The sequence below is a fragment of the Tympanuchus pallidicinctus genome, unplaced genomic scaffold (assembly GCF_026119805.1).
Source record: "Tympanuchus pallidicinctus isolate F22 unplaced genomic scaffold, pur_lepc_1.0 scaffold1, whole genome shotgun sequence".
Lineage (NCBI taxonomy): Eukaryota > Metazoa > Chordata > Aves > Galliformes > Phasianidae > Tympanuchus > Tympanuchus pallidicinctus.
This window is the reverse complement of record NW_026294618.1, coordinates 91,844,900-91,982,678: the sequence shown is the minus strand read 5'-3', so window position 1 is coordinate 91,982,678 and position 137,779 is coordinate 91,844,900. Positions and strand designations below refer to the sequence as shown.

Below are 137,779 nucleotides of genomic sequence, written 5' to 3'. Positions count from 1 at the left end.
TGGTCTCTTGGAGCTGGCACCCGAGCCTGATTTCCAGCACAGAATGGATTTCCACATGCAGACAGGTGTGCCTGCAAAGCCACTGCTTTCCCTCACCCCTCATTAGAAATGTGCTTTAGAAATGAGCAAGGAGTTCACAACCTTTTGAGCAAATAAGGTGGCACTGGCACAAGACATTGCCTGCACTCATAGGCTGGCCGCCTGCTGTCTCAGGTACATATTTGCACTTGATGAGCCTCCTCCCCTCAGGCTCCACCCTGGTTACCTGCTCCATACACCTCCTCCGGCCCCACAGACGGAGGCAGTATGGCTGGGCTGGCAGCTAGGCTGTGCCAAGAGCGAGCGGCTGCTGAGGGGCTGGGTTCCTGCAGGAATGCCCTCAGCTACTTGGGCCAAGACTACGAGGCACTGAAGCAGAAGTGCCTTCAGACTGGGATTCTATTCAAGGATGAGGAGTTCCCTGCCTGCCCGTCTGCGCTGGGATACCAGGACCTGGGACCTTACTCCTTCAAAACCCAGGGAATAGTCTGGAAGCGGCCCACGGTAAGAGCGCTGTGTCATGGAATGCTTGGTTGGGTCTGGGTGGTTAGCATTCACCTGAGCACATCCATGCCAAAAGAGTGATGCTGCATGCCTGCTATTCCTTCATGTTTCGTTCACTTTTGATTCTACCCTGCCTTACCTAAGCTCTTCTTAAAGCACAGAATCCTATAACTGACTATTGGGAATTGGATTCCTCCCTTTCTATCCCAGCTCACCAGAGATTCCTGTTCAGGGCACAGTCCAAGAAGGACAAAAATTCTCCATGTGCAGCATAGGGTACCCAATGGCACCAACCATTGCCTGTGAAGGTGTCCATCCATGGTCCTTCCACTGGGTACCTCAGGGAACTAAGTTAACACTTCCATAAACCCTCTGCTTTGCTTTCCTCTACCTGCAACAGCTGAGAAGCACCTGACTGGAACAGTCATCTCTCAAATATACACATCCTGCAAATGGCCTTTCATTAAAAATAGTCATTTTCATCAGAAAAAAAAAACAAAAAAAACCCCAAAAAAACAAAAAAAAAAGGCACTGAAAGTCTTAAAATCAAAATATATAAATCAATCACAGCTTCAAAGATTTTCCTATCGTTTCATTTTTCAGTCGCTGATTTCTGTATGTGTTTTGCTCTTCCTCCGTTATTTTACCTCTCCCTGGAACATCAAGGTGGCGATGGATCAATGGTTGGACTTGATAGAGGTCTTTCCCGACCTTAATGATTCTGAAATAGAAGAGGAAGGAAAAAATGGAGGAAAAGAAAAAGAAAAAACACAAATAACCTTTGTCTGATGCGGGGAAGGCAACAAGAGGGAAAAATTTAAAGCCTATTTTTTTTTTTCTCCCTACCTACCCAAAAAAGATAGAAAAAGAATTTTACTGATTCAGTAACTCCAAGTTTCAACTCTTGTAAGCCCAATGGTCAAACAGCACCTTAATGGGCACTTCTGCAGCAAGAACTGTGAAATCCCCTGAGTTTTATATGTCTCTGGAAAACAGCACCATCAACTTAAGACATGCTCCAAGAGGAAGAGCTAGAAATGCAGTTGTGAGAAATGTGTATGCGGTGCTTGGCAGTGGCTCAGAAGAAGCAGCTGTCTAAATGTGTAGCATGTCATGTAATATGTCACATACAGCTGACAGCCAGCAGGTGCTGTGACAAATCACCAGTTCGGAGGGGAAAAAAACTCACCAAAACAACAACAAAAAGATCCCACGACACAAACTTTTCTATGTGGTAGCTAACCTGCTGTCCACCGAGACAGCTGTGAGGCAGCCAACAGCTGGATAATCACAGAAGCAAGAAGTATCTTGCTGAAATTACACCTACTGCAAAAAGAGATCAACAGTCTGACTCTTGTTCATGCACACATAAAGAAGTCCTGGGCTGCCCCTGCCTCCATGGCCCAGTGACACAGGCACGCTCACAGGCAGCTACCGGGAGAGCAGGCAAGAATTTGGTCTCCCTAAAGGATGTCCATTGCTGCCCCTGGGGGAATGCTTGGGAGAAAGGGGAAGCTTCTCCTTAATACAACTATATGCATTTAATATTTTTTGAACTTTCCCGTTGGAACAATTAACAAAAAAAGAGAACATTTCAGACCAGGGAGGGTGACTTTGAAAACATGTCTTTTCAGGACTTATGTGACAATCCTCAGTTCATAGTCGGAGGAGCTACTCGGACAGATGTTTGCCAAGGAGAGCTGGGTAAATACAACACTTCTGCATTTTGTTTTTCTTCATCTTTTTTCCCTTCTTCTTTTTTTCTTTTGTTCAAAAACAAGAAGCTTAAATTAAAATTCCTCATCCCAGTAAGAGTCTCTTCTGAGAGTCAAGGGACACTGAGAAAGTTTTATCCTCTAGCCTGATCATAGAGGATTTTTACTTAGGAGGCTGAGCAAGACCTAATCCCAGTTTAAAGAAAAATAAAAATATGAAGGAAAAAAAATAATGAAAACACCTGGTCCCCCAGTGCAGTGGAATTGACAGGTCACAGCCTGAGCCAATGGTTGAGCTCCAGGTGAGAAGGCATGCCTAACCCATGGAGCTCAGGTGCAAGCAATGCACTGTGTGAACAGCAGAGGTAGAGCCTGGATCCACCCTTCCTCAGCCTCATTTAAAGGTTAGCAGCCAAGGAAGCAGTATCTTTCTGGGTAGAGATTGCACTCCTCTTGAGCTGTTGTTGGTTTTTGGAAGAGGTGAGTCAATTTTCTTTCTTTATTACCTACTTTATTTATTACCTTTCTTTATTATTGCTCAGTAGTACCTGTATCCCATCTGAAGGAACTATCATCATCATCATCATCTTTTGCTATACACCGAGGTATGAAGTAGGAACTGGCTAGGCACAGGGACTGGGATTGTGACTTGCCATTTCATGCCAAGAGAGGTGGTCCCTGAGTTAGGAACAAGGAATACATGAAAATATACTACGAAGCTGATGTGTTTCATTCAGGTCATCATAGAATAGCTTGTGTGGGAAGGGACTTCAAAGATCACCTAATTCCAAGTCCCTGCTGCAGGCAGGGTTGTCAGTTCCTATATCAGTCACTAGACCAGGCTGCCCAGGGCCCCATTCAATGTGGCCTTGAACACCTCTTGGGATAGAGCATCCACAAGTGCTTTGGGCAGCCTGTGCCAGCACCTCACAACGCTCTCAGTGAAAAATCCACCACAGGCAACTTTCTCCAAGTCCTTTTTGCTGAATGTTCTTTCTGTTTGTTTGGCATTCAGTGTAGAGCTGCAAGAAGTGACTGGACACAGTATGGAAAAACACCACTGGAAAAGGCAGTGGTGCCTGGCTCTGTTGAACTGGGGCCTGAAGCTGATGGGATGTCTCAGACAGCAGTCATTCTCTCCTGGACCCATCACAGTAAAGCCATCCTTTCTACCCATTTTTTCTCTAGTGCTTGCCATCATTTAAGCAAAGTTGCTATGCAAATAGAGTTTATCTCCTCTCTGGTAGCTAATGCATTGGCCTCTTCCTGCCCACCCAGCTGATAAGATCCAGCTGCAGAAGGCAGCAGCAGCAGCCTCTCCTGACTGCATATAGAGGCAAAAAGGCTGAAACTCTTATAATGAGAATTTGATAGATGAGACATGGAAAAATCAGCTTGTCTCCCTTCTGTGCTGCTTACTGCAGCACTCCTGACCTCACTGCTCTTCTATGCCATCCACTTTGCAGATGAGATTCAAACAATTTCTGCAACTTGCTGGTGATAAATAATACCAGTGCTGGTCCTGTAAACATAGCACTATTAAAGTGATCACTAAGAAATTCCTTGGTGCATGGGTATATATTCCAGCTGCTGGAAATAAGATGCCCAATCATATATCTGCACCAGGATATTTATTTGGTGGATGTCAGAGCAGAGCACAGGGAATCATTTACTGTATTTTAGAAGAATTGTTCAGATAAGTAATAAAAGTGACATTTCTTGTCACTTCCAATTCAGAAAGTTTCTATAATAGCATAAAAAATTTCCATGACAACCGTTCACCTGAAGTAAAACCTTGACAGCTTATAAGATAGAAGAATCTGCTCTTAGGCTGCCCAGGGAGGTGGTGGAGTCACAATTTCTGGAGTTCAGTAAATGCGTAGACATGGTGTTTAGGGACATGGTTTGATGGGCATGGTTGTGGTTGATTGGTCAGCAGTTGGGCTATATAATCTTGGAGGTCTTTTCCAACCTTAATGATTCTATGCTTATTTGTCTTAAGCCCATAAACCAGATGCAAATACCCTCAGATTCTTTTTCCATCACCTCCTGAATGACTCTGTGGATTTCCAGCCCTTCGTGCTAAATGGATTTTCATTTCACAAGGCAGTACCAATCCCACCAAATAGTGGTGGCAATGGGTCTGGACCAAAGTGGGGGAGGGGGCTGGCTGCTGGAGCCCAAGCATGTGTCCTGAAATATACCCCCCCAAACTTGGACAAAAAGCCCCATAATCTGATTCTGCTTTTGTTATGAGCTTCTTTTTGTCTCTAAAAAGGAGTAAAACCATTTTAAGAGATCATATTCTCACAAAGGCAGAAAAAGCAATGAGGGGACAAATAGAGCCCCCCTTTGTTTCTGAAAGGCAATCACTTCTGCCTGCTGACCCTTAACAAAAACAAACTTTAGAACAGAGGTGTGGGGCTTACCTCAGTCTGAACTTAATGCTCAGGTGTTTGCTTTACATCTCAGAGGCACGCTATGCTTTTTTTTTTTTCTTGGTATTTGATCCAATACCTTGAATATCAAAGTAGTTGTTATTAAAGCTGTCATGTGAAACCCTTCTATTGAAACAGACCCTGATTACATATTTACATAAGCCTCGTATGTGACCTGTTAACAAGTCCTTTAGGGAAATAGAGCCTACTTTTAATAATTTTCTGAGACATGTTCCTTTTCTTTTAAAAATAACACTGCAGGTCTGGGTTTACGTGAACAAAAGGAACAAGAAAACCCAGAGTCAGTCTCACTCCATTAAACTTATTTCTTTGACAACAGCCTAGGCTAGATGAATATCAGCTTGGGAAGTTTGATGGAAACTTGAAAGACCTGAAATATTTTAAGCGTACTTTGAACCATAGGTTTTTGATTGCCTAGTAGCAACTTGAAATGCGCTCACAGACTTCATTATTAGAGGTGACTTATGAAGTTTCCTTGCAGCTATGTGAATAAGTTAACCACAGATCTGTTTGCTGAAGGCCTTGAGAAAGAAGTGGCATAAATTTAACTTAACAAAAGCCTCTTCATTTAATAGTTTTCCGGATCCGGACCAGTTATATTCACAGGGCAGCTCTTGTTCTGAAGTCTTAGAACATGTCTGGGCTGCCAGCATAGGTCCTGTGTAGTCAACATGGCTGCCGCCAAGGCTTTCCCTCTGAGGATCCCTCACAGGTGCCTTGTATGTGTCATATCTCTCAAGCAGATTGAGAAGGTAACAGGCAGACTGGAGACCAATCTGAAACCTGGCATTGATGAATCAGCAGCAAGCCAGAAAACATTCACCCCAGAAATGCTCCTATGCTGTCTGTTAGATCTTGGAAACAGGCACCTTGACTGTTGGCTTAACTTACTCTATCAGTAACTCAATGATGAGTGCAAATGCTCTGAGTGTGGATGCTTTGATAGTAGCTAAACAGAAACCAAGTGCTGCTCTGCAGCAACCAAAACTAATCAAATTCCACATTAATGTTAATGGCTCCTATGCTTGCAGTGTACTTGGGTAAACTTCAACGCAGAGGAGTTGCACAACTCCCAGACCAGCAAGGATTCAGTGTCCAGTGCAGTGGCTTGGTTGTCTGTAAACCACAAAGCACCTTTACGGTGCTGAGAACAGAGGCAATGCAGTGCACATGTGAGCAAGAAGAGGTTCTAGTTCAAGTACCCTAACACTCAAAGTGATGTTTCTAAGCAGGATATGCATGTGTTTGTGTGTGTGTAATTGTATACATATAACACGTGTACTGCTAATTTTCAAGTTCAACTTCTTCACCACAAACTCAAGGTCATAATTACTTCAAATTAAATAAGATTGGACTTCATAAGCATTACAGATGGCTTTGGATCCAGGGATCAGGTTGGTTTCTTTTTAGCACATTCAGCAGTAGCAGCAGTAAGCAGTGTAATTGGCACTTATCCGAAACTTATGTTCATGAAATATGAGACTGAGCAGAAAGCAGTGTATGTGCCCTCATAGGGCTAAATGATGAGGTAGCTAAAGGGGTACAACTTCAAGTATATGCTGTGAGCAAAAAATGCTTTTTGATACTATCATTTTTCTGACTATAATTTCATTGGAAATAAATTCTAATTACATATTTAATTCACTGGCCAGTTGGGCCCAGTGGAAGGGAGAAAGTTATCCTTTCTCCCTTCCAAAATTCACTTTTTAGGGAAGGAATGAAATGCTTTCCTCACAATCTGAAAACTGATAACCTGTAGCTGTATCAGGACAGGTTTTTGTGGTCCTATATCAGCTGCCTTTCTGGGGATGTTGTACAGCTGCAAACAGAACTATTAAAGCTGTCAGCAAAACTAAGTTGAACTTTGGAGAGGAAAAAAACCAAACAAACAGCACTTAATGGAACCTTGTACTTAACAACAAAAACACCAGACAACAAAAAATCTAGGAATCCATTGAGAAGGGCTGAGAAAACTTACTAATAAGCTGGAATTCCACTGAGGTGTATGAGAAGAAGCAATTTGTGCAATTTAGGTTTCATCTTGGTTACTCTTTATGGACAACTTCTTCTATTCTCTTTAATTTGTGTTAAAGCCAGCATCACAGGAACCTGAATGTAATGTGTTGCTTGTGTATAATTCAGTTCCAAACCATCTATCTGAACATTCCATGCAAACCTTCCCGTTTCACCAAGTTACTGCACAGCAGCTAATTCCCAGCTGATTGCCTTCAGGGGTCACAGTTAACAGCTGTTCTGCCACAGTCTTAGCAGAAGGTATTAGGCCCCTGAGTAAAGCTTAGAGATAGGACTTTGCATTGCTCAGGGCAGGCAAAGCAGGTTTTAAGGCTATGTTCCCCACTACAACTCTTCCAATAGAATTCTTCCCAAGTCAGCTTGCCCCTAATGCTCCCCTGGAAGTCAGATTGCATGGTGTGTTTGTGGCAGGAAGAAGTGCCAATGCCTTTCAACCTCTCAGATGCTAGGAAGTTAATTCTTACTGTAAGAAAGCTGTAAAGGATTTCATGCTGCATTTGCCATCTCAGGGATGAGATTCTGAAATTGTTCAGTTCTGAGTCAGAGAAGCAAATAACACATTTAAAGAAACCCCTCTCATTTCACTGACTCTTCAGTTTAATTTTGCATCAAACTTATACCCTCTACAGCAAATCCCACAGCAGTTTCCCTTCCACCGGCTGTAAAGATTGTAACCAGGATGAAGAAACCCTTCCGGATGTTACATTTTGGAAAAGCAGTAACTTTCTGCTACAGTGCTCCTCTGGTCTCACTGGGGCAGAGGGACACAACGGGGCACCAGGAATCCTGCTCTGCCACCTACTTGGGAGCAACCTTCTGTGCAGAAAAATAAGCTTGGGGAAGTGGGGAAAAATGAGGTCTGTTGGCCTAACCCCATTCCTCAGACTTACTATGGTATTTCTACAACTGCAGGGAAAAGTAGAAATTAAAACTGCATAAAGCACACAGCTGTATACCAATAAAAGCCTCAGACAGGTGGGTACAAAGCAGGTTGGAATATTCTTAGTTTCATGTTTTTTCTCCCTATATCTGTTTCCTTGGGAGAGGAAGTTCTTCAATCCTTTCAACCCTCTCCCCAACCCTGCACTCTCCCAGTTTTATTTATTTTATATGTGGGTACCTAAGGCTAGCAGAAGCCTTCCAAGCCAGTGAACTGAGTCCTCTCCTACTGAAAGCAAAATAATTTTTGAGGTGATTGGGGTGAAAATGAATGTCAAAAGTGTTTTGGTCATAGTCATTTTAAATGCTGATGCTATTGGACTTTTCTATATGCACAGCAGTCACATTTTACAAATTCCACTTCATGATACTTTTATTCTGATTTAGCCTTCCTCTTTTTTTCTTTTTTTTTTTCCCCCAAAGCAGCATTTATCCTTTCTCACGGTTCCTCTTCAAACTTTGCTTGTGCAGGAGGAGTAGCACAAGTTTTTTAACCTCTTCTGATAGGAATGCAGGTGACTGGGACAAGCAAGTAACCCCTCATGGTTTTCCTCTTTTATTCTCGATACCCTGATCAGACAGTTACTATCCCTTTCCAACTTAAACGTTATTTCCTGAGTGTGGCAGCCAGGATGGCACAGGGCAGTGTTGCGGAAGGCTGTGGAGCCTTTACGTACTAATGCTACATTTCCCATTGGAAATACCTGCACCACATGTTGGTTGGATCAGGGTTTTGCACCTCTATCAAATTGGCCAGCTCAGGTGGCTATAGGTCATTATAGGAGGGAACTTCACAGGTTTTTCTCAAGCCTCTGTCTGACTGGGAGCAGCTGCTTCTGGTTCAGCTCATGGGAGGCACCTGGGTACTTTCCAGTACTGGGCAAGTTCTAGAATATCATCTTTAGAGTTATAGTAATTGTGGTACTGAAACAAAGAGCCCAAGTCAATACGAAGAGCTAATCCTCACTTTAAGATATTAATTCATGATAGAGATTAAACTTGCTTGGTTTCTCCACTAGTTTACTTTCAGTAAAGTAAGAGTTATTATGCCAGTTTATTCTGCAGTATGTGCATTTACCCAAAAAACCCTGTGTCCTGGCACACAACCTGCGAGGAACCAGGGCAGTTTTAGCGCCCTTGGAGAAATTTTGTTTTCCAAGCTTAGAGCAGACCTCAGAAATTAACACTGAACCCACAGAAGTGCTTCCTGCTCTTTGTGATAAGAATACACACTAAGAAATCCATGGGTCTTTGAGTTTCCCATCAGCAAGTGAAGGCTTTCACCTACCCAACACAACAAGCAAGCTACTCAGCAAACAACTGTAAGATACCCAGCTTCCAGTAAGGCTCCCTCATTTCCAGGACAAGCAGTGAGCCAAAGAAAAGGCTCACGTGCTCCCACATATCCCACTGCACTTCTATTTCCATCTGACTCATAAGTAGAGCTGAAGTAATAATCCTAAGAGCTGGTTCAAGTCCAGACCTTCAAAGAAAGGGCTAAAGTATATATACCTACCTACATGCATGCATTATGTGTGTGTGTGTGTGTGTATATATATATATATATATATATATATATATATATATATATATATATATATATACACACACACACACATAATCCTTTGCTTCTCCCAGGTGCATTGGCTTGGGGCTAGTTGAGGTAGCACAAGTCATTAACTCTGTGCTGCTCAGCCAGGCTTTGCAACCCACAAACCCAAATTTCCTTTTTCTTGGCTCTGCTCTTGGTCTCCTGTAGGTATTAAAAATCTCTGCTAAAACAGCCTGCTTTCAGAGCTTCATTAAAAAATCAAAAGAGCAAAGCTCAAGTTAGACCATTAAAATTACCACTGCGATCAGCTTGACAGGGGCCCTGCAATACCTATGTGGTCTGGGTGAGTGGAAAATGAGCAAAGGAGAAACATCACAACAAGAATGAATTGCTGAACCAACATTGAATCCAGCAGGACTTTGCAGAGCACTTTATGCCGGTGCTCTGATCTATGTGGGAGCGTGATATATTGGTGTAGGAATCAGCTCAACAAGACACTATTTAGTAATAAACTTCTCCACTGTGGATCATGTGTGTTTGCAGGTGACTGCTGGCTCCTGGCTGCCATTGCATCTCTGACTTTGAATCCAGATGTTCTGCACCGTGTTGTTCCTGAGGCTCAGAGTTTCCAGGAGGACTATGCTGGGATCTTTCATTTTCAGGTAACTGTCTGATCAGGGTATTGAGAATAAAAGAGGAAAACCACAGTATTTATCTGAAAGCAGCTTATTTTTCCCCCCGCAACCTGAGTACTAATAATTACAACATGTAAGTGACATTGATGGAGGGGAAAAAAGCAGAACAGAGTTTACAGCAGTTTCTCACAAACCAGTTTCTTCTACATGCAACAGGTAGAGGCAGTTTACTTGTGTTCCCAAGCTAACAAAAGCTCTTTCTCACAGAGTAGTTGCTTGTTCAGGCCATGATCTGTATTTTTCCCCGCATGCTCCTGCTCAGCTCAGAAGAGAGGATGTCATCTGAATTATTCTCTTTTCTTTCTCTCCATGGCTACAATAAACTCTAGAGTAAACGCTTTAAGTGCCCAGGCAAAAATGACTATTAACATTATAACATATTAACAACTCATAAATTTCCCAGTATTTTCAGAAAAGACTGGCATTACCAAGTTCTTCCTCTTTTGAGTGATTTCTCCTTGCAGTATTTTTACAGTGGCATGATTTTTTTTCAAAAGATAGTAGACAAGAGAAGTGGACTTTCAGGTTTTCTGTATACTCACTAGCTTTCTGATCCCTCCATCATGTAAGCTATGCATGGAGAACAGAACACGTGTTATGTGCAAGAACATTACCTGCTGCTAATGTTACCTATCAGCAACTCCTTGACAGTGTTAAGGAGCCTACTCAGCATTTCACAGGACTGGGAAGAATTTGCCTCAGTGACACAGCAGAGGAAGATAGTAGTGTAGAGCCACAGTGTGCACACCAGCCCTGACCATCTCTTCCTCTCTTCTTCTCATTAGTTCTGGCAGTACGGGGAGTGGGTGGATGTGGTGGTAGACGACCGGCTGCCCACCAAGAATGGTGAACTACTCTTCGTGCATTCAGAGGAAGGCAATGAATTCTGGAGCGCCCTGCTGGAGAAAGCCTACGCCAAGTATGTGGTTAGATGGGAGGCAGTGCCTCCTGGGTGTGCAGAAGTGGTGGGTATTGGATACATCATTTGAAGGCATCATCTGTTCCACCATTTCTTTTTACATGTCCAGACAGGATATTGCCAAGCTTCTGTTTCAAGGGGCCCCAGGTCGCGACGATGATCAGATGTACCAATAGATATTACATTATAAGCCCTTACTTCTGCAGCACACATGCTTTCCTTTCAATATTTAAAGGACTGCTACGGGAAAGAAGGGGACAGATTCAAGAGTTTGTGGTGATAAGACAAGGAGAAATGGTTTTGAACTTAAAGAGGGTAAATTTAGTTTGGCTATAAGGAAAAAGTCTTTCAGAATGAGGGTAGTAAGGCACTAGTACAGGTTGCCCTGAGTGGTGGCTGGTGCCCTGTTCCTGGAGATACTCAGGGTCAGGCTGAATGGGGCTCTGAGCAACCTGATCTGCTGTAGATGTTCCTGTTTGTTGCAGGGAAATTGGACAAGGTGACATTTAAGAGTCTTTTTCGACTCTAAGGCTTCTATGATTCTATCCTTGCAAGTGGAGGTGGCCTCACACAGCTCTGTCATCTCTCCTGCAGGCTGAATGGTTCTTATGAAGCTCTAGCTGGAGGGTCCACTATAGAGGGGTTCGAGGATTTTACTGGAGGCATCTCTGAATCCTATGACCTGCGGAGGGCTCCGGCAAACCTGTACCAAATCATCCAGAAGGCTCTGAGGGCTGGCTCACTGCTCGGCTGTTCCATTGATGTAAGAAGCTGCCATTGCTTTACTTTCTTTGCTCCTCCAGGCTTTTGTCAATATCATACTTGGATTCATGTAGGGATAGGTGTGAAGGTCTGGATTAAAAGCAAATTACAGTCAATGTGAGACTTTTATTGATTTCAGTTGTTCAAATGTTGGACAAGACTCTAAATAACCAGCTCTCTTTTTACAACACAGCCTGTTGAAGTGCTTAGAGCCATGAGCTTGGGACAGGTCTTCCCGAACCCTGTTCTCATTGTCTCAGTATCTTTCCTCATTCAAATGATGTGTAATGTCAGCTCCAGACACTGAGCTGTTAGACACAAACCATTTGAGGTACTTTGTTGTAGACTGTACTCTGATTTTGCCTTTGTTTTCAATTAAAAATCATTGACACCTATCATACAAGATCTCCTATGTTACTGACGAGTCTGTATATGTTTTGGAAACTCCATACCTTTTACATCCTGTCCTATAATCTCATTTCAAATCCTAGTTCAACCAAGGCAGCTTGGAGCTGAGTTGATGTGAGCACATCTCTGCAGGTGACTGGGTCTGTTACCTGAGCTAGAAATTGGCTCTAGATTTAAATTTCATGGTACATTCTTGAGTCTCTGCTGTGCAAGGACTGTATATTTGAGGCAGGAAGTTCTGGAGGTGAACTCTTGCCACAGTTTTCACCTCTATTTAATTTACTTTGCATTGGGAGTATTAATATTCATTATGCATTATCACCTTGGATGTCTTCTCCCGTATTAATCTGCTTGTGAGAGATGTATCCATACACAATATGTAGCCCTAATTTGATATATTTTTCTTGCCTCAGATAACTCATGCAGCAGAAATAGAAGCAATCACAAGTCTGAAGCTGGTGAAGGGACATGCTTATTCTGTCACTGGGGCAGAAGAGGTAAGCCAGCCTCTCCTCAGCTTGTCCAGCTTAGCTGAAGTTTTTATAGCTGCCATTACACAAAACGATTTGCAACACTGCAGCACCTTCAGATTTTTTATGTCTTTCTGTGATTGACCAAATAAAAATGTTGCACATTCTTGTGCCACATGTTACGTAAGTGTGTGCTTTGCCAATCAGCTCAAATGGAAAAGGACTCAAAGCCTCTTTAGTGAACAGCTCCACCAGACTCACCTGCCGAACTTGCCCTAGATATTCACACTTCTCTGAACTGGAATTATTACAGAGATTTCTGTGCTAAATAATCTCTTTCCAATCTTGCTCTGTTGTGCAATGTCTTTTGAGGATGAAGACATTCTGCTGTTCTATAGCTGATGTTTTTCCTTGCAGGTTGCTTTCATTGTATGAAATGGTGAGAGTTGCAGCTAATGGCTCACTTAGTGGCACAGGATAATGTAAAAATGAGAGTGGAAGGCATCTAGGTGTCTCTTAGCTATTGGAAGTTGTAATGGACTGCATCACTCAAGTACAAATCATGTTTTATCCTTGCTGAAAAGCAATTGCTCCATGATGGCTGGAGTAATGGGAATGCTGAAGTTCTGTTTGTTGTCGATCTTTTAGGTCTATTACCGAGGACAGATAGAGAAACTTGTGAGGCTTAGAAATCCCTGGGGTGAAGTAGAATGGACTGGAGCGTGGAGTGATAAGTAAGTGTTTATATGCCCCTGCCTTTCCCTCTTCTATGTATTTTGGTATCCTTTGAAAATTAAATTGAGATTATGCAGTTTAATCAAATCACAAAGCACATTTAGGAAAGATGGTAAATCCATTGGAATAAAACACTATTAATTTGTTAGCAAGGCTACATATTGATCTGTTCTGCCCAGTGGACATTCTTCTCTGCCTCAGGCGGAGCTTTCTAATGAGAAAGAACAGGCTATGTTTTAACTGTGGGTTGTAAGCTTTGCAACCCATGCAAGCTTTACTCATGTCATTTCTCAAGATAACTTTTCTTAGAAGATCCCATTGTTGTTACCAAGACCTTAGCAGCACAGGCAAACCAATTGCATTGCTACCCTGCTGCGCCTCTAAGTCAGTTTTGAGGTTTTGGAGTTCTAAACCTGGCCAGTACTTGATTTATACTGGAGAACTCTGAAAAAAAAAGGAGATGATGACTCAACTAAGGATCAGAAGCTTGAATAGCTATCAGAAGCTGTCAGGGCTTGGAATCTCACACGAATGGCAGAAACAATAAATCATTTATTTTTATTTTCATAACAGTATGTATTTTACTTTCATTTGGGCCTTGGTATATCTTTAGCGAGGACTTTTTTGAGATCTCACGTTCCTTTCTTGACCATAGTACTGGTGCTGATATAGAAAATATGGTTAGATGTTGTAATTATTCCCATCTTTATCAGAGCTGCTTTGCTCATGCCTAAGATAACATGTCTCTGTCCCCACATACCATATCCTGGTCTTGCTGCACTTGTTTTACCATGGGACAACCTTACTGAAACAGATACCAAACTGCACAGCCACATGGAAGCAGATGAAGTCAGAATCTGGCGTGCTGCACAGTGACATTGGAGTGGGACTGAAGCAATGCTGCTTTTTGCAGGATTTTGTTCTAATTCTGCCTTTTTGCTTTCATATTTTTGATGACCCCAGCAGCAGAGTTTATGTCATTTCCCTAGGGAGAATAACAGGCTTCTCTATAGTTCTGATAATTGTGAAGTTCTTCCTGTTTTTGGGCTGCATGCTACGCAGTCCAGACAGCCTGCAGTATTTGTATTTTCTGCCACCTCTGTTCAAGGTTTATTTGTTGCAGTTTTGGTTGCAGTCTTATTCCAGCCCTGTGTGGCTGAAGGAAGGGGCAGAAGGTCTAGTGGTTGTAGAAATATATAGAAGTTTGTCATCTGTGACTGAAGACAGAAGCTCACTGTCTGACCTCATTGCAGAATGAAATACAACTGAGCAGGTTGCTTTTGTGCTTTGTCTGCAGTGCTCCTGAATGGAATTATATTGATCCCAAACAAAAACAGGCTCTGGATAAGCAAGTAGATGATGGAGAATTTTGGTGAGCATCATTAATTAGCGCAATCTTTTGGGTATTGTATGTGCAAATATCGTTTTTAAGCAGTCATTTCAGTTGGATGGAGAGAAACTGATAGCACTGAGTTAATTCATGTAGGTGGTTAGCCTCTTGTTTATTTTCCTTCCCATTTAAATATTACCTTTTATTAGAGCTTGAATAACTCAGTGCCTGCTCAAAATATAGAGACCAGATGGCAATAAAATTAATGATGTGGCAAGAATGAACCTCACATGCTTTATATTTTGAGGCTTGTTTTTTGCCTGAATGCTACACACTAATGAAAAACTTTAGATTGTCAACAGGGGAAGAATCTGTTTACCCAAACCTGATGGAAAGACAGTGTAAGCTGGGTGATTGTGCGGATCAGTGCTGAACATGTGTCACTCTGTCCTAGAACAGAAAGAAAAATGCCTGCCATCTTTCAGAACAATCAGCTGTGTGGGGCATAAAGCGGTGAGGGCTGGGAACAGACCTCTGCTTGCAGCATGAAGTGATCAAGGTCTGTTATTCAGACGTGGCTACTAGAAGTGGTAAAAATAAACATCAACAAAAGTTTTAAATCAATATACCAAACTGAGATTATTTTTCTGCAGTGACTCTTTCCCAAGGATCAATTCCTGCTCCCACTTAATAGCATTTTGCTGCATGTTTTGGTACACCAATTTTATTGAGTTTACTTAGAAAGCACAATCCATGAGGGATTGATCATGACTGAGGATGACAGAAAATGGTACCACTGAGCCTGTAACATGTAACAGCATTTGAGAACAGTTGACTTCGTGAGATAGGGCTCATTCAGGGAGTGGGAAATTTTGCTTCCCCACAGCTGGTCCTAAGACTCAGAGTTCAATTAAATGAAGCTTTGGGCAGCTCTGTAGTACCAACATTTTCTTCCTCATTGGGAAAGGCACCCACATGCAGTTGCTCTGACTGTTATGGGCTGATGAATTAACCATGATCTTTTGTTTTCTAGGATGGCATTTTCTGATTTTCAAAGGCAATTCACACGCCTGGAGATCTGCAATCTGACTCCTGACACCCTGACAAGCAACCAGGTCAACAAATGGGACCTGACCATGTTCAATGGACAGTGGATACGGGGTTCAACAGCTGGAGGTTGCCAGAACTACCCAGGTGGAGATCCAGCCAAGTGGCCATTTGGTGAAATAAACAGCAGAACCACAAGAATAACTGCTTTTTTTGAACTATGGGTGGCCGTAATTGGGAAGGGTTTGGAGGTACAGATCTCTCTGTGTGGTTCAGAGAGCAAGCCAAAGTTTGGCAGTCTAAGCCAAGACCTAATTTACACTCATTTCCTTGTCAGCGATAATCAGCCCACTGAGCAGTTAATTCATGGCCACATTCTTTTTATTTTTTCCCTTTGTGCGCTTTCCCTACTTACATGGCTTTTGCTACTGACTGGAGTAATTCTCCAAAGGGCTGGGTAAGCCAGGAAAGTATCATAGATCAGTAGTAGAGTTGTCTCACATTCATTTTCAGGTTAAACCTCTGGAGAGGCTGCCTGATTTTTGGTCCTCTGAATCAAAACTAACCTTAGCCAAGGACATTTCCTGAAGATAAATGACTGGCTGGAATTAACAGTATCAGCTCCTCCCTCTTTATTTTTACACCCTAGGAAATACCACAGTGTTTTGATTTGCTATGGCTCCAACTGATATACAGCATAGCTGTGAAACACAAAAAACCATGTAACATACTAGAAAGGTTTGGATAAACTCCAGGCAAATGTCCATCCAAACAGATTTTCTCTATAATTGTAGTGATGACCATTCTGGCTTCAATGACAACAAAATCTCCTCCTTCTTGTTTTGCCTTGGGGATTTTTAGCAACGTACTGGATCAATCCCCAGTTTAAGATCCGGCTGGATGAACCAGATGATGATCATGAAGGGGGTTTGAATGAGCCATGCTGTACTATATTGGTGGGCTTGATGCAGAAGAATCGCAGGAGACAGAAGAGAATGGGAGAAGGTCTGCTTAGTATTGGTTATTCACTCTACCAGGTACAGTTTGTTCCTCATTGCAGGTTTTATTCACTGTTACCCTGGCAAAAATCTGTCGTGTGTTCGTCTTGACATTTGATCTGCACTTCAGTAAGAGCTAGGTTTTGCAAGATGGCTGAAAAGCTTCTCTCATCTCTTCCTGACCAACATAATATGGGAAGATTCAGAAAAAATTAGCTCAGTATTTGTCTTGTTTTAACAGGAAAATGGTGTAAAACTGGAGGCAATTAATTTAGCAGTAGGCTCAATGGGAGCCTTCTCTTTCAAAATCTGAATGGGGACAGGATCAGGGTGCCTGGCAATTCCAGATAAGTGGTTCTGATTACAGCCTATCATCTGTGCTCAGTAGTCATTTTCTTTATTTTTTCCCCTTTTATTTGATAATTGTTTTGATTCATTGTCTACACTGTTATTGTTGTTATTGTTCTGATTCAGCTTTGGGTTTGTTTTTTTTTTTTTCGGCCTTTTTTAAAGATTATTTTTCTTATTTTCCCAGTATTGCTTCTGTCTCCATAGATATAACACATGGAAAAAGTATGTAGTGCTGTCTCTGACTTTTGTGGTGTAAGGGCAGATAAGCACATACAAGAATTTCCAACCAGTATTATGCTTCTCAATGTCATATTTGGAGAAAAGCAATTCAGTGCTGTCTAGATTTCTCTGGATGAAGATTATTAGCTATCATAGGTGTGAGCAGATGGGAATCACTGGCTTTCGTTAATGTATTTTGTGAGGGATGGTTCAAAACTAGGAAGGATTTTCCCTAGGGCTGAAGTGTTTGCATATACTTTTGGTTCTTACCTTGTACTTTTCTGAGTTGCTGTTGACTGTCAAGAACCCCAGTCTACTTTCTTCCCAGGATTTGTGCATGAAGGATGTTTGTCCACTCATATCTCTGAAAACAACCCTGTAGAAGATAGCAGTGCATTTTTGCTTTATATCTATTTCATCCCACCTGCCTCCTCTGTGATCTTTTTCAGAGTAGAGTAGGCTTGGTGACTTTTAACAAGATGAGGCTTTTCTTTTTAAAGAAATGGCTGCTAAATCATCTCTTGTAGGCACACAGCTATGATCCAAGTTCTCAGGTCATGAACTGCTGTAGATTTATATCACTGCAGTTGATGCTGTGGCCAAGGACATAGCAGTTCTCTGTATTATACAAGGTAAAAATGAGCGTGCCCAGCCCTGCCTGTCTTGCAAAGCTTTTTTAAGTTGTGTAGCTCATCACTGAGCTTCTACTGTGTTGGATAAAATAAACAAGACCCAAAGGACCATCTCATGCAGTCTGGAAGCATTGTATGGGTGATATTTTAAACAGCTTTTCTGGGCCTTTTGAGCACAGTCTGTTTGGCTTTCACTGGAATCTGTATTCCTGAGAACACTATTTGATCTTGAAAAAGCTACCGTATATTCAGAGGTACAAATGCACGTATTTAGTTAATACAGAAAGGGCCAAACATTGAATTTTGCTACTTATTTTAGGTGCCTTACAACATCCCAGTCATCCTTAAGCTTCTTGCTGGTGACAGAAGCCTTGTATTTTAATCAGCATTCCAATAACAGCAGGTTGGTAGATCTTAGGTCTGCTCATTTTCATTTAGCAAAATAGCAGAACCAACCTGCTGACTTTCCTGGCTGAACATTTTAAAGCTTACTAAAATATTTCCAACTGATAGTATCATTCACACCACCGAATCTGGAGAAAAGCAATTCTATTGTGTAGATTCCTCTGGAGGAAGGTCCCATTTTTCTTTTGGTACTACTCTAGATCAACCTAGATCTTCATGGTAACCAATACTACAAGGTGTGTAGTAAGTGGAAATGAAAACTGAGTGTTCGAAGGAGAGTTTATCTGACTCTTTCTGTCTAATAATAGAAAAGCCTATGTAGCAACCCTTTGACATCAGCTCTTTCTTTTGCTTTCAGATTCCACAGGAGGTATGCAATCGTTGCTGAACACTTCTTCCTTCCAGATGGGCAATTCTTGTGCCAGTCTAGCTACCAGGAGGATTTGCTCCTTGCTAACGACAGCTTTTCTTTATCACTGGATGACAATCTCATGTTCTAAATAACTATTTCCAAGGGACTGGGGCACAGAGCTTTATTACAGACATTTGAATCCTAATCCTGATCTCATTTATACCTCTTGAAAGTTGACTCCCACTTATTTTGTGCAACAGAAGTAAAAATTTGTTTGTTTAGTACAGGTGTAGGCAGAGTCTCTGCACTCTAAAACTTAGAAAATGTAGCTAATATTTTTTAGAAGAAATGCCAGACTGTGGATCCATTCCTTTTATAGTTCTGAGCTGGGGCTTCTGGCAATGAAAAAAAAAAAAACAACAAACAGCTCAACCTTCCCAAATCCTCCTAGATGTCAATAACAAGTTAAAGAGAATTTCATTCTTAAAGAAAAAGACCCCAGGGGTGTCTGGTAGTAAGAATAGCCTATAGTCATTACTGAGGTCCGATACTCTGCACTGCCAATTTTTCCTATGCTTTTCAGCCCTTTTCTTCTCCCTCAGTTAATGAATGTGTGGTCCTGTAGCAATTAACTGTGTTCTTTTAACAGCCTTGCAGATGCAAAGGGAAAATGAGCTTTATATGTTGAAAAAGATATGGGATCTGACGTCTTAATCTTTACAGTCTAATCCTAGCTTAAGATAGATGGGGAGAAAGGACAGGGTGGTTGGATAAATAACAAATCCAATCTTATCTTTTAAATGAAGCAGGGGAAAAAAGCATTTTATTCTACAGTTTACGACAAAAATACTGAATTATTTTAAGGCTTTTGATAGCATCATTGTATGTTCTGATCTAAGAGAAAAATCTTATCTGCATCCAATGTTCTACATCCTGTGTCAACTATTTAGCAATTACTGTGGGTCACTGAATCATAATTTTTGAAAGATAGCTCTATGAAGCAGAAGTCACAAAAAGGAGATTTAAAGAAGAGATGTTATTCATACACTGCTGTTTCTGTTATATCAGTATTTTGTTTTGTGAGCTATACCACATTTCACATTTAATAACATATTGGTATTACAGAAAAATTAAGTACAATTTTTGCCATATTCCAAAGGAACACCTTTAGTATAACTAACAGAAATTGGTTTAATCATCTAATTTGGCTCTGCAAGTCTTACCCTTCTGATACTATTTTGTTCTGTTTGCTGTTCTCTTCTGTGTGTCTAAAGAAATCAGAAACTGTAACTCCTGTGCAATTAGGAAGTCTACCTCATACCATCAATTGCTGAAAGGCATTTTAAAATTTAAATTTGTTCATGAGCAGCCTATGAGAGCAAAAAATATTCATTACATGGGCAACTTGAGTAGGTAATAGTTTGACCAGATTTGAGTACACATTATACTCTTTTTAGTTATTCTATACCACCCATTGTAAAGAGGCATGTGAAAAGATAATATTTATAGAGAAGGGTATTTTCTCCTTCTAATCACCTGCCTGACTGTTTCACATGACATAACCCTGGTGGTTACCTCTTACGCCATCACTCCCAGATTTATCATTTGGTACTAAGAAAAACTTGAGATGGATTTTAAGCACTGAAATTTAAATAGGATGGCTGACTTGCCAATGAACTGTCAAAAGGTTTCTAACAAAAACATGTTTCCGACAGCTGGAAAATAACAAAGACATTCATCTGAACCGTGCTTTCTTCACAAGGAACCAACCAGTAGCCCGGTCTGAGACTTACATCAACCTGCGTGAAGTCTCCAGCCGCATTAGACTGCCTAAGGGAGAGTACCTCATTGTGCCATCCACATTTGAGCCTTACAAAAATGGAGAGTTCTGCCTTCGAGTTTTTTCTGAGAAAAAGGTTAAAACTCAGTGAGTATCTTCTATCTAAAGCTTTCTCTTCTGCTGATGAGACCCATAAAGGTAAAAGTCTGTGCTCTATCTACTGGCAATTTAACAGCAAAATAGGCTGATTTCTAGGACCTGTTTTCTTCCACAGTCTACCATATGTGGCACACACATCCATGTTACAAAGACCTGGCTCTTTAAGTGGCCTCTGGCAAGTACTGAAGTGGTAACTAGATCCCTCAGGTCTATGAGATGTAGCGGAAGTTCCCACAATTAAAGGATGCAAAGAAAGGTTCTGATGCACTGGAACAGGTTGCCCAAGGAGGCTGTGGATGCCCCTCCCTGGATGCATTTAAGGCCAGGCTGCATGTGGCTCTGGGCAGCCTGGACTAGTGGCTGGCAACCCTGCCCGTGGCAGGGGGTTGAAACTAGATGAGCTTTGATGTCCTTTCCATCCCAGGCAATTCTATGATTCTAAGAAAGTAAAATGATAGTTTTATAAAAGATTGTATCAGCAGCAGCCACTAAATGAAACCAGGAGTCTGGATAGCAGACAACAACAGCAAGGCTGGATTTCCCAAAGAAAATATTGGCAAAGTAGGACAGACAGAGGAGGGATGGGAAACATCAGAAACAGGGAACATGGATACTTGTTCTGTGCATTTAGTAACACTTTATATCAGAAAAGTCTGTTTTCCTGATGAATTGAAGTGCAAGAAGTAGAGTCACAATTTCTGGTTATTTCATTTATTTGTTTGTTTGTTTTTCTGAGGATGATTGGTGATATGGTGGCGGCAAAACCATATGAGGTAAGCACCTTAACTGGACAGACTTTTTTTGTAATAGACATCTCTTAAGCATAATGGGGAAAAACAGATGTGAGATTTTTGGGCTGAGATCATGGTAGGTCAACACCTATTATGTACTTTGTGCTCAGGAAAATGGAGTTTGATTACAGAGATTCTTCACTTGCCTCTATGGTTTAGCTTCACATGCATTTTCATGTACCTGGGCTCATGGGGCACAAAAACTGAACACACCCAGACTTGTCATAAAACATGGCCTTCCATCCAGTATAGGTAGAAGATGGGGAGGGCACTGAGTGATCTAAGGATTTAAGTAATGCTTCTGTCTTGATATTTATGTGGAGCAAGCTCTCTTTTTCCCTTTCTCTAACAATGGATGTATTGTTAAGCTCCTTTATGATATCCATGTCCTCCTTTTAAGAACCATATTGTAAACCACAATCTTGGTCATCTCTTTCCTCTAGCCTCATGTTGATAACAAAGATATAGATGATGAGTTCAAGATTCTATTTCAAAAGCTCTCTGGAGAGGTAAGTGGATTAAAATGAAAGGAAAAAAATGGGACCTCTAGCTGTTATGATTATGCAAATATTTGGCCTGCCAATTCCTTCTTCTGTCTGGTCTTCAAAAAACAGGCAGTTCTCCCCTTTTATTAAATCACTGCTTCAATTCAATAGAATAAATCTGCTACATTTTTCCTCTTATTGGTGCAAAATGTGATTTGTTCACTCAGCAGTACTGGGTATGGAATGACTTTGAAAATATGGGTGATGGGAGTAAGAACTACAAAAATATTATTCCATGGTGAAATAAATTGCCTGTGAAGTTAGCATATAATTCCAACAATTGGCTATTTGTTCAATTGCTTCCTTTTTGTTTAGAAGCCTCAGGAATCAGAAAGCTATGGCTGAACTTTCTCTCTGTTACTGTATTTTTGTATCTACAAAAGCTGCTGTGCCAGCCTGTGGCTGCCTCTTCAGATGTGCTCTTAATGAACAGGTGGCCAGTGGCAGTCGAGGGGAAAACATCTTGTTAGTTAGAAAAGCATTTGTGAGTTCTGAGATGGGAATTTTAGGATTGTTTGACTGCAGTATCCATAAGCCTAAAAAATCTCAAATGCTTTCCTGAATCTTTTCAGCTGAAAAAGGAACAAGAGCAATGAGCCCGCTCAGTCAAATCTGATAAAAAGTTAACTTTTACTGGGCCACATCCCCATGGCACCTAACAAACCACTTGTTTCCCACTTGAAATGCTAGGAAATATTCATGGTTTCTGAGGATCTCCTTCATGTGATGTTAGCAGGTAAATGTAGTGTTAGAAAAAAATCAAAGATTTTGCCCTAGAGTAGGGTGACAGTGAATGAATATAGTCCACTTCAAATGCTTTTTATCTTAACATTTTAAATGTGTTTTCTGTCCAGGACTGTGAAGTGACTGCGACTGAACTTCAAACTATTCTAAATAGGGTTTTGGCAAAGAGTAAGTACCAAATTTGATTCACACTGAATGCAGCTCAGAGGTGAGGGCTGAAATGATGAGGCATAACGTTGCCCTTTGGTCCAGACTGACACCTGCACATCAATCTCTAAGCACACAAGTAGGATCTGTGCTGACAAAACCCAGCTTTGTCAGCTAAGGCTGATGGAAAAAATCAGTTCTGTCCCAGATGAATTTCTCCTGGCTTGTTGAACCTCTGCTATGAAGTAGTCCACTTCCAAGAGCTGCTTGCCACTGTCCTGCAGAGGCACCATGTTCTTTCTGCCCTCTCGGAAGGACCATTGTTGGTCAGCCTGGTCGCAGGAACTCTCCATCTGCTTTCACTGTAGGAAAATATTTTTATTTTGCTGTATACCTTCTGTAGACAGATAGAGGCTCACCGCTCCCAAAATCCAGAGCGTTCCCTTTTAACACTCCTGCCTTAAAAAAGCCATGTTAATCAGCTGGAAGGAAATGGTGGAAGAACTGGCAGAGCGTTTGCTCTGCTGGCAAGATTTTAAGGCAAGTAGCAACTCCAGCATGGTCTTCAGAAAAGAATTTTGCCTAAGAAGTATTTCTGACTTTGACTTTTTCTTCTCTTTTGTCCAGGAAAGGATATAAGAAGTGATGGATTCAACATTAACACTTGCAGGGAGATGATCAGCCTTTTAGATGTATCCTTTGGATGTCATCACCTTTAAAATTTCTGGAACTCCTTTGCAAAACTTCTTGATGAGATAAGGCTAAGGTTACGTTTCTGTTGTCCTGGCACATAAAGTTCAGCCAAGCTGCTCTATCAGCTTAGAGTGGCAGAAACCTGAATCATTTCATTGTCAGCTGATCTCTCACCTGCTCTATATCGCTCCTTGCTTAAACCTTCCCCTAAAAATAGCAGGGAAGAGAAGCAGGAGTGTTCTGCCTGGGCACACCACCAGTGCAGTCTCAAATGCATGCACAGCATGCTTGGCAGGAGGCAGATTTTAAGCACAGTTCAGCTTCCATCTCTAAATTGGGTACTCCTCATAGAACACAGAAGTCAAAGCAGCAGAGACAGACTGGAGAGCCTTCCCAATTCTGTATAACTTGTAGGACATGTGGGAGCTGATGAGCTTTGCATAGCCAAGGGAAAGTAGTCAGCTCTTCTGGCTAGCACTACCTTGATGCAAGGGGAAGGGCGAAGTAGTAGGGCCAAGAGCCATGTTGACAGGGTTGCACTAGTTTTGGTCTCATGACGTAGTCATGCTGAGTACACAGCATGTACTCGCTCATGGTTCCTTCCTCTGGTTTCTAACACTTGTCCACCACAAGGCCAGTCATTTTTTTTCCCAAAAGAATTTGACCTGCTCTTAACTGCAAAAAATAATATATTTAGCAATCCCATATACCGTTCCTCAAGACTGCAGATATCCTGGAAATTCTTGGCATACATTTAGCAAAAATAAAGCTGTGGGCATGTCTGTGTGAGATGGAGATGTATTATGAATGAAAAGTTATGTTGCATCAAGATTGTACTGTGTTGGGTGAGCTATTTTTAATCACTGGTTGCTCTCCAGTTTTGGTAAGGATAGAGGAATCCTGATGTTTGAATCATTACTTAACATTCCAAGACTAATGGGACTGGCTCCTTGGGGCTTATAGAATTCAAGACACTTTGGATGAAGATTCAGATGTATTTGGTAATCTAATATTTCTGACTGTCTCTCTTTCTCTCGCAGTTCTCAAGTAAAGATCCAGAGATATGTGAGGGGTTAAGATACACATGGAAGATTTCCTTCTTGTATAGTTGGAGTTTGTTCCGGGGCCAAAGAAATATCTCTGATTTACAAGGGCACAAACAGATCCTCCTTCATCTTAACCCCACCGTTCCCATTATTTGCAAAACCCAGAAAACCAGATTAACTCCTTTCTGTTGCTGGCAAAAGCAGCTCTCTCTGCTGCCTGTTGTATTAAAGCTCATATGAGCTCGTTTCTTCACTGCTGAGGTATGCTACTTTGCCAGCTGAACAACAGCATGCAGAAGAAACATATTTTTAGGACCTATCAAAAACCTGTCTTTGTATTATTAAGTTCTATAGTCATGCTGATTTTTTTTTTTCCTGACAGAAGATATAATATCCCATAAAGTTCACCCAGAATCAAGCAGTCTAAAGTAAGGTCAAATCTGTACCTGCTTTGTTCGATAACATCTCTTTCATGGAAGTCTGCTGCTACCCCGATTGATGCTGGTCAACTCAGAGCATCTGTCCCAGAGGTCCATGAGGAGAGCTCTCCTCCATTCTGGGGCTGCTGTTGGCATGGCAGCCCTGAGAGCCGATTCCAGTCTGTGCTGTAGGTCTGGGTGATTTCAAATTCTGGATAATAAACCTACTGGCAGTAGGAAGCATCTGTCGTCTTGTCTGAAATATTAAGAAAAATGGACTTTATCTGTTGCAGTGTTTGCCAAGTGATAGGATATTTTCCTCAATGGCCCGTCTGCCACCATGTGACATGGAAGCAGGCAAGCTGCCAGCCCATAGGAATTTCCCAGTCTGCCCTGCTTGCCAGTAGTTACTTGAAAGACTTCCCTTGCTCATTAATATTTCAAAGAGCTTTGGCTGCTAGGGGCAGTGTATCCCAGCCATCAGAAACCTGAGGTTGTAGGTTGTGTGCCCGTAACTTAAGAGTTCCCACATTCCCTCTTTCCTCTGCTGCAGGCAATCTACAGGAAGGTGGACAGAGACTTCTCAGGTACCATTGACTCCCATGAGATGAGAAATGCTCTCAGCGAGGCAGGTGAGCCTTGGAGTTGCCATAGGGCTGGTGCAGTTCTCCACTAAAAAGCACCAGGAGTCCAGTAGGGACTTTTCACAGCTTTGGTTCCCACTCATCTACTAAATCAGAGCATTGCAAGTGCTGTTCTCCTGTCCTGGTAGTCCTTTATGCTGTTATGTACATCAAAACTCATCTGTTCTGTGTGCAGAAACACTAACATTATTGTCCATGCTGTGGTTATTGCTTATCCATCTCATTATTACTTGCTGTATTTCTGTCCTCACTATTTCCTAATCTAACTGTTTCCCTTCAGAGTTCTGTCCAAACCTTAATTTTCCTGCATTTCCTTCTACCACTGATCTCTACAGTGGAGAAGGTGCAAAACTGATTCCCCAACCAGATCCAGTCTGCTGTGTGCTATTCACTTTTGGAACAGTGCTTGTCAGCCTACCTATGGGAGCACTGTTTTTTAATTTCTCTTCTTTTTGGTGGAGTCTATGTGAATGATCCAGAGGCAGAAGTAGCACTGACATGGACCTGAACACAGGCCAGTATGTCACATGAGAAATTGGCTCTACTGCAATAGCTGTTTTTCAGCTGCAGCACCAAGACTCGCTAATTAGGGATTTATCTGGGGAATATAGGATTGCTTGTGTTGTGAAACAATGAAAAATATGCAGTTTGACAAAATGCTATGGGAGAACTTCATGCCTCTCTTCACCCAGAGCAATGTATTTTGGAAGAGACCCACAGCAGAGGTGGGTGATGGAATCCAGTAGATCTTTTGGGAGGAAGCATCTTTCATCCTTTACCTGGCTCTGCCAGGTGCAGCAGTCCATGGATAAGTCAAATGAAAGATGGCTTAGTAATCAGCTGTGTGTTAATGATTTGTGTACTTCCCATGCCTTCAGGTTTTGTGCTCAACAACCAGGTGCAGCAGAGCATTGCCATCCGCTACGCCTGCAGCAAGATGACCATTGATTTTGATGGTTTTGTGGCCTGCATGATCCGCTTAGAGACCCTTTTCAGTAAGTGCCTCTGTTTATGAGTCAAGGGGAATTCCTGAAAATGTTGGGGTGCCACTAAATATTTGGTGTCTTTTAACTATGAGTGTAGCACATTGCTTGGAAATGGCAGGGTGCCGCAAAAAGTGTGTCTGTTCGAGAAATCAGAAGAGGAATAGCAAATGCCTTTTGTCTGAATGACCACAGAGTGTGAGGGTACTGTTCTGCTTTACAGCTATCTACACTCTATGTTCAGTGCTCTGGCCACCGACCTGTACCATCTAAATTGTGCCATTTATCCCTTAGGGTGCTTACTCAGGCCCGATTTACAGCTTTGTTGCCATATCAAATCAGATACTATTGCATTGGATGCTGTAGCTCTCCTGCTGCCAACTCTTAGTTTGCTGCTATAGATGTAACTATTCTGCCCCATGAAGCAACCTACAAATCACTCATAAGAGGAAAGAAGAACAGCTGCAATATGCTCCCACAGAACCAGTCTAGATTTCCAGTACATCATGGCAAAAGGCCAGCCCTCTACATTTTGTCTGACTTGCCAAACTCCCTGGTTTACATATGATTTTTTTTTTATTTTACTCTTTTCTACATTGCAGAAGTGTTTCATCTCCTAGATAAAGAGAAGAGTGGAGTTGTTCGGCTTTCTTTAGCAGAGGTGAGGCTGGTCAGATTAACATACTATGTGGTTAAGCTATAGTAATGGACTGCATAATTGTTTTCTTTAGAATCACTCCTACAAATAGTAAATGCAACAGTGATTCAAAGGAAAACTTTGTTTTTGTGGCAAAGATCGTCAGTTCAGAAGGCATGTCCAAATTAGTAAAATGACTTTTTATCTAATATGAGTAAAAAGTAAAGATATATTCAAAATACCTAAGGTTTCTTGAGAAGATGCTTACACAGTGAGTTTCACTGCCTACTTTTGGAGGTAGTGGTCATTTCATTAGAAAACACACAGCAGGAAAATGTTCTTTTCTGGCAGAGAATGAACTGAACAACATGCCAGAATTAGAAGAGACCTTTCTAGATGCCAGGTCTCTTTTTTCCCTATTGTTTTTAATGCAAATTTCTCCTGTTGAAACTAATAGAAGCAATCAGCTTGAGCCTTCCCCTTTCAGGATACAAATATATCTCAGGAAACAGAGCTGGAAGGGGCCCCAAGAGGTCCATCCAATTAGTCCTTACTGCTGAAGACTGGCTCAAAGGGAGGAAGATGGCTAGGAGGCCCTGTGACCTTCAGTCACAGATAGTTAAATCTATCTGAAAGTATACATTGCTAAATCTACTGTTTTTGAAAGACCATGCAGCTTACCCTGGAGAAATAGGTCATGCCTCAAAAGAGGCCCTGCTTGCAACGTCTGAAGCCAATCCAGGCAACAAATTTCCCCAAAGTTCGACAGCAGATGGATGCTTCACATAAAGCAGATTACAACACAGTTGTGGCTTTTCCAAGCCTGCTCTTCAGGAGCTCTTGTGCAGTGCCTGGTGGCACACGATGAGCTTCACAGATGGTCTGACTCCTTGTTCTGCCTCTCCCACAGTGGCTGTGCTGCACACTGGTTTGAGTTGAGATCGATGAATTCAGCAGAGAGCTCTGAACGCAGAATCACTCCTTCAGCATCTCCCTGCTACAGAAAGCAGAGAGAGAAACTTGTTTTTATTACTGGCAAGTTATTTTAGTCCACGATAAATGATTTCCTGTCAGTTAGAAGGTAAATATACTCTTGAACAAGACCTCAAAGAAATAAACCAAGCAAGGCTAAACCTACCTTCCATTACTTCTCCTTCCCAAAGAGTATTTCTGTGTGTCATGCTGAACTGTCACAAATTCTGTCTTAGCACCAATGGGTTGGGGAAGGTCTGACTTGTTACTTCATGTGAAGTTGTTTCCTGTCAATTCTTGTCCATAGGCATATTTTGATGCTTAAAGGTGGGGTCTGGAGTTATAGGAGATGAGTGATGGGAGCACAGAAGCTCATAAAGGCAAGCAGTAGGGCAGGAATATAGCATGTGTGTAAGGGGTTGTGGAGATTGGGTGTATGAGGGATGCACTGATGTGGCACATGATTCACAGAAGAAGCCTACAGTTACTGGATAACAGCTCATGAAATCTTCTAAAACACTTGTCCTTTAAAAAAATACCTCTGCATTTAATTTTGGGGTATTACAAAGAGCAAGTAATAGCCCAGCAATGCAGGCAAGTTAACCTTGCGACCATATAGCAAACAGAAAATATTTTTGTAAGTTCCAATAATGATCTAACAGAGCAGACATCTGTTTGACGCTTCTAGGGAGCTGCAGGCATGCAAGGCTGTGTCTCCAGGGCAGACATGGGACTGAGGCTCTGTCTCCATCTCTCCCCAGAGCTGTGTTTGAGAGAGGTCTCTCTTCACACTGACTTGTTCCTCTTTCTTCAAACAGGAATATATGCCTTATCACAGCCCCCAAGCCTCACTTTGACATCTTCTAGCATCTCTTGTTTGTACTGGCTACAACCACGTGTCCTTTTGCAGTATTTCACTCTACCTTTCTAATAATTGGTATTCACTAAAGAGAAATAAGTACTTTCCAGTTCAGAACACAGAGTAAAATCAGCCAGTAGAGAACTGTAAGTTTTCCCCTGCTGTCATTGTCCATATATCACTGATAATGACATACACATAGCTGCCTTGGGTCACCACCACCTTCTTGTGGTAGACATTTGCCTGCTGACCTACAGTGAGTATCTAGGTACTTCCAGCTGCCTGAAAGGCTGAGCTACCTGGGCAAGCTGGGTCTCAAAAACTTTGGGAATTTTCTAGTGAGTGCTCTGCCTGTTTGGTAAGATGAACATGTCTTTCCCTGCCCTATATCTTGAGTATGCAATGCATCTCCTTACTCGCCATGCAGCAGAGTGAGCTAACAGCTTGCAGCTTTGGATTTGCTTTCTGCTCACATGCACTATTCATGAGTTCATTCCAATTATGATCACAGAGAGGCCTTTCTCAACAGAACTGGGAAAACTCATACATACACAGAAATCCACTGCACGCTCCCGGTTCTTCTCCCCTTACATCAAACAAGGTGCCCCCACCACAATAATTCTGACAGTTATCTCAGTGACTCTCACCTTGTGCTGCATGGACAGAGTGCTGCATTCCATCTTCCTTTATCTTTGGGAAGCAGGCAGCTCCAAAGGAATCACCTCCTCTTTCATTTGTTCTTTGAGGACAGGACTTGAATCCTGGACACAAACTCTTAAAAAAATAAGCCTTTTTTTGGATTGAACACACGTCTGTTTTTCACTCAGTGCATTTGCAGAAAGATGATTAAAGTCCCATTATTTCCCTCATGCTGTAAGATGAACAAATGTCTGTGTTCATCACCTCTGCTAGTTTGTCTTGATGGAGCTGTAATGCTGCTGGCTGAAAAGCTCACAGCAGTTCTGGTGACTGCAGTGGGCTTTGGTGGGCTGAGTCAGGGCTGGGGCATCCAGACTCCCTGTACTCTTGTACCTTGCTTCTTGGCCATGCTTCCTTATCAGAGCTGTGGAGCACCACTGGCTCCTGCCAGATTTGAGTGCCTCTGTCATGGGGAATTATAATGTAGGCAAGTCACAAAGGCTCATGAATTTGTGATGAATTCCCTGTCACAACGAAAACCTTGCTAAACGGCATGATCAGCACTTTACAAATGAAGTAGGGGAAAGGAGACTCCCACAGACACTCTGCAATGGCTCCTCAAAGCTTTCCTGCCTGTCTTCTCTTTGCTGTAGGAATGTTTTCAGCTGCACTGCAGCCTAGTGAGTTGAAAACTTGAGTCCTCTGTATTGTTCCTTTAAAATGTGATCAACATTTGACTGATTTTAATAGTCCTGTGCTTGTTTACAGAAGAACTTCCCATGAGCATAGCTCCTACTACATTAGATTCTGACACCAGCTTTGCACCAGCATAAATATCTGCATGAGGTGCAAAGCAATCACTGTGATTTGGGATTCTGCCTTTGAGCTAGAAGTGTAAAAAGAATCAACCTCATCTATGCAGCTTTCTGCCACCTGCTCATCCTCTCAGAATGGGAGATTTGCAGAAGGATCTCTACTCTGGCATCACTGCAGGCTAATGATCAGATTCATGGCTCGTGAGTAGGCACAGAAGGTGTGCTCCTCTTCAAGCTTCTTTTCATTCCTTCACTTCAGACAATCCCACTGAACCTGACTCAATGCTGTGTGTTGTTTCTTCATTTCCATACAGCTCAGACAACCTGGCAGGCCTGGAAGTGCTGAGATACTGTGAGCATGTTTTTCCTTTCCATCTTATTGAGGATGCATCCAAAATCCCAGCCTGCTGTTGTTATCCCAGCTTAAGCTTATGGGCTGAAAATTCAAATGAAGTTCATAAAAGCAAGTGAGATTGTGGGTGCGAAAGGAACCCGCATACCAAAGCTTTTGAAGTTTCTCCACCACTAATGATGTCCCCAGTGATAGTTAATCTTGAAGTAGTGCCCTGCTGCTGCCTGACAAGCTTGTTGCCATGGTGTCTGTCTCTCTCTGTATAACTGGCACGTACAGCATAAAATCCTCTCTTCCTTTAATAGAGCAAATTATTCCAGTTGTTAGTGTTGGCCATTCATTAACTCCTTCCTCTGTCTTTGGAAGTCTTGTTGTAGTTCTCACCTGAAATACAGGCTCCTGTCGGCACAAGCCACCTGTGGGGATGGGCAGTAGGGCTGGCTGGTGTGGTTCCTGGGAGGGATGGGCATAGCAGAATAAGATTGTGGCACAGAAAATAATCTGTAGGAACAGTCCTGGAAGGTGGACAAAAGAAGCACCTGAGCAAGTGGTGCTTCCAGGGAGAAGCAGAATGAGTCAGCTTTCAGCAGTATAGGAGCAGAGTGATGCCAGGAACTGCAGGAAAGTGTTTCTTCCTTGGCTCTTGCTTTCAGGAAAGAAGACACGTGCGTTTTCTTCTTCATACACTGGGCTGACTCAGAAAATCAAGTGCTCTTCTCTTCTTTGGAAAACTCTGCAGACATTACTTGTTTTAATCTATTCACTCAGCTCTAAACGTGTGAAAACTCCATTGCGAGCTCAAGGGATGATTCATGTATTTCTTCTAACTCAGCTCCTATTCATACAAAGGAAAAAAAAAAAAAAAAAAAAAAAGCAATGATGCTTTCTTGAAATCCAAACTAGCTGTTCTACTTCTCAGCATGATACCTCAAGCAACCTAGGTTGCCTAGACTAGTTTAAATGGTCTGGATTTTCCCGTAAAGGCAACAGTGAGGAACTTCTTATTTCACCTTATAGCATTTCAGTTGCCTTTACATTCCCACACCACTTTTTATATTCTCTCTCTTATTCTCCTAACTACACAGACAGTCACATTTGTATCTTCATTGTATGCCTGAGTTTGGCTGATGTAGTAGAATGTTCTAGCATTCCTCTCTCTGACGAGGAGGAAGGAGCTCCAGACAACCTGGCCTATCAGTTGGGTTGTGGAGTGGGACATGGTAATCTTTTCTAGAGTTTTGCCAAAATTTACCAGTGCTGCCTAATTCATACCTAATTCACTTAAATTCGTACCTGTTTTCTGTTTCTTTACTCAGCCCTGTAGCTCCATGGGGACAGCACTGAACTTCCCCCAGGGAATGACCCTGCTTTGGCAGCGGCACAACAGACTACACAGACAAAATAAGCAGCTTCGGCCCCACTGGGGGCCTCCACTTAGGCACAAAAGAAAAGCAGCTGATCTATCACCAGGAACCCATTCTCCTGCTGCCTGTAACCCCTCTCAGAGATGTCAGGCTACTTCTTGGCCAGCTGGAAGAGAAAGAAAACAGAATGTGACATTGTGATGTTGCTTCAGCTATAAAATCATCATTGCCTTCTTTATTAATAAAGGGAATCCTTTTGGCACAGCCTAGCTACAGATATCACAGGATTTAGGATTCCCAGAGATTTTCACTTCTGTGTCTTACTGTTTTTGCATGACTTTAGCATGTCCAGAGTAGAGCAATGAAGCTGTGAAGGGTCTGGAGCACAAGTATTAAGAAGAGCAGCTGACGGAACTGAGATTTTTCAGTCTGGAGAAGAGGAGGCTCGGGGGAGATGTTATTGCACTCTACAACTGCCTGAAAGGAGGTCGTGGTGAGGTGGGGATTGGCTTCTTATCTTCGTTAACAGAGACAGGATAAGAGGGAATGGCCTTAAATTGATCCAGGGTAAATTCAGTTTGGATATTAGGAAAAACTGGCACAGGTTGCCCAGGGAGGTGGTAGTCACCATCCCTGGAAGAGTTTGAGAACCATGGAGATGTGGTACTGAGAGGCATGGGCTAGTGGGCATGATGATGGTTGAACGTGGTGATCTTAGAGGTCTTTTCAGCCTTACTGATTCCATTGATGATCCATTTTAAATGCCATCAGTGTAGGCTTGACCAGGAAACAAAATCTTTTATTTGAGACCTGATATCAGCAAGACACCTGGCACAGTCACTAAGCTAACTAACCTGCATGTATTTGCTAAGTCGTGTATGTTTCTGTGGGCTGTAATCATAACTTTGGACTGCTGTGAAATTTACCCAGTGCACAAGCCAAAGCAGGTAGGAACCCTCAGTATTTTAAGAGGCTTTGTGTCTGATACAGTTTACAGTAAATTGTATTTTAGAAGCTCCCCATCTTTGCCCATTAATATTTGGTAAGTCAGGATGAAGAAATGCAGTGTTCATCCAACAGAAGGCTGTTCTCATTCAGTGCTGGAGTGAGGCTAATTGAACCAGCTCAGATATGGTGGGGTCTTCTCCTTCACTGGTCCCCTGGTGGGAACCTCCCATCTCATGTAGAAGGATATTGTGTTGTATGATTGCTTCTGGGGAAGACTTGACTGGGAAATGGGAACTGAATATGCAAGAAAGCAGGAAAATATGCTCAGTTTCAGAAAGAATCAGGAAGGAATTAATGAAACAGAAGAAAGGAGGTTAAAGGAATATGAGGAAATGACAAAGGAGCAATCTGGTCTCTAATTTGTAAAACATCTTCAGTGAAAGTCCTGAGAGAACACACTCTCTGAAGCAGCAGTTGTGAGCTTAATAACAACGAGCATGTAGTTGATTCCAGCAGAGAGTGCCAGCATTCTACAAGTTATTTTAATTGGAACTCGTCTTGTTTTTGGGTTGGAATTTTTTGGTGCATGTTTTTACAGGGACTTACAATGTTTGAATTTCAATGTTTGAATTTTGATCTGGTGCAGGAGAGCTTGAAGGAGGAATTACCTAACTGAATTTTAGTGCCCAGGCTGACAAGTGCACAAACAATAAAGAAGCTTCGTGAAGAGAGAAAATAAACTTTGCAGGTCAGATCCTGCCTCATATGGTATCATCAGTAAAGGGTAAAATTGGGATTTTAATACTGGTGTGGATCACACTAAGGATTTCCTTGTATTCTGCCATTTAGCAGACAGGTTCAGCCTTCAGACTAAGGAGTCTGATGTTCTGCTCTACTTTTCACTAGCAACTTCCAGGGCAGGGCATCCTTGCTGTACTCACTCAAACTGCTACCACCTGAATTTAGAACCTACTGAGAGCCCCAGAGCTGAGACTTGCCTGTGTCCTGTTGCCCCCTGTGTGGGGATGCCTCAGCTTGAATATGCTGCATTCCTTTACAAGTGCAGAAATATTTTAGTTTTCACAGTTTTTGGCATCTAGCTCAGACAAACAGGTTCCAAGTACAAGGTGTTTTTCTAGAAAGAAGTCCTCTGAGATGCTCTGTCCTAGAGGCATATCACAGCATGTCTGCAGCACATCAGGAGGATCCAGTTCCTTCTGAAATACAGTGATAGCGCTGTTTCCATCTGAAATGTGTCTATGGGGAACTTGTTTCCCTGCCACACACACTCTCTCCTCATCCTTGGTGATGTAGTGGTTTAAGCCCTTGAGTAGGATGGATGCAGGAAGCTCTGTTTCAAACCTTTCTTTTCTGCAGGTGATTCAAATCAGCATCTCCTGTCCCCAGGATAGGCTCTACCACCCTGCCCTGTGGTGGTCTCAGAGGGGAGGCTCCTCTCCACTCCTCTGGAAGCTACACCACTGCACTAAATAAATGCAAATACTCAAATACCAGAAAAATAGAAAGCCAAAATGAGAGGGAGCCCCACTGGGGTTAAAGCCTCTTCATAGAGCTGTGTAGCCTGAGGTCTGAACCCCAGAATAAGAGCTATACCATTTTGGAATGTAATAGAGCTGCATAATGGTGATGTCCTGTTGTCAAGGGGTGGGGGGGAGGTACATATCTGAAGGCAAGGTACATTTTGTGAGTGCCACACACAGGAGATGTCTTAAAAAGTCAAGAAGCCATCGAATTAAGACACTGCTTCTCCAAATTCCTATACATAGAACAGTTGAAATTTTTATAGATGTCAGGAGTATTATTTTTGCATTTCAGGTTTGTCTTACTCCAAAATGAACACTTCAGTTTTGGGATTTCTGTAATTTTTAAAAGGGTGTAAAAAGTAGCATTGCCCAGATGCCTTTATTTCATTTAAAAGTAGGTGGCAATATAATGATAATTGGCTTAGGGATACTTGGAGAGGAAATATTTCCATCCCTAAACTCAGGATTGTTACATGGATGGATGGAGACAACTAAATCAGAATAGAAGCCTTTCTGAGGGTGTTCAACTAGAACTAGAATAAACCTGGTCAGATCACAGAGGTTTGCTGTATTGAGCAAAAAGTGAACTGTGTGTTTTGATATTGGTTTTGGTAGGTTGGAATATTCTAATATGTGTAGTAAATTATGCTACATGCCATTGGAGTGGTCAATAGAGAACTCTAGGAATACAGTTCATTTGGAGACACAATTAAAGCAAGTAAAACCAATTAAAACACCAGCAGACCTTTAAAGTACCACAAACCCAGACATGACTGTGCTGCGACGTTTTCAACCTGCACTCCCTGAACGTTTACTTCTAATTAATTTTCTTAATTGCATAACAGTGCACTCCCTAATTACACCTGGGGAACCACTCTTGGATTGTAACAGGGTTTTTATCTATTGCTTGGATTGTTCTGGCTGTTGCTTTATCAGTGTTCTCCCCAGCCTAATTTTGTGCCAACCTTTATGTCTGTGAACACAGACTGCTTGGGGAATGCTCTACAGATCCTTCAGCTGATGCAGCTACATCTCCAAGGACCAGATGGATACCCTTATTCACACTGAGTTACTACTTGAGCAATGCCATTGAAATCAATGGAATGACTGCAGAGACACTTACTGCTTGATGTAAGGGTTTTGTGAAGAGCTCATACAAAGAACAGCCAGAGGAAGCAGTTCACAGTGCACATTCACAGTTTTATTGGTCCTACAACACCCAGGAGGTAGACTGTGCGTTCTTGAGTGCTATCTAATTTGGAGACATAACTAAGTCCTAATGAACAGATGGCATACTCCTGAAACATCGTGCACAGTCAGCACCCAAAGTAGTCATTTCCATGTGATGCTGACAGAAATGAGCAGCCTTACACCTCAGACACCTCTGAAACTCTCCAGCCTTTGTGGCAGCCTACACAGCAGTATGGACAGGCACAGAAAAGTAATTATAATCAAGCAGTAAAAAGATAGCAATCCAAAATCCTGGAGCAAGGAATCTGCTTTTGTTTCTCTGGGAATCTATGTCTCAGTGCTGCCAAATATTGGGCAGTATAATATTGGCTGGGCAGTAACGTGCTTTGTTTCATCCAGATATGCATGACAGAGGTTAAACATCTATAGTGAATTCCAGGTTTTTCAACAGCACCAATGTGCTTTAAAGTTGTAACTTTGGGTTTCTATCTCTGAGAAGAAGCTAAAGTCTGGTGCTTTTTTGCCCTGTTCTCACATTTACTGAAAACACCCCAACATTTCATAATAGTGTTTGGTAGATTTTATTATTTTTTCCTCCTTTATTTTCACATTTTGTAACACCTGACTATTTAGCCAACAGGTTTACTAGGAGCTCCCCTGAAAACCTCTGCTTCACTCAAGGAGAAGTAATGTTCAATATAGTGCTGAAAGAAACACTGAAGAAATAAATTTAAACCTGATCAAAGCTAATATATTCTACAGAATGTTAACTAAGTGGTAGAGTTTATTGTTGCTGGATCTTGTTGCTGGGCAAGGCATGAAAAGTGATCAGATGCAGTAAATCACACTCTCAGTGCCCAGTTTTGGCCAGTTATTGAATTGGTTGAAAAATGCTTGACCAGTAAAAATTACCCTAAAGAAGAGGATAACTTATAAAAGATAAATTGCCCTTTCCTACAAAATAAAAATAAATTTCAAAGTGCCAGCTTGAAGACACTAAGATACGCAGTAAAAATATTCTACATAATCTCCATCTTTAGCAATTGTGTAAAACCTCTCTGGATCTCAGGCTCTGTCCCTATCCCTCCCTCAAGAAGCACTGCACTGGGACAACCCACAGCTCTAACCTTCAGATCTGATGATAATGATAACCGTTGTTCCCAGATCACCTGAAAAAAATGTCTCCTTTGTAAATCCTCTTTTCTAGCAGCTCTAGAAAATTACTTTTGGGATGAAATAAAAACCCTTTAGAATTTTAAATAGATGTCCTGATAGAGATCAGTCTCAAAAGGGAAAAGTCTAGGTGGCCAAAGGGACAAATACTTTTATCTGTAAGCCCCTTTCTTAGCGAGGATAATTATACAGGCTCCACAGCTTCTTTTTCATCTGGCTGTTTTAACACAGCAGCACATAGCTTCAGCCTGAGTTTTGTTCTGCTGCCCATTTGAGCAACCAAGATCTGCGAGACGGATCTGCTTTCAAATTGGATATGACGTGTACCAGGTGCCGCATCCATGAGCACCGCCAAACAATGAAATCCAAAAATTGCCTTTCAGCATTGCTTGATTAGCATTAGTACACAGCAGCAGCAAGGTCTGCCCAAGCCTCAGGGCACTTGCTCTCTGCAGTGCACCTCAGATTGCACTGCCAGTGGCTTTCCAACCATTGTAATTTCTAGGAGTGTAAATGGAGTAAAGCAGGCTGCAAAAGCAAAGGATAGCTGCTGTTAGGCTGGGACTTGGGAGGTTCAGCTCTCTGTGTCGCAATAGACTTGCATGATTTTGAGAAAAAATCATTTCATCTCTCCCAGAGTCTCCATTTTCCAGAATTGTAGAATTACAGAATGGCTTAGGGTGGAAGAGAACTTAAAGATCATCTATTTCCAACTACTGTTCTTTCTTCTACAGCTTCTCTCTCCCATCTACTTGATCGAGATCTGAACTACTGCTCAGTCTGCATCTCTGCTCTAACTTAATATGTCAACATGCTTCTCTCTGATGGTGTAACATATGACCCAGATTACCATGATGAATGATCATAGAATCATAGAATCATTCAAGTTCAAAGAGGACTGTGAGGGCAGCATTACTGGCTCATGTCCCGCAGTGCTCCCAGGTCTTCTTTGGCAGGGCTGGACTTGAGGTTACACCAAATAAAATAGACACTGAAATTTTCTTCAGCATGGACCCTGGGTGCCATCTTTGCTTTGAGTGAATTTGCATAGTATAAATTGTTTGTGAACTCAATAAATGATTCCCCTGGTGATGTAGGAGGGGAATAAAATCTGGATCACACTTTTCAGAGTTTATAGGAGTGAGAGGAATAAAAGGTGATAAAATGTGAGTTATCACTGAAGTCATAAGTCTGATTCCAAAGGTCAAACCAGCTAATAAAACAGTTCATTCCTTTCAGTTCAGATTAGGATGCTTTAATCCTTAAAATATCCTTGCTGAATTTACTCACATATGCCAGTGCCTGTGGCTACCTCTAAAAATGAAAACTATGCATTTCAGCTTTGGACATCAGTTGAACCACAAGGATCACAACTCACCATGTGGGTTAACTCCCTTAACCCAGAATGACTGACTCAGTCTGATTTATCCTTGCTGAAATGTTCTCGTTTTGATTGATCACATTCTAATTTTCCTTATTTCTTTCATATATATAGAATGTATTATGTCCATTCCTATCCTGAATGCAATGCTTTTTCTCTCTAAACAGACATGGACAGGTTGCAAAAGCTACAAGATATTGATTCTGCTGATGCTGAACTCTAAATTAGAGCTAATTTCTGAGTACTTGTAAATAATTCTGTGAATTTGTTTTGAAAAAGAACTCCACTGAAACATACCAAATAGGTACAGACCTTTTCATATAATAATATAAAGCTTATGATAGCCAAATTCAAATATAGTAGGCATACATATATTTTTCTCTTTAGAAAAAAAACATGCAAAATAATAGGGAGATTAAAGATACCTTAAAAGTCATTTAGAATAAGGAATTTCCACTGCCTTTCCAGATGGTTGCATCTTTTATTTTCACCTAAGAAAGAGATGCCCTTGACTTTGGCTTCAATACAGTCATGCTGCCAGTGATTTCTACTCACGGCTGTCCACTGGAACTTTCTTGCAGAGGCTCTTCAGGAGCTGCCAGCACTGATAACACTGATAACAAGCAGGGACTGTGCATGACACTTCCTTGCCTGCAGTGTGGGTGACACAGGCATCCTCAGCTGAGTCTTCCAGCTCTGCACCCCATGGTAATGAGCCTGAGCTGGGGAGCCATCAGCCAGACTCCTCCCTAGAAGAGCCCATGTTCTTGTGGGTAAGGTAAGCATGGGACATGAAGGCAGATAAGCTGATAGAAATTCAGATGCGTGGTATCAAGGAGCTTCATTATGCTGTTTTAAGATTATAGAGTCGTGTTTTATAAGCAGCCGACTGTCACAATGGAAAATTATTACATTTTGAAGCATAAGCAGAGTCTTTTTTTATTGTTAGTTTGAATCTTGTGCCTTTGCAGTGCCCCAAGGCCAACATTTCATATTGTTAATATATTCATTTCTTAGTCCAGTTTTATTTGTTTATTTATTTTGCTTGTTTGATAAACACCTAGTGTGTGTGCTTGACCTGAGCAGCACAAGGTACATTCCGGTTGGGTAAATTTAATGAACTATGGGAGGCTGGGAGACGAGATGGGGAAGTTCTTGCAGACGGTGCTCATATTTCATCTGGTGTCATGGCAGCTGAAGTTAAATTCTAATTAATATAGTTCACTGCCAGTAATAAGTAACTTTACTGACCTTTGATTGTTGATAATTTTTCAGTACATATCAGGAGTCGAATAAGACTATGGAGGTATAACCAAGGGGCACCACTGGGAAAAAACAGAGAGGGTATTATTGTGTTACTCTCAGAATGTACACCCTCGTTATTTAACCACTGTTCTTCCTATCACCTACCCTCGGGCAGCCAGAAGCTAATAAGCCTATAATCCAGAGAGATAAATTAACACTGATCATTAAGTATCACTAAATAACAAATTTTAAGTTAATTATATCACATCCTAATAAGATCAGCCCTGTTGACTCCTCGCTTATAATCATAGAATAATCTGAATTGAAAGAGACCCATAAAGGCTGTAGCAGAAATGCTAAGTCACAGCTCGAACCAGTGATTGAGCACCTGGTGGTAAGGCAGGGCCAACCCAGGGAAGCTCAGGTGCATGCAATGCACTGACTGACCAGAAGAGTTGGAGCCAGGATCCACCCCTTCCCAGACCTCATTTAAGGGACTGGGAGGCAGGATGAGAACCAGGCTCTCTTTGTACATATGAAGCTTGTTCCACAGCAGTGGAGAACTGGGCCTGACAGAGGCCACTTGTGCAAAGACAGGATTTGAAAACAAGAAGTGAGGAGGTTTCTGGTCTGAAGGCGAAGAATTGATGTACGAATATGGTTTTGAGAATGAAAAAAATGACTGTTGCTTATGGCAAGCAGTCAAAGCTGTTCATCTAGTAGATTTTTAAAAGATGGGTATGTGGGATTAAATGAAAGGTAGGAGAGATGTTAATTGAATAATATGGGGTATCTGGTGATGGGCGGAACAGTTGCAGAAGAAAAAGACCTTCACAGCAGTGTTTTGCAAAATGTTAAGTGTGAAGACAAGGAGAAAAGGGGGGTGGGGTTGTTTTTCTCTTTCTGTTTGATCTAAGGCTTTTTGTCTTCACAGCTGGGGGTCTGCTGAAGACTCTCTCTCTGAACATGGGGAGAATATCATTGAAATAATATACCTTTGAAGGAAACCCAAAGTACAGCTTTATATTTACAGATCTGGTACAAAGCATAGGAATAACAGGCTATGAGAACAGCTATGGCAACCAGATAAGATACAAAGAGTTTCCAAATCCCAGTGGCCCAATGGATAATAATGCTGGAGGCATATTCATGCTGTAATTTGTATTCAAAGCCTGAATGCTACGCAGAGACCATTTCTTGCACCTGGAATTCAGAACAGGTCCACTAAAAGTTATGGTTGGAATTTAACAGAGAGATGTGATCTCTTATCTCTTATTATGTGAGATGAGTCAATTCAAGGTTTAATCTTCTCCAAATAATATACAGCAATCTACAAGAGGAAGTGAAAATTGCAGAGGTAAGGAAAGATGATTCGTTTTTTCTTATAACACAGGAATTAGCAGAAAATACATGAAATTATTAATGGAGATAATTAAAGGGAAGAACATCTGCACACAATACATAATTGAATTTTGCACCTCCTTGCCATAGGATGTTTTGGCTATCACAAGTAAAAATGGGCTGAAGAAGCAATTAGACAGAATCAGGGGAGAAAGGTCTCTCGTGGGCTATTAAGCCTCTAGAAATCCCTAAACTGGTGACTCTGTAGAGTGAAGAGAGAGCAGGGGAGGTGCATGCTATGCTTATCCTGTTCCCTATGCTCTTTTCCTACAAATCTTTTATCGCTCAGACTCAGAGACAGGATGCTGAGCTAAACAAGCCTTTGCTGTGACCCTGTGTGGCTATCCTCATGAATTACACAAGACCCAATCCCATACGTGCTATGGATGCAGTTCACATCCATGCAGAGTGCTGGCTTATGGTCTTGCAAATTCTACTGAATATTTACAGCGAGAATTTAAGGAGAATCTAAGCAGCAGAGCTGATGCATTCATATGATCCCATTTCACCCCACCTGGAATTACATGCTGCCTCTTCTGTGAGTGTTCTTTGGCTTGGGTATAATTTGATATGCAATTAGTCAAACATCCTCTCCTGCGATATCTGTCCTGTTGTGAACAATTAGCGTTGCGTAAGGGAATACATTCTGAGGCTCCAATCTTGAGGATTCCTGTCAATTTGCATTGACAGCATGCTTATAAGAAAGAAGCAGACAGCTCCAGTTGGAATTGAGTGGTAGCAGCTACAGAGGCAGCCACACACCAGCCCACAGATGGTCCGTCTTTTGCTCACATTCTTGGCTTTGCCTGCTTAAATTACCCTTTTGTTTTTATGTAATTTTTATGTAAGCCATGGCATATGCTTAAATGTCCAGGAATACAGTTATCAGTATTTCAGATGTGGATTAACACCACAAGTAGAGGGCTCTTAGACACTCTAACATGCAAACCACAGGAAAGAAAATCTTTGGGATGGTTTGTTCTCATCAAAAAACAGGGGTGCAGCTGGTGGAAGGTTGAACTGATGCTGATCTCTGGGTGGCTGAGAGGAAGCTGCCTGAACAAGGGACTATTTATATTCTTTTGCTTCTAACAGTGGTTCTCATGGTGGTGAGTTTTTCTCCATGTGACAGCTGCTCATGAGCAGCTAGGAATCTTACAAGCCTTTGCAGAAATTATTTCCTGAAAATATGTAAAACTCTCCTAAACTTGCCCTCAACCAGAATGGCATGTTCTGAGAGAGAGCTGGAAGAGGTCCTTGTTTTGGTGCTTGGAGCTCATGTGTTGGAAATGCTATCAGATGCTGTCTTTCTTAGCTTTGTAAAGCCATTTAGCTGTGTTCTAAGAGTAATTGGCTTTTAGTACTCCAGCTAATCAGATCCCTTCTTGGTTTACTCTGAGCTAATTAACTCTCATCTTTTCGAATTATTCCCAGTGCAGCTGATCACCTTAAGACCTCTTGTCTCTGTGCAGCAGCTGCTGTCCATTGCTGATAATGTGAGATATCCTCCTTCATGAGATGTCTTCCAAAACAGAACTAGAGCAAAGTGCTGAGCAGTGCTGGAGTACTGCACCAAATAACAGCCTTTTTTGTAGCTGCAAATTTTGCTCCCTGGGGAACGCTGCCTACTACTCTGGATGATGTTTTTCTATTATACAGGCTGCAAAATGTTACCAGGGAACAAGACTCCATGCATGTGGGACAGCTAAGCTTGATCAGATGTCCTTGGCCTTCAGCAGCTGATGATCTGTGCATGGTATAAGACTATAGCACAACATAGGGTGCAAAATGCAACATAGTTTTTCAAGCACGAACAGAACCACTGGGTTATTGTGCTTTTCTGCAGCTCTCAGGCAATGGTTCTAATGCAAGGAATAGTTGAAGTAACTGAGGTTGTAAGAAGGAATCAAAGTCAGAGAATGTTAAAGCACAGGAACTGTTGTTTCCAATACTTTTGTAAATGTCAAGTACTAGCTAACAACAGCTATTTAGGGCTAAAAGATATAATGAAGTGGGCTGTTCTTCAGAAAAGAGAGAGCCAAAGCCAGCCAGTTAAACATGCTTATGAATACCATCCCAGGAGTTATGTATTTGTAGCGTCAGTTGTGAATGTTTGATTGCCAGAAACACTCAAGAGTAGCAGAGAAGTTAAAGAAGTTGACTGTCTGAAAAGCTAGTCTAGCCTTGCTCTCCCTGATCCTAAAACAAGGGCTGCAATGTTCCTGTGTTATTACCTCAATTCTAAGGCTGATGTTCAGTACGATGTAAGTGAAGGTACAAGGAAACATTGTCCTGAAGACTTTTCTTTGTCAAGGAAAGATGGTATCCATTTAAGAGATTGTTTCTCTCTCCAACCAGCTGGTTGTGGAGAATCCCTTGTTACCTTTTTGTGTTACACTTGGTTATTTATGTACCCAGCATGAAAGCCCTCAACATTAGAGTCATCAGCACTGGAATCAGTTTCTATTCAACGCCTGATACCAAACCCAACCTTTCAGAGGGGATCCCTTCTCTGCAAATCATCCCAAAAGTCAGATCTGAACAGCTGCTGCAATCAGGAGTCTGAAATTTGTCCCTGCGTCTGAGTGTTGCAGCATGGCCTGCAAATCTGTCCACTATTAACCTTCCAGATGGCAAGCTGAGGAGAGATACTTCAAGAGATGGGTGTACAGTGAAATCTTAATTAATAGTCACTGACCTTTACGAGCTAAGTGTGTCAATCTATGTACTGTGCCAGATAGCACAAATGTCCTAGGAAACAGCAAATGCTAGCTGGAGTGTTAGAAAATACTTTTTTTTTTTTTTTTTTCTTTTTCCCCCCTCCCCCCCTCACAGGTAGGACATTTTCTAATAAGACTACAGCTGTCTACCTCAGATTTGAAATGCTGTTTATCTACTTTTCTCTTAGATAGCCTAGCACCTTCTTACAGATCATGTTATAATGCTTGGATGGCTTTCAAGTCTGGATTGATCAGTCTCCAAATCTGTCCTTGAGATTTACTTGTCCCAGGACATGCATGAGAAGCTAATCAACTAATTAAAGTTAAACAGGTAGAAATGTGAGGTGATAATTAATTGGGTGGAAACTTTTAATTGTATGGTTTTTTTCTTGCTCACATCTTTCTATCTTGTGTAATCTAAAGGTTCAGTCATGCAAGTTGTTATTCTCCACTGAGCTTCATTAGGTTTTAATGATGAACTTGCTAACACTACTGTTTCCATATGTCTGTGAATCTTGGCTATGAGCAAAAGAGTACTTTGAACTACTGTTAGTAAGCAACATCTTCAGCTTTTCTCCTGGAGATGTCTATATCATTTCATCATTCTCTCTTCTCACAAGTTTCCTACATGTCCAAGTAAAGAGCTCTTCTTGGCTACTTCTTGAATCAGACTCACAGTGAACCCCCTGGCATTTCAGTGACAGATTTTTTTTGCCTCAGGGTCTTTGTTTGGAGGGAATTAGCATTTTCCTAATGTTTGATATGGCCAGAATATGTCTACATACATAGCCATGCTATCTGGATGAGCGATGTGGTCCACGATGTGGACCTTTAGAAACAGCTGCAAGTTGTCTTGAGCAGGCCAACATAATAAATAGTTCAGAGGCTGCTTTACTTCAATATTTTCTCAGAGCTGATTCAAAGCTGCTTCTTACCACACAACATCCGGGCATGTTGACCACAGGTTTTCCAAAGCTAGTGATTCTTTTTCTTAGAGTTTTGCTTATAGAAACGTGCAAACCACAAGGAAGCTATAGGGAGGCCATCGGTCTTGCTGTAAGCACTGGCTTGACTGTTAGGGCTGGTGATCAGTGTTGAAGGGAGAGGACTTCTGCAGTTGAGCCTGATCCTATCCTACCTGTTGAACACCCACAAAGAACCAGGGAACATTTTGAAGTATTTGGCTTGTGATGAACTGCTCCATTGATGTAATTTGCCTTGCATATTAACTGCATGGTCCTTGAAGATGTATCCTCACAAATTTGGTAGCTTATAGTACATGTTTCATTGTGGATGCAAATTTCTCAGACAATGCAGGTGTAATTTGCACAGTGCCTTCACATAATGGATACCTGTACCAATTACGTCTAGCCTATTTGATAAAACAGCTGGAGGTAAAGTCAGGATCATTACTTGAGCTCTAGACCAGTAACTTGCTAGCAGGATCTGAATGGAGAAGGTTTCCACAGTCATTTAGTCTTATTCACCAACCTTTGCCCAGAGAAACTGATCTATGGTGAGGGCCAGGGGATAATTAGATTTCCGCCCCCACAACCTCTGAATTGTTATGACTCAGCATGGCCAGTTCAGCTGAACCGAGTTCTCCTGCTGTTTAGGGATTCAGCTAAAGAAAACTCATTATATAAATGCAAAGTAAAATGCATTATGAATTGATGCAGCAGCCTTTTCCACAACAAAAAGGAATTAATAATTCCTAGCTCATCCAATTGTCTTTGTACTTAAATGGTTGCAACAAAAAAACCCCACTCCTGTTATAAAAACACATTCATTTAACTATTCCAGTGTGGAATTGCCTGTTTACTCTATTCAAACATAAAAGTCTTGTTCTGTTCCATAAAATTCAGTCATACGGCTTTTGAAAGGAAATAAATGATCTGACTACTGAGCTATTAAAATCCTTTGCTGCAATACAGAAAAATGTATGCGTATGTGTTGAGTATCCTCATAACAGTGAGAACTGTGATACTTTACAAGAACCTGGAGACTTACCTCTAAGTCTAGGAAAATTGCAGAATGGTAACAGGGCAGAGTCCTAGATCTCATTACCAGGTGGAATGCAATCTTCGTTAGTTACTGCAGACAAAATAGTAAATGTGAATTGTATATAACATCTTCCAGCTTTGAGAGTGATCCTGTATATCTTTAAATTTTGGTTATTTTATCTGTGATGCCTGGCAAATAGCTTACTATTTTCAAGCTCAACTAGAATCACTCAGATGTGTATGAAATAATCTTGTTACTGTTTGTGTTGGGATTCACATTAGAATGTGAGAATGTGGGGAAGTGCTTTCGGAAGTTATTTGTAGAAAAGTTAGTGAACTGTACGTGCATAAGGGCATATTTTTGTAGCTGGGTGTGAGTTATGATTTCTATTTTATGAGTATTCTGCTTTAGGCATTTTAGTTCTGCTGGATGTGACAGCTTATAATATTTTAAACAAATTCTCATTTAAGTTAACTATTGCCTTATTTATTTATTTATTTATTCATTTATTCATTTATTCATTTATTCATTCATTCAGCTTTGGAGGCTGCCCAGAGAGGTTGTGGGTGCCCAATCCTTGGAGGTATTCAAGGCCAGGTTGGAGCAGGCTCTGGGCAGCCTGATCTAGTGCTTGATTTAGTGGTTGGCACCCCTGCCCATGGCAGGGAGTTGCATCTGGTTGGTCTTTAAGGTCTCTGCCAAATTAAGCCATTCTATGAAATCCAAAGTTGCTTGCTTCTGATCTTTCCTCTAAAGAGAAAATCAGGAGCTACTCTACCAGAGATAAAGGTACTTCAATGGAAAACTAGCACTAAACCATCACTGTTCTTCATAATTATTTTCTTTCAGAGTAAGACTTTTCTCTACAATTCACAACGTCAGTTTTAGTCTGTTCAAATAAAATATTTCAGCATGAATGAAAATAAAATGAGGATTCCGCTATGGAAAATTGACTTCTATTATCTCACAGATCAACTTTCCCAGAGTTACTGTTAGATGTTACATTCCTCAACAGTTTTAAACACTATAGTACAAGCATGACAATGATGAGATAAGAGGCAGATATGGGTGACAGTCAAAGAACTAAATCTTCTCTAATCTTCTCGAGTGTAAATCCACTTACTTCAGCCATGTAACTCTAGAGAGTGATTCCAGTGTAAGAAAGCAGACCAGACATGCACTGACTCCTTTTGTGTTGTCATCTTTACAGTTTTACCTGGTAGTTACAGCACAGTACAGATAAGGTGAATATGCTGTATAGCCTCAGCTAAGACTTTGGTGTCTGAAATACTGGTATCTGTGATCAGGTATAACAGGTATAATCATCAACAGGACTTGTGTGAGTATGAATGGGAAAGCCTAAAGGTTTCAGTAACAATTCTTTTACTACTGAGAGGAAAGGCAAATCCTCATGAATTTCAAAGGACCTGTGATCTAAGTCTCCAGCAGGCAAGTAAAGCTGTCATGGCAAACCCTCCCTTACTGGGATATCTGTGAGAATCACAGAAAAATGGAATTCTAGAATGATTTGGGTTGAAAGGGACCATAAAGGCCATCTAGTCCAACCCCTCTGCCTTGAGCAGGTACTTCCTCCCACTAGACCAGGCTGCCCAAAGCCCCATCCAACCTGGTCTTGAACACTTCCAGGGATGGGGCATCCATGGCTTCTCTGTGCAACCTTCTTTCAGTTTAAAGCAGTAACCTCATGTCGTGTGACTGCACTCCCTGATGAAGAGTCCTTCCCCATCTTTCCTGTAGGCTCCCTTTAAGTACTGGAGTGCCAGTCTGTAAGGTCTCCTCAGAGCCTTTTCTCTAGGCTGAACAAACCCAGCCTGTCTTGTGGCCCTCCTCTGAACTTGCTCTGACTCATGTCTTTCTCGCACTAGGGGCCCCTAGCTACACAGATTACTCCAGAATAAACAAACTTCTGAAGAATAGGAAAGCCTCTATCTACCAGAACAATTAATCCATATTTTTTTCTTCCATGGATGCTGTTTTTACACTTAGAATAGCTAAAACACTGTTTTCCTCTTCCATTATTTAATTTCCCCTTTCTACTAAATTTTGAGTATACTGACTAATTTAACACACAATGTGAAAAAGAAAAGAAGTTGACAAAGATAGCAATTTTCTATGTTACATGGAAATCTGAGTCTGGACAGGGAGTAAAGGCCATGAATCAATGCTCCTATAGAGCAGCAGGTGAGGAGAATTACCTCACAGGTGGAGCACTGGTGGCAATGGCTGGGATTTTTCCAGCTCTGCCCTAGCACAACCAGGACTGCCAAAAGAGGTGCCTGGGATGGCAGGAGGGCTTGAGGGACAAGGACACAACAACATCAGTCCTACTGCTTGCAGAACAACTCATAAATTCATCACCATTACTTTTTGGGACATACTCTGAACAGCCCATAAATTGTTATGACTAAAATTACTCTAGTCAGCATGGCAGCCAGTTAGCATTAAATCACCATTGTATATAATCCAGAAGGTAAAACCTCTAAATCTTTGAAAAGGTTTGTTCTTTTGACTAGCAATTTCACAATCTTGTAAGAAGATAAGATATAAGACCTTTCTGGCAGAAAAACAGAGGAGAGGCAAAGAAAAAAACATCATGTACTTTTCTGAGTCTACTGTAGTTTCTAAATGCATTTCTAATGAATTATGTACTTTGAGATGACTGATTTCTTCTTTCTTCAATCTAACCTAGGACCTGACACTGTGATAACATCTGTACAGAGCCCTGCTCCCTCTGTTGGATATGCAGGACTTTTTTTCCTGAGAAAGATGAAATACATATGATCAGGATTTTTGTGTGATGTATGTGCTTTATTGCATTTGTTTTCCATGTTCTGGACATGGTTGTAATGAGCATGATCATCATTATTTGCTGAGTAACTTATTTTCAGCACTCCCTTATACTTCTCTTGGGCTCCACCTAGTTTGGGTTTCTCACTGGTGTTGTAGATCATATCCTAGAAGTTTGACCCAAATCCCAAAGAAATAAACAAGAATATTTCTTGGGCTTTGAACTGAGAGTGGTCTGTTGGCTTACCTCAGCACAGCTCTGCTCCTCCTGGCTCAGGCAGCTTTCAGTTTTGCTTTTCCTATGCTGATATTTTTCCTTTAAGTGTTGCCTAGAAACACCTGTGTCTCAGAGTCAACAGAAGCACAGCAAAATAGCCACAGAATCAGGTATGTGCAAAAAGCCCATCTGTTCCCACCAAGCTGAATTTGAGGAGGTAATTCACATAAATATATTTATACTAATCAAAATACTCTTCAATGATTTTTCTCCTTGAAGCTTTTTAGCAGCAGCTTGCATTGCCCACAAATTTACTAGTGAACCTTACAAATCTAATAAGTGCCAGTGCATTAGTAAAATATTCTGCTAGCTTCTGGATCGGTATAAGTAAAAGTTTTAATTACTGAAATTATGCAGTTGTAAAAATAATTTAATGAAATTATTCTTCCCATTTGTATTCATGGGCTCCCTGTTTTCAGGCACTGTGAGAAATACTAAATTGCACTGAGCTGTGGTAGAATTACTCTCAGCGATGTAACTCTGCCGAAGGAGTGTGCACGCTAATGGCTTCAGCTCTGAGCAAAACCAAACTGCAGGGAAGTACATTCAGCACATTGTAAGGAGGATTAAATGTAGCATACAGCTTTTGAAGTCATGATCTTTTGTCTTTTTTTTATGGACCTACGACCTTGGCATAGAAAAATTGCTTCTATATGAAGCTAAGAGGACTAGTTTCTGATTCCAGTAAAGTCCTTAACATAGCGGCTTTTGCATTCCCTGGTACAGAATGTGTCCCTCGCAAATGAAGTTTTCTGGATGATGCCTTAATTAAAGTGCATCCTCTCTAATCTGAACTGATGTCTGTTTATTTCAAAACCAATTATTTCATTATGTTTTCCTCTGCTAAAAGATCTTTGCTGCCTGAGTGAGACTGCCAGCTTCTAGGGGCAAAGACCACAGGTAATGAGATAATGATATGTTTGCTAAACAGTATATTGGAAAGGAAGTTTGTGATTGCAATGTTGGCTCAATGTTTGTGATTCATTTTCATGTATAGATGAAATTTTACAGTTTATCCCACATTTGCAGTCATAAATAATCTTTGTTCTCAGATTCATAAATAAATCATCAGCTGAAATCCATCCTGCCACCCAAATGGTCTCAAATTATCTCTGACTCAATTGTGACAGATCAAACAAGAACTCCTTGATTCAAGTCATTTGCAACACAATTTATCGTATACAGCTCCTCTCTTGTGCGTAAGCCTTGTGTATGTGAAAAACTGCAACAACCTCTGTGGCTCTTACTTCAAAGGCACTTTTCCTAAAAATGATAATGTGAACTTTCTAACTTAAAACATCCATCCTACACCAAATTGATGCTGAACCCTTCTATGACAAATAAAGTTAATTGGACCAGAGGGCAGTGGTCAGCCAAGGAACGGTGTTTGCTGCTTGCTGATATTCAAAATGGGCAAAAAGAAAACAGGCTGTAATACATCTCAGTAGTTCAGAAGCACTGATTTCTCAAAGGTGAAGAAAATCTTGTGAGTCTGATAGTGTGAATAAAAAACATCATAAAGAGCAAATATGATTGAGAACTGTGAGCTCTTTCAAGATGAGTTCAATAAAGAGCCAAAATCTGTGATTCCACGATTCCAATATCAAGAAAGATGACAGGGTTACCTGAAAGGCCTTCTAGAATCTGTGAAAATATGGCAGAAGCAATTAGGAATAAGAATTGATAGGTCATCAATTGAAAAGGATAGCAGAACAGCCAATTATGTATGAGAATTTGTGAAGTGTGGAAAATGGAGAGAGGAGAGTAAAAAGACAATAATGAATTCTTGATGGCTCAGCATAAGGCAGCTAGGGATTTTTTTAGGAGCAGGGTGTGTACAGGACAGTGGTAACTCCCTAAAAAGATATCACCTAAGATGGAGTAATCCCTTTGGAAAGGGTCGGGCCTACTCCATGCTTCTCAACAGTGAAAGCAAGTTTGACATTTGTTGCTCCAATGAAAAGGATTCATCTTCCAAGGGAGGACTGTCCATGTCCCTGCTTTTCCCTTATTGCCACTGGTCTCTGGTAGCTTGAGCAGGTTCGGATCACATTTAAGAACAAAAAAGGCCAGAAGGATTCAGTGTATGGCAGCTGGAATTCGAATTGGATAACTGAGGATCTTATTTCTGTGTGGAAAGCAATTAACTTGTTTGAACAAGCTGCCACAAGAGAAAGGGATGCACTTATTGAAACATAGGTCTAGCTAAATACCAATATTCTTCAGCATATAGAACATACTGGGCTAACTGAGAGAAACATAATGGTCAGTGACATTTAGAAGGTCTGATTAGATGAAGATAAATTTAACATTACATTCTGAGAGCCTATCATCTCAAGCCATTGCCATCATCACCACTATCCATAGTCCCAGCCATGCATGCCATATCTGATATTTTATGCACCAAGAATACGTTAACACTGCTATCCTGGAGAAATAAGTTTCTATTTCAGTTTGTGCTCTGCACTTTGAGGAAAGCAATCACCTCATGTAAATTAACATTAATGCCTAATTACAAAGAGGAGCAATGCCTTAAGATGGCACTAAACTTAATAAAAAGGAATAATTAATATTATCTCAATTAACCTGTTGATGAAGACTAGACCTGGATGGATTTACTTTCCATTAGCAGTGATGAATTCTATGGGGATTTAAATACCTGAAAGCTATCATACAGTCAATTCAATATTGTCTTCTTTCTACTATCAATTTCCCACAACATGCAAGAATTGTGGTCATGACTTTTCTAGTTAGCTTTAGTTATCAACTCACTTGATCATAGCTACCAGATAGTGAATTACAAAACACAGAACCAAAAAAAGGAGAATGGATCACACACAGGGAAAACCTGGATGGACCTGAACTGTTTTCTGTACAGAGAGCCAAAAGAAAGACTGATAGAGTCAGCACAGCTGAGTGGCAATATCACTATAGCCTGCATCACTTGCATTAAGCTATTTTTCGTGGCTGCATGAAAGAAAAAAAAAAGTAGAAAAATAAAGAAGGAAATTAGAGATGACAACAGCTCATATCCAAAATCTTGCTTCTTCGAAGTCTCCTAATGTCAAGAACTACCCAGTACGTTATTCTTTTTGGTCTCTTTCTTCTGGCTGCAACAATGCACACTGTACTTAATTTCCACTGTGGATTTTTTTCTAAAAGTTTACTTCATGCCTTGGCTTTTATTGCATTCATCAGATCATAGAATGGTCTGGGTTGAAAAGGACCGCAAAGATTATCAAAACTGATACTGAAGAAAGTAACCCTAATACCAGTGTAACAGCAAAATATCATTTTGTAGGTCTTCTGTGGCTTTCCTACCAGATCAAGTTAACACAAACCCCTGTATCTCTATCAAGAAACAGGGAAACGAACAAGCATGTGTTGAATGAGAGGTAAATAAACCAGCTCTTAACCGATTCACATTTGCCCATGTGTTGTGTAGTTAAGGTTTCACATGGCATTTGGTTAGCATAGAATCCAAAAATCTCGACAATTTAGAAAACAATTATAATGTGCTAGATAACTTTGACATTTTACACTTTTCTGTTATCCTTCTTTCAGGATAGCAAAGTTATTTGCACTGGAAGAGATCTTAAACTTCATCCCTGCTCGTTACAGCCTCTCAAGGAGCAGGTGTGAATGCATCTGCTTTGTCTCCTCTCCTCTCCAATCCCTCCTTCCTCTTTTCCTGTGTCCTGAAGGAATACGTAAAGCTGCTCTTTATGGGAGGAAAAAGGTAGCACATAATTTTCTACTTTCTTAGTGATTAATCAAACACTTGAAGGCAAACACAGTGCACACAGGCTCTGCAAGCAGGAGGTGTGCACACCTGTATCCCATTGGGCCCTGCAGCCCATTCATTTTGCACCTGGGAGGAAATCTCACCTCATCGGCTTGTACAAGGGAAGGCACAAGTTTTTAATTAATGAGTGATGAGTACCATTTGTGTTTAGAATGGTGTTGCAAATCAGGTGCTGTGTTTTGTGTTTGTTCACCTCCTGTCCCGTGGGATGAGAAGTATTCATAATAGATTTAAATTCTTTCAGATCCTGGAACTGCTTCTCTTCACATTGTTCTGATGGCAGTTGCTGCCTACTGGAAAGTGGGGGCCAAGCACAGTCACAGCAGTGGTGGTAAGGACGATTTGGCAGAAAAGAACCAAGGTCTTCATGTGCTCGTGAGCAAACCTTTCAGTAAATTCTGTGCAGTTGGGTTCTCCAGCTAGCCTGGTACCATTTATTATTTTTTTGTAATCTCCTCTAAACTTGGTGATGGCAATAAAAATAATTACTATTCTATACTAATTGAATTGTAGCTGTCATTAAAGTGCTCTTCAGATTAAGATTTTTTGTTAGTTATGTGAAAAGGGTCAGTATGAAACAAAAATGTAGTGCAAGCTCCATCTTACCTATGCTGCCTATTTTTCTAATAAAATAAAACCAGTACTAACTGGTAAAACTACATTGGTCTTCCCATTACCAGTGCTGGTGAATTGGTCTTAGATATGGTTTTATGGTTACAAGTGATAGTGGCTCAGTGAAGGAGAAAGATTTCTCCTATAGTATTGCCTTTTACATCTGGGTGCTATCACACCTAAACAACAGTGACTTTGTTTTAGAAAGGGAAGGCCTAAGTGCCAACCTTGAGCATCTCAGGGTTTCTAAGGCTGCTTTTCTTGAGCCATCATCATCATTAGTGGTTCAGAATTTATCAAAATAATTATCCTCCTCATCGCATATCTGTTCTTGAAAGCATGCTTATGAGGCAAGCTTCTCTTCAAAGCAATCACCTTAAAGCATTCTGTTTAGAATAATTGCTTTCCTGCAATCTCAGCTATTAGTGTAGGGACAGCAATCATCTTTTTCAGGAATACATAGGTGAGAAAGATGGCCTTTCTGGAGAGGGGGGAAATGAAGTGATGAAATCAAGATATCCAGTGCAAATCTGCTCAGATTGGTGTACGGGGGAGCCTCTTGTTGAGACAAATACAACAACACTCTGAAGAGGAGAGTCTCCAAGTGTGCTCTGGTAAGGAACAAAGCACACTTGGAGATACAGTGGAAAATACTCAGGGACTCATTTGTTCATGAATACTAACGTAAAAACATTAACATCAACATTAGCTCCAAAGAAGAGGAATTCTTTCTTTGATGATAATCTGGTATATTCACGTGGGTTACTGATGCATATCTCATCCACACACACCTTATTTTAGTGAAATAGAGGCTCATCGATTCTTCTAAGTTAAAACAGAAGTACAGCATACTCCATGTATGAAAAAATTGCATGAAGGTTTTATCTGATTTACAGAGGAGGCTTAAACTGAACTGGTAAAGTCAGAAATGATTCACAAATTTGTTTGAAAATGTTTGAAAACTTGAGCCTGGTAAGAATGCAGGAAATATCACTTATCCCAAGTTATGACCTGCTGTAACTGCATGACAAGATCATTATTAAATCTTAGCTCTACATAGCTTTGTGCCTTGCAAGGCATTCAGAATTCTTTTCAGCACACCACTGCGCATTTCTCCTTGTTTTCACCTGCACAATTTTGTTTAGCAATGTGATGTAAGCAGGCCAGGGGCTGGGAAGCAATTGCTCTTTCCTGTGGCCCATGAAAAAAGAAGCTGGGTTGTGGCCAGGAGGCCTGGAGGACGTGTGGCAACAATATGGACTCACAGCCTGGGGTGATGTCCTGCCAGCCAAAGCTCAATGCCAGTCACTGGCACTTTTGATTTTGGAATAATTCATTTCAGGCCTCTGAAGTATGCTGCACTTTTCCTGATGGACTGAGCACCCCTATACTCATTCAACTGCAAATAACCTGCCTTGCTGTCTTCTTTCCTATCTCCCACTGCCACAAATAACTTGTCCCAGACTCCTTAGCTCCAGTCACTGCTGCATCCTCTTCATCCTTACCAGAATCCAGCCAAAGAACCTACCCAACAGCTACATCCCTGGGACAGTTCCTTCTGACTTTGTTTATGAGCAGGTAAAACCCAGCTTCATCTCCTAGTACACAACTTACTGGGCTATGTCTCTGCTTGGAAATCAGAGGTGTTCACAACACTCATAGGCAATGGGCCCAATTGGTACAGGAGGGCCTACATCATTAACATTCTTTACTTTCAAAAACTGAGAAGCTGTATGCAAGCTATCACCAGGAAATGGGCTCGGGCCTATGGTATCTTCCAATCCGGACTTGGAAATGTTAGGCAGCTGGAACTAATGCTGTGATAATAATACAGAAAAATGAGACTGAGTATTCTAGAACTGTCTGAAGTTCTCATATACAACTCATAGTTGCAGCTGCAGTGCTTATAGCATCTATACTCTGACCAAACTTTGGAGGGAGAGATTTGGAATCCTTCAGACCATGGAATTTCCCAGTTTCTGGATGAGAGCTGTGTGAAGTAATCCAACAAATACGGGCTGGAGTGCATTATTCTGAGCAAAGCCTGACCTAGTTTGCACAGTGTGCTCTGTGGAAAACTTGAGCTGGCTGGCACACAGAGTGCTCTGCTGCTGCCAGTCACACACGGCCCTGGTCCTGGGCAGGCTCAGGACTGCCAAATATTATATTATACCATAAGGCCAAGTCACCTATCTGTCATGATGTAATGGACTGTGAGCAGACTCTAGGTGAAATACTGTAAGAGTGGGGTTGGTGTTTAGTTCTGTGCAGTTCTGCTACTTGGCGTGGAGAGAGGGATTGCTTTTGTGGTTGGATCTGTTTGGCTGCATGTTATGATCCAAAACTGCACACCCAGATGAAGGAGCCGACTGTAGAATCAGGGGTTAAGTAGGATGTATCAGCACAGGCATTATTTCACCCATTTCTTCCTCCTCTTCCAGTCTATATCTGGGTGTAGTGCCCCCATCCATGCTGAAATCTTTGCATTTTGATCTGCATGAAATAGGAGTGGTGCCACCTTGTTAGGGACGTTACCTTTCGTTATTTTGACTTAAAAAAATCAGAGCTATCAAAGCAGGGACATAAAGAGCAGGGTCTCCTATTACAGAGAACAGAAATTCTGGTTTCATTGCTCAGTCCTGCCACCTGTAGTAGTCAGCAGCTTATTGCCTCAGATGTATCTCCATCATATAATTGCACCTGTGTCCTATTTGCTCAGCTTGTGTGACCTGCCAGTAACCTCGTTGGGCTGGCTGAGGAGGTGAAAATCACCTGGTCATGTTCGGGTGAAAAGGCTCCACATCTTCCATGTTTTCCTGTTGAAAAGGAGCAGCAAAGTGATAAAACAGTCACTAGGCTGAAAATCAGCAATGTACTTTCGCTTCCTTAATGGAAGACCGGTATTTCTGTACGAGATGCCCATTCTCTCCAGGGGAGAGTATAAAGAACTACATTTCTTACACTGTTCTTTAACTGATGCATGATGCACTGACTTGAGCTCAAATCCCTCTTGAACTGCTTTAAGTTTGAGCTTGGAGGAGCCAGCATAAGGTAGCTGAAACTCGAATGGGACTCCATTCCTATGCATACTTCTAACAGCACAGAACATTCACCCCAAAGCATCAAGGTATGCTATTTCCACAACAGGGTTGTTGGTAGGAGCGTGTACGTCTTTGGATATGGCCTTGCTTTGGGACGTTTTGTCACTAACGTGTTTTCTCTCGTTCTCATTGCGACCTTTAAGGTGATTTTCATTCCATCAGGGTGGAATTCCATTGAGATCCCGCATGGGTCGGTCGGTCGGTCGATGTCCCGTCCTTCCCTGCCCAGAAGACACCGTGGTTACTGCCGGCGGGGAGCGGGGAAATGCCCCTAGCTCGGCACGTTGTAAGTGGCAGCAGGAAACAGACACAGCCGCCGTAGCCATGAGACAGCGTTCGACTCACTGCTGCGCGGCGGTGAATTTCAGACCGACTCGATCCGCCCGGGAGTCGCTTTCTAACGGCCACCAGCTCCGCGACCCCCTAGGGGTCGGAACCCCGCCGCAGCCATGCGTGCGCGTGGCGGCGGTGCCTCCCGGTCCCGCAGCGCCGGGCTCCCTGGGGCCGGGCAGGTGCGCGCTGCGGTTGCACGCCGCCTCCCGCGCAGGTAGGGCAGAGCCGCGCGCGCGTGTGCCTGCGCGCGTCCGCGGGGCCGCCCGCCTGCGTGCCGCCGAGCCGCAACGGCGGAGGGGCCCCGGGGGGCGGCGCGGGGCCGCTGACGGCGCCGCGGGGAGCGGAGGCGGCGGCGGCGGGGGCGCCCCGCGGAGCCGGCGCGCAGCCCCGGGCAGCGGCGAGGCGGCGGCGCGGCGCGGCTCTCTCGTTGCAGGCGGCGGCGGCGCCCCGGATGCCCGCGGCGGGCAGAAGATGTGTCATGGCAAGCAGGCGAGCGGCGGCGGTGCCCTCCCGGCGGCGAGGCGGCGGGCGCTGGCCGCCGCGCTCTGGCTGCGGCTGGCGCTGAGCCTCGGCCCGGGGCCGGCGGCGGGCGGTGAGTGAACGGCGGCGGCGGCCCCCGCTCTGCCCGGCAGCCGGGCTGAGCCGACCCCTGCCCCGCGAAGGCTCCCCTAGTCCCGGCACCGGAGAGGGGGGAGGGAGCGAGGAGCGGGGAAACTTCCTCCCCGTGAGGCCCTGAGGGGAGTGGAGCGGGGAATCCCCCCTTCGGGTCGCCCCGCGTGCACCCCCCGGGAGAAGGCAGCCTCAGCCGGGTCCCTGCTGGGGAGCGGAGCCCCGCGTTGGTACGGCGCGATTCAGTTATTATTTTAGCACGATTATTTTAAATAGCCTTCCCTCAGCCCGGTGCCGCTCGGACATCCTCTGATCACTCTCAGTGCCGGTCCCCGAGCGGAAACGCGGGGTGGGAGAAGGTGATTTGGGTCTAAAAAGGAACGCTTGGAACGTCCTTCAGCGCTCTCCTCCTGGAGGAAGGACCGAGTCGTAGTTGGCCTTTTTCATTTTAATTATATTTTTACGCTATCGTTTCAAACTATTGAGCCTCTGAGATATTTTGAGCAGGTACATTTAATTACAAAATTGCTTGAAACCGATTCTGTAATTAGACTTGGATTGTGGGAAAAGTCTTAAAGTAAACTGCTTCGCTGCAGAACGAACTTAGCTGTGATAAAGAGAGCAGCTTCCCATTTCCACTCCGGCATGGTGATATATTTTCGTACTGGGGGAACAAGGCAGCTCATGATTGAATCACATCGCTAATGGCAGGCACAGTTTGATACAAAAATTGCACGGGCTTCTTCTCGTGCCAGAGAGTCGTGCCAAAATGTTTGGAATACCTAAGTCCCAGCAGCTCCGATCCTGAAGCATTTTCTGCCTCTGACCATAGAATTGCTGAAATATGTCTGATGAGGACCTGGAGAGGTCGCCCTGTCCATCCTCCTTCTGATGTGATTTGGTTGTAATTTTCTCTCAGGACTGTAATGCCATTTCCAATAGAAATCCCATGACTGCAAATGCGATTCCAGCTAAACAAGCCTTTAAACTGTTGCAGTCTCCGAGAACCCCTCTTTAGAAAGCAGTAGCATTTTTCGCTCCTGTATTTCCCATGGTTTCCTGGCCAGCTCGCCTTCCAGTGTGGTGATGCCACTCTTGTGCATCCCTCGCAATTGCAGTCGGGTGAGCTCCTGTCATTTCCTGACTTCCTTTTTGTGGATCCATTCATAAAACAAGGTGGCCCAAGGACCCCCTTCTCCCCAGAGCTGTGTGCATACTGCAGTTTGCTTGTCAGCATTTAGTTGGCTGAGCAGCACAAGAGGTTCCTCAAGATGCAGTTTATGTCTCCCTTGGATGTAGTAGTTTTCATCACAGCCTGCTATAAATTCTTCCGTGATGCTGATTGTTATTAACACTGCTGCCGTTCACCTTGGCAATGTGGCTGATTCTGTATCAAATTGCATTTGTAAGGTGTTTTAGGATCTTTCAAGACTAAAATCTTGCCCAGAGTCTAGGGAAAGGTTATACACTAAATGCTTGTGCATGGCTAAAATAACCACTTGGAAAGATTCATTGCTTTTTCTGAGTTATTACTGCTGTTATTTTCTGCAGGGTTGTACTGGGAAGTTATGCGCTATATAAATACCTGTAAGTGCACAGATCTTTCATGTGATAGAATATATGATCGTTCAGGGTGTTTTTTCACCCTGAATCATCTGAGTGGTAAAATAATGACTTTTGTCATTAGAACAGAGAGCTGCACATTAGGATTCTTCTTATTTTATGCCCTGTTGTACCCGTGAGCAAGCTCGCTTTGCTCGCATGGCTCCCTGGCTCAGCTCTGGCTCCTCAGCCTGTGACCCAGAGTTTGAGAACTTCCAAGCACTCACTGTCACCAACCAAAGCTGTGGCTTCCTTGGACCTTTGCCTCTGTTGTTTTTTCAGGACTTGTGTTCTATGGGCTTGTGTATGCAGATACAAGCCGCACGGTACTATTGACTGCTTTGGAAGATGTGGCCCCAGTCTCTTTATATCTTCCCATTATCTGTTAAATAAGGATAATCATACTTCTTGCAGAGATTTGAAAAGAGCTTCGATGACATTTAATGAAAATACTATGGAGGTGGAAAAAATTTGTTTCAAAAGCTTTAGAAAAACAGCACTGGCAATATGCTAAAATAAAAAGCATCTTGCATATTAATAACAAAAATGAATGGTGTAGCTTTTTTCTATAAATCCATCCACTGCTTACATTCAGATCCCAGTTATAGCTTCCTCCTGTCTTTGTCTGATTGGAGAATTTGGCTCCTGTAACAACTGTCATGACTTGCATGACTCCGTCTATTTTCTGTCTGACTAAGCCCTATTGATTGTCGCATTCTACCATTTCACCCCAAATCAATACTACTTATGACTCTTCTTTTTCTTGTCAATAACCCTACAGAGAATAACTCTGTTTATTACATTCTGACTTTCTCCAAGAGGATCTAGAAGAAAATTTGCTATAGAAGTGAACTCAGATGAACAAACCTTTCATATGTCAATATGCCTGATTCCTCCCAGATGTATTTAAGTTTGCTGACACTGAGGATAAAGTAAATCTCTCATACTCTAGCTTGTGGCTTTCATCTCATCATCTTTGTTTATCTTGCTTTTTTGCCGTAATTCTGTAGTGAAGGAAAAAAGAAAGAAAAGAAGAAAGTGGGAACAGACTGGGAGGGCTATTAATGATAGGCTTTATTTTCCTAAATCGGTGTTGTCCTGCAGCACTGATCTCCTGCAGGGCCCATGGGGAGGAGCAGGGCTGCATCACCCAAGGGGGTTGCATCTCTGTAGGCATGGAGCAGGCCTTGGGCTGTCACCAGGCTTCGTCCCAAGGCATGATAGTGCCCTTCTGGGCAGATGCTTGTTTGATCTCATTCTTAAAACATCTGCGCCTGTCTTTGAAGCAGTCTCCAGGGTACCCTTGCTATCATTATGAAGAAATTAGGAATAAATTCTTAATTCAGAGGTTGGTGAGGCATTGGCACTGCTGCCCAGAGAAGCTGTAGTGCCCCATCCCTGGAGGAGCTCCAGGCCAGGTTGGATGGCCCTGGACAGCCTGAGCTGGAGAGGGGCAGCCCTGCCCACGGCTGGGTGTTGGGGCTGGGTGATGTGCTGCTTTTTGGGTGTTGTAATCCAGTTGTTGAGTTCCCCTGGGTGTGTGCTCTGCAGACAGCATCCCTTCATATCAGTGGGTGCTTTTAAGATGGGAGGCACACGGCATCGTGCAGAGTGGTAAACAAAGCCAAAGTGTTGTGTAGCCTTTAAACATTACATTGAATAGCGGCGATACAATACAAAGCAGTTTTTTTTCCACAGAAAAAAAAAGCTGAGTTTTTATAGCTTTGTGGTTTTCATGCATTGCATTGGAATCTTGGTTCTGCTTGCCTTTGGATGTTGTGGCTACCGAAACCAGATCTGTTGGCTTTCTAAGAGTGGTAGACTTATTTCCTTGGAATAAGACAAATTTTTTGTGTGGTAGTGATGCAGACCCACACTAGAGCTTACTTTTTGCCTACCTGCAGTTGCTGTCAGCAAGAGAAAACAGCCAAAGATTCCCCGTTTCTGCTTTACATAAACTTTTGGCATTATGTATAAAAACTGTGTTCTGAAAAGCCAGAATGCTTCCTGATAAACTCTCTAGGTCTGTAGTTAATATATTTTACTCACTCTCTTTCAGTGTCTGCATCACTTGTCAAGCAAAACAGTCATTTTAGCCTAGAATTGTCTGCACATTTTGCAAAATCATCAGATAGGTTGCAGCATTGGTCTTAACCTCCAGCTCACTGGAAGATCTGGATATTTTGCAAGGAACAGATTTCTCACGTCCTTGTGCAATATCATTTCTGGACCTGTACCTGCCCCATGCAGCTCCCCTTCTTTTCTTTAGGCTGAAGTTGACATTTCAGTTCCATTTTGTGTCCATTTTGTATCCAAGTGGCAAGGTCAGCAACACCTGAGGACAAGAGATCATCATCTGTTGTAGTGGCACATCTTCCCACCTGCAGCTGTGCAAGATGTGCACCCTGCAATATGGAGGTATGGCCCTGATTTACCATGGGATATGGGGGCTGAGGTTAGCTTCTCCATCTGCTTTCTTGTTTCCAGAATCACAAGAATCTGTATCATGATCTCTGTATTATGGATGATTATAGCTTTAGAAAAATTGCTTATTTATCTTAGTTTGATTTTTCTCATCCATAACGTAGATAAGTGATTTACTTCACAGACATGTTATGTGACTGTTGAAGAACCTGTGACAGGAGTGAGAAATATGAATTTTGACAAAGTATAAGTTCACCACAGTGAATGGTTCTTTAACACTTTTTACTTTTTTTTTTTTTGTAGTGTTGATTATTAATTAAACAGTCTTACAAATATATGAAGATTAGGAAGAAGTTATCTTTCTTTATTGTTGTCATATAGGGCTTTTTATGGATTTAATTTTTTTTATAACATGGGTCACATGCTTCAGTTTTTTTCTGATTACCTACTTCTGGTTGAAAGTAATTCTTTTTCAAGGAAACGCGCATTACTTAAAAAGTAGAAAGCATTACACTTGTGCTGTGCTCTTCTATGAGGTTTTAGACATGAAAAGGACAATCAATCAGTGCCCAAGTTCACATTTGCTACATGTAAGTGCTAATATGAAAGAAAAACTGAGCTGCATCAAGTGGCCAACATAAATTGGTCAGAAAATGAGCTTGAGGATTAAGTGATGTAGTGTGTACAACTGGATTCAGCAAGTGTAAAAATTAGCTTTGCTTATCTAGTAAGGGGGCTGAAGGTGTATGTACCATTCCAAATTCACCAATTTAACTGCAAAACAAACCTCCTTGCATGGTTTTACATCTTCCCCTCAGCCCCTTTCTTTGACTTGGCACAAGCAGAGCATAATGAAGCAAATTCCAAGCCGCATATCGACTAGTTTTCATAGCGGAGCCGTGCATCATAGCAATTGTCAACATACACGTTTTTATTTTCTGACTGTCTTACGCTGCCAGCATCTGGGTTGTATGTGGGATTTTCCTGAATTGGGGTGTTTTTTTCTCTGTGTATTGAGGCCAGTGGAAGAGTTGGATGCCATCTGCACATACTGAGCACCTGCTGGCACAGCACATGCCTTCATGCTCCCGATGGGTCGCCCTTGACTCACATGGCCTTTTACCTGCTCATGTCAATTTCCGAACTGTGTGGTGCTCATACTGGGCTGATCTTCTGCTCATTGGAAAGATTTCACATAAGAAACAAATCCTTCTATATCTGGATCTTAGCCTAGCTCTTTCTTTTATAAATAGAACTTGGGGAAATTCTTAATCCCCATTTGTATGGCACAGCCGTTACAGTAGGAATTTTTGATTGTGACTCTCCTCTGACTGAAACGAGCAACGGATTTCCTAAACTGCTACTTAAGCAAATCACAAAGGCAGTTTTTCCAGTGCGGTTTATTTGCCTTATTCCTTTATGTCTGAGATAGCACAAGGCATTTTTTCCAGACCCTGAAGGCATCTCCTTCAAATAATAACAAAAAAATAATACAAAAATGTAAGTTAGGGTCGAGCATTGAAAAGTTGTATCGTGCAGTTTCTCAAAGTGAAAAGCGCGCGTTAATGGGAATGATATTTTTGCCTTTCTGGATCATATGGTTCATGATGATAGTTTACAGGGAAGAGCATTAGAAAAGCATTACATGCATCTTTAAAATAGTTCTACCATACTTCTGCTGTTAGACAGGAGCGCTGCATGACCACAAAGCCCTGTTTACTCATGAAAACGTACGTTATAATGTAGAGTACATAGATGGATAAAATAGATACAGTGACTGATTCCCTGCTGATTGCAGCGAGAAATCTCTGACTGCAGGTGGTGAAGTTGTATGAAATGTGGAGATGAGAAGCAGGCCCAGGAAAGGGTGCAACGGAACTTCTAAGTAAAATTCAATTCTGTGCACAGTAAAAATGTACAAAAGGTTGGACTTGCTTGGAAACTGAAAAGAGGAGACAAAGCTTACAATGGGCTGAAGAAAAAAATAGGTTAGGTTGCTAACGATTAGATTATTTAGAAGTTGGATTATCAAGGGGATCGTGAGATAGTGTCCTAAAAATACACCTTTGTGCACCACCAAAGCGAAAAAAGCAGAACACAATACAACCATGAATCAAGAGAATTGCTGTTTTGCTGGACTCTCAGTCCTGAGTCCTGAAGAAAACCTAAAAAGAAGAGGTTGGAAGCAAAAGCCTTCAGATCTTTTTTGGTAGTGCAGAATGCCAGCACATGTAGTTGTTGATCTGTCAGAAGACTGAAGAGCACTACACAGGTTCAAGAGAAAAGACCCTGTACATGCTGGGAGAGAGGAGAAGATGCGCAGAAGTAGAAGCCGGTAATGTAGGTGTACTGTTCTCACTTCTGTCATTAGCACTTGTGAATGCACACAGTAAAAAAAAAAAAAAAAAAAAAACCCAACAAAAAACAAAAAACCAAAACGCCCTTAAAAGTCATTTCTATGATTCTGGAGATAAGTAGGACAATGAGTTTGACAACAGATTTATAGAAATGGGACTGGAAGAGACCTCAGAAGCACTTGTGGCTCATCTTTCAGCTCCTGGAGGACTCTTGGATGTATGTCAGTGAAGTAACTCAAGATTTTTTGTTGGAAACTCTACAGTTTCCCTGATCATCTCTGAGTTTTTTAATTTCTCAACCATTAAGAGGGTTTTTCTGATACCTTCTGCTGGCATGCCAGTGCTGTGTCTTTGGCTGTCCTGGGTGCTGCTGCTTCCCTTGATCAGGACTGGAAGAACCCTGACTGCCCCCATCCAGCAAAATGTCTCTGAAAAACTAGCTATTAGTTAACAGTCCAAGAGCTAAGGCTTACTTTGTACCCTACATTCTTATACTGCTGTTGATGCAGAAGGAGTTGGCGTGGTTCTTCATGGTTTAACTTACATTTTTCTGGTTTAGTTAAAGTGGCAGCAAAGTTTGTATTTAACACTAGATCCGATATCTCATCAGCAGCCATCAAACTAGCAGCCTTGCTAGTTTGGAAGGAATTACAAGGATTTTCTAAAGCCACTATTGTAAAGAATGAGGAATAAATCTGGGAGCCTCCTTTAAAAAATGCCTGTTTATGTTATCTTTCAGGATATGAGACCAATCTTGTCTTGTTCACAGTGCAAACAGTGCAAACAGTGTAGTTAATCTCACACTGAATTGCACCAGAGTGAATTTGTATTTTACTTCAGTAGAGTTGAGTGAAATTTTATGTACTGAATGGCCCACGGTAGTGGATGAGATCCACACAAAAGCAAGTCAGTTATTTAAGACTTCCATCTGTATTTGCAAACAAACAATTTTAAAGAGAGGTTTAAGGACCAGCTACTTATAGCTGACCTGGTTCTGTGCCTAAGTTCCTACACTCAGTAAAAAGAGCACTGGTGGTGGCTATCCAGGAAGACTGTGTCTTTCAGCACTCTGCGAGGCACAGGCTGTGGTGGATTGAGAATATTAGACAATGTGTGGGAAATCATGTCTTTCTTAGGTTGAAAGATAAATCTGAGCCATTTAAAACAACATGCAGAACTGAATTAATAAAGGACTGTGATGGTGTGGGGATTGAAACTGAGAAGACTTCTTGCTTGAGGAAATTGGATCTTTTAGCTGTAAGAACTTCACAGCGAGGAGTATGTCTTTCATCTGTTTCTAATGCCATGTATAAGCCTACGTGTTATTACTGTGTTTGTGTAGCAGTGATTTGTATTCTGAAAATCACGGGTGCTTGTGAGGCAGTCATTTTTCTGTATTGCTCTACTTAGATAAACAGTTGACATTTTAGAGATATTTTCTACTCAGCGAAAACACAAATGATCCACTTAGAACTGAAAATAAATAATAAATAATTTGGTCTCCTGTAAATTGGACTTGTAAAATATCTTGATTGCAATTACTAGCTTAGCAACAATCTTGAAAGAATTAAGATAAAATGGTGCTGTTATGAGTAGTGGTAAAAATGAGAATATTCCACTGTAGTGTGGCCTTCTGACAGTATTCAGATACCTGTCCCAGTGTAATACCCACACTTTAAAACTCTTCCTCACCTTGAATGGTCCACATTCCAAAGAGTGGGGAGAATTTTTCAGGCCTGACTCATGGGACAACATTGTTAGTAAGGAGGGGCATGTAACTGTCTTCACATACAGTCATGCGTTAATGCATTAGAGTGTGCCCACATCAATCTTATATGCAGATAGCTAGCTGATGCCTAGATATCTGCTGGAGATGAGTAAGAATCTCAACAAACAAACAAACAAACAAAAAACCCCAAGACCCAGCAGAGAAATGGTAAAAATATATACTACTCTCATGGACAATTATTTTGAGAGTCTTATGCAGCTTCTTACAGCAAGGTTTCTTTTCACACTGAAAAATGGATGGCTGTTGCCTTTAGTGCTTCCCTTTAGGAGAATATTGGATTCATGTGAGGGATGAAAAACAGAATACTGTTGAGCGTATTTAGATTCTATTTCATTTTTTATTTCATATATATACAGTAACAGTAAAGAGTACATTCCTGAAATAGATACCATTTTAAAAATAAATCCATCAGATAAACTACATTCATTGTGGGGAGAGGGATTTTGTCAAAACCAGGCTGAAAAATATCTTTTTGCAGTGGCCTTGTCCTGTTGTGAGGTGTCTTTCCTGGATGCTACTAAAAGGAAACTTTTCAATTCTGGTTCTGCTTGTGTGAAAGTTTTCTTGTTTCCAACCAAGAAGACCTCTTCAACCTCCAGCCTCTTCAAAACCTTATCCTTAGAACAAGTAGGTCTGTGTGGTTCTTAAAGCTAGTGTGAACACAGGGCAAGTTTATCACTTGGATGGAATTTCACTTGATAAAATGGAGTGAAAAATTATATGTAAAATGTTTAGGGTTTGTTTTTTTTTTTTTTCATTCCATTGGCCTTCCTGGCCTGTTTAAAACTGATTTGAAAATGCAGACCTTCAAAGAAGGTTGTCATTTGTTCAATCTGAAGTCTGATTAATTATTTCTTCTAAGGAAACAATGATACAACTTTGTATTCACCTTGACACTTGATGCTTAAGGTCAATTTTTGATGTGGTTGAGTCTATTTAATTCCTTGGTAGTTTTAATAGAGAAAAAAGTCCTTTGATACTGTATACAGAGATACACTTAGAAGAAAATCTTCTCTGTATGCTGATTTTTTTTTTGTCTCTGCAGTCAGGTGATTCTGTTATCATAAAATCTGCAGAACTGAAGCAGCATGAGGAGCTGCAGAGTTTCAGGAGCCAACAAGAATGGCAGCTTACTGAGGATATTAATGTGATGCTGCTATTCGCTACCTTGGAAATACCATTTGCTGTTTTTTCCCTGATCTGAACTTCTGTGGAAATAGATGATATGGGGTTTTTCCTGTTTATCAAGTTTCCATTTCTTCTGTGAATTTCCTTTTTCCCTCAGAAGCAGTCCTTCAGGCTCTGATCAGCCAGCATCACTACCAGTACCTACAAGGGATCTTTGTCTCTTTGTCTCTTATGCTTGACCATGACAGTTGAAGAGGTAGAGATGACCGGAGATTGTATGAGATGAAGAGGTTTGACCTTATGAAATTGTTCTACAATAAGAGTCCAGATGTGGCTCAGAGACATCTGTCTGGTGTAGATGGGTATTTCTGCCAGCCCAGCTGGGAGGTTCAGGTGCTTTGCTGTCTGATGTGCTCCATGGGAGGCTGTCTGTCATGGTACCACATTACCACACTGACTCTGAGTCTGTGCTCCCATCTGGTGAAATTTTCTGTTGCTGGGCAGGTGGGTGAAATCTGCCCGTCTTTTTTCTGTCTTGTCTGATCCCATACTCTGTCAGTAGACCTAACTGTGAAATGCCTGAAGCTGGTTGGAGGATGCTGACTCCCATTTCAACCAGCTCTTTGTATATACTGGTAGAAGGAATGCCTGTAAGTCCAGCATTTCCCATTTGTCCAGCTGTCTCCCAGCTCTGGGGCCAAGAATTTTTCTTTCAGGAACTCCTGCCCTTGGCTTCTTCATTATGCTCATTTGAAGAAGCAGGCTTCAGAAATTCTGTAGTACCTTCTCTACTATTTTCATAGGCTATACAGACTCTCCTTTTAGCATCTGAAGATCACTCATTCTTGTCCTTTTCCCATAGAGCCTTGTAAGCCCAGAGTTATTTCCCCCCCTGACCATTTTCAAAAGTACTTAACTGAAAATAAAATGAATGGTTGGATGGGTGCCTTTTTCTGGAGATTCTCTGGGAAGTTACAAGGCACTTTAAAAACGTTTAATATGTTTCTTTCATAACTTGACATCCTTGCAGCCTTCTACAGATCATCTAGTCTGTCTGTCTAGATCAACTGGCTTTCAAAACAGTTCTTCACAAACACTCTGTAATCATTTTACTTGATCTCTAATACAAAAAAAAAAAAAAAAGAAAAAAAAAAAGCAGGCTATCTGTAGTAATTGGTGAACATAGGGTTCAAGGTTTGTGCTATGCAGAGGTTTAAGTGTAGCTTCTCTTTCCTTCCCAGTAGTAGTAGTAATTTCATTATTGACCCCCATATTGGACTTGACTGCATTAATTTTGTTTATTTTTGAACTATGCATTGAGTTTTGAAACCGAGGAGCCCACTTACTGTGTGGTGATGTTCTTACTATCATTTCATGTGTGGCAGGAAGAGAATCGTTCTGTACATGTAAGCCTGATGACCCGAATTTGTAAAGCTAAACAGCAACACTGCTGCTGGCATGACTCACTATTATTTTTAGCTCTGAAGGGGAGGCAGTGGAGCAAAGGTTCATCTTTCCTTACCAGTTGTGTCTTTTGTTGAACAAACTGGTCTTACTGAGAGGTTTAACTTTCATGTTTCTGTTTTCAGTCAGACCTGTGCAAGATGCTACACAACTCTTCAGTTTCTTAGCAGCCTCATTCCTTGAGTTCTTGTGTGGCAAGGATCCTTGCTTACACTCTTTGGGACTTGAACTGTTGCTGGAAGCACTTCAAAATAGAAAAGGTAACTGATTTTATTGTGAGTGGAGGGGAACTCAAATTCTGAACTGCTCTGAGGGATAGGGCAGACTGGTGAGGTGCTGCTGCCTTTTGGATACTTGCTAATAGGATGACCAAAGCAAAAAGCTTCATTCAGATTACATGGGTTTTAGGTCTTAGATAGTAGCTCATAGTGGCTATGCAGCATATTTGATAAGGAGATTACTGCATGCACGTGCATGAAAGTGAAGAAAAGATTTACTTTCCTTTTAAATCACAGTGGGAAATGGCACGTACAGAAATCTTTTATTGGGAAAAAATAAATGATAAGAAAACCCCAACTTTAACAGTGTTTAAATCTAATTTGAATTATTTCTTAAGAAAGACATATGATGATGAATGTCAGTTGAGTGATACTCGTATGTTCTCCATAATCAAGCCTCACTCTGCTACATATGGGAGATCTATCTGAGCCAACAAGGGCTCAGATGAAGGGCAGAGAATATGGAATACAGGGGAAGAATGTGCCTTGCATTATCAGGGGACTGCAAACTTAGATAAAGCAAGACACAGACATTTTGTCGAAGATGTGGGATATGTAAGTTTAAAGCTTGCTCTAGGCAGTTTGAAGTCAGCCAGCACTTAGAGCAGCCGATAACCCAGAGTGGCACTGACCTTGGCAGATGCACAAGGGTAAGCTTTGCATGGAGATGAATTATTTCTTGATCAGTCACTCAAGAAGGAGTGGCACTGTCTGGCATTCCTTCAGTATTGATTATAGATGTTTTATCCCAAAGCAAACACATTTACTGCAGATAGTGAAATCAGATTCAGTCTCTGTGTATATCTGAGCTCTTCTGTAGCCATTCTGTGGTATCCTGAGGCACAGTGGTGCTGCTAAGCTTACGCTGCGCTTCAGTCTTCTTGCTTTTTTTCACTCGTTCCTCTTTAAAGCTGCAGTGCATAGAAAAGGAAGCATGATTTTGTTCAGTAACTACCATCAGGCTCTTCTGTCTGATTATTATTGGCTCTTTGCTTGTTGCATTCATGTCTGGAGGACGTTTCGTGACCTTTGCTTGTGGACATGCAATTGCAATTGCAGATAGTTTTCAGGTATCATAAGTGGCTGCTTCGAGGTCGTCAGTGTTTAGAGGCACTGTGGAGGCAATTTAGCCATGACACTATTTTTAATCCTTCTTCTGTGTGCTGAATCACTGTACCTCTTGCTAAATATGTCAGGGTCTGTAGGTGTTGAATGCTGCTGGGATGCAAATCCTTTTTCTTGTCAGGAGATATCCAGGCTCAGGAAATAAAGTGTCACAATGGAACAGAGATCATTTGTATCCTCCCCATGCAAACTGCAGCATTTTTTAGTCGCTGAATAGGTCAGCTCTAGAGTCACACCGTAATCCAAGCCCTTGTCTGGAGGGTAATCAACTGATCTAGTGTACAGAGACTGCTGTCAATGCCAAAAGCCCCACAGATGTTCTCATTTTAGGCTACACATATGAAAATAAAAATTTCTGAGGTAGAAAAATGTATGTATTATCTGATACCTTAGGGAATCTAACAGCTGGAGTGTCCCTTCTACATCCTTAATTCAGTGACATGATGGGGTCAGAGGTATGTTTGCACACACTGCCTTGCCCACCTGCTCTTGCTGCTTTCTCAGATCCTCTGAGCAGTCAGAGAAGCAAAATTCAGAGGACTTCTGCTTTCTCTGTTCTTCAGAAAAAAGAAATGGTGTCAACTGCAATACTCCATTCAGACACAAAAACCTGAGCTGGCAAGAAAAAACAGATAGCATGACTGATGCGTAAGGCTGGTTGCTGAAGGAGTCCTGGGTTTTAATAGTGGTCATTGAGTTACAGATCAGATGGTAAAGATTTTGGACAGCTGCATTTTTACTTGTTTTTTTTTTCTGTGTTAGACATTTGAATAAAATACGTAATACTGTGATGAGAAATGGCTTTATTTATGGGATCTTCTTTAGCAGCATGGCCTTTTAGGCACTACTGCATTGTGAGATTCAAGCTCTTTGTGCGCTCAGTCTCTGTTGACAGCTCATGATCAATTCCATTTTGCAGATGGGACAGGTTTCCTTACTGTGCCTCAAGCTGTCTTCTGATGGCTTGCCCACAGAACTAGCCACTGTCAAACCAAAATGTTAGTATGGATGAGAGCTCACTCATATGCATTTACACATATGTGAAGGCCCATTGCTTACTCAGTTGCTTGAGCAGAAAATTTTACACGATTATCTCGCTCTTCATACATGTGTAATACAGAATGCAAAGTTATGCGGCCAGAAATAGGAGCAGGAGTTTGAAAAGTTCACTTGTAATAAAATCAGAAATGAATATCGAATTGGTGTATATTAAAAAGCAGGCTGAGAGCCGCTGGGATTTGTATGTTCATCGATCCCTTCAGCAGGTCAGCACTTGTTAGCTCTAAACCTACAGCTGCTTTCTTCTGAATGCTTTCTTTTACTGTCCTCTCATGGAATACCTACCTGTCTCATAGTCCCAAGCCACTGACAATCACCAATAATTATTGTCAGTTTGGAAGGGAAAACCAAGACCGAATGGGCCAAGAGACTGCACTGCTCTCCTGTCCCTGACAGTTTTACATTGACAGCCAACTGTCACACAAGGCTGCTGCTGTGGCCTCTCCTATGTAGTTTCTGAATATAAAGACCATTATACTTTTGGCTGCATCAGAAGCAAAACGTCACAAGTGAGTAAACAGAAGAATTCAATTTTCAGGTTTTTTTTTGGCTGTTTACTTCCAGCTATACAATATTGACATTGAAAATATTTTAAAATATAATATCTAGTACGTAGTTCAGGTTTCTTTGCCTCAATGCCAATTTTAGGAATTGTAGTAGACTAATGCCTAACATGATTTTTTTTTTTCTGCTGTACCTCATACTGTAATTTATAACTGCGCATAGGAGAATCTTGGTCTCTCTGAAAGCTACACCATGTTTGCAGTTTATTAGGAAAATGACGATGTGAGTTTGATTTAGGTCCCAGATTTCCTCCCATAAGCATTAATTTTCCCATTCAACATAAAAGGTTTGCCTAAGACTGAGCCCTAACAAATGAGGTGACATCCTGTGATCATCGAATCATTAAGGTTGGAAAATACTTCTATGATCATCTGGTCCAACTGTCCACCTACCCAATGTTATTAACATATAAAGAAGTGCCTGAGACCACAGATCTAACCAAAGGACTTCATTCTCACAGGTGATCTCCCCAAGTTTATAGTAAATGTAGATGAAATCTGTGGTTTTGCACCATCTTAGGAAGGTGCATCTTATGGCATCATTAGTGGGGAGTGACTTCTGGCCACTGCACTAAAATATCTTTAACAGGTTATCATCTGCTCAGTGTTCTGCAAAGACAGGAAATACTAATTACAGAATATTCTGACAGCTCTGTATTCGTAGCACAGCTGAATGGGGCCCATTATATTTATAAAACTGATGTTGATCAGAGTAGCACTTCTGAACCATTCGCCTCTGAATAAGAATATTAGACAAAAGGCATGTATTTTAAAAATACATTCAGTACAAATTTGCATGAAAATAGTACTGTTGCTGAAGAGTGTATTATAAAGTGCTACATAAATAATCAACTTCTAAACAGGCTCCAAATGTCTATTTATGCAACATAGCAGTTATAAAAAATTAGTTCATGTTTTAAGTCTGACAGTAGCTTACTGTGTTTAGTGTCTTTGGTTTGTATGGCAGAATACTTTTCCCTTAACAACATATTTAAAAAAACAAAAAAAAAACCTAAAAAAAAAAAGCAAACCAAAGCAAATGCTGGGATACATTCTGTGCACACTCATTGTATTTAAATATAAAGTTCATCTTGCATAATGAGTCAACTACAACCAGGGAGTTACTAAATGTGGTGGTTTGTCAGTGAATGTTCTACTATGCCTGCTTGTTACACAGGTTGTTCATCAATAGATAATGCATATAAGCTACAAGATGAGTGAACTAAGGCAAAAAGGTTTCTGAATAGATAAATATGAGTGGCTTTACCTCTTGTTAGACCATTAATGGATTGTGCTCCGAATGTCAAGTTTAACAGCCAAATTGCAGTTATTTAGTAGTTGGTTAAATAGCATTGCTACAGATTTAAGCTTGTAGGGTTTCTGGAATGGAGTGAAATATTGTATTCTACCTGCTTATTATTCAGCTCTTCATGCCAGTATATACTCAAGCATTTGCTGGATGCAGTGACTTCTTAAATCGAGAAGTTGTATTTGTTTAAGCGTGGATCTTCTATCCACTCCACCACAGCAAGTGACTGTTCCTAAGTGAGTATGAAGGATGAACACCTCTCAGCAGACGTCACTAAGATGTCTCTGTGCACCTAGGATCACTGGGACGCAGTGATTGAGAGACCCACTCATAACCCACCTGCACTATGTGTTTCTTTCAAGTGTGGAGGCCGGTGATTTCTTATTTGAAATGTGAAGGAACAAATAACTGAAATAGTTGTAACAAAATTGTACTTTTATTCAGTTTTGAGATGGATATATCATTTTTTGCTGATTTATTAGCATTGCCAGACTGGAAGGCTCCTTAGGCAAAGTCCAAGTCCAAGGTTAGGCAGGCACACATTTTAAAGGAGTTCATTTTCAGATGTGTACAAATCCTGCTAGTCATATTGGGGTTGACTGACTAAAGCAGCTCTGCAGAGCAGGACTGTGAGGGTTGCCAGTACTGGAACATGTTGCTTAGCGAGGAAGCAGCTGTCCTTTTGTGGAGATATTCAAAACATGACTGAATATAGTCTTTGGCAATCTTCTGTAGCTTACTCTGCGTTAGCTGGAGCAATGGACAAGATGATCAGAAGGTCTCTTCCAATCTGAATGGTCCTGTTATTCTGTCATATAGCACAAATCAACATAATAGGCTTCCTTATCTGACTTGTCTATCAGCCAGGTCAAGGACAAAAGATGTGCATGAGGCTTGCTCCATTATTTAGAATTTATGCAGTTGTGGGGTCACAGAATCACAGAACTGTAGGGATTGGAAGAGACCTCTGGAAATCATCGAGTCCAACCCCCAGCTACAGCAGGTTGCACAGTTAGGTGTCTAGGTGGGTTTTGAATATCTCCAGAGAAAGAGACTCAGCCTCTCTGGCAGTCTGTTCCAGTGCTGTCACCCTCACAGTAAAGAAGTTTTCCTTGTGTTCGTATGGGACTTCCTATGTTCCAGTTTGTGTCCATTGCATTACAGTGCACCCCAGGATTCTATTGGCTTCTTGGCCCCAAGGGTTCTCTGCTGGCTCAGAGTGACTGACTGTGATGTGCTGCTCACATCCAAACGACATGGACTCAAGGCAAACTGAGTGTGAGGCTGCAGTATGTTCCTAACATAAAGAAGCAGCTGAAGATCTAAGGCCTTCTATTTGAAATTTTCAGGTGTATACAGCAGGATTTGTATGCATAGTCCTCATGTGGACTTTTTTGCTCATATTTGAGAGCCTGAATGATCCCAGCCTGAAAATAGCTCCTTGGAAATATTTATTTTGGCAGCATGTAGTCTACATTTCCTCCCCTTTTTCATATGTGTTATAACTTTATTCCAGAGCAAATACATAGTGCTTGATCAAGGTGAAACAATTTAGCAACACTTTCAGTACGGAGTTAAAGGCCTATATTGCAATGTAAGCAAGGGAGTGACTGTTAAAAAATAAAAAGTTATAGAGATGTTAGTACAGCCTGATACTGTGGTCTGTTACTACTCTTATCATCAGTGTTACTGCTATTATGACTGACATAGGTGTTTTTAGCACAGCCTGGCTACTATCCTCTGCTGAAATTAGGAATGGCCTGTTGCATTATTTTCTTTATGAAACACAACGTGACTGTATGCTGCCTTGGCGCAAGTAGGACCAAACTGTTAAGGCACAGCTCACGTTCTTCAGTGTCCTTGTGTTGTTGCTTTCATAATAGAAACAGATGGCTTAGCAGAAGTGTTTCTGGCTTTGGTAAAACAAAGATGCAGAAGGTCATATGAACTGGCTTTTATTGGAATATGCTGGCTATTACAGTTAGCTGTTTGATAGTCAATCCTAGACGTACATCTCCATTGCACAGATAGGATCAAATGTCTCTCAAGTGCAGGCAACAGGGAAATGAAGTGGATGGTTCTAAGAATTAAAATGCAAAATAACTGATTTGATATGCATATATACATTTTTGAGACATTTCTGCTTGTATCTGATTCTGAACATGCAGCAACCACATTTTGGTTGTATAGAAATAAAATGACTGCTCTGTTGGAGGCACGTCATAGTTGCATAAAAGCCGTGATGGCCTTGAGACCTTGAATCTGGACAAAGAGATAAAAAAATAGTTATATTTTAAACTCCTGATTCAGTGACCTTAGTTCAACAGTGACAAAAGATTTCTGCCTTCTAAAAAGGTATTAAAGGACCTCGCAAATGTGAAATGGATTTTTCATTTGCTCAGGTGCCTGCATCACGCTTTCCATCATCATGACCTTTCACAGAGCCAGCAGAGATGCCAGTTAGGGATGAGAAGCTGAACTACGCTTGGCAGTAGAAGTGAGGTGTGTGGAGATGGAAAGGTGCTGCTGGGGCTGTGGAAGAAATCTGTATGTCCTCCTCCTCTGAGCATACTGATATTTTAGTTTTTAGCATTTTATATCCATGCCAAATGGAAAATTCGGCTTATGCTGTTTAGACCACATTCACTGATGTTTGTTCACTGTATTTTGGCCTTTCGTGTATGTGACTAGAAGTAGGCTAATGTATGTCAGGCATGTGATTGCTGAAAGTAGGAAAAATAAATGCCAGGAAATGGTCTGCTAAGTGACTTCATCTCATTTTCTTCTTTACTGCTGTTGTATTAGATTGATCTACAGTGTCTTCTTTGTTCTGACATGTATTTATTCGCCTTCTAATTTTCTGCATAAAACTTAAATAGTAATGCGCTTATTTGTATATATATCAAAGAGAAAAGAGATCAGTGGAGATAGTAGTACTGAGAGGGAGAGAAGGGCGTTTGGAAATATGTTTCTACTTTGATTAGATTTTGACTGTGGTTCTAAATATAAAATCTTTCCAAATTTTAAACTCCAGAAACCTTGTTAGGTCATATTCACAATCAATTGAATATTTGGCCAGCATGCTATTAAATGAGTATTTTCCAGTTCATAATTGTAGTAAGGACAATAAAGCAGAGCTCGTGAGGAAGGCCTTGCATGCCTGTGAGATGGTCCATTTTTAATGAAGATCTTAATTACTGCAGCAAAATATATTTCTTTTCCCTGCAAATATTGCCTTACTGAATACTGAAGGCAATCATAGCTTCAGCAATATTAGTGCTGCTCTAAAAGTTGCAACTGAATATGTCAGTGGGAGTCAAAGTAAAAGGTGCCATAGAAATGTTATGAATTATTATTAAGATACATGATAAACCTCCGCAGGGAGGAACTGGAACATCTTGGGAGACAGTCTGAAGTCAGCCAGCTGGGAGAGCTGGAGGTAGCATGTTAATAGAAATGTTGTTTTTCAAAATCACCATGACATCAAAATTTATATCAAGTGCAGTGTGCTGGGGCTGGTTATTTAACAGTGATTGTATTAGGTGTGATGAGCAGCTGTGTAGATGAGATGGGCTGTGATGCATTGGGAAAGGTGGAGTTGGTGGTGATACCTGTAGCTAAAGCTGCTTCATTAGGAATCCTTGTTTCCAACATGACAATTGTTTGGCTGAAACTTTCCGTGCTTGGTTTCTTTCTGCCTTTATAGCTTAGGATTCCTGGAAATATTAGAACAAAGTTTACAGAATATATAATTGTGCCCAATTAAGTTACTTTTCACAGTATGTAATTTGAAGTGTTCCTGTATTATCCGTGTTTGGAGCAGCAGCATAATTTGCCCAGGTGCAAGGCCTGAGTACTAGACATGTGCTTTATTGGCAGATCAGCCTGAACAGATTTAATTAAATGCCAGTGTTCAGTGTGTCAGGGTTCGCAGATACTTAATACTTGCCTTTTTGCCCAGAGGAGTGTTGGTTGCACAAAGGAAAGCATCAGCTTGCTTTCTTAAAGTAAGTGACATGCTGGAAGAGGTTGAAAGGACACTGGATTGCATGGACCCTCAGGTTACAAAAAGCTAAAGTCAGCATTGCTCATCTGGCCATTCTTCCAGCCTGGTTATGTCTAAGCCCATTGTAGACACTTGTGTTCTTTCTCAGAGCAATCACATATTTTAACCCAGGTTGCCTATGCAGAGTTATTTCAGATATGGGAAAGAAAAGCAACAACAGAAATAATCAGTGTTACCATTATGGGTTCTAGTAGGATATTTACTTTGCATATGGGAAAGAACTGAAGTCCCCTAGCATACAAGAGAAGCGTCTTGAGAAAGTATGGTAAGTACCACACATCATCTAGCAAAACAAGTCTGGTATTTGCTTGACAACATTTTCCTCCTTAAGTAGGAAGAGAAGGGAAAACATCCCAGTTCCATCCTAAATAATCTAAAACCTAAGTTCTTGTGATTGTGAAGTAAAGCCCCTCTGGCAAGATTTCTTGGTTAGAAGGATGATAGTTAAGAATAATGACATGCAAAGTCTTTACATGGCAAGCATCTTCTCAAAAATGGCATGAACAGTTCAGAAGTAGTTCAGAGACTAGAACAAGTGATGAATATTTCAATAAATGTACTGTGGAAGTTACCAGACACAAACATACGATACCCTCTTTCATCCTCTGAGCAATATATGCTCTAAGGCAGATTTCTTCTGAAGAGCTGTGGAAGGAATAGGGTATAAAACACAGATGCTACTTCATAGTAGTATTACTTTTAATATTTCATATTTTTAATGACATTTTGAAGGTCAGCTGTCTAGGGAGCTTGAGGGAGATTGTACAAGATGTTGAGAGGTCTGAGAAAGCCCCACTCTGTTTTTTGAAGAACTCTGCTTTCATCCATCTGCTTGGCAAGACAGCCGTGATGCATATAAAACTTGTATACACACAGACTCCATGCATAGGAAACAAGGTATATGTTTTCTTTTGCAAAATCTGTTAAAAGCTTTGTATCAGATATTGAAAATTTGATAGCATTTTACTACCTCAGTGTATTTCTGTATTAATATCCAGTGTTAAAAGGCTGGGCTCGCTTGAGTAATCTGAATTGCTTATTGCCACTCACCCAGATGGAAGGGTGACTGCATTTTTAGATGAGGCAACTGTTAATCAAAGGTGCTCTTACCACAGTCTTATTCTTGTCCTTCCTTTGCATACTTTCCATTTTCAAGTGAGCAAGTTATACCATGAATTCCATCTTTTTGCAAAACCTTTCACTGAAATAGAATTTGGTCTTGAGGCAAGACTGCTGCTTCTTGGAACTCAATTTCTCAGCTATAATTATTTTCACTAATTTCTCTGTCACTTTCAATATCTCTTTATAATAAAGTTATCAGAGGCTCCCTCTGGTGGTTACATTAATTTAAATAAGACTAGCATTCCAAAACTGAAGAAGCAATAAGAACACATTTGTTGTGCAAGAGCAGCAATGTAGTTTTTATACGGAATAGGAAAAAAGGTAATTTCTTGCAGCAATAGCTGGATGATTTTCAGCAGAATATGAGCTTTACTTTAAAATATTTCATCCACCACTGCTATTGAACAGTACTTTCACATAGGAGCAGAACATGAGATCTGTTTGAAAACATAGCCTCTCTTTTTGAGTATTTAAAGAACAAGATCTGTTATCTCATCTGATGTGAAAAACTTCTGCAAGCTTTGACTTTCCTTTAAAAAAATATTAGTGTGATGTGCAGACTTGATTTGAAGTAATGATGTTGCATTCAAAAATGCATCTCTCTGTTCCCACTAGCTTCATCTGCTGTATTTTTTTTTCTCCGAGCTTTCAGAGCATATATAAAATAATGCAACAGCTCAATTCTGTTGTTTGTTAGGAATCTATCCAGCAAATAGTCTTGATGAAAAAAGTTAAACCTAATGTATTTCATCTCCTGAGTGAAGAGCTTGCATGGCCTGTTATTGCAGCTGAGATTGGGAAGCTCCAATATTTTGGCCTTGGAGGCACCAGCTAAAAGGAGCTTTCAGGGAGCCTGTGGTGGTGTGAGAGGCAGGCCTGACTCCTCTGCCATATGATAAAGCAGGGGCTGGTTTTAAGCAGTGCTTAAAAAGTGCTGTTTGTACTTGTATTGTCCATCTATTTTTTTAGGCATAGATTCTCAGAAGGTTTTAGTTAAAATGCTGTGTTCCTTTGGGTCCTCACAATCTGCTGTTCCATGGTAGGATGAGAGGTAATGGCCCTCAAGTTGTGCCAGGGGAGGTTCAGGTTGGATATGAGCAGAAATTTCTTCTCAGACAGAGCAGTGATGCAGTGGCACAGGCTGCCCAGGGAGGTGATGGAGTCACGTGTCCCCAGAGATGTTTGAACCGTGGAGATGTGGCACTGAGGGACGTGGTCAGTGGTCAGTATCGACAGTAGGTAGATGGTTGGACTAGATGATCTTTGAGGTCTTTTCCAACCTTGGTAATTCTCTTATTCCCCTCCATCCTTATCTGTCCCCAGACAACACAGTTGTGAATTAGGGAAAAATCTCTTCTGATGGCCTCCTGGTTTATACAAGTTTCAACAAGTCTTGTATCTACTATGTAAATAAAACCAAAATGGAGCAGTAATTGAAGGTTATTACCTGAGTTATGTACAGGCCTGATACTCATGAGGATTTCACAGTTTTGCAGAATGCTGAGACAGATTAAAATACTTCAGAATCTGACTCCCAGAAGAGAAAATGTATCACACAATGTCATTACAAAAAGAATGTAACTCTTCATTACTGTTATAAATTCCACTAAAACAATTTTGTCCCTCATTTGAGTATGCCATATTTCAAAAGGAAGTGTAACAAGATGGGATTTTTGCCTGTTAGTCTGAGTTTGCCTGATTACTGTTTAAATGAGTTCCAACTATATGATGCATTCATCCCAACTTGGTGTATCTCTACTTGTAATTCCTCCATACCTTGCAGAGCAGCTGATAGAGCTGAGACAGCATCCCTTGCTACCTAAGAAAAAACTGCAGTTTCAAGCAAGCTATACTTACAGAAGCTCGAAGATATATCAGAGTTCCCTCAGTTTTTCCATGGGTTACAATCCTTTGACCTCCATCTTCACTCCATTTTCAACTATGCTTTTGTATTGTGCATGTGGTGTATGGTATGGATAATCTTATATATGGAATGGGAAACATGCTGAGTTTTAAGATGTACATTTAAGCTAAAGCCTAGAGTACATATTTATGTGTGCAAACATGTATGTGTGCATGTGGTGTGCAGGATCTTTCTGAGCAGGACACGGGTACAGTTGTGCTCACAGAGTCAGGCCTAATCCTAACACAGCAAAGCATTCAGGTTGCTGTTTGGGCCATTTTAACACGGGATAGTAGATGGCAGTAGTCCATATCCTTGTAGCTGAGGAATATCTGGGCTTTTAAGTGAACAATATGATGTTACCTTTCCCTATAATTTTGTCCAGCAGTGAATTGCTGACAGCACGCAAGATGCTGTGTTTTAAGAGAACAGTAGGTCTAAATGTGTGGAGGACAGGCATGCCTTGCGTGTGGGAAAGAGCATTGGGTCAAGGTGTACACTTCACACCATGCAGCACCATGTCAGTGTGGGAACTGGTAACTCTTGTGGGTGGTTTTGGAGGTCAGTGCTGCCTGATGTGTGGTGATTGATGTGCCTTTGGTGAGCAGCATGTGGGCTGCGAAATGGCTTGAGTCAGAAATCAGGAGCAGAGATACTTCTTTTCATAGCAGGAACAGGTATTTCTAATCTTGACAGTAAGGCAGATCAGATCAATGGCAGCCTCTCTGTTTGTGGGTAGAGCAGTGTATTCATGGAAAATTAATAGCAAGTGAAGAAATTCCAGAAGGTGCCTGTGGAGAAATGCAGAAAATTAATTAAAAGCTGAAAATTTTCAGGCCACAGAGAGGGCAGAACGATGTAAGAGACCACCAAGTGTGGAAAGATGTTTTCTTGTCTTTGGATTTTACAACCTAAACTCAAAGACCTCACAGATAAAAACCCTTAAAGGGAAAGCAACTGGGTCTGGCACCCAGAAAGAATAAATGATGTAAGTGGGGCTTTGAGAGGAGATTTAAAAGACAACGTGACATGCCTGGGGAGAAATGGAGGATGGGGAGGTGGCATAAAAAGATAAATTCAAGCCTGAGAAAAAACAAAGCAGCTTGAAGTATATCCTGGGGAGAATCCAGAAGAAAGGTAGGGCACAGAAATAACTGGGAATAGGGAGGACAGGATGAGGAACTTGGACTTCACAAAAAAAAACAGAAGGGAAAGCAGTGAAGGGAACTGATGACACGTTTGTCCTGGCTAATGGCAGAGTGCAGAGGGACTTTCCACAGAGAAGGAGCCATGAGCTGAGGGTGACCACACCATAACCATTCCTTTACCAATGCAGTCCCACAAAGTCCCTTTGGTTCCATAGGAGCAGAGCTGAGTGCTGAATTGTGCTTATCAACTATTTAGATGCAACCAGGGAATGAACCAGATCCAGTCAAGGCACCAGGAGATGGGATTACAAAATGGGCCCAGGAAGATGAGGCCAGAGACAGGCACACCTAATAGTATTACCAAGGATAGCCTGGGTGCCCAGGGCTGAGCTATTTTGAGCTCCTGGTTCATAGGCAAAGGGTATGGGCAGGTATCCCAGGTGAGACCAATCAGTGCCATTAGGTTTTACCAATGCCCTCAGGATCCTGGTAAGGATTGTCTTAAGAGTGGAGGTGTTAGCAGCTCCAGAAAGTCAATCATGATGCCATACACTGAATGCCAATTTATGGCGGATGAGTTCTATCAAGTAGAACAGCAAGAAAGAAAGGAGGTTTTTAAGGGAGAATTTTGGAAGGCAGCGGGGAATGGTCAAGAAACTGGTGCTGGGACTGCATCAGTGTGCTTCCTCTACAGATAAGTTGAGAATTTTAATATGAAACTGTTTTGAGTTATTGGAGGCAAAAAGTACCCGTGGATTTTGTACAGAATAGAGCAAGGTTTGTCTATCCCAATAAGGCCTGAACAAATTATATTAAAATTATATTAACTTCCTAAAGCAGTTCACTTCTACTCTCAAATGAAGCTCAGGACAGTGTCAGATAGAAAGATTTTTTTTTATTTTATTTTTTTATTTTATTTTTTTTTTAATAAAGGTGGGCAGAAAATGAAGATAACAGTATTTGTAGGCAAGTTCTGGTCATTTAACCTTAACATGGTCACCATGTTGGATAGAGTGCTGGCTGAATGGAAGCTAGGCTTCCTATTCACCATCACACCATTAGCCTGTGCTGTTTTTGTCCTGACTCTGTTTTACTGAACGCCCTTCATGTAAATTGGTAATATACATACCTGTCTTGGTTATACAGTGATTTGAAGACTGATAAGAGGAGTAAAAAATAATTTATTATCTTAAAATTGGTATTGACATACTGTAGCCAAAATAGGTACTGAAAGACCATGTCTACTTAATGAGCTTCTTAACTAACTCTGTTTTGGGCTGTGGAAAAAAGTTAGAGATGTGTACACATAATAATTAGGAAGAACATAAATGTCCAAATAACTCAACTGTTTTTGCAAGTCCAGAATATGTTGCTTGTACTAGTAAAGATTGCAATTCATCTGATACTGGAAGGCAGACTTGAAAGTCTGTGGTATTATTACAAAAAGAAAAGACTGAGCCGAATATTTTGTAAGAACAATCTAAGCTTTGAAAAGAAAATCCCCAAATAAAATCAGGCAACCCATCATGTGTGTGGCTGGAGTCTATGGTGTAAGGAGGGAGGCAGACACCTGCATTTATTTAAGTCTGCTTACTACATAATTCAGGGTAGTGGGGTGAACTAAGGATGAAGCATTAACTTCAGCACAGAATTTTTATTCTGATCACTGAAGCCTAAAGTTATTAAAGGAACAAACACAATTATGACATCCTAGGGGAATGGCATGCTTATAAATCTGAGTATGCTGCCTGTTTCTAGCAGAGCATGTACGTATGGATCTGTGTACTGCATGCTTGTTATTTTAACTAGGTTTGCTGCAGCTGTTGCTCCGCAAAGAGCCATTTAACCCTCAGGGGAAAGAGGAACTTCAGAAATCCTCAAATTAATATCTATTGAGGAAGATGACTTTTAAATAAATTCATTGTTTGTGTGATTAAAACTCTTATTCCTTGAATAAGAACAAAGAATAATCTCTTTGCTAGTTCCAGACCTTTCCTAGCTCCCAGCTAGTCAATTTATAGCACCATAAAATATTAAATAACAGCTTCCTCTTCCTCTAGTCCTTCAAAATGATGAGAATCTATTTTCATGGTTGGGAGGGATGTGATTACTTTCTGAAGCATAGATGCCTGTATTCTTTAAATTTAACCAGTGTATGTGATTTTCAGATTGGCTTTTATGTAAATATTTTGAGCATCAGATATCTCATCATTACCTACTATGCATGCAAAGGAATGCTGTAAGTCCTAGTCTTTTAAGTGCCTGCCAGCAGATTGTGTATATTATATAAAGGACATTAGATTTCATCTGACAGCCCCAACTTCACTGTTGTCAGTGCAGAGTACATTGTAGTTTTTTGGAAGTCTCAGCAGAAAAACAAACAAAACCGAAAAATAGAACAACAAAAGAACACATCAGGTTGTTCTGTTCCAAAGAACAGGCTGTTAACTCTTGAGCGGGCTCTTCTAGTGTATTAACAGCCTCCAGAATTGTTCTACCTCCTCTCAGTTTCTTCCTGGCACTGAAGACCTTGTTTTGGTGTGCTGCTCTTCCTCTTTGCTCCACTGCCTGTGGCTGAGGGTTCTTACCCCTCCTGTTCCTCTCCAGCTCCCTGTTTACCTTACTGGGAACCCTTCTAAGGCTGCTGCTTCTTCTCACATCTCTTTCTCTCTTCTCTCTTAGTGGTAGTGCCATCCAAACAGCTGCCAGCCAGTTTCCAGGGAACATATTTTTGTATGTCACTGCGTCTCAGCACTGCCTTTACTGAATCACTCCTGCTGTTCCTCCTCCAGTTTCTCTTCTGTCCTCGGCTTCCTCCTGTTCTGCTTGAGTTCGTTGTCATATGCATAGCTGAAAGTGGATGACTTCCAGCAGTGCCCTAAGATAGTATCTGTAATAACCACAGATGAAAACAAAATTGGAAATCTCTATAATCTGGGAGATTGTGAAAAGAGAACTTGGTGCTCTCCAGTTGAACAATTCACCGCATTTTAGAATTTTTCTAAGTTATAGAAATTAAAAATCTTGCAGGTACACTAAGAACAAAACAAAGCATAGATGTGTTAAATAAAGGTTGTGTCAAATTAATCTGCTAATCTCTTGAGATGACAGCTGGTTTCTCAGGCAAGGAAAATGCAGCAGATAGTGTCTGTCTTGACTTTAGTAAACTGCCACTAGGGAAACTCTATGTGAAGATTTGGATTAATAGAAGAACTGCAGAACTGATAAGAAAATGGCAAGAGAGAAAGCAGATTGTGTTGAAAGGGGAAATATTGGACCAGAGCGTTCTTTGCACACAAAGATTTGAGATTTGTAAGATTTTCATCTTAAAAACCTTGCTACAAATATTGAGAATGTGCCTGTAACATCTATCATTGAAACAATTTAGAAGGCCCCCTGTGGAGAAGGCCTGGAAAACTGTAGGTGGAAAAGATGGATCTAGAGAACTGTTCATAATAATAATAATAATTAATAAAGTTGAACAATTATTACTAATTACAATTACTTATTAATTACTAATAACTGCATTTCCAAAGAAGGGCAGCAATGGTGTGAAGGGTCTGAAGTACAGGTATTACGATAAGCAGCTGAGGGAACTGGAATGGTTCAGTCTGAAGAAGGGGGGGTTCAGGGGAGACCTTATCTCTCTTTGCAACTGCCTATAAAGGAGGTTGTGGTGAGGTGGGGATTGGCCTCTTTTCCTAGGTATCAGCAACAGGGTGAGAAGAAATGGCCTTAAGTTGCACCAGCAGAAGTTCAGATAGGATACTAGGAAACATTTATTCTCAGAAAGACTGGTAATGTATTGGCACAGGCTGCCCAGGGAGGTGGGGGAATCACCATTGCTGAGGTGTTCAGGAGTCATGGAGATGTGGCACTGAGGCACATGGTTAGTGAGCATAGTGAGGGTTGGTTGGTGGGTCAGCATGATGATCCTAGTGGTCTTTTTTGACTGTAATAATTGTATGATTCTACTAACTATAACCTTTATTATATCAATAAGCAAAGTCACATCATGATGGTACAGTTTCATTTATTGGCCTGGGACAATCTAAGCAGAGAATGTCCCAAAAGAGTACTTCCTATTCATTGCTCCTTACTGCGTTTTCACTCTTGCACTTGTCAATGTGCTGACAGTGCTCAGAAGGCCAGTAGAATGAGAAAAGTCAACATCTTATCTTGCAGGGCTCATTTCCAGCCAGTTCAGTCCACTGGTATCAGCAAAGGAGTGGAGGCACCCAAATGGGATGAGGGAAGGGTGCCCATAAGTGTGTCTGCAATATGATCAGGCACACAGGGGGATTTTTGTAGACAGCCCTGCAACTGCTGCTATACTCCCATTCCCAACCAACTGTTTAAACAGTATCTGGAACAAATTTTAGAGTTGTTTTTCCGCTTTACTGAGGAATTGAGTTGAAAACAATTCTGAGTCAAAAGGGAAGGAATAAATATGCTTCTGCATCATCTTAGCCTGCCTCTGATTTTTCCAGTCTTTGCACTATGGACAGAATAACTCACAGGACAGGGCATTTAAAATGAATAATTGTAAGTAACAACTGGTTCAGTATAATGACAGTGCTTAATTACCCGTGCTTCTTCCTTTCTATACAATTTGGTGGTTTTGTCTTGCTTTGTCAAAATAACAAGAAATCTTGTTATTATTCTCGTGAAGGGAAACAATAAACTTAAACCTGTGCCTAATGCTAACAGTATTGGCAAAACATAGGCATGTAAGTTCACTTTTCAGCATAGAAAGAAATCAGGAGTTCTCCTTGAGTCCTTGTTGGGACCAAAATCAGTCAGTGTATTTTTTCCCCCTGGATATTATATTTGTAGAAACCCTATTTGAGTAGAAGTGCTTTACTGTGTGATCTGGAACAAAGTTGAAAGGCAACATGGCAGTCCTCACTTGTAAGATATGTATTGGATGAGCAGAACCATGGCTTACCAAAATTAGCCTGCAAGCAGTGTATCCACTTCTTGCCTGTTTAGTGATTTATTGTTCAGCCCTTCTCAAAAGCCAAGCAGACGAGCTCTGCACTGTTGCAGTCTTCCAGTTATTTCTCAAATAGGTCACATTCAAAAGAGGAGGAAAATGCAAATAAAGAATAGATGACTGTGATGCAGTTCACATCTAAGAGGAAAGGTCACAGTTTCATGGATAGGTGCATACAGAATAAAACACTGTAGGGCATAAGAGCTGTCAGAGTATACAGAAGCATCGGAGAACTTATGATGAGGAATCAAGTGCAAAAGCTGGAATTATTGTCTGCCTACTCTCCTGCATCATGTACCAGCTTTTAAATCCCCTGTCGCCCAGTCTTCTCTACTGTGCACTTTGTTAAAAAGTTACAATAATTATAATATTCGCACATTAATTCTGATTGTCTCTATATGAAATTCTGTTCTTGGGGAGGAAAGTGTACAATCAATTTCAGTTACACAGCTGAAATGCAAAAATTGTTGAATTACCATACTAGTGCATGCAGTAAACATGTGACGCTATATAGGGAAGTGTGTAACTGATTAGAAAATAAATATCAACCCAAAATCATGTGGCTGTATATTTGATTATTGCATCTTACAGAGTCAAGGATCTCTGTGGAATCTGTAAGTGACATATCATTACTTCAGATTCGCAATGATGAATAATCTTGTATGCTGTTGGCCTAAGAGAAATATTACAATAGTAACTAGCTCATGATTAATTTGTTGGTTTTTTGTTTGTTTGTTTGTTTTTTGTTTATTTGTTTTGCTGTATTTCCTAAGGGATGCATGTCTAGACTAAAAATGTTTAAACCAACCCTTGGTAAAGGTAATTAATTTTTCCCAGAATACGAAACATAGGGAACTGATAAATAGCAGTGCCTAGATACTGAAAAACACCTCTGGCCAATAACATTCTTAAAATTATGGAAGCATAGCTTTATTTTATTTGGCACTTTTTATTAGTAGCTTTCTGTGCTGTTCTTAATCCTGTTGAGTGACCTAAGGCTGGATTCCCACATTGACAATATTGCAACTCTAATGAAATCGTTAGACATATAATATATAAAGCGTTACACGTGAGGAACAAAATACAAGTGGGGTTGGTTGATTTAAATCAAAATAATGAGCTCGCCTATACATTTAAATCAGTAAAAAGGAAATCTTGGCCTGAAAATACATTAATGCGTCATATTTTTAATTTTTACTTGTTTCATTCCTTATGATGGTTCTTCTTGGTCACTAGGAAATAAACACATGTTGGCAAGTGTTATCTTTATTACGGTTCCTTAAGCTGAATAGGAGGATGTGTTAGATACGTGCTTGTTTGTTGAAGGAGAGGTAGAGCTTAATGTGCATTTACCGCATCCTTGGTTTTATTATGGTGGACGATTTTGATTGATTTTTTTTTAATCAGATTGTTTAGAAAACTCATCACCCATGTCAAAGCATGTTTGTCTGAAGCCACAACTCAGAGATGTTCAGAATTCAGATAAAAAGTGTGGAAAAAGCATTTGGAAGAATAACCATTTTGAAGGAGTTAAAATTAATCTGTGTGGTAAACACGCACAAAAACAAGTTTATGTAAGCACATCCTATATTTAAAATTCAGTTAGAAACCTGAAGTATTATCTGTAAAAAAAAAAAAAAAAAGGAAGTGAGCTAGAAGGAGTCACTCATTTTTGCCTGGTTCTTTTTCACAGCATAGAAAAGAAAAATCCAGTTTCATACTTTCTGAAGTCTTGCTAGACATTGCAGCTTGAATAGAAGCAATCATTAAACTGAACTAACTGGATGAATGGAAACGAAGAAGATGATTTACTTTATATCTGCAGAAAGTTGAGCAGGCCCTGGTTTCAGATTTTCAGTTATTTCTGCTTAATGCTTGAGTGGAACAAGCCTCAGGTTGGGCCGCAGTGTGCCGCCATTCTAAATTATTCCAGAGCTAAATAGCAATATAGGAGTCTTGGACGTTGTGGTATTCCTTCTCTGATAAGTTGGCTTTTATTCACCCTGACACACACCAGGAGAGCAATGATAACTTTCTGCAAGCAAAATAAATTATGGTGGGAAGAGCTTGGCTTTGTCAATAGAACCATGGGCTGATTTAATTTCCGCTTTATTCTGTTTTATTTAAGTGATGCTAGGTTCAGAAGATCACAGACTTGCATGTGACATTTCGTAAGGATTCATAAATTATGCAGCCAGAGTTGTGAGGTTACAAAGGCTGGAAACAACAAGTGCTTCCTGCATTATAAATGAAATGCTTATTTACAAAGATGACACAGCTATATTAATTTTAAGGAGTAGATATGATTAAAAGGACAGGCCTATACTGTTTAAGATATTAATAAGAAGCAACTCATTTTCAAAAAGAAACTAAAGCGCTCTGCAAATTTAATTCTACACCTTCTTCCTTTTCCAGCAATTTTTAATGTTGTTTTTTTTTTTTTTCCCATGTGTATTAGCCTCATGTGCAAGTAACAAATCCTGTATCAAGGTTCGCATACAAAACTACATATAAATTGTCATCACCTCCACTGACAGAAAATTTAGCTTGTTCCCTGCTGCCCTACACTGGTAGACACAGTTGGGGTGTGCTATCTTCCCTGAGTTCTTAAGTGTAATTGGAGTGTCTAATTGGAGTATCTAATTGGAGGCATGACCCCTGAAATCAAGATGCTGCTATTGCATCTGCTGTCATTGATGCAGTGGCTTGAATGCAGATCCTTCCCTTTTCCTACTGGTGGGTGTCCTGACCAGAAGGAGTTCTGATGTGACTCCTGGAAAACCCTTCCCATCACCTGTGGCCAGTTTGTCCTGGCTCCATCTCCTCACCTTCCCTTTCCTGTGCCCTCCGTGGAGGGTGCAGCAGTCTTGAGGGTTTCCAGGGATACGTCAGTTTGATTTAACACAGAAGTGCCCAAGGACATGTCATGCCTGAGAAGGGATTTTGAGGTTGACTGTGGCTCTTGAGAGCATCTCTGAGCGACTGCTTCTTTTCAGCTATTCCTCCAATAGGACTGTGCAGGAGTGGCTGTGGGCTGCCACCCTCATTAGGAGGAAGGATCCAGTGTGTCCCCTTGGCACAAAGCAAGCATTACCAAGTGGTGGCACAGACACCCAGCATGATGTGCAGGGCCCCTTGGGTGAAGTACATGTGGGAGCACTGGGACCTCCTCTGGTCTTAGTTAGAAGCTGCAAGGGTTAGGTGGTGAGTTGGTTTGGAGTTGCTTGAAGAACTCAGATTGGAGGAGAAGATGACATTAAGTGGAATAATAAGAATAGTGGGCCATTGTGAATGAGGTAGCCTTTCAGCCTTTTTGGTGGTGGATTGCCTGTCTTGGAACTTGTTGCTGTTTGCATGGCATGCACATTCTCTTTTGTTGTTGTTGTTGTACATGGATGTTTTTGTGCCTCTGAAGTGTATTACATAGTGACTTGCTTATTTTTCTGCTTACACTTCTGGCTTATTCAAAGAAAAATAGAGCTTAATGATCTTCTTGATTGTATAGGTAAAACTTGTGGCTTACGCCAAGTACCCACCCCTGGAACTCTTATTTGCTGTTCTGTTTCTCCTCGATAATTTGAACATCTCCCTTTCTTCCAGCAGCTTGTTGTGCTGCCTTGGATGAAACTCAGCCAAGTGAGAAGGGATATCCAACCATGCTGAGGTTGGGAGCTTTCTGCAAGGATGGCAGTGAGGCTGTGATTCACATCTTAAACAGGGCAGGGTTTTTTGAGGCAGCTGAAGCCTCAGGGAAGCTTAGGCATTAGTGACCCTTAAGGGATTAAAGAGAGTTTAGATTTTCACAGGCATTTCACTAATGAAATTACAGGTTTATAATTTCATTTCACTTGGAAGGCTAGATGTTACTCTGAGCACATCCTTCCTTTCCTTGTTACAGTGGTATGTGGATTGCTCAATTAACATCACCAGCCACAAGGAAGCATAAACAGCCAAAGGCACAAAACGCTGTGCCTGCATGGCTTTCACAGGAGCAGGCAGAAACTGTTAAAGGGATGAAAATGACTTTTCCTTTGTATGAGACGAGGAAGCCCTCGGCGCGTTTGCTCTGGTGGCCTTTCTGCTTTAGTCCTAATAAGGCTTTTTACTGTGAGCTGGCCTAAGATAACCTGCTTCTGCCATGTTTGCAGGCTCCTTACAAAGTGTGTGTGTAGGCAGTCTGGTCCTGCCACAAGCTGCAAAGCCTCAGAATCCCTCTGCTGCCTCTGAAATAGAATTTGGTGATGGAGGGAGCCCAGGTCCTGGTGTTGGTGCATGAAAAGCCTGTTTCCATCATACTGTCACAGCTGAAGACAAATGCAGAAAGCAGGCCATATCTTTAATATTATCATACATTGTGTATACACACCCTTCATTGTGTGTGTGTAACAAACTGAAATGAGAGTGATGTCTCTCAAGAGCAAGTGCAGCCATTTCTGAGGTAACAACATCGGCAGTTTTTCAGTGAATTGCCATACAGCAGCTTTGCAGGCACAGAAATGCATCAAATCTTGATTGGAAATCACCTGAGCAGCAGCATGAATTTACAGAACGCAGTAAGATTTGGCGATGAGGGGAGAGGGAAATGAGGAAGACAAGTGTGGAAATTGAGAAAAAGATTCTGGGAAGTGCAGAGAAAAGGAAGGATTCTTTCTCCTGGTTTATTTCAGGCATATCTGAAATTCAGCTGTGATACGACCATCCCATGTGACTACAGGGGCGTAATTTACCCCTTGCCTTTCTGTTCACTTGACTTCTAGCAATGGAGAGTGGCTGTCTTTGCAGCTCACTTCAGACACAGCAAGCTGCTCACTGACATACGAATGTGGTGAAGTGTGTTTGCATTACCCTAGCACCAGGAACAGGAATAGCTGTATTTGTCATTGAACAATTTGTCAGTTTACAGACTTCATAAAAGTCTGTTTTCCAAAGGAATAGTCTGTTAATGGAGATACTCACATTGAACGTCTGATCAGAATATTTTCTTGAGACTCTGAGCTGACGTGAGAGCACGCTGTATGAATTTGCAGATTGAGATCCATTAGTATGAGGAGCTGTTACTTTAATTCAGAACTGAACAGGATTTGGGAACTTCTGGTATTTTTCAGATAACTGCCTTCTGATATTTCAGGCTTTTCATCCAGAGACAAGATGAACCATTGTATGTGAGAGAACATACAGTGCAGGATTCCAGCAATACACATCATTCAGATGGACTGTAACTGTTTTACACCCCAAGGAAAGCACTGCTTTTTTTTTGGTCTTCTGATTCATTTGTCATAATTTTTGTCTGGGAAACAACAGCAAGTATGTAAGGTAAAACAAAAACCCATATAAAATACCTCCACTCTATCCAGGTTAAAAGCTTTGTGATGGTCCAGCAGTACAAATACAATAAATACCACAACCAAAGTACATTCTGTACCAACTACATGCTGTGCTGGTAATGATGAATTTGCATATTCCTGAGCCTCATCAGAAAGTGTTATTGCTTGTTGTATTTTAAGGAGTATTCCTTAAGGGTGCCATGATACAGAAAGTCTTCTAGTTAGATTAATTTAACTAAGGGATTTAATGCCATGCAATAGCATCCCATAATATTGGTGCTGGTGACGCCATGTTGATTTTGAAGATAGCTGCTGAAGTTTCTAAATTTTTTGCTGTTGTAGATACTATGGAAATTGACTGCTTTAATTGATAGGTGTTCTGTATATTTTTTAGTAGCAGACGCTGATAATCCCTTTTTTCCTTTTTCTAACCATGAAAACAGTACAGGAGACAAAGTAAAATTTATTCTTTTCATCCCCAGTGACTCATTGAAGGGTTTGTAAAGAAATAGAATTCACTGTCATTCTAACTTATTTTAAAACTTATTTGATATACTCTTTCCTGCTAGATAACACCTTCCTGCTATAACCGTAGCTTTCCCATTTATGAGATTTTTATGGTTCTTTCCCAAGATTTATCTTACAGCTCTGGCTGAAAACACTTTTTGTCTGATTTATTCAGGTTCTAAAATGACCAAAGCAACAGATGTCCAGTCTGTGACATGATACTGCTCCTTTCATTGAATAAAATACTGTACCACAATTTTGAGTAGCTGCTTCTAGAAACATAGCTTTGATAAGGGAAAGAAATCAAAGATGACAAGACGAGAATACTTACTGTACCATTCATTCTGTGTTCACTCATTTTTGACAGCATAAGATTGATTTTAGCAAAATAAGGTTATATTATATAGAAATTATTGTCATGTAAAGAGTCCAGCTCTGATTCATTGAGGTCAACTGGAAGACTGCAGTTCTCAGGAGTGTTTTAGCATTGCTGTTCTTGAATATTGTACCAGAAGATTCAGACCTAAAGTAGAAAACACTGAGACTTAACTCTCAGATAAATAAGTTGTTGAACTAGTTAGCACGCTGTATTGCTTGTACAGTCAACCTATGTGGCTATTTCTTGAAACTTCTTCCTCTCTTCAGGAACAAGCAATGGAAGTACTGCATGGAAGCAGTGATCCTGTGCTGCTTCCTTGTGTCATATCTCATTCAGTGGCTGAATAAGCTCACTGCTGGGTTTGTATAAACTAGGGATACAGAAATTAATTTTTCTTTCCATATTCCAGTTTCCTCCCAGGAGTGCCCTCTGGGCATTGCATTTTCTGCTCCCAGACTGCTCAATTCAACTTACTTGCAAAATGAATGAAAATCTTTGCTTGTTAAAGGTCACCAGAGAAATGACAGCAGGGTCACTGAATTGAGCTGCATGGGGGAGAAGAATGTTCTTGCTTTCTGTGTTGAGTTTTGTGCTGACAATCCCACTGTCTCTAACTTTGCATATTTGACTTAATGAAAACTAAGGAATAAGCTTGACTAATTTTTATATCCTGCAGACTGTACGTGACCCCAGCATCATTCTCTCTCCTCTCCTCTCCCCTCCCCTCCCCTCCCCTTTTTTTCTGAGGCTTAACAGTTAGCAATTTATGTACTTTGATGCAGTTAATAAGAAAATGTGTGTATTTCAAGGCAGGCTATAATATTCTTTACCTGACTACAATCTCGGAGGTGTCCAAAGTAACAAAATTGAACTATATATCTGTATGGAACTGTTGAGTTTCAGCCTGAACCACTGATTGAGCACCTGGGAAAGAATCAGGTCAGACCTTGGAGCACAGGTGAAGGCTATTTGGCTGGGTGACTGGAAGGGTGGAGCCAGGCTGCACCTCTGAGAATTAATTTAAGGGCTGACCCCCCCCCCCCCCCCACTGGGAAGGATCTCTGGTTGGAGATCTCTTTCTTGTGTAGTTTTTCCCCATGAGCCTAGATCTTTGGAGACGAGCAAACATTCCTTTCATGTTTGTCCTTTTGCCTTTCCACTGTACTAATCTTTCTAACTGTAACAAGGTCATATTATTCTTTTGCTTAATGGAAAATTAATCAAGATCATTGCTGACTTTATTGAATGATGTAAGTTTGGTGCTTGAAAAATAAGAGTCTTCTTTTTAATCTCCAGTAAGAATGGACAGCCCTCCTCTATTATTAGGTATTATCTACAGTATGTAATCTCATGACTGTATTTCTCCTTGCTTGTCATGTTAGCAAACTATAGAGTCTTAGATGATTTGCACTGGAAATTTTGAGCCATGTGGCAGATGAATAGACTTGAACTTCAGAAATCTTTTCCACTTGGCTATTGCACTAACCAATTTCTCCTTGTGATAAACTTCACTGCATGGAAGAGTAAAACTGGCTAAGAGCAGATGATCAAGAAATTCCTTACTCAGATGGTTATGAGGCCCTGGCCCAGCTGCCCAGAGAGCTGTGATGCCATATCCCTGGAGGTGCTCCAGGGCAAGTTGGATGGGGTCCTGGGCAGCTGAGTTGGGGGGTGGCAACCCTGCCTGCACCTGGGTGTTGGGGCTGGGTGGGCTCTAGGATCCTCTCCAGCCCAAGCTATTGCAAGATTCTCTGTTCCTTTTGTGTTGGCTCAGCAGTACGAAGAGAGAGAATGCCAGTGGCATCTCCTTTTTTGAAGTGCCACTGATATGTGAGCACTGCAGAGGCTGGAGGTTGGGCATGACTGCATGGATGTCGGCATTTGTCCTGGGCTCTGGCCATCCTGCTCTCAAATCACTTTTTGGAAATGGGAGCCTGTTGGGAGAGTTCAATACAGGGACCTTGACCCATGGGATGTAATCAGGAAAATGCCATGCCTTCTCGTGGCTCTTCTGAGCCTTTCAGTGGTTTGGGAAACAGATTTGTTTTGAAAAGTCTTCTATTGTAATACCTTAATTGTCCCTGACTGTATGACAGAGGCACTTTGTGCTTATCACACAGGAAGTAGCTGAGGCTTTCCAGTGCTAAAACATTAAAGACAAAATGTGATGATTTATGAGTTTTTCAAGCACCTCTCCCATCAGCATTAATTGCCCCCCTGCTGTTTCTGCTGCAAAACTCTTTTGCGCTTTCAGTATGCAGTACTTGTTCAGTACTGTGATAAACCATGGCTAGTTTGCAGTTAAAAAAAAAAAAGCCTCACTTTATGCAAATGATGTTGAAATAGGTTTGATTAAGTGATAAACAGTCACATTTAATGATTGCAACTGTTGGCTTTTTGTTTGTTATTTTACAGTTAGTTTTATGGATATAAATGGCTTTACAAAATCCCTTCTGGCATGAATGCTGTAATACAGCACTCTCATAAAAGTGTTTTAAGAGTTTAGTGGGGCCACCAGAGCAGATTCATAGGGAAAACGCATATCTCTAGCATTAGAGTGTCTTTTATCCCTTTGGTGGATGTCCTGTACACCTAGAAATCTCCCTGTACCTAGCAGCTTAAATTCTGTTTAAATGCATGATGCAGTTAGGCTTCATACCCTTTTCTTTATTTCCTCTTCCACTCTGCTTCTGGCACGTTATTATTCTTTCCAATAATAGTACAAGGCCTCTAGAACCCAATAGACCCCAGGAATAATTACAGATACGTTAGTGTGCTGTCCCCACAGGTAGATTGAGTCGGTGCTTAATTTCTGTATAGGTCAGCTGTTGAGGAATGTGCTTGCTCTTGATTTCTCCATAGTTACCTGACAGGACAGAAATATTTCTGTCCCCCGTGTATTTGTCCTGTGGCTGGAGGCTGGTCCTCTCCCGAGTCTGGAGCACCCAGTACCCATATATGGTTGATAATGAACATTAATGGGGAGATTAACTAATGGGGAAACCTAGACAAGGTGTGATTACGGCTGCATGAACACAGTTTGATTCTATCTTTGTCTGACTTAGGGTTTGATGATCTACAAGCTTGTGCGGATCCTGGAGCTCCTGAACACGGATACAAGACTCCCAGTGCAGGTGTTTTCTTTGAAAGCGTGGTAGTCCGGTTTCATTGCCAAGAAGGATACAGGCTTAATGGTACTTCAAAAAAACTTTGTGTGAGACACTTTAATGGCTCCCTGAGCTGGAAACCAAGTGATAAACCTGTGTGCCTACAAGAAGGTAAGTCAGTTTTCTTAAAGCAATTCACCAGTGTTAGTGCTTCTCATTTGTATGTGTACCTTGTCCTTGTGTCTCAGCACAAACCACAACAGGCTGGAGTCCATTTTATTGGATCTTATTTGATACATACTGGAGTTTCTCATCTGTAATCACCATTCCTCTGTTAAGTTTGTACTGTGAGAGGTTCTGTGTGTGTGCCTATGTGTTGAAAGGGACATAAAGGAATCTCAAGGAAAAAAAGTAATCCTTCTACCCAGTTACAAATCAGTGCAGAGAGAAATAAGAAAACAACCTCTTATCAGTAAAGTGTTTATAGCTACTTGTTAAAACTGCCTACTTAATACTTCTTTCTGTAATATCTTACTAGGAAAATATAATTAACTTCCATTGCCACTGTTCCTGCTAATCAGGAGTTTTAAACAATTGTGTTTTATGGCGTGTGCATGATTCAAGTCAGAAAATCAAATATGCATGAAATGCAAAAATTTAAAGTCACTGTAGAAGTTTACTTTGAGATAAATCAGACTATTATGCATAAAACGACTTATTTTTATTGCAGTGCATTTTTGAATTTGTATTTGGTTTTAACTAATTAGGGCATTAAATTACTCTCTTCTTCCAGGAATTTTTAGAAGCGGGATTAATATGAATATCATAAATATAAATTTTGGCCAAAAATACCCCCCAAGCAGCGTATTTATTCCACTAAGTATATTAAAGCTATAACTTGTTCTTTATGTTGAATTATTTTGATCAACAGAGCTATTAAAATCAACAGACATGAAAAGTGTTAGTTAAATCAAGTGTGCACATTTTACTGTTGTCTTTCCATTGAAGACATCAGCAATTGCTTCACTGATTTCAAGGTGGATGGTCCTGTCAATGTGATGCAGGAACTACTGGGGAGAGCAGCCAGAAATAATTGGCGAGTAGTCCATAGTTTCTCAGGTAGCTGTCCAGTTGGCCAAGTAGAGGTCTTGGTAAAATATGCCATAGGCAACAGAGTCATGAGGGATGCAATCTTGAGCTCTCTTTTGATATGCACTGAGATTACAATTAGTATGTAGAACATAAAGGCAGTCAGGCTAGTAGCACCAGCTCATAAATTGTATGATAATGTGCTGTCTGTTTTGAGGGTGATCAAAGGAAAATGAACCTAAGAGTGACTGAACAGCACGGATCCTAACTGGTGGAGCAGCCACAGATGGAACCGGAAATGGGAGACACGGGTCAGCTTATCTTCCAGACAGAACGGCTCTTCAGTGGCTTTGTGGAGCTACAATGCAGTGGTCTTAGCAGGAATGATACTGAGAACTTCTGAAACATTTAGCAGAATTATGGCCCATGCAAACTCTTCTAGGATAGATTATCAGTGTGGTGATTGTGGCACCACATAAAGACTTGGATCTGCTTTCAAATGAGATTTAATGTACAGGAAATAGATTGTAGTATAGACTCTATACCCCTTGAGTTTAGGGGTAAATTATGGGAGCAAGTCCAAATGACAACTATGACTGCTGATATCAAGAGGGAGCTGGCTGTGCAGTGCAAACAATATTCTGTGTTAAATCACTCTACCCACAGCACTCAGCAGATTTTACCTGATTTTCAATGTTGAAATTATATGCAAGTTTGAAGAAATTCATAGGTCATAGCTGATAGAAATTAACTTCATAAGAAGAAAGGGAGTGGTGGTCATTTTATCAGATGGTGCTGGCTGAGGAACTTTGATATCTAGGCCTCAAGTACATATGTAGATAGGATGAAACCCTGGCACAAGTCACGGAATCATTTGGAGCTGTGTTTAATGTCAAAACTAGTGCAGCACGCAACCAAAACATGCACAAGTTATTAGCCTCGCTAATAATACACATTCCTGTTGAAAATAATGTCCTCAAGCCGTGTAGCCACAGATACAATTAAGCTATTGAAAGAAGGGAAAGAGTAGCAAGGCACTGATGTGTTTAGATATTGGTGTTCACCACTGTATCACATAGTATGATCTTTTTACAGACCACAAAAAAAATAGTAATGGAATTACCATAATAGTAATTTTGAAATAGCACCTGTACCATCCACATTATTTAAATAAGCATTGACCTGTTTTATTGAATATTAAGTGCTTTACTGAATACTGAGACCTCTTCCAGCCCCAACAGTCCAAATCTATGGAAATCTGTGAAAGAAGTTTCAGATCACAATGCCTTCAACAGCAGAGCTGACACTAATATCACTGTGATCAAAATTTCCTCCAACTGGTTTTTAAAAAGAAAGAAACTGGAAGATAAGAACGTGATGGATGATGTGACAACAGGTGCTTAGGAGATAATCATTACTTTTCAGCACAGAACACTTAAAAACGATTGCAAGCCAGTGCTCTGATCAAGCAAAGCACTTAAACTTGAGCATAGCTGTAATTATGTGATTAGTCCTCTTAAAGTTCTATTTCCAAAATTAAGCATACAGAAAAATACTTTTTATTATTTAGAGTGAAGAGTAGGACCCTGATACGGGATTTAGTGAGGCAAGTGCCTAAGTGCTTTCCTGATTAATGGTGCTTCCCTCAGGTATTGTTAGAACAATCTTAGAATTTAGCTAGGGAAAAAAAAAAATAATTCTTCTTTCCAATGCATAATATAACCAGTGACTCGGAAGAAATACTAAGCAAAGGTTCTGTGGCAATTCATGGGACCTGCCCATTTATTGAAGTACTTTTCAGTGTGGTTCTTGTGTTTACCAGGACCAGAATCATGAGGAAGGAGCATGATGGGAAGGTAGGGAGCATAGGAGCGTGGCACAGGAGCAGAGCAGTCAAGGAGCAGTTAGAACAGTGTTTGTGGGAACAGGCTGCCCAGAGAAGCTGTGATGCCCCGTCCCTGGAGGTGCTCCAGGCCAAGTTGGATGGGGCCCTGGGCAGACTGTGCTGAGGTGGCAGCCCTGGCCATGGCTGGGGGTGGGGCCCCGGGGGTTTTAGGGTCCTTTCCAACCTAAGCTATTCTGTAATTTACCCTATGTTTTATCTATGATGTAGATAGAAGTCTTCATTGCAGAAATTCTATAATGGCATGTGAAAAGAATTTTGAAATTTATAACAGCTGCTGCTGAAATAGGAAGTTAATATTTTAACATTTGTCACTGACCTGTCGCAGGGTGAAACAAGCATTGTATGACATTCACCCAGTTAAGGCAGAGGCTGATTGCCATGGCTACTGGAGTATAAACTCCATGCTTCTGGTGCCATATGGTACATATAAAGGTCAAACACTGCCATCTGAGCCCGAATAGTAAAACGTTCAGTACTTTGCAGTTGATTTTAAGTTAATTTCAGGAGTTTGGGTTCAGCTAAGGGTACTATTGTATGATTTTATACCTGTATGCTATGAAGTATGATTGTTTTTATGTTTGCTATAATAATTTCTAATCACAAGTTAGTGGTATTTACAAAAGGAAGAAAAGGAACTTGTTTAAGAATGTAATCAATCTTAAAAATGCTCTTCATTCTGTTAATTGGATTTAAAACTGTCATTTTTTGTGAAGTGGCAGGAGACTTTAAGTATCAGTGCAAGAATGAAGTTGCATGACTAGGTGCCAGTGAATGCCCTGTCACGAATTGGCTTGCTTAGAGTTATGCTCTCATGTTGATCTATGGCCTGTTGTGAGAGTAACTTCCATCAATTCTAATGCAGTTATGCACATAAATGCCAAAGCTCTAAGGTAGGAATTTTGTATTTACTGTTTAAGAGCAATATGTTGTGTTGTTCACACTTTAATCTAATCTTCTCCCACTGTGATAATGTGGCTGCTGAGACTGTTGCCCTACTTGTAACAAATGCTGCCTCTTTCCTATGAGATTGAATCTAAATTTACAGTCAGTGTAGGGATAGCAACGAAGCTAAGAACTGTGCCCTGCTCTCCCAGTGCTCCTGCAGGCAGATGCCTTTGAGATGTGCTCAGTGCCTCGTTCTCCCAGTGGCAGGGATGATAAACTGGCAGTAAAAGTAACAGGCTAGAGCACAGTTTGGGCACAATTTCCTTGCATGACATTTAGCACTCAGTTCTCTTAGCCTTTGTCCCTGGATCTGTGAGATGACCGAAGACTTTTTTTTATCTCCATCTTTTAATGCTTTTGCCCAGTGTTTAATTCTTAAGCCTGGTCACGCACCCCTTCATGATGCATGTAACCTGTGCTTGGTGTGATGGCCACTAGTATTGGGAAAAGCCATTGTGCGCTGTTGGAATATAAGCAAAGGCAGCAGGAAAGCATTTAATATGCACTGAAATCTCATGTTTTCCATCTTCGGAATGATTCCACTAGCACAGTAGTATAGATTCAATACTACTGAAAGAGAGAATTTGGATCTTAGTTGTTTTTTTTTTTTTTTTTAAGAGGATAGTGTGCAGAGGAGTTGTTCCTGCATACAGCACATTTTTTGTGACTATCTCCATAGCCCTCCTGCTGAGATGCCTTAACTCTTTAGATGCTGCTGTAAGGAGAGAGTGTGGCCCTCCTTCCCTGTGGCCTGGAAGTAACATCTCTGAGTTGAGATGAGTTGGCCATGCTTGAGGCCAGGCTGAATGGAGCCCTGGGCTGCCTGAGCTGGTGGGTGGCAGTCCTGCCTATGGCAGGAGATTGGAACTGGATGGGCTTTAAGGTCCCTTCCAGCCCGAACCATTCTATCATTCTGTGATTCAGTGTTCCACTGTATTGTTTGCATACAAATTTAAGCACTTGGACTATTGAGTTTAACAAATCTTGCCTGCTAAAAAATATCCACCTTTGACACGTGAGAGCATGGTTTGCTGAAGCCAAGGACTCCTAATGTACATCTTCATGAAGAGTAAGCCAGGATGACACCAGTGCCAGGCCTGCCAGCTGCCCCCACCTGCATAAAGACCACTGCCTTTGTACCTCTGGAAGAAAAGAAACGTGTTCCTAACTAGGGCATGCTCTTGGCTGACCCATTTTAATATTCACACATTCAGTATAAGCAGATCATGTAGAAGTGGCAGAAAAGAATGTAAGTCATAGCCATTACTGTTTGATGCTGGTTAAAGACACTGTTAAATGGTTTAGTGACTTCCATGGGTTTGCAGAAAAGTGCTTGGAATAAAGCAGTTTTATTTTCTAGGACAGGACATTTTAAAATTCGGTCACTTCTCAGCTTTTCCAAACAGAGTTTGTGCCAGCTAATCCAGTTGTTTGCAGAGAGAGGGCATCTGCAATTTATTCCTGGCTAAGTGCTAAACAATAGAAACTCAGCCAGTGGGAAACCATTTCCTCATGAGGTATCAGGAAAAAGCGCTGTAATATTGTCGTACGGAAGTCCCATACTTAGCTGGGGCTTGTAATAGGGCCACTATCAAAGCCAGCCAGGATCTAGTGAGGATATAATGTACAGTGAGCAACTTTGCACTGTCCTCCACCATCATCTATCTGATCAAGTGATTCAATCTATAGCTGTTATTTGGAATAATGAGAATGAAGTCACTGTTATAGATCATTGTTACAGAATCAATTTCCCCCGCTTTGGAAGTGAAATCTCATATGTTACTGCAGTGTATATATACGTCTTTTTTATTTGTGCAGCAACAGAAAGCTGTTGTGCCCAGAGTGTGAGCTGCTCATTGATATTATCTTCTGTTATCCATCTCAGCCCTCCTCCTGCAGGGCTGCAGAGCAGGACCCTCATCCATCTTATCCCAGCTGTGGAAGTGCCCGGGGCAGCCTCTGCATGACAAACAGTAGACGAGGTTTGCATCAGGCATTTCTTATGGGGCAACCTCTGCTGTCTGTCTGCTTCACTGATTAACTTGCCAGCAAGAGTGAAAAATGCTCAGTTTGGAAGGGGGATGCCTACATCCTTAGCCTAGTGCATTTTGTAGGTACCTGGCAAGGAACACATCATCCCAGACTTGGGCATCTATAAATGAATACCTATAAAGCAACAAGAGAAATGGGGAAATTCTGAACTAATAATGTATCCGAGCCCAATACTGAAGTTTAGGCATGTACAGTGTATTTTAGAAACCATCTTTATAACATAAAGGTACACTGGATAATATATTTTAAATGGGGAAGCAACACCTTTTCACTTCATATTAGCAAAATTTAATGGTTGAATCTCAGAGTAATAATGACCTACTTTGCCTAAATAAATGAAGTTTTTCCTGGAGGTGTTTATGAAATGTGGAGATGTGGCAGTGAGGGATGCAGTTAGTGGGCATGGTGGGGATGGGCTGGTGGTTGGACTAGGTGGCCTTCCCAACAGTAGTGATTCAATGAAGACATCATGAAATATGTTTGCTCTTAGTAGTTTGCATGTACTATGCTAAACTGCAGTTTACCTTGCTTAAAGTTGTGTTTCTAAACAAAGAAGTTGTTGCTTTACTTTGTGCACGCTCGCTGTAACCTGCTAAGACCAAACTTGGATTTCCCTCCACCTCTTCAGCAAGAATTACTGCTGAAAATGGCAGAAACTTTCACTTTTATGCAAGTCTCAAAGGACTGCTGAAACTTCTTTTTAGTAAATACCACATTCCTAAATGAAAGTGATTACTCCTTGTGATAGAAGTATTTGAAAAAAATAGCATAGAACAGGCTTGCAGTATTTTTATTTGCTTGCTGTTATTTGAACCACTCTGCGGGTTTTGTTGCCTGGAAATTTTTATCCCCATCTGTGTCATGGATTGACTGCTGGCAGAAAACCAGATAATTTTGATTATATTTTCCCAGTATGTGATATTTTCCTCTCTTCTGTTTAGTCTCACTTTGCATTCATGTGGAGGATGAACTTTCAGTAACCTGGACTATTCCTTCATATCCTCTTGGCATCTCTCTTAATTATTCAGTATTAGCAGAATGTTTTTAACTGTGCCTCACCCTTTCCTTCCACTGTTCATGATATCTTTTATTTTTTTTAGTCATGTGGGTTTTATTTTATATTTTGGAGATTTTGGCACCAGAGCATACCATGAATTGATTATAGTGCTTGATAAATGTATCTCAGACAGGTAAGAGAGCCCATGACCGTGTATCACTGGAGGTTTGTAGCTATTCCACTTTTTGAGAGTCTTTACAAACACTTGAGATGGCGCTTAGTTGCTTAAAATCTCACACCCTCTAAAGGCAAATGAATTCAGGCACATAAAATGGCCTGATTTAAAACAATCAATGAGATTATGAACATGAATACGTTCTCAAAATGAACTCTGTGAAATGGAGTTGGATAAGCCCTTGTAGCTGTACCTGGTTTTCATTCTGTCTCTCTGCTAACACTGCAGTTTCCCTTTGTTCCTTGTTCATATCTGTATTTTATCTCCTCTTTCATCTTGTCCTTGGTGCTGTCAAAGAGTCTGCCGTCGCATGGGCCGTCGTGTAGTCCCAGTGTGCGGTGTAATTTGCACTTGATGAATGGAAGGAGAAAATTAAAAGGAGTCTTCCTAAACTATCTTAATTGTGTTTGTTTAAAAACGTCTTGGGGAATGAACCATTAGTGTAACACATCACATTCTTGTACCACACTATAGACTTTGTAACTGATGGTTAACTAGGGAAAGTATATATTTGCTGAAATGCATTTTGTCCAAATGGTTTAAGCAGAGCACTTATATTAACTGATAATTTTTGCTTAAGAGCTTGATTACTGAATAGCTAGCTGTGCTATTTTTAATTAAGTCAATTTTTTTCTTTATGAAGTCACAGATTGCCTTGTTCCACATGTTGAAGATGCAAAGATTCATAACAAGACTTACAGGACTGGAGATAAGTTAATAATCAGCTGTCATGAAGGATTCCAGATCCGTTACCCTGACTTAGACAACATGGTTTCAATTTGTCAAGACGATGGAACTTGGGATAATCTGCCCATTTGTCAAGGTTTAGTACACCAGAACATCCTGTTTTATAGCTCATGCACCCTGTGATAGCCTGCCAATATTTCTTCCTGCAGTTTTAAGGATGACAGTGGTCTCTTCAGTCCCACTGTAGAGTACTTGAATAGTGATTCTTCTAAGATACTTTGGTTTCTCCACCCCACTGCTTACTGCAGAAAAGAAGATACTGGCTTCTGAACATATCCGTGCTTTATGAATTATGAATTGTTTTATCTGATAGTTTATAATCTTACAGAGATGCATTTTTAAAAGAAGTAAATCAGAATATCAGCAAATGATTTGATGGGCAGATGATGTTTTTGTGCCAATTTATGGAGAGGTTTAAGCTTCTTGCTGCAATTTACCTTTGTTTGCCATGTGCAGTGGGCATAGCTAAAGGAAAGAATATCCTGGAACCTGTTCATCTCTCTGAATTTTCAGCAGAATTGATAGTTGGGTTCACAGTCCATTAAACTGATTGGTATTGACTGAAAACTGAGGATTGGATTTTGTCCAGAAAAACCATTGGTCATAGAACTTGTAGGATTAGTAGTTTGAGAATTCAGCTTTGCTTCAACTGCAAGAAGTGGCTGGGGGTAAGCCAGCTTTATTTAATGAGAGTTAACTCCCAGTCTGCTCTAATTTCACCTTTCTGACATGCATGTCTTGGTACCACTGCCTTTTAACCGATTCAAGCTTGGCCAGCTCAAGAGCATCAAAAGATTTTGTCTGTCTATGCAAAGGAGAAGAGTGGCTTAACCCATTCCAACTCCCCATTCCAAAGAGAGAGATCAAAAAACAGGATGTTAGGGTGTGCAGATAGGTGAGGTGAACTCAAACAAGGTGGATTTGTAGATACTGTATTTACCAAAGATTCAGGTAGAAATTTTGTGACAGTCAGAATTAAATAGGAGAGTAGAAATAGCCCCTAGTTTGTTACTTTCTTCAGTTGCTGTATTTATACTATAAATAGCAATCAATTGCTGCTTCTCAATGCTCAATGTTTACTGCTTTTAAAAGTAAAGGCCATGCTAGTTAGTTATGGAGTCAATTGCATGAGAGCAAAGTGCTGTAACTACCAGAAAGGTAAAGAATAGATAACGCAGATTCCAGTATCTTCTGTATTTTGCTGATTTCTATAATTCTGTTACAGAATTAACTCCAAAATATATTTTTTTTGGCCTTGTTAGGCACTAATACTGTCCAAGGCTCTCAAATACTTGCAGTAGGGAGCCTGACAATTACATTTATATGGCCCTTTGATTATAACAGGCAAGAGTCACATGATGCTGAGATGTCTTTTTCTTCTGACAGAACATTGGGAAAGGATTGTAGAACAGAGAAAAATCAAGCTCAGTCTATTTTTGACATGCAGTAGTCATGATAATTACTGATCTGGAATGATGTGAATTGGCAAAAAAATACCAAAAGGAAGTTTCCAGGCAGCTGGAGGTGTTTGGAGACTGGGGATTTTCACAAATCCTTAGAATTTTTACAAATTCCACTAAATCTTGATCCTGCACTGCAAAGACCTTGGTGGCATTAAAGTTCTGCATCAGAAAGGCAAAACCTTCCCCAGTATAATGCAAGTTTGGGCAGGCAGCGCTCCTCCCTTCTGTCCCATTGGAGGCTGCTCATGTCATCCTGCTCTGTAGGCTGCCTGGTTTGCAGGAGCAGTTAATGTGAGGGGAGTATCTGACTGGGGTACAGGCAGTAAGTAGGAGATAGGATGCCTATGGTTTACTTGTGCAAGGAGATAACCCACTAGTAAAACAGCTGTCAGAGTCATTGCTCTGTTAGTAAAGTGTGCTGGAAAAAGCTTTCAAAGCTTTATTCTATTTGCGTTTGCTTTCATTCCTCTTCCTCAAGTGGCCATTGGAAGGAAATAATCACTTCAAGTACTTTATAGACAGTAGCTGGGCATCCACAGCAGTGCTACTATCTTACAAGAGATGCTCTCACTCTGGTTCTGGTTTCTCTGTCAGACTTAACGTTATGTGAGTCTTCGTAGATATCCTTCACAAATTTCTTGTAGTGGCAAGAGACCCATTTCTAGGTTGCCATAATGAAATTCCTGCTTGTCTCCTAATCCTGTAATATTTATCATTCCCTGATTAGTAATCATCTTCCCCTGATGTTCATGCAAATTTAAAATCAACACTATTAATTATTATCCAGTGGGTCATTTCTGATGCCATGAGGCCTTTATTTTTTCTGTAGTACATCTCTAAATGCCACCTCAAAGCAAGCCTTGAATATATGTGAATAACCTGTCAGAAAGTCATGCCATCTATTCATTTCACTGCTGTTTCCTCTTCTTTTCTGTACCAAACACAGCTGGTGACCACTTAACTGTCACAGCTGAGTACCACCCATGTCACAAATCCCTCGAGAGTAATTCTAGAGGTAGAATGGAGCCGCTGACTGCATTTAACATTTCTGTTGATAACAGGTATTTTAAACCTTTGATGGTCTGATCTGAACCCTCGCTCAGTGTTTATCATGTGACTGCTCACAGGAAATGACATCCCTTTAGACTTTCTCAGTTTGGAACTTCAAAATCATTAATTCTGTCTGCAGATCTTTTGCAGTTGTGTGCACTTTATCACAAGAGCAGTTTGAATACTTAAGATCTACCTGACTGTTTTAAGAGGAGAAATAAAATTCATGGTTTATATAAATGGCAGTCTTTATTTATTTTAGATTCTACCTCAAAAAGGAATTGCCATCTGCTATAGCAGTGAATGTTTGTGCAACAAAATACTGTAATTTTCAGTAAACCTTCCTTGGATTTGTTGAAACTGAATCCCATACTAACAAAGCATGTGGGTTAAACGATAGAAAGAGTTTCAAAAGGAATAATGAGGCATAAGTATCTGAGGGAGAGCATGCAGTCATGCCATTCATGGTAGAGAAGGTGAAAAATATTGCACTCTTCAATCTAGGAGTTTTTTTCTGGGTATGTTAAAATGAATAAGATAAGCACCTTGTAATAAAAGATACCTCCTTCTTCTTAATTTGCAGGTTGCCTGAGGCCATTGGTTCTTCCTCATAGTTACATTAACATATCTGAGTTCGAGTCCTCCTTCTCAGTAGGAACAGTGGTGTATTATCAATGCTTTCCTGGATATAAACTAGAAGGGGCAGAGTTCCTTGAGTGCATGTATAACCTTATCTGGTCAGATAGCCCACCTAGGTGCCTTGATGTGGAAGGTAAATGTCTTATTGTTCGTTTATCTTGCTTTTAATTTTGCAAAAATCAGCATGCTCAATATGATTCTAACCCAGGGCTATATCTGCAGTTCTACTATGTGTAATGTTCCTGAAGGCCATGCAGAATGCACCCAGTTTGTGTTGCATGCAACGAGCTCCAGTTCACTGCAGTCAGCTGCCAGGGTTCTCCAGCTCGTGGCTTCTCTCTGCTGTCCTCAGTGCAAGAGGGAAGGTTCTTAATAGGGATGATTGCTTTGCCTTGAAAATGTAAATCTTTGCAGCTTTTCTGATGAAAATATGGAGGGAGTTATGGAGTTCACATTCACATACAGATGGTCAGTGTTTCTATAGATACAGACACATTTCCATGTTAAGCAAAAAATGCTCAATGCAGACTCTTATGCTGGGCAGTTTTATTCAGTGCCACGTGCTGCTGCTGCACACTTCAAAATCGATTGTCTCTCATAGTAGTTATCTTTAAGGAAGGATCTGCAACCAAAGTGAATGACTATTGATTAGGAACTTCAAAACTGTGGTCAGAGTGTGATAGATATTAGCCATCCAAAAGGAATAGTCTGTGGCTGCAGCTGCAGTGACGCTGCAAAGACGTTGAATGGAATACTTCCATACATGATCAAAATCTTGTGAACCACCTTCTGTCACCTTCATATTGCATCCTAAGTAAAAAGCATCCCAGGAAGTTACAGAATTGAAATACATACTCTAGAAGGACTACATTTTTGCTCTTTCAAGATAGATATCTATATTTAGAAAATAGTTTAAAGCAGTTGTAGAAACGTCTGAGTGATGCTTATTTCAGAGAGCTAAACACTAAACATTCTGGGAGTGCAAAAATTTGCCAGCAGCATCAACAAAGTGGCATAATACACAAAAGCAATGAAATGATCCTTTTCGAAAATGTAAAACGCCTTTGCAGTTTTGGGATGACATGAGTAGGGTTGTGTGGTTTTGGTTTCTTGTTTGTTTGCTTGTTTTGCTTTTATTTTGATTTAGCTCACCATGAAAAATTAATTGCGTACTAGATCTAGGTAATACCTTTTGGGAGGTTTGCTTGTTGTTGCTTTTAACATCACAGCAAATAACTCGAAAAAATTAGAAGGCCTTGTTAGTCCTAAACAAAGAAAGTGAAGTGCTTTAATAATAATGACAATTCTTCATTCTTCAAGTTAGGAAGATAGGAGCATTAATATATAGATATCCCAGTGTATGAAACATAGGAAGCTGTGCTAGTGTCCTTTCCGTCACCGAAGGCCACCACAGGCAGCTTCACCTCGGAGAGGTGTTGTAGGAACACATCAGTTGGTATGCCACAAATTTCAACATTAACTCCAACAGAACAGAGTAAATCAATGCTAGATGCTCTCACTGGGAAGTGTTTAAGTGATTTATGCAAGGAGTGCCATACCCCTGAGATCTTGCTGCAGTCTACCTCTCTAGTGAACTGAACTGCCTCCCCGCATATTTTTTATTCCTTACCTTGCATACCCAGGTCAAGCTCATTTCTTGGTACTCTTTTTATGTGTGATGTACAATCTCACCAAGAAATATTTTTCACAAAGGAAATCTGCAACTAACAAATTAATTCCATTTTCAAATTTCTCCCAATAGTATTTTCCACTCAGTAATCCAATATGGCAATGATTAAAAGCAAATGGTTTTAATGAAGCTATAGTACAACATTTTGGAGTTTTTATTGTGCTGCAAGCAGAATTTTTTTCTTCCTTGTTCTGTTGTATATTCTTGAAACCTTTCTCACAAATGCTATCTGCCAATCTTGTGAAATTTTGCCCCCTTTTAGGCCGGATTGATTCTGGTCAAGGGTTTGCAGATCCATTTAACTACGTGGTTCTGCCAGGCATCACTTGGCTCACTTTCAGCATTGTGTGGAGTAGCTGTCTCCGTAAAGCTAAAGTTAAAGATGTACATGCAGGTTTGGAGCTTTGGGTGTATGCTGATAGCATTTATGCACTTCAGATGTAGAATCACAGTAGCTGAAGGTAGGAAGGAACAATCAGCTTGCGTAATCCATTGCTTGCTCCCACCCTACCTCATTCTATCTAATGCTCAGCCCCATCTTGTTCTCAGCATGGCAAGAGCAGAGCTTCACAAGCTCCTATGAGAGGCTTTGTTATGTTCAGGACATTCTCCTGATAGGAAAAAAAAGATATTTTCTGCATGAAGGTTGTGTTACCTGGTACTGACATGCAGCCAGCACTGCAGTGGTGTGCAGTGGCTTCTCAGAAGCAGCTGCTAGTTCTGATCAGGGAAATTGTTGTAGTCAGGCAAATGAGGACGCCGCTAGCACAGATTGCCAAGTATTTACTGTTATGAGATCCTCTTCTTAAATGCTTGTAACTTTGCCAAATTTAAAACATTCACATTGATTTTCGAGTGTCTGCCTCAAGCTGAATCATTTGCAAAGCTTCAGTTGAAATGGTTCAGCTATATGAGAGAATGGTGCTAGAGGAAATTGTGTTGTTTTGGCAGTGTTGGAAATTGTTACAGTCATCTAGAGGGTAAGCTGAAGCATCTTAACCCTGAATTTTCTTCTTCTATTCCTTGATTTACATCTCTAACTTTCTTTATACCCTTTTTTTTTTTTTTTTTTTTGTAGTGGAACTCCATAACTATACAGAAGTTTGTTAAGCATCCTTTTTTACTGAAACTTCATAGACTAAAGAAATATGAAAATTAAAGAAAATTGTTAATTTAGTTATTAATATGATTTTTAAATTACAAGTTTGGGGTTAATTATCCATCCGTGGAAATTAATGTGAGTTAGTGATTGCCTTCTGTAAAATCAGTTATGCAAAAGATGGGGGAAAAGGAAACATAAATTGAAGATTTTACCATATGTGGTATAAAAATTTCCTGTAAAATTAGATGGTTTCCTAAAATGTTGGAGGAGAGCAAATACTTCAAAATGTAAGGAAACTGTGAAAAGAAATGGGCAGCCAACTACTAAATAGAAATATAAAATATTTGTGATAAATAAATAAAATATTTGTAATAAAGATATTACAAACGATTTGGAGAAATTAAAAAAAAAAAAAAGTCTCGCCATTAGTACTGGGAGAATATGATCTGCATATGATTACACACCTTGCCATCTGGACTCTCCATTTCAATCTTATTCCCTTTGGAAGTCTTCCAAGAAGATGTAAGGAAAAGCTCTTGCAAAGGATGAGGAGGGAATCAGGCAAGGAAAGGAAAAGCAGGGGGAATTTGCTTGTAATTCTGATGCTGGAATATAAAGCAGTGCATGCAGAGTGTAATCGAGTAATCTTGGCTTTATGTTTAAGAGTATGAGGGAAAACAAGTTAATTGAGATAGCAAACAGCAGATGTGATTCTAGCATCTGGAATGCCTGGTTTCAGCATCAGCCCAACTGAGCACAAAAGCCGGAAATCAGATACACTGAGATATCAAAACAGTTCTGAAGCTAATTCTGTGTGCTAGAACCAACAGATTCTCGAGCTGAGATTAAACTTGAGAGTATGTAAAACAAAGTATTACATGTTCTTGTAGGTAGAAAATGTAACAGGCTTCAAAGGAAGGATCAAATGAATAGAAGAGAGGAAAACTGAAGGAATTTCGAAACTGGTACATAAAACCAGTTCATTGTGAGTGGGGGTGAAGAGTCAACACTGTGCAACTGCTGATTACAGAAATTAACACAAACTGAGTGAGATTAGAGATGGAAGGAATTTAGAAAACTGCCCAGCAAAGTCAGAAGGGAAGCAAAAAAAAAACAACCCAAACAATCTACATAGAACATTAGGAAACTGCTGAAGAACAAAAGTCGGTCATATGAGAATTATAAATGATGAAGCATGCTACAGGTACATAATAAATGTTTTGGAAAGACAGGCAAGGATAGAGTTTCTAAATGATACCTCTCATGAAGATTCTGAAGATAATGCAGTGAGACAGACCCTAAGTGAGAGGATCTGATGGTTGTGACATTGAACCTAAGCAGAAAAAAACATAAGAGAGTACTGGAAGGTGTTAATGTAGGTGAAATGCAATAGCCACTTTAGTACTTTAAAACAGTAGCTTAAACTCCCTAACCAATTACACACAGGATACTTTGAAAGAAAGCTTTAAAATCGTCATTCTTACATAACAATTACTGATGCCAAATACCGTAGTTGAGACTGGGCTGTACATTTGGTAAGTTTTATCCTTAAAATGTTTTCAATTCTCGATGGAACATATAGCAATACACTGGAGAGGAGAAAAATCAGTCTGTAATCAGTTTACATTCAAGAGTCAGAATAAAGTAAGCAATCCTAAGCCTGAGATATTATACATTAGCAAAAAAGGATTTATCTCTGCATTTCTTTGCTGACTTTGAGAAGGCTTTAGATAAATTCCAATATGACAAACTGATGCACGTTCTCAGGGATCATAATGTTGATGCGGCAGATCTCAAACAAATAAAAATCTTGTAGGGGGAGCAGAGAGCAGCAAAACGAGCAAGCTGTGAAATACTGTGGTATCAGCTCAACTTTCCTAAGTCCATGTGGTCTGATGGAATTCATCCTGGAGTGCTGGAGGAATTAGCAGACACTGTAGCTGGACCACTTTCAATTATCTACCAAACTGGGAGGTTGGAGAGGTTCCTGCTGACTGGGAGGTAGCCAATGCTATACCCATCTACAGAATGAGCACAAGAGAAAACCTGAGCAGCTACAGACTTGTCTAACCTCAGTGCCTGGGGAAGATGGCCTTCGAGTATACTGAAGAGGCTTCCTCATGAAGTGGTTGATGCCCTATGTCTGTTAATGTTTAAGAGATGTTCAGGCATTACCCTCAATAACGTGTTTTAACTTTTGATTAGCTCTGAAAATATTAGGCAGATGGACTTGATGATCGTTGAAAGTCCCTTCCAAGTGAACTATTCTATTTACTCTGCAGTATTAAGAAATAAATAATAGCCTTGTTTTTAACTGCACTGACTGCAGTGGAGTTTCAGAATGTAATCAGTGCCTAGAGAAATAGTTCTCAGAATTGACAATCAACAGCAAATGCTCAAGTAGCAGCAAAAACTAATGTCTGTAAGCTCCTTTACTTGGTGACACCTTTACATTGGTGACTCCTTTAGACCATTAACTAGAGGACAAAATAGGCTGATAGTCTTTCACCCTTGGGATGTTTGAGTCACAGAAAGCAGATGTGATAAATCTACAAGGAAAGTTTTCTTTTAAAAAAAAAAGAAGTACTTCAGTAATAGTAAGGGTTTCTGGACTGTAGTTAGTAGTTACCTGTTCATCACCCAAAGCAGTAGAAATGGTGCATGTGTCTGGCCACTCTGTACGAATGTGAACATGTTACAGAGCTGCTCAGAGATGACTTGGAATGTCTGAATTTTTGTGCTCTTAGAGGATTCTGCCTTTCATCTGTAGACCTTTATCCACAGTTGAAGAGGTGTGGAGAAGAATTGAATTCAGAGGGAGCACAGTGACACAAAGTACTCAGCAGACAAATGGTATTGTACTGCAGATGTACTGCTTCATAATTCTCAGATCACTCAATTGCAGCAGATGTATTTTAAGGAACAGTAGAAAGAAGACCAGAGCACATCTCAGGACAGGATGATAGACAGAAGTGGACATTTTACAGCTCTCATCGGGGGTGGCATGAAGAGACAGAGAGTTTAGGGAACTATCTCCAAGTTGAATACATTGTTTGAAGATGATAAATGTGATTATATTTCTAAGTGACTGCACTTCTTTTGCATTGCAGAAATCTTCTTTGATCTTTGCTGTGATTGAAGTAGATATATTCTGCACTGCTCATAGTTTTTCAAGAAAGAAACAGAACAACTTGTAATCTGCTTCTTTTATGTCTTCTGTTTCTGCCTGATGCACGGGATTGTCAAAGTAAATCATTGTTTTACACCTGCTCTGTCACCTGTGTACCTTTCAGAAACTCCTTAGCATTTCCAGACATCCAAACTCTTTTATAGAGCCATAATTTCTGCCCTGCAGTTCTGTGTTAGCTGCCAGATGCATGTAGTATTTTATCCATGGTACTTTAAATATGCTGAGGATTAGGTGGGGGAAAGCAGATGAAATTTCTCCCTGAGGGCTGTTTTATACTATTAATCTTTAACTCAAATCTGGCAGGGCTCCTCAGAAGGGAAAAGAGCACTACGCTGTCTAGCTTGGAATCAAATTTGTCTGTGCTTTATGGACAGGTTCATTAAATTTGGCTACCCAGTGCAATCACAGGACATTCTCCATAATCAATGAGAAGTATAGATGTAGATTCTATACAGTAGAATGTCTACCTGCTGTGTAGGTTTGTTCACTTTCAGAGACAAGAACCAACATTTAAATAGAGATAATTTCACCAAAACAGCATAGGTATGCACTTGGTAACTATACACAAATAACAGAAACTGGTACTCTTTCACATCTTTCTGGTTTTGTAGGCAGGTTTTGAGGTATTATCAACTACTGTTTCCCCTACCACCACTAATTTTTTTTCCCTAGTATCACCAGGGGGATGGGTCTTTGTGTTTTTCCTTTTCCCAAAAGGTACATTTTTGTTCTCTCAGCCTTCATCTAGGCCCTGCGGTAGAGCTCTCTTATCCCAGCAGGTGCAGCTGGATTTAGCATTCCTTTCCTCCATCAGGCCCTACTTACAGGTGTAGGTAACACCAAGCAGGCTCAAGGGGTTATTTCTTACCAACAAAGAGGAGTAAGCATCCCAATCACAAGTCAATAAATAACAGGTGTAGTTTATTATATCCACTGCTCACAGCAGATGTCACTTACCTGGGAAGAAAAGACTTCCTGGAGTGGTCTTTCTACTTTCTACCCAAGAAAAGTTTTTCTGCTTGATGATTTCTTTAACAAGAATCCAGCTACAGTATTTATCTCTGTTTCTTTTTGAGAGCAGCTGTTAACAGTAGGTCACTGGAGCACAATACCTGATGGCAACTGGAACTCAGGCAAGTAAATGAAAAGCAGGAAAACTGAATTGCAAATTGAGTAATTGTAATGGCATCAATTCTATAGGAAAATTATCACAAGCAGTTGGCTCCACTTCCAGAAATGAGGCCAAGTATTCAGTTTCTGCTTCTCAGTGTCTTAAAAGGACCATTAGTGATCATAAAGTCAGCCAGTCTTGAGAATGGCAAGAAAATTAGAACTGAGTGATGAAGAAAGCAAAATTGATCTGCTGTAAATGAAACTGTGATGCTTTAAACACTCCTCTGTGAGTAATTAGTGTAAATATTTCCTTGAAGATAATTGTGGGCATCTTGCTAAAAGAATCCTAAGCTCTCCATTGCTGCAAACTCATAATCAATTTTTGTAGTTTAAACAAAAATTGCACTTGTGAACGTATAATTTATAGGTGAAAGCTCAGTCAGAGTGTGTTTTTGCTCATATATATTGTGAAATGCATTTGAAACTGAAGGCTTTGGCAGTAAGATCAGTGTTTCACTGGCTGTGTACTGTAGATGGAAGGATTGTTGAGGGTGACTGTGGAGTTGGTCTGATACGGAGGCATTCTAGGCAAGGCTGGATGTGGCTCTGGGCAGCCTGGTCTGGTGGTTGGCAACCCTGCACATAGCAGGGAGGTTGAAACAAGATGATCATTGTGGTCCTTTTCAACCCAGGCCCTTCTATGATACTCCTCATAGGAGCTCAGCTGACTGGAACTGCAAAATGGGCTCCATGATCTGTAACTCCAAGGAGCAAGGAAGTTCTGAGTCCTATTTGTGGTTGTAAGTCACCTTCTGTTTTCTTTTAGGAATCAGTTAATGTTAAACTACCATTAAACTATCTTGAAACCAGTTTTATAATGTCTCACTTAGGCTCAACCAGCTAGTATCAGTGATAGTGATTTTCAGCAATATGGTATTGGTTAGAGCTAGACCAGAGAAGTAAGTTTTCATTAAAAACTTGATTATTCATTTCATGCTTTGTGGAAGGTGAAAAGTGCTTCTCACTGTGCTCACACTGAAAGATTTCCTTTGCCATTTTAGTGAGTTACCAAGTCGTTGTTTAGGGGTGAGAGCAAGCAGTCTGGAGTCATGAGATCCAGTACAGCTGCCATTGGCTGAATGATCAAGGAGTTGCTTAACTGTCTTTTCAGTGGAAAATAATGTGGATGGCACTGTGAAGGTTAAGTACTTGGAGACTGAGAAGAATTTGCAAATTATTGGATAAGAACAAGGTATTTTGAATAATCCTTGCTGTAGAATAAATAAATAAATTTGCTGGCAACTTCAGCACTGGAACAGGTTGCCCAAGGAGGCTGTGGATGCCCCATCCCTGGAGGCATTCAAGGCCAGGCTGGATGTGGCTCTGGGCAGCCTGGTCTGCTGGTTGGCGACCCTACGCATAGCAGGGGGGTTGAAACTACGTGATCATTGTGGTCCTTTTCAACCCTGGCTATTCTATGATTCTATGATCTTGAATCTTTGCTTCTCTCTGTGTCTATTGTTGGGTTTAGTAGGAGTTACTTTATAAACTGGTGGTCGCTTTGTTTTTTCCACTGATATTTCTATTCTGGTAGCCCTGCTTGTTCTGTTGTTGTTTTACTGTGGGAATAATCAGGAAAATTTCTCAAAGCATGCCTTTATTTTCAAAATGTGATTTTGTGGCCACAAGTTCTCACTTATTCCAATTACAGCTAAAATGAGCACTAACTCCCTTCACAGGACAGCAATTGTTGAGTTATGAGAAAGGCTTCTTGGCTGAGTATGAAACAAACAGGTTTCATTTTCAGTGTTACTGGTTACTGTAAAAATAAAAATAAAAATTCAAATTGACATACATAAGGATGTGCTTGTTCAAAGATATTATAGGGAGAAAGGCCCTAACTAGGCTTAGATGGGAAACTGGGTCTGCTGGGATGCAGCAGAACTACTGCATTCTCCTGCCTTAAACAGTGATTGGGATGGAACTGATTATGCATTTTCAATATGCTGGAACTGAATTATGAATTTTTAGCAGTTCTGACATGAAAATGCAATTTAGTGAAAAGCAATTGCATCTCCCAACTGCACTCTCACATTCTCCCATCTGGTGGCCAAGCATAGGATTGTCAGCTGGCCCCTTTGCTGCGTGGGGGGATGAGAGGGCTGGAAGGCAGACAGCCTGGGAGAAATACATATATAGGTCATTCTGTGCTTTCCAGGGAAGTAAGAATTTGTGTTCTGGTAGAATAGAGAGCTTTTACTGAGTGTTCTGTTCTTGCTTAACACGTGTGAGGAGCTAAGGATGCCCTGTGTACTGCAGTGGGATACATCTACCTCAACTGTGTACAAGGCAGCCAGGCATACAAAGCAGAAGATAGTAAGGCAGAAGAGTGATGAGCAAAGGCTTCCGAGTGTCTTCCTTGACATGAAGTTTCATCTTAATCTTTTCTCACTTTTTGCATAATAAAAAGGGATTCATGGTGAAGTTGGAAGAAGATTTATTTTTTATTTGGTGCAAATGTCACTAGCACTGTCCATCCCTGTGTGACACAGAAAACAGCTGGCCTTACACTGGGTTTTCCTGTTATCTAGCTAACATAGGAACCAATATGATACATGAAAGGCTGGAGGAGAAAAATCCTTACTACACAAAAAATCAAAGCTGGAGAAGAGGCTTCTGGCTTCTTCGTAGCACTTCAGCAGCCTGTGTTTCAAGACATTGTTGCATTTGTTTTTTGGCTCCTGTACAAAAACTAGGCAAAACCTGAATAATTTTCAGCTTACTCTGAGCAAAAACTAAACTACTAACCAGAATGACAGTGAACCTATTGGCTAAAAATAGATTTTGAGCACTTTATGTATCTGAAGCTTCACTGTCATCTCTCTACCAGTGGCTTTGAAAAAGTGATGTGACACCTTTATTCTGTGCCAACAGTGTTAATTGAGACTGTGCTAATGCCAAACATTTTCTCTACCTCCTACAGTCCTAGTGTCAGCAGTGCAGATTAACTGCAGCATCCTCTGAGCAGAGCTTAAAAAGCTCCTTGACCGTAATGGGTAGAAAAAATGAGGAGAACTGCATTCATTGATCTGATGTACAAGTGCCCACTGGCAGTGGGTGCGGAGCAGAGTCACCCTTGCCTTGTGCTTGGCATCCCTTGCAGAGGACACCACAGACATTTCTTCTGCTTCCAGAACATCAGCACTGGAACGTATTTTTGCCTTCTAGTTAATAACTATCTCCTACAAGCCTGGAGGAGGTCCTCTTCTCCAAGGCAGTATGTAACTGCGTTTGGAATGTAAGGCTTGGAACCCAGGTTTTAAGTTCTTCATCAGAGTACTAATCTTTGACTGAAACTGGTCAGAGCAGAAAGCCCATAGCTGGAGGGCCCTGAGCTCCAACTGATCCTCAGGGCAGGAGGGGTTGGCTGTCAGATCCAGTCAGGAATTCTTCCCTACAGCTTCCCTGACCATCAGCAGTCCTGAGCTTAGCAGAATGGATTTATTTGTGATATGAACATGTTCGTTCGTTCTTTTTATTTAATGATTTCACGTTTTGACTGAAAATACTGCTGTAAAGTCTCTGTGAGTCCCCTTACAGCCTGTGGCCAACTGCTCTATAAAGACTAATCCAGAAATCCTGGATCCAGTGCCCAGAGGATGCATTTGGTGCATTTGCCTGAAGTCCGTGGCCTGTAATTACCAAATAAGCCAAGGAATGATCATTGAGGTGCCAAGAATTTTAACTTTCCTAGAAAACTTCAGTGGGCTGAAGTTTTGCCACCTGAGTTTTAGTTCACATTTGATCTGCCACACTGCTTTAGTTCTGTGTCATTGGTGCCGTGCACTGATATCTAGCATGATACTATGTAATATTCTATGTATGTACTATATAAATATCAACAGTGAGGAATTGGCCCTGTAAGAGAACTAGCTCTGCACAAAAAGCCTGTCTACTGAGAGCCAAGAGTGCTCAACAGCTGTCCAGAATGGCTAAAATCTTGGTCTTCTATGATTAAAGCTAAGGCCACTTCACTGTGTACTTCCATTGACTCTAAAGGATCGTGAGCCAGGATGATGATGAAAATGGAATGAGTTGAAAAAGGAACTAGATGTACGGCTAACTGCCCAGGGATGGAAATAAGTTAATCTTTGGTTGCTGGTGATATAACTCATCTGGTTTGATTTCATTTGGAAAAAGAGGCTCTGAACCTGACTGTTGATGATCATTAATCACCCTCCTCACAAATGCATGAGGGGGCCATTTTGCCCATACAACTGTTGGAGGATTCCTTGAACTTGATGAACATAATGTTCATAGGAGGTGATGAGGGAGAAGTGACAGAAAAGCCCTGATTCTGACATCCCAGCAGTCAGAACAAAGTCTTGCTTCCAATGAGCCTAATTCCTTCATTGGTTGGACAAGGTGATCTTAGTGGTCTTTCCAACCTTGATGATTCTATTCTGTGATATTTTGAAACCCATTCCATTGCAACCACTGCTGTAATTTAACGCAAGAGCGGTTGGGGTGTACAACCATTTAAAACCTTACTCCATCCCACAACGAGCATAGTACAGCACTTTACAGAAATTTTTACAGACATTTTTGGGCAATATCAGTACATGACCATTTCCCTTGAAATGAAGAAGGTGTCAGTGGGAGGGGTGGCACCCGTTTTTAGCACTGGGGACGTATCCTACGCTAAGAGCAATGCTCTTATTCTCAGGTTTTCTAAAGCACTTCTCCATTTGTAAACAAACTGACAGCTCCACATATGGGCTGTACCCACAATGCATGGTTTTTAATCTGACTGGAAAACATGTCATTCCTGAGCTGGGAGACCAGCACTGAGGCCTTTATTTATTTATTTATTTATTTTAATTCAGAAGGCTGCTTTGGCCCTTAATGACATTAGTGGGTTTGGGGTTTGGTGTGTCAGGAAAGGCAGCAGGTGCATGGCTGGAGAGTAGGAATTTGTTTATCAGAGCAGTTGCCCCCTGTGATAAGATGTGCTCTACTTTCCTTGTAGCTTGGAGGGCTGTGTGCATCCACACGTCTCCTGCTGCCTGTCACAGTCTGCCAAAACTCAATTGCAAAGAAGTCTAAGCTACTGTCTTTGTTCTCATGCTATAAATGTAGATAATACAAATATATGAGGTTTCCTTACAGTAGGCCAAAATTGTTGCTTTCTGTGATTGTTTTCTTTGTAATAGAGAAATGATCACTGATATGGATAAAGGTGCTTTTCTGTTATTTCAGATGCACACCTTTGCCCTATTCTTAAGAAAATTGTTTTCAGTCTTGAGTTCACCTCTTAGTAAACCCTTCCTATTTCTCATGGACCTAGAGACTTTGGAAAATATGCAGAGTATGGAGGATGTGAATTTTTATGTGAATTACTTGCTCTGATTTCAAGTTATTACTGAGCCTTGCCAGTGAAAATGCAAACAAAACCATGTCTCCAGGGGATGGGGAACAGACAGTGCTGCACATTGTAATCAGCTTCTCTTGAAGATTCATTTAATATCTTGCGTATTTTTTTATGAAATACATTATTCATGTAACAAGGTTTGCAGAGAGAAGCAGCTGCATTGTAATTTCTGGGGAGATTCTTCTTTGGAGAGATGGCATTTTCATTCTTTAAATCAATGCAGTAGGGCTGGGCTATGTGAAGGAGGCATGAGATGGAGGGGTGGGCAGGCCACAGATGGGGCTCTAATCCCATCCGTTACTGCCTCCGGAGGGAGATAAAACAGTCCAGTTAGCTGGATTGAGCCCTGTCCAATCAGCATTTTAGACATCATTACAACTATTTTCCTTTGTGTTAGGAACAATACTTAAGAAAATAGTAATCAACTAATACTTTTTCAGTATATAAGTTTCTTCTCTTTTAAAAGCACTGCCTGCAAGCTGCTTTATAGCTGCTGCGTCCTAGAGACTGCTCCTTCAGCTCTGTTGAATTATTAATTTCTCAGCAATGTGAGGGGGCATTTCTTCTTGTTTCAGGATCTACAATAAAAGTTCACGTGTTTATGTTGTAATTCAGTCTTATGTACATAACCTCATGTACACCACTGTACTTAATTAACACAGCCTCAGCCTCTGTTCTATTCAGTGCCTCACCCCAGCAGCAATCCTGCTGGAATCACTGGGGCTGCTCGGAGATAACAAAACACAAATAGCACTGGGGTGGTCTTAGCCCAGTGAGACAAAATTACAGTGGCACAACTGTAATTGCTTAAGCAGCGCTGTGAGCCGAGCATCTCTTCCAGCATTGCTGATAGCAAATTTCTTTATAAAAGTGAATATTGCAGAATTTAATTAGGGCATGCAATCAATCAACTGTGCTAATGGAAGAAAAAAAAAAAAAAAAAAAAAAAGATCTTACAGCTGAATTTGAGATGCTTCATAAGGAAAGAGATTGTCTTTATTCTGACTGTCCCCCTCTATCCCCATGTAGCCTTTCTATAGCCATGCAAGTCCCTTTCTCCCTTCCTCCCCTCGTCCAGAGGCTGGAAGGCTTCACCAGTGCCATCTTTCATGTCTTTAAGCAAACAGACAGCAGAGCTTTCTGGTGTAAGTGTAAGCCAAAAGCTCCCATGCTGCTGCAGGAGGTGCGTGCATCCATCCACTGGTGCCACACAGATGTACCTACTCACAAAGCAGGGAGCCTAGAGGGGATTTTGAGGCACACTGGTCAGTTGCTGTGGTTAACTTCTTTCTCCTTTTCTCTCTGTTTGCCCAAGTTTGTCCGCTACCTCCAATGGTCAGCCATGGAGACTACATCTGCCATCCGCGGCCTTGCGAGCGCTATAACCATGGGACAGTGGTAGAGTTCTACTGTGACCCTGGCTACACCCTCACCAATGACTACAAATACATCACCTGCCAGTATGGAGAGTGGTTCCCCTCCTACCAAGTCTACTGTGTCAAAACAGGTAAGGGAGCAGCCTCTGTCCTCCTGTAGCCCACCTCCTTCTGAGCAAATCAGGAGGTGAGTAACGTCTGGTGAAACTCATTATTTCATGCTTACGTGACAATTGTTCATTTAAGATGCCATTAAATGCAGCATATTTTATTTCCTGAACGATCCTTTCAATATTTAGCTTTTCAAATTATTTTTGAATGTTGATAACTTAATACATAGATAAGCAAAATTTATGATTGCATGCATAAAAATAACATCAAGGGTAAAAAACAAGGTCTGGCCTCAGTGACGACTTGTTGTTAAGGCTGCTTTAGTATCTGGAATTAGATTAATGAGTGCAAATTTGATTCATATATATGTATATGCATGTAAAACATGCCTATAAGAAATCTCTCATCCTATCTGGCCCTTCTGAGTATTGTTGAATTGATATAAACTAGCAACAGTAATGATCAGACATAACTGTGGTATTATCGTCTTTTTGTTACAGAACAAACCTGGCCAAATACACAGGAGACCCTCCTGACTACATGGAAAATAGTGGCATTTACTGCTACCAGCGTTTTATTAGTACTTCTACTGGTCATCTTAGCCAGAATGTTCCAGACCAAATTTAAGGCACATTTCCTTCCAAGGTTTGTACTGTTTTCTGTAATTATTTTATTATGTTATTTTATTACTATTTTATCTTATCATTTTGTTAAGACTGGGGCCCTTGATTCCATTTCCGCACTCTGCTCTACCTGCAGAGATGGGCACCCCTGGAACCGTAGAACGTTCCATAGCTGTTCTACGGAAAAGGCAAAGTTGTCCAGATTCATTTTGGGTGCAATTACAGCTCTGCTAACTACTGATTCCTGATTCTGCATGTAAGAATAGTCGACAGTTGTGTGAAAATCATTGACAGCAAAGATGGTTTAAATTACTCAATGTTGGGTGCTGAGGGACTTAATTTTTTAAGTTCTATAGATTTAGTAATGTAAATTTTATGAAAGATCTTTTTTTTTTTTTTTTTCCTGTGGACGAAATTAAATTTAAAGTTTGCTTTCCCCTCATAAACATCTCCTACATTTTCCTTTACTTCCATGAAATATTATCAACATATGTCATTGGGCATTTGTCACAGCATTCATAGAGACAAGTAGATGGTATTATTATTATCATACCACTGGAAAAAACAAAGACAGGTATGCTAAAGTTTAGGCAGAGCTAATGCTGTATCTGGGTTTAGATCCGCTCTGAGGTTTCAGTCTGTGCTCAGTTTGCTATGGGCTTTGACTGAATGACTCCTTCTCTTTCTTTTTCTTCTGTCTTTATTCTACCACGTACAGAGGAGAGAGGTAAAAAGCTGTATATTACTGAATATGTCCCCAGGCCAATACAGGAGGATGAACTTTGTACTCTTATTGTTAATTAAGTGTATGTACATGAAAATATATGTTTTATTTGGCAAGATGGAGGTTGGCCTCTTCCCCCAGGTAATAACAATAGGATGAGAGGTAATGGCTGCAAGTTGCACTAGGTGAGGATCAGGTTAGGATTGGGAAACATTCATTCTCAGGAAGAGCGGTGATGCAGTGGCACAGGCTGCCCAGTGAGGTGGCAGAGTCACTGTCCCTGGAGGTGTTCAAGAACCACGGAGATGTGGCACTGGGAGATGTGGTCAGTGGGCAATGGTGGGGATGAGTTGACTGTTGGACTAGATGATCTTAGTGGTCTTTTTCATCCTTAATGATTCTATGATTCTATAGAAGTAATGTATAAACTAACATATATATTCATATGTATAGCATATGGGGAGTGTACATATACCTGTGTAATTGGGAAGAATTGAGGATAAAGGGTTCCACCACAGATAGCCTGCTCTCCTCTAGCTTATTGAAATGGCTTTCTGGCCTCTTCTTCCCAGATGTTTTCCTGTCCCAATGGTACCTGCGACCAACTCCTTTCTGCTGAGTCTCTACTGTGATCTGACTGACTATAAAAGAAGTAATTTGGGATTTACCACACCTTCCCAGCATAATATAAATGTTTTGTTTTTAATGGAACCAGCCTAGTGCTAAATGCCTTCATCCTTTGAGAGCAAGAACTGAAGGAATCCAATATCTGGCAACAAAACCCTGCCATCCAATAACAGCCTGTTTACATATGCTGCAAACACTTCTTTGCTCTAGCCCACATCTTTTCAGGGGTTCAGACACTTGTGACTGCTGAGTAACATCTGTGATCTCATATCCATGATACCTACTCTGCGTGGCACAGTAAATGGCACTCCTTATCTCCTCCAAGCACCTGTTTGGTTTTTTTCCCCCTTCTCTAAACTGAGCTTCACATTACTTGTTTCATTTATCCAATTGTAACGGATTCCACCTGACTGTCAATCTGAACAGATTTTTGCAGACCTGTGAGGCAAACACCTCTGTGAATGTTAATGGCCCTGTAGCATCAATTTGTGCCATTAGGAAATGTTGTGTTTCCTTACACTCAGCAGTTGCTCCAAGGTGCTTCAGAAACCCAGGTGGTCTGTAAGAAAGAAGGGGACAGACTGTTTAGCAGGGTGTGTTGTGGTAGGACAAAGGGAAATGGTTTCAAACTGAAAGAAGAGAGATTTAGACTGGATGTAAGGAAGGAGATTTTTACAATTACGGTGGTGATGCAGTGGCACAGGTTACCCAGAGAGGTGGTGGGTGCCCCATTCCTGGAGATATCCAAGGTCAGGATGGACAGGGCTCTGAGTATCTGATCTGTCTGCAGATGTTCCTGTTTACTGCAGGGAGTTTAACTCGATGGCATTTAAGGGTCCCTTCCAACTGAAACAATTCTATGAAACCCTCTGGCTCTCTGTGATCATTTTCCTGTGTTTGACTTAGAGGCAACCAGGAGGGCTCTGTGGGTGACCCCGACTTCGTGGTAGTGGATGGTGTTCCTGTCATGCTGCCTTCCTACGATGAAGCTGTAAGCAGCAGCCTGAATGCTCTGGCACCTGGATACTCAGCCACAGTGGACCAGGGGCATGTTTTGCAGACAGAAGATCAAAGTCCTCCTGCTTATCCTGGTCCCAGGATTACAGACATGCTGCCAAGTGAATTTGAGAGCTGTGAGAGTCAATCAGTCTCCTCTGAACTGCTCCAAAGCTTGTACTCACCCCCAGTGTGCCAAGCAGCAGTGCTTGCCAGCTCAGATCGAACTGATGCATCCCGGAGCACTGCTGGGGAGGCTGTGTCCACGAGCCCACGGATTGATATTACAGATGGTGAGTCACACGTGGGTGCCATATGCGAGTCCTTACACATTTGCTTGTACAGACAGAGCATCAGTAAAGCCAGCTGACCTGCTTTTTACTTTCACCATGTATTTTATATCCAGTCAGAGTTAGCAGCCTTCACTGACAAGCTCTTTGTGTCTGCATGCATGATAAACATTTCAGTCTAAGGCATGTGAGCGTTCACATATACTTTATGGAAATGGGAGTCACAATATAAGAACATGCAGGAGAGAACCCTGTGGTAGAAGGCAGATCATTGTGTACTGCTGTCTGCATTTCAATCATGAGCATGGATTGATACTAAACACTAAATTTCATTTAGTTCTGACAGAGCCTTCTCAGCTTAATAAAGAAACCAGTTAGCTTTCCTTAGAGACATTTAAAGAATTGTGGGTGAAGACTGGGGTGGAAGAAGTCTCCTGCACCATAGGGTTGGGGCTGACTTTTAATGGCATCATAAGTGGGAGAGGACAGCTGGAAGGAGGTGGGAGGAATGATGATGATGCCAGTAAAGCTCTGCCTACTCTGAATGCAGATTCCATGTTAAATGTAGTAGAAAAGATGTTTGTACTTAGCTTTGGTGGGCCTAACTTGTTTTAGGAAACATGGATAGTCTTAGTAGGTTAATCTGAGCAACTTGATTGAGCTGTAGATGTCCATGTTCACTGCAGGGGATTTGGGCCAGATGACCTTTAAGGGTCCCCTCTAACTCAATTCTGTGATTCTGTGATTTTCATATGGGGTATAGAATTGGAGACTCTTTATATATTGCTCAGATTTTTGCATTTATATTTTTTCCGAGTTGCTAATAATACTACTCTGAAAACATCTAAAGGCAAGACCCAGCCTGTAATCAATACCATTTTTCTTTTTGCTCCAGAGATTCCTTTGATGGAAGAAGACCCTTAGCCTGCATGGAGACATGTCATCATCACATTGCACCGTTGGGTGACATGAATCCTGAGCACTCAGAGATAGAAAAGACTATCTGTGGATCTGGGGAGGGTACTTACCAATCTTCCACACGATGATGTCACCAGATTGTGTGTACATCTTAATCCACAGTGGAGATAACAGCATCAGCACTTGGAACAGCAATTTTATGAATGAATCCTGGGGATTTGATGAGAGCAGATGTAGAAAAAGAACTGTGGCTTTTTAGAAATGAAATGTATATCTGCATCGCAGAAAGTCATACGGTTCTGTAGAAAAATACTATTGGATTTTGATACTAACTGCCTCACAAAAGCATGTCAAAGTATGTAAATTTGCTTATAAAGACTGCTTTAAATGATCTGTGGACCTCTAGTTTATGAAGAAGCCTTTCAAACTTAAAAACCAAAAACAAACAAACAAAAACCTAGTCCTGAAACACACACCCTAAAGAGGGAAGATCCTCTTTGACTATCCTATGTAAATCAGAAAGCTTATGGTTTGGTTGTTGGTTATTTTGTTTCATACCATGTCTGCAGAAAACAATGGGATTCGTATGTACTTTGATGTATGATAGCAAATATATATAAATATATATATATATATATTTAAAAACTCTTACAGAGAAAGAAAAGGAAAGACTCCGGATCACATAATGACCTGGAGATTTTTTTTAAAGGTAAGGCAGAATTTATATAATATACAATATTCAAGGTAAAGTATCAATATTTGTATTTATGCAAGACTTCTGTGACTACATTGCATTTGATAAATCCTGCTATCATATGAAAGACCTAGAAAGTGTTAAAATAATGAAATATTTGCTTAAGAAATGTTGAACTGCCACATTTCAACCTTCCTTAAGCTTTGACAAATACATGCATTAGAGTAATCTACAGTCATAGCCCAGAGCACTGCCTTGTCCCTGTGCGCTGCGGTAGTATTCTGAGCCATTATTGTAGAATACTTTAAAAAAATAAAGTTCAGTTTCAGTTCTTTTGACTTATCAGACTGTGTCTAGTTGGCCTTTTTTTCCCTTCCTTCCTTCTTTCACTAGCTCCCACCTGAAAGATGGGATCACTGGAGAACCCCCACTCTATAGCATTTTATGTCCATTATTTAGCTCCAGTTGGACTGAGTGGTTTTATTTAGGCAGAGCACATGAAATGGGTGCAGCAATGGCACAGCTTATCCACGCATGTTATTGTTGGCTTTCTTCTGCATGCTGTGCCAGAGCTTTGTGCTAAAGACTGTAGGAATAGTTCATCCTTGTTGTATCACAGGCCATTTGTTATTTGTCAGGAAAAATTCCTGGCTGCTTCATGTGCTTCTTGAAAGCCAAGCAGATTTCCCACTTTATTTATGGTAATGCGGAGATGAAACATATGTTAAACTGGCGGTGTTTTGAGGAAGAACTCACCATATGTTAATGGTGGAGATTGCCATTGTGGGCTTATCCAAAGCAAAGGGAAAAAATGAGACCAAGTTCTGATTTTATATTCAAAGTAAGCCTATGGTATCTCTATTGTTCTAAGTAGAGGATCGCTACAAGTCGCTCTCTTGTTTGTTCATGATTATTTAATTATTTCTTTGTACTGTGGCAATGTTTACTGACCCCACTGATGAGTCGGGGTAGTGGTATGATAGACTTGCAGCTAACATTCGATAAAGTGTTTATAAGCACCCTGTCAGCAATGCTATGTATCAGTAAGAAGCTAATGGAGACCAAAAAACAAAAAAAGCCACCAGAATAGTGTAGAAGTAGAGAGACAATTATGAGTATAATCTCAGTTATACCCCATTATCGTTGATGAGATCATTTTGATTTAGATTGCTTTCTTATCTTAAACTTTCTTCAAGAAAAAAATCTTGAGGGTACAGGATCAGTCCATTCCAATGCACCAAAAGCCAAGCTGGTGGGGCAGAAGACCAGCCTGGATTAACAGAGATGATCTTCAGGAACTTGGGGAGAAAGAGTTTATGAATTCTGGAAAAAGGTGCAAGCAACTCAGGAGAGCTATAGAGCTGTTGTCAAGCTGTACAGGCAAAAAAAAAAATAGAAGGACCAAAGCCCAACTGGATCTCAGCTTGGTTGGTGCAGCAAAAGACAATTTTAAAAAAAATGCTTTGTGGATAAAATGACAGCAAAAGGAGGATCGAGGATAATCTCCATTCTTTATTGGGTGTGAGAGGAAACGCAATAATGAAAGGTAAGGATAAGGCTGAGGCACTTAATGCCTTTTTTGTCTAAGTCTTTAGCAGTAAGGCCATTTGTTCTCAGGGTACCCAGCCCTCTGCTTTGAAAGATGATGAAATGGAGTTAGGTGAAGAACCTAACTCAGTAGGAAACTGACCTACTACATTATTTGAACATTCATAAGTCTGTGGAACCATATGGGATTCATTCAGTGGTACTGAAGGAGCTGGTGAAATGCTCAGCAAGCCACTTTCTGCCATTTACCAGCCGATCTGGCTAACTGAGGAGGCCCCAGTTGGTTGGAGGTTAGTGAACATGTATTTCAGGTCAGTCTGACCTCAGTACTAGGGAATGTCACGGAGCAGATCATCCTGAACGTCATCACACCATACAATCGGGACAATCCTTCTATGACAAGATAACCCACTTAGTAGGTGAGGGAAAGGCTGTGGATGTTATCTCCCTGGATTTTAGTAAAGCATTTGATGCCATCCCATCGTGTTCTTCTGGAGAAATTGTGGCTTGTGGCTAGGACAGGCATAGAGATTGCTGGGTGAAGAAGTGGCTGGCTGGATGGGCTCAAAGGGTCACTGTGAAGATCAGTCTGGTTGTCAGACAGTCACCAGTGGCCCAAGGCTCAGTACTGGATCTGGTTTAGTACATTTATGAGAGATCTGGATGAGAGGAAGTTTATGGGTGATAACAAGCTAGGTGAGACTGCTTGTCTGCTTGAGGGCAGGAAGGTTTTGAAGAGGAATCTGGTTAGAGGAGCCACCCACAGACGTATGGCATTCAACAGAGGTAAGTGCTGGGTGCACTTGACACAGGCTTGGGGAAAGCTGCCTGTTAGAAAAGGACCTGAGGGTGCTGGTTGGCAGCAGGCTCAACATAAGCCAACAGTGTGCCCACGTGGCCATGAAAGCCCTTGGCATCGTATCCAAGCTTGTATTAGAAAATGCATGGCCAGCAGAAGCAAGGAGGTAATCACCCCTTTGTACTCAGTCTTAGTGAGACCACATCTCAAATCCTATGTTCATCTTGTAGTGCCCCTCATTACAAGCAGGATATTGGATTACTCAAGTGTTTGCGGAGAAGAGCAATGAAGCTGGTGAAGGGACTAGAAAATAAAACTCATGAGGAGCAAGTGAGGGAACTGGGATTGTTCCATCTGGAGAAGAGGAGGTTGTGGGAAGACCTCATTGCTCTCTACAACAGCCTGAAAGGAGACTGCTGTGAGGTGGGTGTCAGACATTTTTCTCAGATGAAAAGTGATAGGATGTGAGAAGATGGCCTCAAGTTGTACCAGAAGAGTTTAGATTGCATACTGGGGAAAATTTCTTCACAGAGAAGGATGGTCAAGGATTGGATCTGGCTGCAGCAGGCAGTGGTGGAGTCCCCATCACTGGAGGCATTTAAGAGGCATGTGGCTGTGGCACATAAGGACATGGTCAGATTGAACTTGGTGATCTTGAAGGTCTTTTCTAACCTAGATGATTCTATGACATTGCGTATTATCTTCTATTCTTGCTACATAAGATCTGCAATTTTTTTCAGGTGCAATTTTCTGTATTGCCATCATATCTGTCTGGTATTAGTACTTTCTTTGCCACCTCCTTTCTTTTTAGGTCCCATGCTTTCCAGAAGTATTTGCACTGTCAGCTAAAGTTCTTCATTGTCACACCAGCAAACAACCTAAGAGTGCTGCAACACCAGCTTTGGAGTACCTGGCAAGCCTATGGTCAGTTAAGTGATTTTTGTTTTGTAATGTCATGAGAAATATTAAACTTACTATAGGTGCTCTGCAAAATAACATGCAATCTGCCTTAGCTGGTCTTTTAACAGTTTGCAAAATTTCATTCCTTATGAAATGTTTGGACTCCTATTCATTAATTTCTGTTACGAAAGCTTCTAGATGATACTTGGAGCTCTACAGATTTACATTGTTGTATGCATTGTATTGCAGTCGTTCAGCTAAGGAGGTCAGACAGAGTAGCTCAATAAATTTAAGTTTATGGCTTATTAGACCACTGTTATTTTAAAAAGTGCAGAATTGCACCTCCACTAGAAAACGTTGATGTACTGATACTGCTTGACAATCCTTTGATAGCTGTGTACTAAATATAACTTGCAAAGGTGAAAAAGAGGTTTTTACTCTTTGCTTACAGGGCTTCCTGAAAGGGTATTATGGGGAAAAAACTTGTGTGATTTGAGGTAGTAGGTTTTGCATGCTTGAGGGGAGAACTGAGGACTGTCTCTGCTTTTCTTTTCCTTTGGACTGGAATTGCCAGGAAAAGCTCTGCTGGCCCCTGGATCTGCACCCACACTCCAACGTGTGAGCTGGTTTCCTGGGCTCAGAGCTGCCCCCAGCCCTGGTCAGAGAGCTCAAGTCACCTCAAGCTCTGAGCCAGAGCTTCTGGAAGGGGGTTGCTTTGCGGGCCCTTAGGGATTGGAGAGCTTCAAAGATCATGACAGTATGTTCTCTGTGCAAATGAAGCCAGATGGGTGGAGGAGTGCGTCTCATGCAGTTCATGAGCTGTTTTCACTTGAGCTGTCTGGATGCGAATAAAAAACAAACCCAGGAAAACCTTTGTTGGTGAGGGGAGAAGCAGCAAGTTAGTGAAGACAGACAACCCATGTGCTGTCAGCAGAGGGAGGGGAGGGTGCGTACTGAGAACTCCAGGAAAGAAAAACAAGAACTGGCTTTGGCATGCTGTTTCTAAAAAAAAAAATGAAAAGGAGGAGGAGGAAAAAGTGAGCAACAAGCCAGCCTTCAACACCAGCTTACAAACAAGGGCTTGACCTGCAGAGGACTGGGGGAAGGGTGGGGATCCAAGGTCTAGCAGCAGCTCTGCAAGGAGTGAATCACAACCTGAGCATGACTCAACAGGACCTGGCTGTTGTGAAAATGTTAAATGTCAGTATGAGGATGTTTATGCAGAACGGTAACTTTTAAAATGCATGGAGCCATCCTTCAGCTCCACTCAGCACGAGTCAAGCCTTAGCGAGAGTGCTGTGTCAAATGCTGAGCAGTTTTTTTCCCCTCTTCTAGGAAAATGTGAAGTGGCTGGAGGGAAGCCATGCAGAGAGAATCAGCAACTATTGGAAAAGCCTCCACTCACAGGTCAGGTTAGAGACTGTGTAGCGCTGTGTGTAAACAACAGATGACCAGAGGGGACAGAGGAATTTGGCTTTCTGTAAGAAGCATATTTTCTAAAGTAGAAGGGAAGCATCCACATAAATAGGGCAAAAATAATAGGCTTAGCTGCAGCAGAAACTGAGGTTAGATATCAGGAAAAACCTTCCAGCCTGAGGGAGGTTACTGGTAGGAGGAGATGGTCTGAGAAACTTGCCATAAAGCTCCGTTGGGGGAGATTTCAAATAAACAGTGGCTGACTGCATATCAAACTGATGGTGCTGGACAAACTGGTCATGATTAATCGAAGCTGGAAATATTCTCTATTCCACCAGAAGAAGCTTTTCATGTAGCGTGTGCTGAACTCCAGTGAAATCCTGTGAATTAAGCCCTGTTGCATTACAGTGACATTGATTTCAAAACTTTGTTCTGTGACAAATCCAAATATGGGATTTTCTGGGTTTTGGATCTATCTCAGGAAGCCAAATGAATGCAGCCCTTCTAATACTCCCTGTGCATTAGGTGAAGTAAATCCTCTCTTGGCAATTATCTGAAGACACCTATTGAATTCAAGGGAAAACAGCAGCTCAGGTGCTGTAGTGCAGAAATCATTGTCATATTTATGCAAAACTTCTTCCTATGCCACAGAAACTGCTTGTTCCTGTCTGCGCTGTGCTGCATCTGTTGGCACATCTCAGCATATTGACTGTCAGATGAGGAGCAGCAAGAATGAAAGATGCTCATCTCCAACTCTTGTCCTTGGGCTCACAGGGATTTTTGGGGGCAGGAAGAGCTAGAAAGTAAGTGAATATCTGCCCCAAACCCAGCAGCGTGTCCCCTTGTCAAGGGCATTTCTCATCCCTTTGATGCAGTTCTCCAGGGGGTTGCATTACAGCAGGAAGAGGCCCTGCTTTGCTGTCACTGTCCCACGTCAGGATGTGCAGCCACAAAAAACAAACAAACAAAAACCCAGACAAATCTCAACCAGAAATTTGGAGGAGGAAGAAATGCCACTTACATTTTAGTAATATCTAGGGCAATATGTGAAGAACGAGTTCCCCATGTTCTCCAGGAGGAACAGAGGGAGCTGTTTGGTTAATGTAACTGGCTCAAAATAGAGTCAAGCAGCAGAAAGGAAAGACATACTTTCTTGTCCGGCGGGGTCAGCAGCCTCTTTTGCAAGTTTCCGCTTGCAATATGTTCCTCTGCTTCCCATGCATGATATGCTCTTTTGTTTTGGGTCCATGTTTTTCATCTTACTGTTTGCTTTCTGTTTCCCCTCTGCACATCTTTTGACTGTCCTTCTCTTTTTCTAACTAGCATTGCTGCTGTTTCACCCTGCCATCTCAGTCATGCTGGGATGTGAAACAAGTTGCTTAATTGCAGCACAGTACCCAGCAGGCAACATCCGATCCCTCCAAAGAGGTTGCTCATATTTGCCTTCCTCATTTACGCTCTCAGCAGAGAGGACAAGAAGGGACACAGCACTCCTCGCTCTGCTGACAAATGGTGCATGGAAGTTGTTAGAGAGGGATGCTGAGGGAAGCCCACATCACCACGTACGTGATTGATCTGTCTGCTGAGGTCCTGAGCTTGTGAGCTCATTTTCATTGGCCCCTGAATTCACAGGTGCAGGTGAATGCTCCTCAACAAGCATACAGCCAAAGGCTTTCAAAGAATTAGCTAATATTTTAGCGGGCTTCAGTATTAGAGATGTTAAAAATACCCTCTTTTCCAAAACTGGAGGGCCCATAGCTTCAGAAAATGGACTCTTCCAGCCCAGTTCAGGGTGCACAGCAGGGCACTTCATCTGCCCGCTTCCTGGTGCTCCAGTATGGATTTGTTATCCTTGAGATAATTGCTAGATCTAAACAGCTGCCAGTTGCTGAGCTGTCAGATTCATGTCTTTTTTTTTTCTTAAATACCTAATTAGGCTAGATTTATTTTTAATGCACCTTATTACTATCAGCATCTGACTTCCATCTATCTACTGCTGTGTACAGGCTGCTGTTGCCAAAGCAAGTGTCTTTTAGCATCTACCTCAGCCCCCCACCGCTGTCCCTCTCTGTGGGAGATGGCACTTGCTGCTGCCGTCCCTCCTATTAATTCCACCACAGCCCATGCTGTTTGCCTGCCTCATTTGGTGCTCTGGAGCTAATGACTGCACAACCAGTTGTTCTTTCTTTTGTAACCATTACCATAGCTTCCTGTTATTGATAATTACTTACTATAAAGCTTTGCAGAGCAATTTAACTTAGCTGAGCTTGTTCATTGATGAAGACTATAAATGTCTGCAGTCTGTCACTGATATAAATGTTACTGAAGGTTGGTATAATTGGCTTTTACTGGAGCGCTGCAGCAAACAGGATGATTAGCCCAGTGCCAAGTCCAGATGCCCTTGGTGTCTTGTACAACCACCACACCAGGTTTGCTTATGTATGTGTTCACACTGCAGAGTATGTGTAGCTCCAGTATTGAAGCCAGACACTAACAGGATATTGTGGCAGTTGTAAGTCCAGCATCTTAACTGAGCTTATGGTGCTGCGCTGACCAGCCATATATGCATCTTATTGGAGATAGGCATAGCTACTAAGAAATTTAAGGCTGAAGAAGCAGGCTTGTTCAGCCTGGAGAAGAGAAGGCTCTGGGGAGAGTTCATCGTGGTACTAGAAGGGAACTTACAAGCAGGAGGGGGACTGACTTTTTATACGGTCTTAGTGATAGGGAAAAGTGGAATGGCTTTAAACTAATAGAGGAGAGATTTAGATTAGATGTTAGGAAGAAATTCTTTACTCAGAGGGTGGTGAGGGGCTGGCGTTGCTGCCCAGAGAAGCTGTGGGTGCCCAGGGCCAGGCTGGATGGGGCTCTGGGCAGCCCAAGCTGGTGGGGCACAGCCCTGCCCAGCACTTGGAGTTAGGGCTGGATGATCTGTAAGGTTCCTTTCCACCAGAGCCATTCTGTGATTTTATGATTATGTTCTCTCTGTTTTATGGAAAAAGTGGGGGAAGAGTTGCCAAGTGTTCAGCCTAAGGCCACCTCTCTGATGCTGCATCTCCAGTTATCTGAACTGAGGCTATTCTGCATTCATGTAAGCCTTCACAGTGTGGTGCCATGCAATAGTCTTCAGCATGTCATCAATAGTCTTCAGCAGCTCCAGGCACTTACAGCTGCTCACTGGGAAAGGACAGTTTCATTGCACCATGCAGGACCCTGAGGCTCCAATTTGTTTCAGTGAAAACAAAGCCACTACCCTCTGAGGCACCTTTTAAATTCAGCACAGTGTTGTCTTCGTCTTCAGATGTCACAGTATCGCAAATATACCTAATATCTTTGTGTGAAGTTATGAGTGAGAAGGTGATTAATTGTTCTCTGACCATCAGTTTCTTCATTTAGACTGTGTCACCAAACCATATTTTATGTCACTAGGAGACAGCAGATGTAAATTAAAGATCTGCCTGCTCTAGAATAGCTAACAAGGGAGGAAATGACATCCATCCGTTAACATGGACAGATTTTCTTGAGAAGATTTTCTGCCTTCCAAACCTGTTTTTAAAATGAGATTTCATATTCACAGGTCTCGTGTTGGTTTCTAGCACGAGGGGGGTTGCCAGAGTTGGCAGTTCTGGCAAGAACAGCAACCTGACACTGTTTCATCTTAAAATTGCCTTTTTTTTTTTCCCCATAAAATTGGTTTAAACTAAGAACTAGTTAAAAAAAATAAAATAAAAATAAACATAGGTTTTAAATATTTTAAGCAGGAAAGGTCACGGCCATACTTTCTCAAGAAATGAAACGCTTCTGCCACAGTTTATGGCAGAATGGGCCTCCCCATGCATCAGTGCTTTATGATTTGTTTTCCCTGTTTCCTTGCATTAGATTTTTTAATCAGCAGCATGCTATCAGCTCACTGTATCCATGTATTCCTCAGCTGTGTGAGGCAGTGAACGTTTCCAAAGGGAGTGCCACTGAAAACAAAGTGAATCAAACAATTAAAAAAAAATAAATAAACAAATGAAGTTTAGGTTTTGCCATGTTGTCGTGTTGGCGCTGCACGGTTTCATTTTTCCACTTGTTAATTGTTAATTTTCCACATTAATTGTGCCCTTGAGAAATAGGGAATCCACAGTGAGGCAGCCAAATTTCGTGTTCAAAATTAGGAACCTGGGAGGAAAAATCAGCACAGAAACCCACAACATATCAGCCTCTGATTGTGTTGAAATCTCAAAGCTTAATGTGATATGTGTTTGTAAGTGCTTTTACTGGAAAGAAGCAGCCTTAGCCAGGTAAGTACATATTTAAACACAGTAGAAAAGATTTGTTTACTGACTGACAAAGGCATGCACCCCAGGGCACTGCTCAGAGAGTTGTGTTTAATAACATAAACTGCAAATCAAATAAAGTTTGAAGACCTTTGGTATTTAACTGGTATTTTTCTGCTTTGCAGAGTGAAGAGAGTGTTTTGTACTTTAAAAGGAGGATGAGCTAAAGCTTTAGTTGGAGAAAGAAATGAAGAACAAGTCTGTGGATAACAGTGAGTATATGCTAAAAATGTATGGGGGAATTGCTGCCAAGCAGAGTGACAGATTTTAAATTCCAAATGGGGATAGACTTAGATGTAGATAGAGATGCCAAACACAACTGTGGTTCCAAGAAAAAAGTTGGAAATGCAAAGAGCACAAATCTGTGGTAACTCGGAAATACTTGAGACTTCTCCATCAGCATCATCGTGGAGAACTGTAGGCTGTAATTTTGTGCACGTCCGTACTGGGCCTTCACCCATACAGCTCCATCAGGGCAGAGAATCCAAACCAGGAAAGTTTCAATCATCCCTATCAGGCTTAAAAGAAATGGGTGAGGTGTGAGGCAACAGTGTGATGACAACCAGGCCCTTCTTGCTCCCCATTCTCTCCACCCTTCCACCTGCTGCCTCTCCTGTCCTTGCACAGCCTTGCACAATGTGACAGCACTGCAGGCAAGCCAGCTGGAAATCCAACAGTACTGCAAGCGTAAAACACAAAATTGTCTCAAATATACAAAGTAAAGGAAAACAAACAAACAAACCAGCAACTTTTGTGGTTACTTAAAACAGCAAGCATGCCATTTTGTGATTTCTGAAGAGGTGGTTGCTTCACAAGCAGTGAGTCATAGCCTCTGCAGTCTCCCCAGTTTCTTAGGCAGCACTTTCCGTGGTGGGAACAGGTGTAGATAAGAGCAGTATTTTTGGGCTTTTACCGATAGCACAAAATGAGCAGAAACTGCTGTCACATCAAAGCAGATGATAGGAAAATCCAAGAAGAGGTCATACAAATGTGAAAAACACTTCCTATCAGGCAGATTGGACTCTCAGGTGTGGATGAAGTCAGAAGCAGTGGGACATCTACTGAGCTACCTACTGCTGTAAGCTCTTCCTTCAGATACTCCTATACAACAACCTTCTGTCAGCATAAAAGCAGCTTGGTCAGAATGGGCCCTGCGTGAGGAGGAATGAGGGGGAAGCAGGGCTGCAACAAAGACCCCAGGACAAGGATATCACCTGCTGTGGGACAGCAGGCTGAGTGGTTCCCAGGCTGCTCTGCAGGAAGGGCTGTGGTTGACACCATGGCAGGTGCTGCCATTGATACTCATCATTGCTGAGGCCTCACCTCAAGTACTGCTTTGTCTTGAGTCTCTCAATACAAGAAAGACATTGAGGCTCTGGATCTGTATCCAGAGAAGGGCAACAAAGCTGCGAGAGGTCTGAAGAACAAGTCTTATAGGGAGCAGCTGAAGGAACAGGCTGTTCAGTATGGAGGAGGCTCAGGGGAGACGTTATTGCTCTCTACAAATGCCTGAAAGAAGGTCGTGGTGAGGTGGGGGATCAGACTCTTCTCCCAGGTAAGAGTAATAGGAGACAGGCTGCCCAGAGAGGTGGTAGAGTTTGAAAGGTGTTTGAACCATGGGGATGTAGCACTGAGGGCTATGGTCAGTGGGCATGGTAGGGATGGGCAGACCATTGGACTTGATGATCTTGGTCTTTTCCATTTTTGTGATTCTGTAATTCTATTCTATGATTCTACAAGCTGCATGTCCACCAGGGTTGTCACCCAGACAGGAAACCAGTGTAAAGGCAGCAGTTGCAAAAGCGTTGCTTGTCTTGCCACAACTTGAGGTTTCCAGGTGAAGTGACAGGCTGAAAGGTCACGTGCAGATGTGCATGTGCTGGGTTTTATTCTTGAAAACATAGGAATCCATCCTTCTTCATGCACACTTGCTCTTGATTCTTGGTAGAAATAGGAGCTAGTATCAAGATTTCATATAATTTTTCTGATGCTTGCAAGACATCATTCCATGTGGAAAAAAAAATGTTTTGGACCTTTCCTATAGGATATGATGCACTTTGCTAATAAACCACTTCGGAGATCCTGGAAAGAATAACGTTCCTGGAAGTGCAAAAAGTAATTTGCTGTGCTTTTTCTTTTGCTGTCCTCAGCCTTTGTGTTTTTGAATGGCACAACGTGACATGTTGCAATTCAGCTGTCATTTTCACATTTGGAGAAGTGGTCAGAATGAAGCAACGAGCCATCGAATATGCTGCTTCTAAGTGACAGATGTTTTGAATGCAGGAGGAAGCACGAGGCTGTCTTGGAGGTGCTGACTTTTGAATCCCAGCTGCAGACAGAAACTTGGCATATTGTCAGCATGTTCAATTTTCAATTTCACGGGACATTTCTTTGGGTGTTACAAGTGGATTTTGTTTTACCTTCATGTCTCCTTTTTGTTAACGCTGCAGGAATTACTTCTTGGGTCTCTCTTTAGCAGCTGTCTTACCTGATACCACTGTGTGATTCCTGAGGTGTTTCTGTGGATAGAGACCTGAGTTTGTATGGATATTTGTATGTGTACATTCACATACAAATGCTGGGTAATTCAGCAGCACAGAAGCCAGCATAGACCAGTATGCTACAGCCCAGCTTTCAGCTCAGGTCAGCTTTTTTTTGCAGAACAGGATAATGCCTGGCTGGTGGGCACTGACTGAACGAAGGTCTGCTCTGCACAGCCATGGGAGGAAGGAAGTTGCAGCTCTGTCTGTCTCGCCCAGCAGTAGAACCCAAAACTGGGGCTGGCTTGTGCCCCCTACAAGTATTGAATGAAGACAGCCTGGGGCTGTACAGTCTGCAAAACCCTGCATCTTTAAGCGTGGAAGCACATTTTTCTCTTACAACCAACCATACGTACCTAAATTGTACCAGAATTGTGCCTAAAGCACCATCTTTTGGTGTATTTTTGCCTTATTTTTCGGAATTCAAAGCATGGTAAGTATAACACTAAGCTATCTTGCCAAAATATGGCCACACCTATTTCAACAGATCAAACTTCAGTCTGATAACTATCTTCCATTTTAAAACAAGTTTTAAAATGATAATATGGGAATTTTTTAAGCTAAAGTACCTTTAAAGCGTAGTATGCTAAGTTATTCTAACATCAGGACTGGTAGAGCACTTTCATAAATTGATCAAACTTTGCTGATCTTTCTTTCCTTTGCTCATATAACATAACATAATCCTATTTCTGATTGATCTCAGTGGTAGCCAAGGCTACCATGAGTGCAAAAACTGCTTCTCTGAAGTCTTCAAGATCAGTAAGAACTGAGCTCACCAACACACATCTTGCTCAAAATTGATGCTGGCTGCAGTAGAAAAATACGACTTGAAGAGGCTCATTTTAGATCCTTATATATGCACAAACAGAAAATAATTATCTCGCAACATGCAGAGATGTATCTTGTCTAATTCTATCCATTCTGTGGACAAATTGTTATGTTCACTGCTTTCCTATACCCTTCTAAGACATAAGTAATTCCCCACTCAACAGCCCACAGCTTGACTTCTAGTTTTTAAAGCTGGATGTTTATTAAGATCCCAGATTCATCTGTTTGTTGTGAAATCCAGGTGGGGAAAAAAAAAACACCAAATAATTCTTGATATTTCGCATGATAATTCTGAGACTCAAGGTAAAGAGGCCTAATCTCATTAGCTATGCAAGACATGTAAACACCTGTCTCCAGAAATAATGACTTCATTACAGTGTTGATTTTCTGTGGGTTGAAGCCTGCTTTAGTGGAAAACTGGGAGCAATGATCATGTATTTCACCTGCTTATTGTACGTTGTA

At 41.2% G+C, this 137,779-nt stretch overlaps 2 protein-coding genes across 4 annotated transcripts; both read left to right on the top strand.

Annotated features, from left to right (window-relative positions):
• The first annotated feature begins 296 nt into the window (after positions 1 to 296).
• CAPN8 (calpain 8) lies at positions 297 to 28,290 on the top strand. 3 transcript variants are annotated; one of them, XM_052686676.1, is made up of 21 exons: positions 297 to 543; positions 2,178 to 2,247; positions 9,786 to 9,904; positions 10,723 to 10,856; positions 11,451 to 11,619; positions 12,440 to 12,523; positions 13,145 to 13,230; positions 14,529 to 14,603; positions 15,595 to 15,755; positions 16,470 to 16,645; positions 18,572 to 18,583; positions 20,281 to 20,492; positions 21,241 to 21,277; positions 21,739 to 21,804; positions 22,695 to 22,752; positions 23,359 to 23,423; positions 24,357 to 24,425; positions 25,443 to 25,521; positions 26,412 to 26,528; positions 27,119 to 27,177; positions 28,064 to 28,290. In XM_052686676.1, the coding sequence occupies exons 1-21, from the start codon at positions 307 to 309 to the stop codon at positions 28,085 to 28,087; spliced, it is 2,109 nt and encodes a 702-aa protein (XP_052542636.1). In that variant the 5' UTR covers positions 297 to 306; the 3' UTR covers positions 28,088 to 28,290. The 3 variants fall into 3 exon arrangements, with proteins under 3 accessions (XP_052542636.1, XP_052542655.1, XP_052542645.1); XM_052686695.1 differs by lacking the exon at positions 12,440 to 12,523; XM_052686685.1 differs by lacking the exon at positions 18,572 to 18,583.
• Positions 28,291 to 56,550: 28,260 nt separating this feature from the next.
• SUSD4 (sushi domain containing 4) lies at positions 56,551 to 125,309 on the top strand. Its single transcript, XM_052678273.1, has 8 exons — positions 56,551 to 57,289; positions 94,915 to 95,127; positions 102,824 to 103,003; positions 106,024 to 106,212; positions 119,921 to 120,112; positions 120,593 to 120,737; positions 122,973 to 123,355; positions 124,248 to 125,309. Exons 1-8 carry the CDS (start codon positions 56,551 to 56,553, stop codon positions 124,274 to 124,276), a joined length of 2,070 nt encoding a protein of 689 aa, XP_052534233.1. The 3' UTR covers positions 124,277 to 125,309.
• Positions 125,310 to 137,779: the final 12,470 nt, after the last annotated feature.

Excerpts from the sequence above, each read along its gene's own strand:
- CAPN8 (XM_052686676.1), top strand. The coding sequence starts at position 307 with ATGGCTGGGCTGGCAGCTAGGCTGTGCCAAGAGCGAGCGGCTGCTGAG. Across the intron at positions 14,604-15,594 it reads GTAGATGATGGAGAATTTTG|GATGGCATTTTCTGATTTTC; the intron begins GTGAGCATCATT and ends TTTGTTTTCTAG. Across the intron at positions 24,426-25,442 it reads TGAAGATTCAGATGTATTTG|GCAATCTACAGGAAGGTGGA; the intron begins GTAATCTAATAT and ends CCTCTGCTGCAG.
- SUSD4 (XM_052678273.1), top strand. The coding sequence starts at position 56,551 with ATGGGTCGGTCGGTCGGTCGATGTCCCGTCCTTCCCTGCCCAGAAGAC. Across the intron at positions 57,290-94,914 it reads CCCGGGGCCGGCGGCGGGCG|GGTTTGATGATCTACAAGCT; the intron begins GTGAGTGAACGG and ends TGTCTGACTTAG. Across the intron at positions 123,356-124,247 it reads ACGGATTGATATTACAGATG|AGATTCCTTTGATGGAAGAA; the intron begins GTGAGTCACACG and ends TTTTTGCTCCAG.